Consider the following 134865-nt stretch of genomic DNA (forward strand, 5'->3'; position numbering starts at 1 on the left):
AAAGAGGAGACTCCATTAGTTAGTGACCATGATTTTTATGATTTTTGAGAAGCACCGAAACAATGTTATATTTACTCTAAGAAATTGAACATAATCAAAATGATTTAGTGACTTTAATTTTTTTTATTAATTATGAAATCCGGTGAACCGAAATAAAATTACTGATTATACAACAAGAATAATTTTTCATTGACTCATCAAATTAGCAAAAACTGTTGCGGTAAGAGTTAATAAATAAAATAAAATTGAGCTTTACCAACATTTTTTTATCAATGAATTACGAAAATAATAATAATGAGAAAAAAAAAATAAAGAAAACGAAGGACCCATGCCAACTAGAAAAGGCGGACCCAGTAATTTTAGGTGGCTAAGTGGGAATCCAGATCAAGCACATGATGCGCAACGAACATCATGGTACAAGTTAGCCTCGCTCACTCACCATTTAACTTTCTCGAAAATACGAACTATTCAGAGACTCGCCCTACCGTCAAATAATGAGGAGGTTCAAGTCTAATCGGCGAGTCCGAATCGACGATTCTCAGTTGCCTAAGCACGGTGACATAGACGACGAATCTGGTCTGAATGGAATTGACGATAAGGGAGAGGAGAGTAGGTTGCGATTGAAACCATCGGGGAGCAATGTTAGCGATGATCAAGAGCCATTCATGGGAATCAAGGTTCGAAGAAAAGCCTCTCTTCATAGAGATGCAAAAGGAGATTACCTCGACGTGCCTTCGCGTTCTCACTTGATGAAGATTCTGCAAAAACAAGGTTCGATTCGATTTCTAATTGATAAGCAATTCATGCGTTCCAATTGATTGCTTGTTTATTAGTTCTTTTTAGGGCGGTTTACTGCACAATTGAGATTAAGTTGCTTCTTCCTGTTCGTTTATTTAAGATTGCATTTTAAGTTCATAAGAATTGTATTTTTCAGTAAATTTTTGGTCTTGGAAATAGGGTAACTTCATGGTGGGATGTGTAAATTGTGTTTTTATCACATGAATTTCGAGTTTCAAATTTCGCATGTTGATACTTCCAATCAATACGTCGTTGAAATATTTCGGTTTGTGCGAATGAACTATGAAAATATGGGTCTAAGATGTCATTAGAAAGAATGGTTACTTCTCTCTTGCTGTTTCATTCCCTTGTGTGAGCGGTAATGAAATATAATATAATGCATTTCTAGAAATGCTTTATGTTACATTCCATCACCAAGCAGAACACAAGTGTCTGTCCAGGTGCATTTATATTGGTCCTTCTCATGTTGCTTGTATGCTGGTTTTCTGCTGGAATAGATACATGATTTTTGCCTTTCACAATCAGTTCATTCATTGGATAAAATGGCATATGCATGAATCCAAAAGAGTTAAAACAGTGCTATATCTTACATTTTGTTGAAGTGGCATTTCTGATGATTGAGAAAGAATGCTAAATTGGCTCCGTTTTAGGGACATGTGGAGAGTTTTTCTGAACTTTTTTTCATTTTGATTTTTTGCAGGTGACAACGAAGTTCTCTTTGCTGATAAAGTTTTGAAATTCACCGCTTCAGGGAAGATGAAACGACGAATATTACTAATAACAGACTTTGCCATTTATATTGTTGACCCGGAGACTGATGCACTTAAACGGCGAATAGCATTAGCTGCTGTGGAGAATATTTGTTTAAGTGAATTAAGTGATAATTTCTTTGCAATTATCATTCCAACAGAGTATGATCTACTTATGGCAAGTACTCGTAAGACTGAAATCGTCACCGTGTTAGTTGAAACTATGAAGAGGACATCTAACTACGAACTTGAGGTGCTCTTCTCCAATAGGTAAAAGAAATATGCTGATCTCACTTGTTCTTCTTCTATTATTACTAAACTAAGTTACATCTCATGGTTTCCATAGGGGGCTCTCAGTAGATGCTTTATACAAATTGCAGGCTAGTATTTAATATTGGTGGCAGAAAAAATTCATGATTTTATTTTTAATGCTTGATATACTTGTCCGATGGGATAGGAATTTTGGGTTTGACCTATGATGTGAGGCCTCTAACACTTTTTTGTATTCATGAACATTAACAGAACACGAGAATTAGCTTTAAGCTTTAATCACAAAGGGATGAAGAGGTTTTATAACTTTAAGTAGGAAAAAAAAAAGTTTGGCTTTTGGGAGAATATGTCTAAATTGTCTTGTGAGATGCTCTTATTGAATCATAATGCTACTTGCCTATGCAGCTTCGAGTATAATGCAGCTGCTGAATTGGTAAAGGAAGTTCAGTTTGAGGAAGTCGAAGGTTAGTGATACTATGCTCTGAAACTTTGTTCTTTTTATTTTTGACACAGAATTATTGCTCCATGTATTATTTCTTCTCATGGTTGTATAGATTGTGCTTATAAAGCCTTCTTTTTATCATGTTCTTCCTCCCACTCTCTCTAATTTCAGGAGGTGTTAAAACAAGAATTTTGAGGAAGTGAAGCAACCTGTACATGTCTTCATATGTTTGTAGACTACTCAGGGAGGTCAGGATTTTTACTTGTAAAGCCACAAGATCATTAAGGTCCATTTGTTTCTACTCAGCGTCAAGGCAAATCCCACTGAAAACTTTTTAGCTTGTATTATGTTGTTTTAGTTGATTTTTTTTTTTCTTTGGGTGTAATTCTTATAGTAAAAGAAAGATACTTTTAAATTCAAAGCCAAACTCCATTTGAATGTATGAACTGAGATTATTTGGATGTTCAAAGTTAGTATAAATTTGTTGTTTGTCCTGATTCTTTGGAATCTTTGTTTGTTTCTGAGAGCCAATTACTCTACCCATTTTTGCATGCTTTATATTATAAGGTTGAAGGGTGGAGAACACATGATCAATCTCCACGGATACTAGCATTCAGGTTCTTTGTTGTTTCGCTCTATATGGTTTTGGTGCATGAAACCTGAGGACCACACAAAACTTATGAAAGGACAGTTTTCATGGTTTGAAACCATTAAATGGGTGGATTTTGGTTCGACTCATGAACCTGGGACCATAAATTCTTCACATGCACGTGCACACTAGGTACAAGCAGACAGACTTAAAGATTGATTGGTCTCATTATTACAATAAAACCAAAATTTCACAAGCATAGCTATATGTTCCTGCTTAAATAATACAATAGCGAAGAATCCCATTTCTCTTGACTTGAGTGCCGTTAGGTTGTAACTGGTAAGGTAGCTAAACTAATTTTAGTGCCAAATTTGTCTCAGAAGGACAAAAATATGCAAACAAATCATCTAATTAAACCAATTTCACAATTAAAAATCAAATGAAATTATGGAAAAAAAAATGATCACAACTATTTGCATCACAGAAAGATCTCTCATGGTGGAGCAGAAGCAGAAGCAACATTTGCTGCCTGTGAGGTTGTGGTTGAAACTGTAATTTCCAAATTAGTATGAGAAGATGGTGGATTTATGGTACTCCCTCGCCGAATTTCCTCCACCATTTTCACAACATCAGGCATTTTAGGTCTCTGCTCTGGCATTCTCACCACACAATTCATTCCTATTTGTAACATCTCTACCATTTCCTCCTCAATATTGGGATACCTTAAAAGTTCAACATCAAATACTTCTGCAGTCCATTCTTCCCTTACCACAGAATGCACCCACCTCACCAAATGAACAACCTCATCACCACCTGCAGAATGTATAGGAGATTTTCCAGTCAGAAGCTCAAGCAGCAACACCCCAAAACTGTAGACATCGGATGCATGAGTTGCTTTCCTAGAATCTGTTACTTCCGGGGCGCGGTATCCTGCAGCCCTCATTACTGGTGCTGGCATTGGACTCATCAATGTAGCCAAACCCATGTCAGATATGCAACCATATCCCTCCGAGTTAAGGAAAATGTTCGAGGATTTAATGTTTCCATGGATTAGTTTGCCAGCATTTTGCGTATGGATGTAAGCAATGCCCCTTGCTGCGCCAATTGCAATTTTAAGTCTTGTTTCCCAGTCCAAAGGAGTCCTACCTTCCCCTCTTTTACCTGCAAAATTGATATACATTTTTCATGCAAAACAATTCTAGTAGCAAACACATAATGGACATAAAGTAACATTAATTCTAGAATTTAAGGCCTGCAACTATTTAGTAATTAAAATGGTAAACCAGCAGAGACGAAAAAAGGTTTAGCATACCATGTAGGATTGCAGAAACGCTGCCCTGCTCATAGTAATCGCATACTGTAAGTTTCTCATCCTTGGAATAGTAATACGCTCTTAGTGCAGATACATTTGGGTGCCTAATACTTCCAATGACTTCCATTTGCTGCTCAAACTCTTTTTTAGCCACAGTCACTTCCTTCAACCGCTTCACTACCAGTGTGTTTGTATCCTCAAGGGCGGCCTTATAAGTTGTTCCAAAAGTTCCTTTCCCAAGTACTTCAGCAGATGCTCTCAATAAGTCCTCTAAGTCAAATGCAAGATTACAACCATCAAAGAACACGAGCCTATTATTCTTGTCTTGACCTTCCGATGTATTTTTGTTTAAAGACCCCTCTTTCTTGTGTGACTTTGTTGGTAATCCATCTTTCTTATCTTTCTTTGAATAGCAGCAAACCATTATAAGAGCAATAACTACAAAACCCAACACGCAGCCGCCTATTACGATACCCAATATTGCAGGTTCACTTACTCTTTTGGTTTTCTTTGATGGTTGAGAACTAGGCGGTTGAAGTGGAAGGGCAGGAGGAATTGCATTTTCTGGTGAAAGATTGTTACCGGAAAATGCCCAATTTGGAAACCTTTGAAGAGACTTGGGCACGCTTCCAGTTAGATCATTGTCAGATAAATTTATAGATTGCAAACTAGGAACACTTATATCAGGAATAGAACCTGAAAGTGAGTTCTTAGCAAGGTTCAAGTTTGTTAGGTGAGTCAAATTTGATATTGAAGGTGGGATGCTACCATTAAAGCCATTATTTGATAGATCAAGAACCGTGAGATTTTTCCATACTGAAAAATCTGAAGGCAATGGGCCTGAGAAATTGTTGGATCGAAGATAAAGGCTAGTCAAGTTTCCAAGTTTGGAGAAATCAGAAGGAAAAGAACCTGATATACCATTTGATCTAAGGCTAAGGATCTGAATTGCCGAAAGGCGACTAAGAGTGTTCGGTGGAATTGACCCTTGAATTCCCACTCCAGGTAACCTAAGGGTTATAACTCTTGAACGATCATTGTTACAGGTCACTCCTGTCCACTCACTACAAACAGAAAAGTTCTTGTTCCAGTTGAGAGTGTGTGAATGATGAATCTTGTGAAGGAAATCTAGTAAAACTTGTTTATCTTCAACTGGTTCTGCTCTGGTAGGCAAGGAAACTGCTCCAAAGGAAAGAATTGCAGAGACAATGAACAAGATGTTCATTTCCATGCTTATTTCCTTCAACTGAAGAAAGGAAATTGAAGTTGAAGTTGAAGAGCTAGCCAAGTATCTAATACAAAACCTGCTTTCAGATACATGAATGATCATAATTAATTAACAATAGAAACAGAGGAAGAAAAATACAGTACGGTAAATGCTAATCCTCATTTGAAGTAGACATTTCCTGTAATTTTTCTAAAAAGTAATGATTCCAAGAATTTTATTAGGCGCCGCTGGTCAAAATTAGCAATTCAACCATGATTATAAAACTTATACTGTTAGTTATATGTTGACTTTTAGAGCACTCTTTTACCTAACATTTGTTATAGCTGCAAAAAAACAGAGGAAATTACAAAAGAATCCAAAATTTCTAGGCGTAATTCAGTCAATAGAAAGTTATTATTTTCTTTGGTTCCCTTTCATTTTCTTTGAAAACAAACAGAAAAAGAACAAAAGAAAGCTGCGCCTGTGCATATATTATATAATATGTAAAGAAACTTACTTATGAAACGGAAGATTGCGTCAAGAATTGCAAAAAGATCCACAAGCAATCATCTTTGAATCTCTCTCTTCCATGTATAAACCAGCAGTGTTAAGAAAATTCAGTTATGTCAAAGAAAAAAGAAACTGACATGAATATTAAACAAGAAGAAAAAGGAGGAAGAAGACAGAACTAGGTAAATTCTTGAGAGAGAAAAAGAAGCAAGGAAAAAGGAAAAAGTAAAAAAGAAAAACCGTTGCAGAATCGAGGAATCGTTCTTGACAATGATAAATGATGATTGATATGAGCTGTTCTTGCTTGGGAAAGCAGCATCACATGCAAGGAAATATTAGATAATGATTGACTATTGAGAGAGAAGCAAATAACCATGCATCATTTCAGTATCTTTGTTTTTTTAATTGAGAAAAGATTATTATAGCGCACAAACAGGAGAGTGCATGTGTAGCAGAGACAAAGAGTGAGACAACTTGTCAAAAGAGAAACCCTATTATCAGCATCCACAACCAACTACTATATATTACTACAGTAACTAATAGTATTTTGCTATAGTTGACTGCTACCTACTACCCAAATATAGATGGCCCATAGGAACATGATTTCCCGAGTTTATGCCATGGATGATTCTCAATAGGAGTAGAAGGAATTTTTTGTTTTTGTTTTAATACACAGTTACATACCTGCTATAAATGGTTTATTATTTCTAACTGGTGCTGACCTTGAAAAGTGGAAATTAATTAAATGGACGGTGGGGTTTCGTCGCTCACTGACAAGCACTGGAGAATTATTATATAACCACTACAAGGATGGATGAAATTAGAAAAAACATTATTGATGACGGTTGATTCTCTCGTGTACCGTCAGGAATTTGTATCCATTATGCGGTAGATTTTAACTCAAAGTCTTCCACTCAAATAAAATTAGTGTAAAAATGCAATTCACTTCTACTGATGTAATTATTTTTTTCTCTTACTGGATCTTCAACGGGAGGATCAAAACTATTGTCTGCTGTTGTTGCAGCAAATTATATTATATATAGTCGTGTGCGCGTATAATTTGAAAAGAACAACTTGTATTAGTGGTTGAATTAGTGCAAATCTGGGTGGATATAAATAAGTATGATCAATATTCCCATGTAGTCATAAAGATTGAAGGCTAATTAATCAAGTGATTTTATTCTCTTGATGTTAAGTTGTTTGTTGTTTACCCTTGGTAGTGTAGAATCATTGTTTATATGACAAAAATGCAAGAAAATGTTTACCTAGATGTGACATTTCTCTGAATCCATGAATATGTCAGGATTTCGAAATTTCATTTCAATGAAATTAATGCTGAACCAATGTGATTACTTGAATGAACATTGTCCAGGGATGGCCATGGTAATTGGCCAAACATCGAGAGTGACTTTTTTTCCAATGAAATTTAAATTGTTTGGCCTTGTGTTGTTCGAAAATAAAATGATGTAGAAATTAGAATCCTTCACACTCATACTATTATACGTTACAAATTTATGCATAATATATAGTATTTTTTAACATTAGTATATGTTTTTCCAATTCCCACTGACCCTTGTGGTTCCTGTTGATTTTTGTTTTATCATTTGTTTTCCGGACATTTTTATTATTATGATCATATCATTACAAGCTATATTCACTTGAAGGTTATATATTTAGGAACAGAATTTAATGGCAATGACCAATAAAATATTTTTGTCGGAAAATAAGTTACTTTTATATTTTTCATATCGGTAATCACAGTTGCGCAGCGGAAGCGTCGCACAGGTCCCTAGATCGATCTCAAGATGGGCTGATAATATTTTTGCATTTTTTCCAACTTTTGCATATGCCAGAAACGACATCCTTTTGCTCATTGCACCTTTGACTTTTACATCTTGAAACGACATGGGTTAGTCCATCAATTTGAGTCCGAAATCCGAATCGACGTGTCCGCATACAAGTGGGCTACGTTTGCGCGATATATCGCCAAAAGAAAAGAAACATAAAAAGCAATAGGATAATTAAATACAAATTAGAAAACGAGAAAAGAGAGGACACGCGGAACTACGGAAGTTGGAAAGAGAGAAAAAACCTAAATCTACAAATTCTCGCGATAAATAGAAAAGGAAACTCCCAAATCTGCGAGCTCCGATTATCTCTCCGTCGAGAAGACCTAAAGCTTCTCTCTCTGTAAGCTTTCCTTAAATTTCTCGCTATTTCTCTTTCTTTTTCGTTTCTTAACATTCTCTATTTCTTTTCCTCTTTCTTTTCTGGTCTAACAATGCGGTTTAATTTAAATTTCTTATTTTAAATCTGAGCTTAATTCAATGGTTTATAATGGCTGTTCGATTCTTGTATTGTAAAACTTAATCCACTGTTTGCTTACTAAGAAAATGAGACAAACTCGAAACTTTACACTGCAATCAAGTCCATTATAGCTTCTGCTATTGTAGAGAGAAGAGACTTCAGTTTCTGCTAGCTTAAATAGACATAAATACATTTGGAAAAATATTTTCCTCTGAAACACACATAGCTATTACTCAAACTGTGATCTATTGCAGGAGAATTCACGAATTCAATAAATGATTATCAAGTGATTATGCGTGTTAATGAATGTTAACTTCTGGAAAAGACGATGAATTAAAGACATCAATTTATGTTTTTATGACATTGTAAGGTTGTATAAATGGATGATTACAAATATCGAAGTACACGATGCACAGTTCATTGCTTAAAGATTTTCACTCTGTATATATAGATTTAATCAAGTTTGTGACTTTGTGGCATTTAATTGTTATGAGCATAAGAAGTTTATTGGGATTTGTCGGATGGCAAGCAACAAACCTATAATCAGTGATCATTTGGAATTTGGTTTAACAGATGTTTCATTTGTACAGGCACAGATCCACATGCTACTTCAGCTTCTTGCGGACGTTTTTTTTTAACTCACTGTATAGGTCAAAGTGCAGAACCACAAAACATAATCTACATATTACATAATCAGTAAGTACAAGCTTATTTTATGCACTAATTGCGTTTAATTGAATCCTTTTTTTCGAGGTTATAGTTTACAGTAAACAAGAGCAAATGCAACATTGTTTATATTCAAGTTTTTTTATTATCTGTTGTGAATCATTGGCATGCTGATCACCAAAAAGGTTTTGATCAGTAATGGCAACAGTTGATTACTCTATGTTGTTTATCTGCGCGTGTTAAGTTGACATCATAATCACTAATGAATTCAAGATTTATTTATTTTATTTGTTTTCTTGATCAAATGTTAAGTCCTCTCTATTTATGAATATTTGGTCAACCATATACCAAGAGGTGTCTTGATGTGAGATTAGCAAGAGAGTAATATGGGAAACTATTAGCATGCTTGTGCTTATTATATGTTTATTTACTGTCAGTGGTTCGAGAAAAAGATATTTGTTGGGAGTATGCTGAGAAATTAGATGGAAACAAGGTGAAATGCAAATTTTGCCTAAGAGTTTTGAATGGCGGCATTAGTAGATTGAAGCATCATTTATCCCGACTGCCTAGTAAAGGTGTCAACCCCTGTAGCAAGGTGAGAGATGATGTCACTGACAGGGTAAGAGCTATAATAGCATCAAAGGAGGACATCAAAGAACCATCTAATGTTAAAAAGCAGAGGCCTCCAGAAGCCAAATCTCCTGGAAATATGTCTGCTACTAAACCTCTTATTTCTGTGGAGGCGGTATCTCCAGTTGCTAAAGTTTACCCTGCAGTTAATTCAATGACCCCTTCCACCTTAAGTAACCAAGAAAATGCTGAAAGAAGCATTGCACTGTTCTTCTTTGAGAATAAGTTGGACTTCAGTGTTGCTCGTTCTCCATCGTATCAGGTAATGATCGATGCAATAGGAAAATGTGGTCCAGGATTTACAGGCCCTCCAGCAGAAATATTGAAGACTACATGGTTAGAAAGGATAAAGTCTGAAGTGAGCTCGCAATTGAAAGATATTGAGAAAGAGTGGGCTACCACAGGTTGTACTATCATTGCTGACACATGGACTGACAACAAATCTAGAGCTTTGATTAACTTTTTTGTTTCCTCACCCTCCAGGACCTTCTTCCACAAGTCTGTAGATGCATCATCATACTTTAAGAATACCAAGTGCCTTGCTGATCTATTTGATTCTGTTATTCAAGACTTTGGTTCCGAAAATGTTGTGCAGATAATTATGGATAGCAGTTTCAACTATATAGGTATTGCTAACCATATTCTGCAGAACTATGGAACCATTTTTGTGTCTCCTTGTGCTTCTCAATGTTTGAATTTAATCTTGGAGGAGTTCTCTAAAGTAGATTGGGTGAACAGATGTATCTTACAAGCTCAAACACTGACGAAGTACATTTACAATAATGCCTCAATGCTTGATCTGCTGAAGAAATTTACTGGAGGGCAGGATATAATCAAGACTGGTATCACAAAGTCCGTATCCAGTTTTCTCTCACTGCAATCAATGTTGAAACAAAGATCAAGATTGAAGCTAATGTTCAGCAGCAATGAGTATTCTACAAACTCATCTTATGCAAGTAAACCACAGAGCATAGCTTTTATTACCATTGTTGATGATGGAGACTTCTGGAAGGCAGTGGAAGAAAGTGTGGCCATCTCTGAGCCCTTTCTCAAAGTGTTGAGGGAAGTGTCTGGTGGTAAACCTGCTGTGGGGTCTATATATGAGTTGATGACCCGGGCCAAAGAATCAATAAGGACCTACTACATAATGGATGAGAGTAAATGCAAGACTTTTTTAGATATAGTAGACAGAAAGTGGCGAGACCAGCTCCATTCACCTCTTCATTCAGCAGCTGCTTTTTTGAACCCAAGTGTCCAGTATAACCCTGAAATAAAATTTCTAGTATCTATTAAGGAAGACTTTTTCAAGGTTATTGAGAAGCTACTTCCTACTCCTGATATGAGACGAGACATCACCAATCAGATTTTTATTTTTACAAGGGCAAGTGGGATGTTTGGTTGCAATTTGGCAATGGAGGCACGAGACACAGTTGCACCTGGTATGTTGATGATTTTGTATTACTTGGTCTGTCTTCTACTGTGTTTGTGCGCTATACATTGCTTTAAACCTCACATTTCCCATATAATTGGAATATTCTGAGCTGAGAAGCATATTGCATCTTATGTATCATGGCAACCATATATGATCCTTTGTGTGTGTGTGTGAAGAGTCCCCGTTGCCAATTTTGCACGACTCCTATACAGAAGCTTTTTTTTTAATTCTTTCTTTCGTAACTTCGACCTTGCTTGAGATGTAACAAATGCTAGAACTTTTAACAGTGATGTGTTATTTTCCTCAATTTTGGTTACGATATTTTACTCTGAGGCAAGTAAAATAACTTTTGGACTAATGTCTAATGATCAATATCATGGTCTTCTACGAGCTGAAGGAAAAACTTGTAGCATGCCTGCTTTGACAGATATGCCTTTTTTTTACTTGTCTTTTATTGAGAATTTTATGCTTGAGGCGAGTTTTTTTCATGCCATTTTTGTTATTGATTTGAAAATGTGCTGCTGAATTACTGTAGGGCTTTGGTGGGAACAATTTGGTGATTCTGCACCTGTGTTGCAAAGAGTTGCCATCAGAATCCTGAGTCAGGTTTGCAGCACTTTCACATTTGAGAGACACTGGAACACATTTCAGCAAATTCACTCTGAAAAGCGCAATAAGATTGATAAAGAAGCCTTGAATGACCTGGTGTATATAAACTATAATCTCAAGTTGTCAAGACAAATGAGAACGAAACCTTTAGAAACTGATCCTATCCAATTTGATGACATTGATATGACCTCAGAATGGGTAGAGGAGAGTGACAATGCTAGCCCAACTCAGTGGCTTGATCGATTTGGTTCTGCCTTGGATGGGAGTGATCTGAATACACGACAGTTCAATGCTGCCATATTTGGTGCAAGTGACCACATATTTGGCTTATGATCTTGTAATTTCAACGTGTACGATTATTTTCTTAGAGATCCTTGTAAATTTCCTAGAATGTTAGCCTTTTGTCTGTAGATTTTTATTGCCTTTGTTTGCAGTAGAATAATGAAATATAGTAGTGGCCTTATCACAATACTAACGGTCTTGCCTTCATGCTCGTCTAAATTCATGCTGCAAATTTGGCTACTGGCATGAATGCTGCCATGGAAATTAATATCTGGTAACGAGAAGGGATCCAATTTGAACTATTTCCAGAAAGCTGGTTTCCATTCAAGTAAAAGGGATCCAGAATAGGTAGGTTTACGGGTAATATTACAATCAAGCTATTACCAAATGACATGCCATGATTAAAGTGGTACCTTGGAAAAAAAAAATGGTTTGCGTCCAAAGTTAGCCCAATAAATTGGGCCAAAGGTGAGCCTGATTGCATAATGAATTGGGTCAGAATTGTTCACAATGGGCTTGTGGTAGGTTTATTTGTCCAAAGAGAGACCTGGAAATTGGGCCAAACTTTTATCCGAATTTTTCATATTAGGCCCGTGGTTAATTGGCATTTTCTTACGTGGCACTTCCTAATGACGTGGTCAATGCTCGTCGACATGGCTAACAAATGATCAGAGACGTGTTTATTTACGTTAAGACGAGTGTGGAACAGCATAATCCTTGAAACAAACAGAGGGTATCAACCTTCTTCTACACCGTCTTCTCCACGAACAAGTTTCTTTCTCTTCTCCTTTCTTATATTGCCTTCTTCTCTTCTTACTGTGAAATCTATGGATTACGATTTTAGAAACAGAGCAGCCTCACCATACGAGGCACAGATCCCAATGTACAGGACGCCCTCTTCATCGTCTGCTCCGTCGAGCCACCCCATGTACGGACAGTCTCTGTATCCGAGAATCGGTCAAATGCCAATCCCTCCCGTAGGCCGCCACTCCTCTCATCACCAAACTTCTGCTCCGTCGACTTCTTCTTGTAAGTGATCTGAATTCATTTTCTTATTGAATTATCGAACCTAGAGCAATCACTTTTGGGATTTTTCAACTTAATTACGGGATAAAAGAAAATTTCAGAACTTTAGATTCTAATCGGTGGTTGATTAGATGTTAATGATTTTAATTGAATATTTCATTTAATTTGCAAGTATTTTTTTGCTAGAAAAGCTTGAAAATTAAAAACTTAACTCAATGAAGCTCAATGACATCGAGCTTAATTGTGTTAATTACAGGTTATCTTAGTTTCCTTTTGATTGTTGTTCAAAAGATGGTTGTCATTTATATTTAATGTTTTAAGAAATTTTGGTTTAGTAATGCATGATTAATTGCATAATGCTTGCAGCAGGAATAGGCATTCGGGTTGCTGTAAAGCCTGAGTATCGGATCACTCCTCCGGTATGATTTAGTTACTTTGTTGTTGAATTCTGAATTTCAAATAATGTGGTGGTAATTTATGATTAGCTTTGTACTTTGCACTTGGCATATGAACGTGTGGTCTGGGGATAGATAAGGAAGCCTTTCTACCGTCTACCGAGTTTTCAAAATATAATCTTCTCAATGCATTCCATAACAGAAAACTAACGGATTTTTTCCTCTGTGTGTGTGTGATGCATTCATTCAATATGGAAGATATCTGTTTTCTAATGGCTTTGATAGCTACTTGAGATGTGATCTTGGTACTTTTCTGATTATGGAGATGATGACTGAGAAAATATTTGCCTAATGCCTACATTGTTGTATTGGATTCTTTGGCCACTTTGTTTTTGTTATGGTAGCCTTGTACAAGATTATTTTTTTCCCAATCAATTAGTCTTAGTTGGAAGGTATACTCAACTTGATTGGTGTCACCTTTACTTTCTCTTGCATAGCCTCAATTGTCATTGCAAGTAGGGGATATTCCTCGGAGCAACTTCCAGTTTGACTTTGAGTTTGAGCGGAAAATTTTAGCTGAAGCAGAGAAGGAAAGCCAGAACTGGAGCAAGCTTGGGTTGGAAAATCTTCCATCTAAAACAACAGAACCAACTTCGTCATTGGTATGTCTTTTCTGTTGAGAAGTTCATGCTCGCATGACTCTTTATAGTTTGTGACTTGACATTTGTGTTTTTCTGTTTGGTTGAGTGTCTGAAGTTACTCTGGATATTCCTTCAAAGATGTATGTGGAGACACAACATAATGTGAACAGTTAATACTTGCTATGGTAGTTGGCAATCGCATGTCTTGAAACATAATACTTCTGGTTTATGTGATGAGACCTATGACTGGTTAATTTCATGATATTAAGTACTTGGTGTCGTCTTGGTGTCGTCTTTTAAAAATCATAGTTAATTTATTGATTGATTTCTTGTTTTCAAGACCGAACATTGAGATAACTTAATTATGAGATGAAACATCATTACAAATGCAGGGTTCAACTGCAGATCCTGTAGTAAGCAAGTACATTGCATCCGGACTTAATCGAGAAGCGGTTCCTCTTGCAGTTGCAAACTATGGAGATAATCCAACAAAGGTTTTCTTTTTCCCCCATTCTGTGGGCATGTTATCTTTTATTTAATATTTAGGTTGGAGAACCACTTTTGCTCTTTATCATCAGCAATTGTTCTGTTTTCCCTCACCATGGATTGAACAAATATCTGGAACCATATACTCATGCTGATTTCTACAGTGTAAGTCAAGTGTATTTATTTAGGATTGCTTTAGCACCATGAATCTGCCTGCTAGTTGAAGTTAGAAACCTTCTGAATGATGGCCTAGGAAGAGCCCCCATATTTTCTTTATTTATCTGAATGAGGGAGGGGGAGAGAGGGAAGAGAGATTTTCCAAGCTTGCTTTTACTAATCCTAGATAAGTACTTCTGATTGATAAGAATGCCTTTTTTTCCCTTTGCATCAGGTTCAAGAATTTGCCAGTGGCTACACCCTTCTAAGGGAAATGGGATTTTCATCAAACAATGTTGCTGAAGCTCTACTAATGTATGATAATGACACAGACAAGGCTTTGGCACATTTCCTTAACAGCTCATCATGAACATAGTGAAAACCAATCAGCAAATGGTGGTCCTTTCCCTGTCTCCGTAGCTTTGTTCTCATTGTAAAAAATTTATCCAACCGAGGCTTGTTTATATATATGTATTAATACGTAAATTCAAAATTATATTTCTGTTTCAGATGAGACATAATTGCATTTTTATTGACTGTAATTGTCTGCTATATATAATTGCATTTGAGATTTAGCTGCATCACACAGGTGGTTGTCCTGTTGATGATATGGTATTCTAAAATGAGTCGATTGTAACTTGTTGTCTGGCCAATATGCCATGGCATTATAAGATCTTCCTCTGGCATATCTACTCTATCAGGAGGATTGAACAAGACTTCATCCAGGGAATCATTTGAGAAAAATGTCATTTCATGGATTATTTTATATGTGGCATTAGCCTTACTTTTCACCACGTTACATCTTCTTGAGCTTTTGATACAAAGATATTCGGCGCTAAAACTTAAAATCATCGAAAATATTTTACACGGGAAGTAAAGGACAATGTAGGTTTTATTAGACATTACAAGCCAATTACACTTTAAGAGCTAATTAGTCCAGCAGGAAAGAATGTGCAGCAAGACTTGCAAGATGTTTCCTTGCTATTCTGATTCATACTATATGAGGTCAGGGTTGAAACCATGCCAACAGTCCTGGCCTTCCACGTAAAATTCTCTAATGCGCCGGAGAAAAAAGAAAAAGGTTTCCACTAATGGTATTATCTCCTAAGACTAAATCATCGTATACTTGTCCAAACAAATGAAAGAATTGAAGCATATTCATTAATATGTATGACGAATATGCCCGACTCCAACAGTTTATGTGGATTCTTGAATCTCCAGTTTGTGTGGATTCTTGAATCTCGCATCCGCAGTGTGTTTAGTGTATCCAAAACGTAACTGGACGAATGTTCTAAACAAGCAAATCAATCTTTGTCACTGATGGAGTTCAATCCAGCAACCATTTGAAAAGTAAAGGGGTTATTCAGATCAGACCTTTTCTATTTTTTTATCAAAATATGGAAGCAAATCAAATCAAACACCTGCACAAATAGCTCCTGGAAGAGAGAAAAAAGCAAAAGAAAAGAAAATAAGGGTCCAAACAGCTCGTTATAATGAACTCAAATTCACTAGTTATATGTAACAGTTTATCTCCATGTACGAGAGAGAGAGAGAGAGAGAGAGAGAGAGGAGACCTGATGACCAAGATGAGCAGCAAAACTTCCGTTCATCTACATGTTTGACATCAAGCCCAATAAACCAGGATCCAGCACTGATATCATCATGTGCATAAGCGCGAAGAATAGATCTGCACACCCAGTAAGTCATTTCTCAGGAATTAAACATGTCAATCTCATATATTATGTAGCTGGAACAATATTGATGAAGAATATACCTGTTTATTGATATAAATTTAGCCAAAGCTCGCGATATGACATACATTTCACCAGAAGCATGGCGGAAGTACCTGTTGAACAAGAAAACAAAATTTCAGTTTAGAAAGGCAATCATGAAGGAATACTAGAATACAGACAAGAATAAAACCTAATAAGATCTAAGAGGTTTCTTGCTCCTAAATGCTATAGCTTTAACATGCATAATTCTTGCTTATCAAATACACGTCATACGAACATAAATTGTTTATAGAAATAGACATTAAATTGGTTAAAGAAAAACTCACGATTTCTTATCGCCAAACTTCCACCAATCTGGTTCATACCATTTATGACTCCTGCCACATTCCAGCAGATAAGCATGGGAAAAATAGTAAAAGACATCCAAAGCTTAGTTTTCTATTCTCATTTATTTTGTAATTTATAGGAGAAACTCACGGTTCAAAGAAAACTTCGCCTGATTTCATACAGCCAATATAAACACGAGGCTTATCCAAATGATTTGCTAGTGTAGTTCCAAGGGCATCTGCAAAATTTTTTAAAAAGAAAAGGAAAAGGAAATAAAAAAAGACAGCACGCAGACATCCACTTCAAAGTCAAAAAAGCTTTATAAAAATTGAATCTTGCAGAGGAGAAAGTACTAATCCTGAGTATATTGGAGCTGCTAATCTACTTGGCTTTCCTAATATCATCATGAGAACTAAGCTCATACAATTTGGCAAGCTTGATATCACTTGGCAGTTGGAAGTGTCAAATCCTAAAAGACCCACTACTGATAATCCAACAACAATACTAACCAATATTAACATAAACATTGTCATTGACTTTAGCATAGAACTCAGCATCCCATTTATCCGCAGCATGAGCAAAAAATAGTTTAGCCTTGTTGGGAAGCCCATCAGTTGCCTCCACATGATTATTCTGCAAAGAGAAGAGGGCAATAAGGAACAGATAATTGACCTCATGGAGTAAATGACTGCTTCGACATCACAAGGTCCAGCTGTTTTTTTTGTCATTCATAGACATACAAGAATGATGAAGTCATTAGTCTGCTTATTTTCATTGTCAATAGCCTTCTCCAAATTGTCTCCACGATTTGCACTGCAAAATAACATAGCCAACATCATAATATTTTGAGCATGAATCATAACAAAAGAAAGATTATAGGAAAGAAGTGTAGATCATAATAACAACAAGAAATCAAATGTACAAGCACATTTGGCTACCTTCTTCCAATAACAAAACGTGCAACTATACCCTTCTCATTCTCCATTTTGTTCAAGGTTATACCTGAAAGAACAAAGAGTTGGTCATGAACCTCCAAAACCAATAACATCAAAAGCAAAAATTGGTTACTTCTGGAAAATCACATGTTCCATACAAAGAATTTAGGTACACAAAATTAAGTGATTAGTAAGAACAAAATTAGTAACAAGCAAAACGTATATCGCTAATCTCTCCAAAAGACAGATATTTTAGTTCTTATGGGAGCACCTAGTAGTTGCTTGAGAGCTCATTTAGAGTGCTGACTGCTCAGGCTACATCTTTTGCAGCTCTAGTAGTTAATGGTGTTTCCTATAGAAATCTACATAGGCCACATCGCACACAAATTCAGTACTTTTGAATCTGCCTATATTTCAACATTTTGGCCCATTTCTGGAATTATCAATGTGTCCCCAGTCACGATACTTTTCTTCTCTTATTAGATATTTCCAAAACTATGCACTCACACATTTAGATACAGTATGCATTCTTACGAAATAAAGGACCACTCCATCAAGGAAATGGACGATGAAATTTATGCTTCAACCTAAACAAAAAAAAAAATTTATGGAACCAAAAAAAGGAGAGATATATGAATGTCCAGTACCCTACCAGTACCCATCCATGCTTTACGAATTGCGTTCCTATTATTCGTTCTGCCAAACCTTGTCAGTATTCCTATTACTACTAAATGCCTTTTCTTCGGTTTCATCCCATCATTATCTGCTACGAAGCTTGAAGTAAAACCCTCCTGTTTAGCTGCAGCCAATTCCATCTCAAGTGCTGATAACTTTTTTTGTTGCTCCCTAACAAAGAAACAATTGTAACAACCAAAAATTACAAAAAATGGTATCAATGTTATATTAATGTTTGAAAAGCCTAGGTTAAGTTGAACTAAATCGAATAATCACATTACCTGCAGGCTATGATTTTCAATGTATCATCCACTGAAATAGCAGATTTTCCCTAAAAAGAAAAACCAGAATTCAACAGTAAGTTTTCTGAAACGCATTCAAACAAACAGAAGTCAAGAAATGACGATACAGGGAATCATGCAGGCGATCCAGCCTGTGAGATTTTCCAACATCATATCCAAGACTATATTAGCTTATCATCATAAGGGAAGGAGACATGTAGGTATAATTTCTTTCTAATTAACTTCACTTGACAAAAATATCAATAACAAGAAACCCAGATGGAAAGTAAAATTAAGCTCAAACTTCATGAAAGAAAACACAGTAAAAATAAAATAAAATAAAAATTGAACACCCACCTGCCCGGTTATCCTATCAAGCTCTTTAATCAAATAAACTCTGTTCTCTGAATCCTGCCATAATCTACCTCCCGCATCAAACCATATAAGCAATTAGAGGTGTAAGGAAGAGGGAATACAACTATATCACTTAGAACCAAAAGAAAAAAGGAAAAGCAAGTGAGAGTCTGAGATATATAAGAGAAGCAAAGCAATTAAGCAAGCACCTGCCAGCAACATAAATGGAAGCGAAGGTGGCAAACATAGAGAACAATAAAGTTGGAATTCTTGATCCAGATACTTTACTAGATACCCGGTTATTCGATCCTTTAGTGCCACTGCTATACATCTTTCACCCTCTAGTTTGGATTTTGGTAAAATGAAAATGTCTCTGGATCTTCAATCCTCTCCTCACTATCAAAATTTAAGCGCATTAGACAGATGCCAGTTCTTGATTTGGATTTATACGAGAATACGAGAGGTGGGTGAGCTGTTGCGGCCGAAGTGGTTCTTGGGTTGGTTTCTCTATGGGCTCTCTCTCTCTCTCTCTCTTCGATTGCAACACCCAAAGTAACGACCTTTTTTTTCCCGTCATTAAAGAAATCCAATTTTTCTTCGTCATTTTTTTGTTCAAATAATAATTATCCAACTCATTTCTTTGCGACAAAAGAAATGCATCCAACCCAAAAGGAAATACAATAATAGCTTCCTTCTAAAGTTCTAACATTCCAAAATGTATGAGTTTATTTACAGTATTTTATTTATTTATTTTTTAATCATTCAAAATTCAAAATCTGTGAAACTATATCCAATATTTGAAGCCTCTCGTTAAAATAAAAGTAATTTATGTCATCTCATCTCAATCATTAAATAATTTTTTTTATTTTTTATGTTAAAAAGAAAATTTATATTATAAGATTAAAATATAATTTTTTTATCATAGATACTTTAATTTGATGAAATTAGATTACGTCATAAAAAAGTACGAGATATTAATAATAAACTAATATATGATTAATTTATTTTCTTCCGAAGGACATATACAAATAGATGCTCTTGGTAGAGAATGACAACCTAATTAAACTAATATATGGTTAATTTATTTCCTTAATCTTAATGTAAATATTTACATGATTAAATTTTTGAATTTTAAATTTTAATTTCAAAAAATCACAACTTAAATAAAATGTCTATCATTTGAAGCAGGTTTTCAGTTTCAGTCGTTAGAAAAATTGGGCTGGGTAGGCCTAAAGACATTGGGCTGAGGCACTAAACATGAAGAAAAATCTGGGTCAGATTGGTAGATCCATTAACCACCGTTTTCTTTGTATACATGGGATGGGCCTTTTTGGGATTTTTTATATTTATATAATAATGTAAATTTCCCTAACATCTATCATAGCACCCGCTTGCGCTATCGAAGCGGAAGGGATGATATTGATCAGTGTCTAGCATCGCAAGAACAATTAAAGATCCTTCTCAGTTATTCGTAAATTTAAAAACTACATGTCGTTACTCGTTATTATAGCTACAAGTAGAAACTTTACATCCATTTATCTTCATACAGAAATGCAATGGGCTCAGTGGGAGAAAGTGTATGCAAAATTTGCTGAATGAGATGAAGAAATTGTATCAGTCATCTTTAGAACAAACGAAAGATTTGTTGAGTTTGCCTGTTGTTAATTTGTCTTAATACGGTTTTTGTTGCCCACAATTTTTAGTTTTTTGTACATTTTATTTTGTTTTCTTGTCTCTATATGTTCGATTTGACATTGCGTGAAATTATTCCTCATTCCCTCATCAACTTATATATGCTCTCATCTCATGTAGTCTCGTGACTATAGCCTTGCATCATCAAAACGCCAAATGTGCATGCGTGTGTCTCTCTCGATATATAGTATTGGAAAAGAAGATTTATATAGATACTTTCGTATTTTCAAATTTAATAATTAAATATGTATAAAAATTATAAATTTGATAACTGCTGATGACTGATAACGAAGGTAATTGATGATGGATGGATGGCCAATGGTGACAATTGACGGTGATGGATGGATGGCTAATGGTGATAATTGACGGTGATAGTTATCGCTGATTAATGAATTAAAAAAATAAAAATTTATTAATGTTCAAAAATTATTTTTCTTTCTTAAAAATGAAAAATTATTTTTTAAAAATTAAAAATTTTTTTATAAGAAAAATATTTTTTATTGACCAATCGATTTACTTCGATATTTCCATTATCAAAAAGTTTAAAAATATTTTTTATATAAATTATTTTAGGTAACAATGAAGCACAAATGTGAATATTAACTACAATGTTTTTTATATTCCTATCCCACAAATTGTCATTTGAAGGAGAATTTTAAAATATATGGAAAATATGGTCACTTTGATGCGTACGTCAGCCGCCTCGTGACAAATGGCATGCTCCATTAACAAGGAATTAATTCTTCAACTATAATAATTTTGTGATAGCGATATCTAATCTTTTCATTTTCATCCTTGCTATCTCGGATTTAATCTACAGACCCTGCAAATATTGATTAATAAATAATTATTTTAAAAAAAAAAGAAGAAAAAAAATTCTAATCAATTTATCAAATCACGTTCAATTTGTAATGATAAAACACATTGACTTGTTAAGTAATCTATAGTCCTAATCTATATAGCTAGAGAAGAAAACAAAGAAATTAGGTAAATTACCCAAAAAGTTGGACATGATTAAATTTGCATGGCCTTGGACTTAGCATAGAATGGGAATTGACAATGAATTTCACGTGGTATGGCTACAGCTACTGCTACTGCATCATAAAAATATATTAAATAAATAATTATTTATGTTCTCGCAATAAATTATGGTTCCTTAAAAATATATTTTTTTCACTTCAGTTAAATTGGCAAAAATATACAAATATAGAATTATAATTTTTTGAAAGTAAGAATAACAATTTTAATTGATATAGTGGAATATACATACACTCATTTACGATTATTTCATATCATTATTGTTTGTTGTTTTATTTTTTTTATATTGAAAACTTGTACTTTACTAAACGAGTTTATAGAATCAGAAATATTTTGAATTTTTTATAATTTTTCTTTTATTGCAACATTTATATTTGTCATTGTTGAGAATATTATATAATAAAAATGAAAATTGAATAATATTTTCATTCTATATTATAATTTTTATTCACAATATTAAATAAAAAGTGACACGGTAAGTGAAAAGAAAAAAAAAAAAAACACTATTCAAGAGCAACCTGATGATAAAAATGCTTCTTATATGCTTGATCTCGATGGTTAACAATTTAGTAGCATAAAATCATATTTTAATTTCAATAATCTGAATACCGAGTAATTTAATCAATTGTGATTATTTAATCTGAATACCGAGTAATTTTATCTAAAAAAAGGTCAATATTATATAATTCATTGTTTACCAGGAGCAATATTATTTCATTGCAGAAGAAGGATTCGGTTTACGTGCAATTTTCAGGTTAGTAGTCGTCTTTTACTTTCTCTGTCTCATGAAAAAGTTTAATTGCTTTTGTTTGTTTTTTGGATAAATGGTACTGTCGTCTTACAGGTGGTTGTGAATGCTTCCTAACCTTTTGGTTTTTTGAAGTGTTCTTCAAATTATTTTCATTGTGATCACGTTTTGTCCATATAAGTTACGTCCAGCAAGTTGAAGATCATATAAGCTTTTTATTTTTAACTATTTCTACAAATGCAAATTTCTTTCGCGGACGAAACTTATTTTTTCTTTTGTGGTTTAAAAGTTTAAACTGCATTTTTGTCTGCCTTTTCAACTTTCCTGCTATTACAAGAGCAAAAGAGTTTGCGCCTTTCTGCTTTTTAATTCAACTTTCTTCATTACAAGAAATTTTTGTTTGTTATGCCTGAACGATCATTTTTCTTATTGCATCTTTTGTGGTATCCGGCATTTGAATATCACGGTGCTTGTACTTGCCAATTATTTTGTCATGGTGGGACGTAGAGTGGTTTCTTTTTTTTTTTTTCATTGTTGATTATAAAATATTCTTCAAAGAGAGTGATGGATGAATTTTTTTTTTTTTTTGAAGCTTTTAGAAAAAGAACAATTATCTTATGCTATTCAGAGTTTGAAGAAAACAGCAAAGAGAGAAGAAAAATAACATGGAAGACTTATGGACTACATTTTGTGTGGAATCTGGCAATTCAGAAATTACTGCAAAGCCATACAGTTCTAATTTTGTATTTTTAAGTCGACCCACTTCATGTGTCAACCATGCCTTGATCATTTGCTTTGATTTCTTGATTTTGTTCATGCTCTTGTTTACCTTCATAAAAAAATCATCATTAAAAACTGATATAATAAGGCAACGATTTCCAAAGTTTTCAATTTTACAAACAGTCTCTGCCATCTTCAATGGCTGTCTTGGGTTAGCGTACTTGTGCTTGGGCATCCTTATTTTAGAAGAGAAGTTGAGGAAAACGCAGACTGCCTTACCCTTAAACAGATGGTTTTTAGTCACGTTTCAGGGGTTGACGTGGTTGTTGGTGGGTTTAACCATTAGCCTTCAAGGTAAAAATCTTCCAAGGAAGCCTTTGCAGCTATTGTCTGTCCTTGTGTTCTTGTTTGCTGGATTTGTATGTGCATTATCCCTGTTTGCTGCCATTTTAGGCAATGGGATATCAGTTAAGACAGCTTTAGATGCTGCGTCTTTTCCAGGAGCAATATTATTGCTGTTCTGTGCTTATAAGGCCTGTAAACAGGAGGAGATTGATGAGAATGAAAATGGCCTTTACGCTCCTTTAAAAGGTGACCAGGCCAATGGAATTAGTAAAACTGATTCTGTTGTCCAAGTTACTTCATTTGCTAAAGCAGGATTCTTCAGTACAATTTCATTTTGGTGGATGAATTCACTGATGAAAAAGGGTAGAGAGAAAACTCTTGAGGATGAAGATATACCCAATTTACGTGCAGCAGATCAAGCAGAAAGCTGTTATATTCATTTCCTAGAGAAATTAAATGAGCTAAAACAAGCAAAACCATCTTCTCAACCTTCAATCTTGAGGACGATCGTATTATGCCACTGGAAAGAGATTCTCATTTCTGGGTTCTTTGCCTTGTTAAAGATTCTTACTATGTCAGCAGGTCCTTTGCTTCTTAATGCCTTCATTTTAGTTGCTGAAGGAAAAGCAAGTTTCAACTATGAAGGGTATCTATTAGCTTTAACACTTTTCGTTTCAAAGAGCTTGGAGTCCTTATCACAAAGGCAGTGGTATTTTAGGTCTAGGCTTATTGGTTTGAAGGTGAGGTCTTTGCTTACGGCTGCAATCTATAAGAAGCAATTGAGATTATCAAATGCGGCTAGATTGATGCACTCAGGCGGTGAGATAATGAACTATGTCACTGTAGATGCTTATAGAATTGGTGAATTCCCCTTTTGGTTTCATCAGACATGGACTACAAGTCTTCAGCTTTGTTTCTCTCTTGTCATTCTATTCAATGCAGTTGGGCTGGCAACAATCGCAGCCTTAGCGATTATTATAATTACTGTCCTATCCAACACTCCATTAGCAAAGTGGCAACATAAATTTCAGTCTAAGCTTATGGTTGCACAAGATGAGAGATTAAAGGCATGTACTGAATCTCTAGTTAACATGAAGGTCTTGAAATTATATGCCTGGGAAACACATTTCAAAAATGTTATAGAAACTCTAATGAAAGAAGAGTACACATGGTTGTCAGCAGTACAATTGGGAAAAGCTTACAATGGCTTTCTCTTTTGGTCTTCTCCTGTTTTGGTCTCTGCTGCTACCTTTGGTGCATGCTATTTCCTTAAAATTCCTTTACATGCTAATAATGTTTTCACTTTTGTGGCAACCTTACGTTTGGTTCAAGATCCTATCAGATCAATCCCTGATGTTATTGGAGTGGTCATCCAAGCAAAGGTAGCTTTTGCGCGTATTGTAAAGTTTCTTGAGGCACCAGAATTGCAGAATGGAAATGTCCGGCAAAAGCAAATCATGAAGAAAGGGAACCTTGCCATTTCTATTAAGTCAGCCATTTTTTCATGGGAAGATAGTTCATCAAAGCCAACACTAAGAAATGTAAATTTGGAGATTAGACCTGGCGAAAAGGTGGCTGTGTGTGGAGAAGTTGGCTCTGGCAAATCAACACTTTTAGCAGCAATTCTTGGAGAAGTTCCTAATACACAGGGAAGTGTAAGTAAACTGGTCTTTTGAGGACTTTCTCTCAATAAATATTGCCATGCTCTTCTAATCCTTAATATTTTCTGTTTTATGAACAATATGGTTGCTTCTGAGTTGACCTCTTCATGAGTCAAATAACAGTTCTTTAATGATTAACATTCTTGTTCCTTTCCATGATCTATAGATTCAAGTTAGAGGAAGGATTGCCTATGTCTCTCAAGTGGCTTGGATCCAGACCGGGACAATACAAGACAACATTTTATTTGGATCAGCCATGGATAGCCAGCGGTACCAAGATACACTTGAGAGATGCTCATTAGTAAAGGATCTTGAGTTGCTTCCTTATGGCGACCTTACTGAAATAGGAGAAAGAGGAGTAAATCTTAGTGGCGGACAAAAGCAGCGAATTCAACTTGCTCGTGCTCTCTATCAGGATGCTGATATATATCTCTTGGATGATCCATTTAGTGCTGTTGATGCACAAACTGCTACGAGCTTATTTAATGTAATCACCATTTCCTAAAAGCACGCCATTTCCTTCACTTCTTAGTTTACTTGCCTTCTTTGAAAGCTAACTTAAATATTGGCAGGAATATGTTATGTGGGCACTTTCAAGGAAGACTGTCCTGCTTGTGACGCATCAAGTGGATTTTCTGCCAGCATTTGATTCAGTTTTGGTTAGTATTTTTTTTATTCAGGCACTGGACTATGGTTTGTTTTTCTATGATCAACATACTGTTAATGATAATATTCTTCAATTTGCTAAATGTAGCATTCATTTATTTTGTTGACAGTTGATGTCAGATGGAGAAATCCTGCAAGCAGCTCCTTATCATCAGCTATTGGCCTCAAGCCAAGAATTTCAAGACCTTGTCAATGCTCATAAAGAGACAGCTGGTTCTCAGAGGCTTGCTGAGATTAGTACTCCACAGAAAAAAGGATCATCTGATGTGGAGATCAAGAAGACATATGTAGAGAAGCAACTTGAAGTATCTAAAGGAGACCAATTGATCAAACAAGAAGAGAAAGAAGTAGGGGACACAGGATTTAAGCCTTACATTCAGTATCTGAAACAGAACAAAGGATACTTGTACTTCTCCCTGGCTGCTCTTGTTCACCTTACGTTTGTGATTGGACAGATATCACAGAATTCTTGGATGGCAGCTAATGTTGACAAGCCTCACGTCAGTCCATTGCGGTTGATTGCAGTCTACCTGATTATTGGATTTTCTTCAACACTGGTTTTGCTATGTAGATATCTGGCAACAGTTGTTTTGGGTCTTGAATCATCAAAGTCTATTTTTTCACAACTATTAAATTCCCTATTCCGCGCACCTATGGCTTTTTATGACTCCACACCACTTGGAAGAATACTTAGTCGGGTAAAAGCATCTGATATTGAAAATGTTGACAGCTTAAAGAAAGTTGAAGTGCAGCTAACGATTCTGATCTGTGAATGTCTTTGTTTCACATAGGTGTCATCTGATCTAAGTATTGTTGATCTTGATGTTCCATTCACTCTAATCTCTGCTGTGGCGGTTACTACAAATGTTTATGCTAATCTTGGAGTACTGGCTGTTGTTTCCTGGCAAGTCCTGTTTGTCTCCATACCAATGATTCATCTGGCAATTCGTTTACAGGTATTCTTGCAAGGCTCTTCATGAGTAATAAGTTGCAAGTGATAGTTTTTCAATTTCGTGCAAGTTACCCATTTTTTTAAATAAATAAAATTTACTTTGGGCAACGTGAGCTGTTATGGCAGAACTAATACATAGCATGCTAATCTGATTTGCTTTAATAAATTCTGAATGTTCCAATATATTAGTGTTAGGTGATAATGTCAATGTTCAGCCTAAATTTCTAGAAAAATCCCTTTCCTTATAGGAATTTTACTATTAAAATTTGACAGTATTCTGCTAAGTGAAAAAAATTTATCTGCAGAGGTATTACTTTGCTTCTGCAAAAGAGTTGATGAGGATCAATGGTACAACCAAGTCTTTGGTGGCAAATCATTTGGCGGAGTCTGTGGCAGGTGCTATGACAATAAGGGCTTTTGAGGAGGAAAATCGATTCTTTGCAAAGAATCTTGACCTCATTGACACAAATGCTAGTCCTTTCTTCCACAGTTTTGCAGCAAATGAGTGGTTAATTCAACGGTTGGAAATGTTCAGTGCAACTGTTGTTGCCTCTGCAGCACTCTGCATGGTTTTGCTTCCTCCTGGAACTTTTAGCTCTGGTGAGCAGATAAACTTTCTTCACTAGAATTTGCTTGGCTCATCTGGATATGCTTTAACAAATATTGTTGAAATGTAGACTCTTCTTCTATCTGGCAGATTCCAATGAGTACTTAATATATTGCAGGATTTATTGGAATGGCACTTTCTTATGGTCTTTCATTAAATATATCCCTGATTATTTCAATTCAAAGCCAGTGCACCCTAGCAAATTATATAATTTCTGTTGAAAGGCTTAATCAGTATATGGATATACCAAGTGAAGCCCCTGAGGTAATAGAAGATAACAGTCCTCCAGCAAATTGGCCAGCAGTAGGTAGAGTGGATATCTGTGATTTGCAGGTAATCTTGTTCTTCTACTTGATATTTAATGTTATAACTGATCAAGGGTGTGTACTGAGAAATTTTGACTTGAAACAGATTAGATACAGACCTGATGCACCACTAGTGCTTCGAGGAATCAGTTGCACATTTGAAGGGGGGCACAAGATTGGTATTGTTGGCCGTACTGGGAGTGGAAAGACTACTCTTATTGGAGCTCTATTTCGTTTAGTGGAGGCTGCAGGTGGAAAGATTATTGTAGATGGCATTGACATCTCTAAAATTGGGCTCCATGATCTGAGGTCGCGATTGGGAATAATACCTCAAGATCCTACTCTTTTTAACGGGACTGTCAGATACAATTTGGACCCCTTATCTCAACACACAGATCAGGAGATATGGGAGGTACTTTCTATTTTCATTTTCACATGGGTTAACTGTTATTGCTCAAAACAATTATCAGTAATTCTCTTTTCTATACTCAAGGTTCTTGGGAAGTGCCAGCTACGAGAGGCTGTCGAGGAGAAAGAGCAAGGGCTAGACTCCTTGGGTAAGTCTTTCAGTGCTAAATCACATGATTTATATCCATTTTTTATTTTACACATTCAAATGAGTGCTTGTTTGTTATACAGTGGTGGAAGATGGAGCAAATTGGAGCATGGGACAGCGACAACTGTTTTGCTTGGGGCGTGCTCTTTTGAGGAGAAGTCGAATATTAGTGCTCGATGAAGCAACTGCATCAATTGATAATGCAACTGATATGATCCTGCAAAAAACTATTCGAACTGAATTTGCAGACTCAACTGTGATCACAGTAGCTCATAGGATACCGACTGTGATGGATTGCACCATGGTGCTCGCTATAAGCGATGGTAGGTATCATTTCTTGCCATGTCTCATGCATAGAAGAAATTTTTTAAATGTAGTAATGGGATTTTTTTTTTTTTTTTTTGGAATTTCAGGAAAAATAGTAGAGTACAATGAACCAATGAAGTTAATGAAGAGGGAAAGTTCACTGTTTGGACAGCTTGTAAAGGAATACTGGTCTCATTATCAATCTGCAGAAGCGCATTGATGTTAAGGACTAGTTGTAAATAATGTTCTATTAGGAGTTAGATTCCTAATAAGTTTATAGTATCATGTATATGTATATATATGTGACCCTATTGATGAAAAAAATACAACAATAATTTTTCACATTCTTCTTCATGGTATCAGAGCTCCTGGGCTCGTTATTATTTTTTTCTCTGCTCTTTTTTGCGCTGAAACTACAGGCAGAGGGTATTTTTTGGTGACTGCCAGTCTAGGTCACCCTCATAGGCTGGTGTTTTTGTCTCACCGCCACCCTAGAAAGAAGGACAAGCCGCCGATCGACTCTCCCTCCGAATCCGGTAACTGGAATCCTCGTGAGTGGGCTTCAAGCACCACTCAAAGTTTCTGCCCATTCTTCACGGGCCGGCGCGTTAGGGCGCGTCCAGCCATCTCCTATCACCGGCTCTCAGTTTTCGGGGTCGATTATGCCAGTACAGTGCAACCCAGTGTGTTGCGTCGGCTCTCTTTGATTTTTGTGGTGTTTTTTGTGTTGTACCTTTGCTGTCGCCTTGCCGGGTACAGTCTGAATTTGTGAATTTATATTGTGCTGCTGCCTATTTGCTGTTCTGCTATCAAGTTACCAAGAATCGTAGTTTTCCTTTGCTGTGTTACATTTGTTTTTGAGCGTTTCATCACAAATCATGACGAATACTCCATCAGAGACTTCCGAATCGAAACCTGTTATCACTGATATGGTGCCATTACTGAATAAAATAACGGAACACAAACTTATTGGCTCCAATTTTCTGGCATGGAGTCAAACAGTTCGTATATATTTTCGTAGTTTGGATAAGGATGACCACTTGACGAATGATCCACCTAAAGGAGCTGCTAGGCAAATCTGGCTTAGAGAGGATGCTCGATTATTTTTACAGCTTCGGAATTCGATTGGCAGTGAGGTAATTGGTTTAATTAATCATTGTGAGTTTGTTAAGGAACTGATGGATTATCTTGAATTTTTGTACTCGGGAAAAGGTAATCTATCCCGTATGTATGAGGTCTGCAGAGGATTTTATCAGGCCGACCAACAAGATAAGCCCCTCACAGCTTATTTCATGGAATTTAAGAAGATTTACGAGGAACTTAATGTTTTATTGCCATTTAGCCCTGATATTAAGGTTCAACAGACTCAGCGAGAACAAATGGCTGTAATGAGTTATCTTGCAGGTCTTGCTCCGACTTTTGAAACTGCCAAATCACAGGTTCTTTCAGGCAGTGATGTTACCTCTCTTCAGGAGACTTTTGCTAGATTACTACGTACTGAAGGTTCTCATACCCCTTCCGCTTATGATAATAGTGCCCTTGTGAGTTGTAATCAAATAGTTAGACAGCCAGGAAACAGAGGAAGAGGAGGACATAACCGTAGTAATGGACTAATTAATCAGGAGGCAAGCAGTCTTATCTGCCGTTATTGCCATGAACCTGGTCACACTAAACGATATTGTAAGAAACTGCTAAATAAGCCCCCAAGGGCAAATATGGCCACTCAAGATTCTGCAGTTACTTTTTCTGAGAACACTGTAACAATTTCTACTGCAGAGTATGCTGAGCTCTCTAAATACCGCTCTTCTAAGTCTACTGATTCCTCAATTGCTGCTGTTGCCAATTCAGGTACTCCTACTACATGTCTTATATCTACCTCATCATAGTGGGTCATTGATTCTGGTTGCACAGATCATATGACAGGTAACCCTAGTCTCTTATCCTTAATTAAAGAACCTAAACAATTTAATCGTCATGTTACTCTAGCTGATGGGTCCACATCTTCTGTTAAGTGTATTGGCACCGCCAATCCCATCCCATCTCTTCCGTTGTCTTCTGTTTTTTGTTTGCCTCGTTTTTCGTTCAATCTATTATCTATTAGCAAAATTACTCGTCTACTGAATTATTGTGTTAAATTTTATCCTACCTATTGTGTGGTTCAGGATCTTTTGACGAAGCGGATTATTGGTAGAGTACGTGAGTCTGGTGGCCTTTATCTTCTGGATGAACAAGTTTCGTCATCTCTGGCTTGTGTTGGTGCTCTCTCTCCTCTTGAGGTTCATTGCCATTTGGGTCATCCTGCATTGACTACTTTAAAGAAGTTGTGTCCGCTGTTTCAGTCTTTATCGATTTTAGAATGTGAATCTTGTCAATTTTCCAAACATTATCGTTTACCTTTAGTTCCTCGAGTCAATAAACGAGCTTCATCCCCTTTTGAGTTAGTTCATTCTGATGTTTGGGGTTCATGTCCTGTTATTTCTAAAACTGGCTTTCGATATTTTGTAACTTTTGTGGATGATTATTCTCGTGTTACTTGGTTATTTTTAATGAAAAATCATTTTGAGTTATTCTCTATTTTCTATTCCTTTTGTGCTGAGATTAAAAATCAATTTAATACCTCTGTTCGCACATTGCAAAGTGACAATGCTAAAGAATATCTATCTAGTTCCTTCCAATCTTATATGTCACAAAATGGTATTCTTCATCAACATATTGTGTTGATACTCCTTCTCAAAATGGGGTTGCAGAAAGAAAAAATCGACATCTTCTTGAGGTTGCTATGGCACTCCTATTTCAAATGAAGGTCCCTAAACATTTTGGGCGGATGCTGTCTCTACTGCATGTTTTTTGATTAATCGCATGCCTTCTTCTATGCTTAATGGTGCAATTCCTTATAGTGTCTTGTTTCCTTCTAAACTTTTATTCCCTGTTAAACCTCGTATTTTTGGTTGTACTTGTTTTGTTCGTGATGTTCGTCTACAGGTTTCCAAATTAGATCCAAAATCCCTTCGTTGTATTTTCCTTGGGTATTCTTGGCATCAAAAGGGATATCGTTGTTTCTCTCCCGATCTTGACCGTTATCTTATTTCTGTCATGTCACATTTTTTGAGAATACTCCATTTTTTCCTTCTCCTATATATAAGAGTGAGGGGGAGGATGATGAGTTTTTAGTCTACGTTATCCAAAAATTTCCTAGCTCTCCTGCTCCTGCTCTTGTTCCTGCTCCTGCTCTTGTTCCTGTTCCTGAACTTGCACCTGCTCCTGCTATAGCGTCTGCTCCTCCTATTCCCCCTCCTGCACCAGCATCTGTCTGCCCTCATTTTGAACAGGTTTATTCCAAGAGACCAGCAACTCTTGACTCACTTCCCCTATCTACCGCTTCAACAAAAGATCCAGCTCCCTCCACTCAACCTGAGCATGTGCCATCCACTGCTCCGTCAGACCTTGACATTCCCATTGCTCTCGAAAAGGTAAATGCACGTGTACCTATCCTATTTCTTCTGATCATCTTTCTCCTTCATCACGTTGTTTTGTAAGTAACCTAGATTCTGTCTCTATCGCTAAAATTGTTGTCCAAGCTTTGTCCCATCCTGGTTGGTGTGCAGCAATGAAAGAGGAGATGGCTGCGTTAGATACTAATGGTACTTGGGATCTTGTGCCTCTACCGGCAGGTAAGAAAGCTATTGGTTGTAAATGGGTTTTTACAGTTAAAATGAATCCCGATAGATCTATTGCCCGTCTCATGGCTCGATTAGTTGCTAAGGGCTATTCTCAGATTTATGGCCTTGATTACTTTGATACTTTTTCTCCTGTGGCCAAATTGTCTTCAGTTCGTTTGTTTATTTCTTTAGCAACCACTTTTGACTAGCTTTTACATTAGCTGGATGTTAAGAATGCCTTTCTTCATGGGGATCTTCAGGAGGAAGTTTACATGGAGCAACCACCAGGCTTTGTTGCTCAGGGGGAGTTGGGTAAAGTGTGTAAACTTCGAAAATCTCTTTATGGCCTAAAACAGAGTCCTCGAGCTTGGTTTGGTAGATTTTGCAATGTGGTTCACCAATTTGGCATGCAGAAGAGTACTTTTGATAATTCTGTATTTTTCAGGAGTACTAACACTGGTTTGATTCTACTTGAGGTTTATGTTGATGACATTGTTATTACAGGGAGTGATTCTGCAAGCATTACATCACTCAAGTCATTCCTCCAGACTCAGTTCCAGACAAAAGACTTAGGATTGTTGAAGTATTTTTTGGGTATAGAAGTATCTAGGTGTAAGAGAGGCATCTTCTTATCTCAAAGAAAGTATGTCCTTGACTTACTAAAGGAAACTGGAAAGTTGGGTGCCAAGCCATGCAGTACTCCAATGACTCCTAATTTGCAACTTTCAATTGGTGGTAAGCTATTTGATGATCCTGAGATGTATAGAAAATTGGTAGGCAAACTAAATTATCTTATGGTAACACGTCCAGATATTGCTTACTCTGTGAGCGTCTTAAGCCAGTGTATGTCTTCTCCTACTGTTATTCATTGGGAAGCTTTAGGACAAATTTTGTGCTACTTGAAAGGTAATCCAGGTCGTGGCCTCCTTTACAGTAATCATGGGCATTTGGACATTGAGTGTTTTTCGGATGCGGATTGGGCAGGTTCGAAGGTTGATAGAAGATCAACTTCAGGATATTGTGTCTTTGTGGGTGGAAACTTGATATCATGGAGGAGCAAGAAACAAAAAGTAGTCTCACGATCGAGTGCTGAATCAGAATATCGAGCTATGGTGCAATCTACTTGTGAGACAATTTGGATTCGTCAATTGTTAGAGGAAATTGGCTTCAAGAGTCATCTGCAAAGTTATGGTGTGATAATCAAGCTGCTCTTCACATTGCATCAAATCCAGTATTCCATGAACGAACAAAACATATCGAGATTGATTGTCATTTCATTCGTGAAAAGATACAACAGGGTGTTATCTCTACAGGGCATGTTAAAACAAGTGAACAGTTAGGAGATATCTTTACAAAAGCTCTAAATGGACCTCGGGTTAACTATCTTCGTAACAAGTTGGGCATGATTAACATCTATGCTCCAACTTGGGAGAGTATTAAGGACTAGTTGTAAATAGAGTTCTGTTAGGAGTTAGATTCCTAATAGGTTTATAGTATCTTGTATATGTATATATATGTGACCCTATTGATGAAAAAAATACAATAATAATTTTCCACATTCTTCTTCAAAGCTGTTAATCTTATCTAATGTTAATCTCATGTCAGTCTGTCTAAGCAGCAAAGTGGGGAAGTAGGAACGTATGATATTGTAGGATTGGGGTGGAAAAGATAAAAGGGAGAAAAGAAGTTCCCATCCAATGTGTGGCAGTATTTGAACATCAAGATTATTTCTAAAGGCAATAGATTATAATTGGCAATAATAATTATTTTTGTTCTTGAATTCTGAATTTCAAATAATGTGGTGGTAATTTATGATTAGCTTTACACTTTGCACTTGGCATATGAACGTGTGGTCTAGGGATAGATAAGGAAGCCTTTCTACCTTCTACCGAGTTTTCAAAATATAATCTTCTCAATGCATTCCATAACAGAAAACTAACGGATTTTTTCCTCTCTGTGTGTGTGCTGCATTCATTCAATATGGAAGATATCTGTTTCTAATGGCTTTGATAGCTACTTGAGATGTGATCTTGGTACTTTTCTGATTATGGAGATGATGACTGAGAAAATATTTGCCTAATGCCTACATTGTTGTATTGCATTCTTTAGCCACTTTGTTTTTGTTATGGTAGCCTTGTAGCAGATTATTTTTTTCCCAATCAATTAGTCTTAGTTGGAAGATATACTCAACTTGATTGGTGTCAACTTTACTTGCTCTTGCCTAGCCTCAATTGTCATTGCAAGTGGGAGATATTCCTCGGAGCAACTTCCAGTTTAACTTTGAGTTTGAGCAGAAAATTTTAGCTGAAGCAGAGAAGGAAAGCCAGAACTGGAGCAAGCTTGGGTTGGAAAATCTTCCATCTAAAACAACAGAACCAACTTCTTCATTGGTATGTCTTTTCGGTTGAGAAGTTCATGCTCGCATGGCTCTTTATAGTATGTGGAGACACAACATAATGTGAACAGTTAATACCTGCTATGGTAGTTGGCAATCGCATGTCTTGAAACATAATACTTCTGGTTTATGTGATGAGACCTATGATTGGTTAATTTCATGATATTAAGTACTTGGTGTCATCTTGGTTTCGTCTTTTAAAAATCATAGTTAATTTATTGATTGATTTCTTGTTTTCTAGACCGAATATTGAGATAACTTAATTATGAGATGAAACATCATTACAAATGCAGGGTTCAACTGCAGATCCTGTAGTAAGCAAGTACATTGCATCCGGACTTAATCGAGAAGCCGTTCCTCTTGCAGTTGCAAACTATGGAGATAATCCAACGAAGGTTTTCTTTTTCCCCCATTCTGTGGGCATGTTATCTTTTATTTAATATTTAGGCTGGAGAACCACTTTTGCTCTTTATCATCAGCAATTGTTCTGTTTTCCCTGACTATGCATTGAACAAATATCTGGAACCATATGCTCATGCTGATTTCTACAGTGTAAGTCAAGTGTATTTATTTAGAATTGCTTTAGCACCATGAATCTGCCTGCTAGTTGAAGTTAGAAACCTTCTGAATGATAACCTAGGAAGAGCCCCCATATTTTTTTTATTTATCTGGATGAGGGAGGGGGAGAGAGGGAGAGAGATTTTCCAAGCTTGCTTTTACTAATCCTAGATAAGTACTTCTGATTGATAAGAATGCCTTTTTTCCCTTTGCATCAGGTTCAAGAATTTGCCAGTGGCTACACCCTTCTAAGGGAAATGGGATTTTCGTCAAACAATGTTGCTGAAGCTTTACTCATGTATGATAATGACACAGACAAGGCTTTGGCACATTTCCTTAACAGCTCATCATGAACATAGTGAAAACTAATCAGCAAATGGTGGTCCTTTCGCTGTCTCCGTAGCTTTGTTCTCATTGTAAAAAATTTATCCAACTGAGGCTTGTTTATATATATATATATATATGTATGTATGTATTAATACGGAAATTCAAAATTATATTTCTGTTTCAGATGAGACATAATTGCATTTTTATTGACTCTGTAATTGTCTGCTATATATAATTGCATTTGAGATTTAGCTGCATCACACAGGTGGTTGTCCTGTTGATGATATGGTATTCTAAAATGAGTCGATTGTAACTTGTTGTCTGGCCAATATGCCATGGCATTATAAGATCTTCCTCTGGCATATCTACTCTATCAGGAGGATTGAACAAGTCTTCATCCAGGGAATCATTTGAGAAAAATGTCATTTCATGGATTATTTTATATATGTGGCATTAGCCTTACTTTTCACCAGGTTACATCTTCTTGAGCTTTTGATACAAAGATATTCGGCGCTAAACTTAAAATCATCGAAAATATTTTACACGGGAAGTAAAGGACAATGTAGGTTTTATTAGACATTACAAGCCAATTACACTTTAAGAGCTAATTAGTCCAGCAGGAAAGAATGTGCAGCAAGACTTGCAAGATGTTTCATTGCTATTCTGATTCATACTATATGAGGTCAGGGTTGAAACCATGCCAACAGTCCTGGCCTTCCACGTAAAATTCTCTAATGCGCCGGAGAAAAAACAAAAAGAAAAAGGTTTCCACTAATGGTATTATCTCCTAAGACTAAATCATCGTATATTTGTCCAAACAAATGAAAGAATTGCAGCATTTTCATTAATATGTATGACGAATATGCCCGACTCCACCAGTTTATGTGGATTCTTGAATCTCCAGTTTGTGTGGATTCTTGAATCTCGCATCCACAGTGTGTTTAGTGTATCCAAAACGTAACTGGACGAATGTTCTATACAAGCAAATCAATCTTTGTCACTGATGGAGTTCAATCCAGCAACCATTTGAAAAGTAAAGGGGTTATTCAGATCAGACCTTTTCTATTTTTTTATCAAAATATGGAAGCAAATCAAATCAAACACCTGCACAAATAGCTCCTGGAAGAGAGAAAAAAGCAAAAGAAAAGAAAATAAGGGTCCAAACAGCTCTTTATAATGAACTCAAATTCACTAATTATATGTAACCGTTTATCTCCATGTACAATGCGAGAGAAATAGAGAGACAGAGAGAGAGGAGACCTGATGACCAAGATGAGCAGCAAAACTTCCCTTCATCTACATGTTTGACATCAAGCCCAATAAACCAGGATCCAGCACTGATATCATCATGTGCATAAGCGCAAAGAATAGATCTGCACACTCAGTAAGTCATTTCTCAGGAATTAAACATGTCAATCTCATATATTATGTAGCTGGAACAATATTGATGAAGAATATACCTGTTTATTGATATAAATTTAGCCAAAGCTCGCGATATGACATACATTTCACCAGAAGCATGGCGGAAGTACCTGTTGAACAAGAAAACAAAATTTCAGTTTAGAAAGGCAATCATGAAGGAATACTAGAATACAGACAAGAATAAAACCTAATAAGACCTAAGAGGTTTCTTGCTCCTAAATGCTATAGCTTTAACATGCATAATTCTTGCTTATCAAATACACGTCATACGAACATAAATTGTTTATAGAAATAGACATTAAATTGGTTAAAGAAAAACTCACGATTTCTTATCGCCAAACTTCCACCAATCTGGTTCATACCATTTATGACTCCTGCCACATTCCAGCAGATAAGCATGGGAAAAATAGTAAAAGACATCCAAAGCTTAGTTTTCTATTCTCATTTATTTTGTAATTTATAGGAGAAACTCACGGTTCAGAGAAAACTTCACCTGATTTCATACAGCCAATATAAACACGAGGCTTATCCAAATGATTTGCTAGTGTAGTTCCAAGGGCGTCTGCAAAATTTTTTAAAAAGAAAAGGAAAAGGAAATAAAAAAAGACAGCACGCAGACATCCACTTCAAAGTCAAAAAAAGCTTTATAAAAAATTGAATCTTGCAGAGGAGAAAGTACTAATCCTGAGTATATTGGAGCTGCTAATCTACTTGGCTTTCCTAATATCACCATGAGAACCAAGCTCATACAATTTGGCAAGCTTGATATCACTTGGCAGTTAGAAGTGTCAAATCCTAAAAGACCCACTACTGATAATCCAACAACAATACTAACCAATATTAACATAAACATTGTCATTGACTTTAGCATAGAACTCAGCATCCCATTTATCCGCAGCATGAGCAAAAAATAGTTTAGCCTTGTTGGGAAGCCCATCAGTTGCCTGCACATGATTATTCTGCAAAGAGAAGAGGGCAATAAGGAACAGATAATTGAGCTCATGCAGTAAAAGACTGCTTCGACATCACAAGGTCCAGCTGTTTTTTTTGTCATTCATAGACATACAAGAATGATGAAGTCATTAGTCTGCTTATTTTCATTGTCAATAGCCTTCTCCAAATTGTCTCCACGATTTGCACTGCAAGATAACATAGCAAACATCATAATATTTTAAGCATGAATCATAACAAAAGAAAGATTATAGGAAAGAAGTGTAGATCATAATAACAACAAGAAATCAAATGTACTAGCACATTTGGCTACCTTCTTCCAATAACAAAACGTGCAACTATACCCTTCTCATTCTCCATTTTGCTCAAGGTTATACCTGAAAGAACAAAGAGTTGGTCATGAACCTCCAAAACCAATAACATCAAAAGCAAAAATTGGTTACTTCTGGAAAATCACATGTTCCATACAAAGAATTTAGGTACACAAAATTAAGTGATTAGTAAGAACAAAATTAGTAACAAGCAAAACGTATATCACTAGTCTCTCCAAAAGACAGATATTTTAGTTCTTATGGTTTGCTTGAGAGCTCATTTTAGAGAGCTGACTGCTCAGGCTACATCTTTTGCAGCTCTAGTAGTTAATGGTGTTTCCTATAAAAATCTACATAGGCCACATCGCACACAAATTCAGTACTTTTGAATCTGCCTATATTTCAACATTTTGGCCCATTTCTGGAATTATCAATGTGTCCCCAGTCACGATACTTTTCTTCTCTTATTAGATATTTCCAAAACTATGCACGCACACATTTAGATACAGTATGCATTCTTACGAAATAAAGGACCACTCCATCAAGGAAATGGACGATGAAATTTATGCTTCAACCTAAACAAAAAAAAAAAATTTATGGAACCAAAAAAAGGAGAGATATATGAATGTCCAGTACCCTACCAGTACCCATCCATGCTTTACGGATTGCATTCCTATTATTCGTTCTGCCAAACCTTGTCAGTATTCCTATTATTACTAAATGCCTTTTCTTCGGTTTCATCCCATCATTATCTGCTACGAAGCTTGAAGTAAAACCCTCCTGTTTAGCTGCAGCCAATTCCATCTCAAGTGCTGATAACTTTTTTTGTTGCTCCCTAACAAAGAAATAATAGTAACCAAAAATTACAAAAAATGGTATCAATGTTATATTAATGTTTGAAAAGCCTAGGTTAAGTTGAACCAAATCGAATAATCACATTACCTGCAGGCTATTATTTTCAATGTATCATCCACTGAAATAGCAGATTTTCCCTAAAAAGAAAAACCAGAATTCAACAGTAAGTTTTCTGAAACCCATTCAAACAAACAAAAGTAAAGAAATGACGATACAGGGAATCATGCAGGCGATCCAGCCTGTGAGATTTTTCAACATCATATCCAAGACTATATTAGCTTATCATCATAAGGGAAGGAGACATGCAGGTATAATTTCTTTCTAATTAACTTCACTTGACAAAAATATCAATAATAAGAAACCCAGATGGAAAGTAAAATTAAGCTCAAACTTCATGAAAGAAAACACAGTAAAAATAAAATAAAATAAAAATTGAACACCCACCTGCCCTGTTATCCTATCAAGCTCTTTAATCAAATAAACTCTGTTCTCTGAATCCTGCCATAATCTACCTCCCGCATCAAACCATATAAGCAATTAGAGGTGTAAGGAAGAGGGAATACAACTATATCACTTAGAACCAAAAGAATAAAGGAAAAGCAAGTGAGAGTCTGAGATATATAAGAGAAGCAAAGCAATTAAGCAAGCATCTGCCAGCAACATAAATGGAAGCGAAGGTGGCAAACATAGAGAACAATAAAGTTGGAATTCTTGATCCAGACACTTTACTAGATACCCGGTTATTCGATCCTTTAGTGCCACTGCTATACATCTTTCACCCTCTAGTTTGGATTTTGGTAAAATGAAAATGTCTCTGGATCTTCAATCATCTCCTTACCATCAAAATTTAAGCGCATTAGACAGATGCCAGTTCTTGATTTGGATTTATACGAGAATAAGTGATATGGGTGAGTGGTTGCAGCCGAAGTGGTTCTTGGGTTGGTTTCTCTATGGGCTCTCTCTCTCTCTCTTCGATTACAACACCCAAAGTAACGACCTTTTTTTCCGGTCATTAAAGAAATCCAATTTTTCTTCGTCATTTTTTTGTTCAAATAATAATTATCCAACTCATTTCTTTGCGACAAAAGAAATGCATCCAACCCAAAAGGAAATACAATAATAGCTTCCTTCTAAAGTTCTAACATTCCAAAATGTATGAGTTTATTTACAGTATTTTCTTTATTTTTTTATTTATTTTTTAATCATTCAAGATTAAAAATCCTTGTGTTGTCACGCTTCCTTATCAGTGTTTTAAAGAGAAACTTTATCTAATATTTGAAACCTATCATTAAAATAAAAGTAATCTATGTCATCTCATCTCAAACGTCAAATAATTTTCTTTATTTTTTTATATTAAAAAGAAAATTTATATTATAAGATTAAAATATAATTTTTTTTATTATAGATACTTTAATTTGATGAAATTAGATTACATCATAAAAAATGTACGAGACATTAACAATAAACTAATATATGATTAATTTATTTTCTTCTGACGGACGTATACAAATAGATGCTCTTGGTAGAGAATGACAGCCTAATTAACTGATATATGGTTAATTTATTTCCTTAATCTTAATGTAAATATTTACATGATTAAATTTTTGAATTTTAAATTTTAATTTCAGTTTCAGTCGTTAGAAAAATTGGGCTGGGTAGGCCTAAAGACATTGGGCTGAGGCACTAAACATGAAAGAAAAATCTGGGTCAGATTGGTAGATCCATTAACCACCGTTTTCTTTGTATACATGGGATGGGCCTTTTTGGGATTTTATATATTTATATAATAATATAATTTTCCCTAAGATCTATCATAGCACCAGCTTGCGCAATCGAAGCGGAAGGGATGACATTGATCAGTGTCTAGCATCGCAAGAACAATTATAGCTCTGCAGGTCCTTCTCAGTTATTCGTAAATTTAAAAACTACATGTCGTTACTCGTTATTATAGCTACAAGTAGAAACTTTACATCCATTTATCTTCATACAGAAATGCAATGGGCTCAGTGGGAGAAAGTGTATGCAAAATTTGCTGAATGAGATGAAGAAATTGTATCAGTCATCTTTAGAACAGACAAAAGATTTGTTGAGTTTGCCTGTTGTTAATTTGTCTTAATACGGTTTTGTGGCCGACAATTTTTAGTTTTTTGTACATTTTATTTTGTTTTCTTGTTTCTGTATGTTTGATTTGACATTGCGTGAAATTATTCCTCATTCCCTCATCAACTTAAATATGCTCTCATCTCATGTCGTCTCGTGACTATAGCCCTGCTATCATCAAAACGCCAAATGTGCATGCGTGTCTCTCTCTCTCTCTATATATAGTATTGGAAAAGAAGATTTATATAGATATTTTCGTATTTTATAATTTAATAATTAAATATGCATAAAAATAATAAATTTGATAACTTTTGATGACCGATGAACCCAATGGTCACAATTGACGGTATGATCACAATTCATGGTGGTGATTATCGCTGATTAATGAATTAAAAAATATAAATTTATTAATGTTTAAAATTTATTTTTCTTTCTTAAAAATGAAAAATTATTTTTTAAAAATTAAGAAAAATATTTTTTATTGACCAATCGATTTACTTGGATATTTCAATCATCAAAAAGTTTTAAAATATTTTTTATATAAATTATTTTAGGTAAAAATGAAGCACAGGTGTGAATATTAACTACAATGTTTAAGCTTTTTATTTTTAGATTCCTTTTTGAATTGAGAATATTTTTCGTTAGCTCTTTATAGGTGCAGCAGATTCTGACTGCCACTGACTAAGTGGATACCCCATCCCACAATTGTCATTTGAAGGAGAATTTTCAAATATATGGAAAATATGGTCACTTTGATGCGTACGTCAGCCGCCTCGTGACAAATGGCATGCTCCATTAACAAGGAATTAATTCTTCAACTATAATAATTTTGTGATAGCGATATCTAATCTTTTCATTTTCATCCTTGCTATCTCGGATTTAATCTACAGACCCTGCAAATATTGATTAATAAATAATTATTTAAAAAAAAAGAAAAAAAATTCTAATCAATTTATCAAATCACGTTCAAGAGAGTTTTCGTCCGCTGCCTCAAATTTATTTTCTCCGTTTTCTAATTTATAATGATAAAACACGTGACTTGTTCAGTAAATTATAGTCCTAATCTATATAGCTAGAGAAGAAAACAAAGAAATTGGGTAAATTACCAAAAAGTTGGACATGATTAAATTTGCGTGGCCTTGGCCTTGGCATAGACTGGGATTGACAGGGAATTTCACGTGGTATGGCTGCTGCTACTCTGCTGCATCATAAAAATATATTAAATAAATAATTATTTATGTTCTCGCAATAAATTATGGTTCCTTAAAAATATATTTTTTTCACTTCAGTTAAATTGGCAAAAATATACAAATATAGAATTATAATTTTTTGAAAGTAAGAATAACAATTTTAATTGATATAGTGGAATATACATACACTCATTTACGATTATTTCATATCATTATTGTTTGTTGTTTTATTTTTTTTATATTGAAAACTTGTACTTTACTAAACGAGTTTATAGAATCAGAAATATTTTGAATTTTTTATAATTTTTCTTTTATTGCAACATTTATATTTGTCATTGTTGAGAATATTATATAATAAAAATGAAAATTGAATAATATTTTCATTCTATATTATAATTTTTATTCACAATATTAAATAAAAAGTGACACGGTAAGTGAAAAGAAAAAAAAAAAACACTATTCAAGAGCAACCTGATGATAAAGATGCTTCTTATATGCTTGATCTGGATGGTTAACAATTTAGTAGCATAAAATCATATTTAAGTTCAATAATCTGAATACCGAGTAATTTAATCAATTGTGACTATTTTTGAGTAGATGTCAAAATTTTTTTTTAAAGAAATCAAACTAAAAATTTCACTAAATGAAAACTATATATATATATATATATATATAGATATAATTAATAATAAATCACTTATATAAAAAATAAAAAATATAATATTGATTTAAAATATTTGATAGATACGTCAAAAATTGAATGGAAATAAAATTATAATTTTTTATTTTTCCTTCCCTGTACATATAAAAAAAATAATAAAAATAGGAAATGAGACACCGTTTCCAACAACCATTCTCACCAAGCATTTTGGAGATATTTATTTTAGAAAATTTTAATTATTATATACATCGGCGTATCCAATTTGATTTCCAAAACATTGAAACTTTATGACACAATAATTTCTCTCAAGTACTGAATTCATTGGTCGGTCGGTGTTGACTCTTAACAGTACTGTTCATAAATTTAGGAGAGAGGCTAACTTTAGATAATCATTATCTATCTAATGTCTTAATCATTTTAATTCTATTAAATCATAGTAATTATCAAATCATAAGTAAGTGGAACACGTACCAAGATTTGAACTGCTATTACAAATTTTTTTATTATAAAATATATCAATTAAACCATATTTTAAAATTAGTTTTTAATATTAAAATTTTCATTAAACAAAATTCCCAGAGTTGGTTGTATAAATTCTGTAAATTTTTCTTATGTAACCTAATTTAGTTTAGTTACAGTGACATCACTAAGATTACAATATTTATTTTAATTTTAAATCAAATCACCGTCTAAAAACTGAAAAAATTTGTCAGCCCATCATCATTTAATTATGTGGATCTATGCATATATAAAATAAAAAGAATTGATGTTTATTTGATTATTATTATTAAAAATAATTACACTAAGAAATGAGTTAGATCAGAGTTAATAAAATAAATAAATAAAGCGGAATTTTTGTTCCTGTATTTTAACATCATACGAAATTAAAAAAAAAAAAAAACTATAATCCTTGATCGTATCTGTAAATGCAGCAAAGAAGGAAACTATCCACGTAAGCCGAAACACACGTCGACCAATGGAAAGACGTGAGCCATGACGACATCCGACTCAGTTTAGTGTCTACCCGGCCCGGTATGGCACTGTCGTCTCTCTTTAATTTATTGGTTTTCTCTCCCTTCCATCGTCTATTTCCCTCTCCCACGTTCCGTCTCTATCATTTCACGGTTGTTCACGGTCGAAAAACAAAGAGGGACACTTCACTTCACTTTTTAATTCATCTTTCTAAAAAGAAAAGAAGAAAGTAATTTTTATCTAAAAAAAGGTCAATATTATATAATTCATTGTTTACCAGGAGCAATATTATTTCATTGCAGAAGAAGGATTCGGTTTACGTGCAATTTTCAGGTTAGTAGTCGTCTTTTACTTTCTCTGTCTCTCGAAAAAGTTTAATTGCTTTTGTTTGTTTTTTGGATAAATGGTACTGTCGTCTTACAGGTGGTTGTGAATGCTTCCTAACCTTTTGGTTTTTTGAAGTGTTCTTCAAATTATTTTCATTGTGATCACGTTTTGTCCATATAAGTTACGTCCAGCAAGTTGAAGATCATATAAGCTTTTTATTTTTAACTATTTATACAAATGCAAATTTCTTTCGCGGACGAAACTTATTTTTTCTTTTTTGGTTTAAAAGTTTAAACTGCATTTTTGTCTGCCTTTTCAACTTTCCTGCTATTACAAGAGCAAAAGAGATTGCACCTTTCTGCTTTTTAATTCAACTTTCTTCATTACAAGAATTTTTTTTTTGTTATGCCTGAACGATCATTTTTCTTATTGCATCTTTTGTGGTATCCGGCATTTGAATATCACGGTGCTTGTACTTGCCAATTATTTTGTCATAGTGGGACGTAGAGTGGTTTCTTTTTCTTTTTTTTTTTATTGTTGATTATAAAATATTCTTCACAGGGAGTGATGGATGATTTTTTTTTTTTTTTTTTTTTTTTGAAGCTTTTAGAAAAAAGAACAATTATCTTATGCTATTCAGAGTTTGAAGAAAACCGCAAAGAGAGAAGAAAAATAACATGGAAGACTTATGGACTACATTTTGTGGGGAATCTGGCAATTCAGAAATTACTGCAAAGCCATACAGTTCTAATTTTGTATTTTTAAGTCGACCCACTTCATGTGTCAACCATGCCTTGATCATTTGCTTTGATTTCTTGCTTTTGTTCATGCTCTTGTTTACCTTCATAAAAAAATCATCATTAAAAACCGATATAATACGGCAACGATTTCGAAAGTTTTCAATTTTACAAACAGTCTCTGCCATCTTCAATGGCTGTCTTGGTTTAGCGTACTTGTGCTTGGGCATCCTTATTTTAGAAGAGAAGTTGAGGAAAACCCAGACTGCCTTACCCTTAAACAGATGGTTTTTAGTCACGTTTCAGGGGTTGACGTGGTTGTTGGTGGGTTTAACCATTAGCCTTCAAGGTAAAAATCTTCCAAGGAAGCCTTTGCAGCTATTGTCTGTCCTTGTGTTCTTGTTTGCTGGATTTGTATGTGCATTATCCCTGTTTGCTGCCATTTTAGGCAATGGGATATCAGTTAAGACAGCTTTAGATGCTGCGTCTTTTCCAGGAGCAATATTATTGCTGTTCTGTGCTTATAAGGCCTGTAAACAGGAGGAGATTGATGAGAATGAAAATGGCCTTTACGCTCCTTTAAAAGGTGACCAGGCCAATGGAATTAGTAAAACTGATTCTGTTGTCCAAGTTACTTCATTTGCTAAAGCAGGATTCTTCAGTACAATTTCATTTTGGTGGATGAATTCACTGATGAAAAAGGGTAGAGAGAAAACTCTTGAGGATGAAGATATACCCAATTTACGTGCAGCAGATCAAGCAGAAAGCTGTTATATTCATTTCCTAGAGAAATTAAATGAGCTAAAACAAGCAAAACCATCTTCTCAACCTTCAATCTTGAGGACGATCGTATTATGCCACTGGAAAGAGATTCTCATTTCTGGGTTCTTTGCCTTGTTAAAGATTCTTACTATGTCAGCAGGTCCTTTGCTTCTTAATGCCTTCATTTTAGTTGCTGAAGGAAAAGCAAGTTTCAAATATGAAGGGTATCTATTAGCTTTAACACTTTTCGTTTCAAAGAGCTTGGAGTCCTTATCACAAAGGCAGTGGTATTTTAGGTCTAGGCTTATTGGTTTGAAGGTGAGGTCTTTGCTTACGGCTGCAATCTATAAGAAGCAATTGAGATTATCAAATGCGGCTAGATTGATGCACTCAGGCGGTGAGATAATGAACTATGTCACTGTAGATGCTTATAGAATTGGTGAATTCCCCTTTTGGTTTCATCAGACATGGACTACAAGTCTTCAGCTTTGTTTCTCTCTTGTCATTCTATTCAATGCAGTTGGGCTGGCAACAATCGCAGCCTTAGTGATTATTATAATTACTGTCCTATGCAACACTCCATTAGCAAAGTTGCAACATAAATTTCAGTCTAAGCTTATGGTTGCACAAGATGAGAGATTAAAGGCATGTACTGAATCTCTAGTTAACATGAAGGTCTTGAAATTATATGCCTGGGAAACACATTTCAAAAATGTTATAGAAACTCTAAGGAAAGAAGAGTACACATGGTTGTCAGCAGTACAATTGAGAAAAGCTTATAATGGCTTTCTCTTTTGGTCTTCTCCTGTTTTGGTCTCTGCTGCTACCTTTGGTGCATGCTATTTCCTTAAAATTCCTTTACATGCTAATAATGTTTTCACTTTTGTGGCAACCTTACGTTTGGTTCAAGATCCTATCAGATCAATCCCTGATGTTATTGGAGTGGTCATCCAAGCAAAGGTAGCTTTTGCGCGTATTGTAAAGTTTCTTGAGGCACCAGAATTGCAGAATGGAAATGTCCGGCAAAGGCAAATCATGGAGAATGGGAACCTTGCCATTTCTATTAAGTCAGCCATTTTTTCATGGGAAGATAGTTCATCAAAGCCAACACTAAGAAATGTAAATTTGGAGATTAGACCTGGCGAAAAGGTGGCTGTGTGTGGAGAAGTTGGCTCTGGCAAATCAACACTTTTAGCAGCAATTCTTGGAGAAGTTCCTAATACACAGGGAAGTGTAAGTAAACTGGTCTTTTGAGGACTTTCTCTCAATATATATTGCCATGCTCTTCTAATCCTTAATATTTTCTGTTTTATGAACAATATGGTTGCTTCTGAGTTGACCTCTTTCATGAGTCGAATAACAGTTCTTTAATGATTAACATTCTCGTCCCTTTCCATGATCTATAGATTCAAGTTAGAGGAAGGATTGCCTATGTCTCTCAAGTGGCTTGGATCCAGACCGGAACAATACAAGACAACATTTTATTTGGATCAGCCATGGATAGCCACCGGTACCAAGACACACTTGAGAGATGCTCATTAGTAAAGGATCTTGAGTTGCTTCCTTATGGCGACCTTACAGAAATAGGAGAAAGAGGAGTAAACCTTAGTGGCGGACAAAAGCAGCGAATTCAACTTGCTCGTGCTCTCTATCAGGATGCTGATATATATCTCTTGGATGATCCATTTAGTGCTGTTGATGCACAAACTGCTACGAGCTTATTTAATGTAATCACCATTTCCTAAAAGCACGCCATTTCCTTCACTTCTTAGTTTAGTTGCCTTCTTTGAAAGCTAACTTAAATATTGGCAGGAATATGTTATGGGGGCACTTTCAAGGAAGACTGTCCTGCTTGTGACGCATCAAGTGGATTTTCTGCCAGCATTTGATTCAGTTTTGGTTAGTATTTTTTTTATTCAGGAACTGGACTATGGTTTGTTTTTCTATGATCAACATACTGTTAATAATAATATTCTTCAATTTGCCAATTTGCTAAATGTAGCATTCATTTATTTTGTTGACAGTTGATGTCAGATGGAGAAATCCTGCAAGCAGCTCCTTATCATCAGCTATTGGCCTCAAGCCAAGAATTTCAAGACCTTGTCAATGCTCATAAAGAGACAGCTGGTTCTCAGAGGCTTGCGGAGATTAGTACTCCACAAAAAAAAGGATCATCTGATGTGGAGATCAAGAAGACATATGTAGTGAAGCAACTTAAAGTATCTAAAGGAGACCAATTGATCAAACAAGAAGAGAAAGAAGTAGGGGACACAGGATTTAAGCCTTACATTCAGTATCTGAATCAGAACAAAGGATACTTGTACTTCTCCCTGGCTGCTCTTGGTCACCTTACGTTTGTGATTGGACAGATATCACAGAATTCTTGGATGGCAGCTAATGTTGACAAGCCTCACGTCAGTCCATTGCGGTTGATTGCAGTCTACCTGATCATTGGATTTTCTTCAACACTGGTTTTGCTATGTAGATCTCTGGCAACAGTTGTTTTGGGTCTTGAATCATCAAAGTCTATTTTTTCACAACTATTAAATTCCCTATTCCGCGCACCTATGGCTTTTTATGACTCCACACCACTTGGAAGAATACTTAGTCGGGTAAAAGCATCTGAAATTGAAAATGTTGAGAGTTTAAAGAAAGTTGAAGTGCAGCTAACGATTCTGATCTGTGAATGTCTTTGTTTCACATAGGTATCATCTGATCTAAGTATTGTTGATCTTGATGTTCCATTCAGTCTAATCTTTGCTGTTGGGGCTACTACAAATGCTTATGCTAATCTTGGAGTACTGGCTGTTGTCACCTGGCAAGTCCTGTTTGTCTCCATACCAATGGTTTATCTGGCAATTCGTTTACAGGTATTCTTGCAAGGCTCTTCATGAGTAATAAGTTGCAAGTGATAGTTTTTCAATTTCGTGCAAGTTACCCATGTTTTTAAATAAACAAAATTTACTTTGGGCAACATGAGCTGTTATGGCAGAACTAATACATAGCATGTTAATCTGATTTGCTTTAATAAATTCTGAATGTTCCAATATATTAGTGTTAGGTGATAATGGCAATGTTCAGCCTAAATTTCTAGAAAAATCCCTTTCCTTATAGGAATTTTACTATTAATATTTGACAGTATTCTGCTAAGTGAAAAAAGTTTATCTGCAGAGGTATTACTTTGCTTCTGGAAAAGAGTTGATGAGGATCAATGGTACAACCAAGTCTTTGGTAGCAAATCATTTGGCAGAGTCTGTGGCAGGTGCTATGACAATAAGGGCTTTTGGGGAGGAAGATCGATTCTTTGCAAAGAATCTTGACCTCATTGACACAAATGCTAGTCCTTTCTTTCACAGTTTTGCAGCAAATGAGTGGTTAATTCAACGGTTGGAAATGTTCAGTGCAACTGTTGTTGCCTCTGCAGCACTCTGCATGGTTTTGCTTCCTCCTGGAACTTTTAGCTCTGGTGAGCAGATAAACTTTCTTCACTAGAATTTGCTTGGCTCATCTGGATATGCTTTAACAAATATTGTTGAAATGTAGACTCTTCTTCTATCTGGCAGATTCTAATGAGTACTTAATATATTGCAGGATTTATTGGAATGGCACTTTCTTATGGTCTTTCATTAAACATGTCCCTGGTTTTTTCAATTCAAAACCAGTGCACCCTAGCAAATTATATAATTTCTGTTGAAAGGCTTAATCAGTATATGGATATACCAAGTGAAGCCCCTGAGGTAATAGAAGATAACAGTCCTCCAGCAAATTGGCCAGCAGTAGGTAGAGTGGATATCTGTGATTTGCAGGTAATCTTGTTCTTCTGCTTGATATTTAATGTTATAACTGATCAAGGCTGTATACTGAGAAATTTTGACTTGAAACAGATTAGATACAGGCCTGATGCACCACTAGTGCTTCGAGGAATCAGTTGCACATTTGAAGGGGGGCACAAGATTGGTATTGTTGGCCGTACTGGTAGTGGAAAGACTACTCTTATTGGAGCTCTATTTCGTTTAGTGGAGGCTGCAGGTGGAAAGATTATTGTAGATGGCATTGACATCTCTAAAATTGGGCTCCATGATCTGAGGTCGCGATTTGGAATAATACCTCAAGATCCTACTCTTTTTAACGGGACTGTCAGATACAATTTGGACCCCTTATCTCAACACACAGATCAGGAGATATGGGAGGTACTTTCTATTTTCATTTTCACATGGGTTAACTGTTATTGCTCAAAACAATTATCAATAATTCTCTTTTCTATACTCAAGGTTCTTGGGAAGTGCCAGCTACGAGAGGCTGTCGAGGAGAAAGAGCAAGGGCTAGACTCCTTGGGTAAGTCTTTCAGTGCTAAATCACATGATTTATATCCATTTTTTATTTTACACATTCAAATGAGTGCTTGTTTGTTATACAGTGGTGGAAGATGGAGCAAATTGGAGCATGGGACAGCGACAACTGTTTTGCTTGGGGCGTGCTCTTTTGAGGAGAAGTCGAATATTAGTGCTCGATGAAGCAACTGCATCAATTGATAATGCAACTGATATGATCCTGCAAAAAACTATTCGAACTGAATTTGCAGACTCAACTGTGATCACAGTAGCTCATAGGATACCGACTGTGATGGATTGCACCATGGTGCTCGCTATAAGCGATGGTAGGTATCATTTCTTGCCATGTCTCATGCATAGAAGAAATTTTTTAAATGTAGTAAAGGGATTTTTTTTTTTTTTTTTTTTGAAATTTCAGGAAAAATAGTAGAGTATGATGAGCCAATGAAGTTAATGAAGAGGGAAAGTTCACTGTTTGGACAGCTTGTAAAGGAATACTGGTCTCATTATCAATCTGCAGAAGCACATTGAAGCTGTTAATCTTATCTAATGTTAATCTCATGTCAGTCTGTCTAAGCAGCAAAGTGGGGAAATAGGAACGTATGATATTGTAGGATTGGGGTGGAAAAGATAAAAGGGAGAAAAGAAGTTCCCATCCAATGTGTGGCAGTATTTGAACATCAAGATTATTTCTAAAGGCAATTGATTATAATTGGCAATAGCCATCCCAAACTCGGTTTCTAGAATTTTTTTTTGTAAGTTAATCTCTGATTATTAATTTTGTTAAATAATCACTTAACAGTCTCTTCAACCGACGCCGGTTCACGAAACTAAACCGGCCCAGTGTTAACGTGTGCCACTAAAGCATTTTAGGCGGTTGTTGGACGACCAAACGGTAAATTTGGGGATTATTACGGGTTCCGTTATGATTACTGATTAGATGACACGTTTAATTCTCAACTTCCAAGGGAATAGCAACTTTTGCACTTTTGGCCAAGAAAAGGCGATGCCCAGTTGGCAATTTAGCTGGCTAAAAAGTAGGTTTCTACATCTCCATATTACAGAAGAACAGAGTTGACATAGGAGGGAACTATATTCCTTGTCCGCCATTTGTGCTAACGTGTTTCTTGTTTTTCTGGTAAGTGCATAATTATTCGTATCGTTGTTTCGGAAGTAAGAAGAGTAGATCAAAGTAGGTTCTAGATTTTGGCTTTTGAGCTTTTCCGGAAAGAATATTTGTGGTCGAGTTAGCCTGATAATCGTTCCCGAGGACGCTTGAATTATGCTTCTGGAAAGATATTCTCATTTTCAGTTAAGTGTTGGGTTCCATTAATCTTCTGCTGGAAAAGTAATCTTATTTTCACTTCAGACGTTTAAAAACAGAACCTGCCATCCTGGGTGGAATGAAGTACTACCCATCGTGTCAAATTCAATCAATACATCCCTCTTGCATCAGACATGGATTTCCTCGATTTTTAATAGAAACGCTTACAGATGTTTTCAATTTTTTAGATTCAGTTTTTCAAAGATCAATTTGATGGTATAATCATCAACAACGGATTATTGTTCATCAGACAGTAGGCTAGATGACCAAATCATTTCAACTTCCTAATTATTAGTTTGCATATATGTATTGATTGAATGTAATATGCCTCAGAAGACAATAGAATGTAATATGCCTCCTAAGAAAATAACAAATAGGGGCATTATGGATATTACATTGCACAAAAATGCAAATGAGAATTGCTCAAGGTAGGAGTTAATAAATGATACACCCGATAATGTAGTTAAATACTGCAAGATAAGTTATTCACTACAACATACAATGGCAGGAATGCTTTCACTCCGTTCTAAGGTCCTCCAAGAATGGCATTTTCGATATCCTCTCTACTCAATGCATAACTGAATCTCCTCTCCACATCTTTTTCAAGACTCCCTGGTCCACTCTTCAAGTACCTGTATCATAAGACAAACTTCTCAGCATATAATTTGTTAATATTTATGCAAAAAAGTTCAGCAAATCAACTCTTGAATTCCCAATAGGTGTACATGCATATATGCTTTATTTGGTAAATTGTGGTTAGCTAGCTTTGATGTAAACTCCATAAGTCACACATTTTTTTGTGCTAAAAATTAAGCCCAGTTATACTCCATAGATTCAATCAATACTCTGTTTGGATTGGGTGAGGGAAGGATAATTAATGGAAGGGTAAGGAAGGGTAAGGAAGGGGAAAGGCAAGAGGAGTTACAATAAAATTATGTTGATGTTTGTAAATGGTTGAATTAATGGAAAGGCAAAAAGAGAAATAAATAATTAAATGTAGTACAAAAATACTAAGTTACCTACCTCTCCTCCTTACATCCCAATTTGGGGTGTAACAAAATTTGAGATTTGAGGGGTAAAAGAGGGTAAGGCTTACCCTTATTTACTCTCATCCTTCCTTAACTCACCCTTTTCAAAGGGGGATATATATATTTTAGTTACCTCTCCTTTCCCTTATATATTCCTCCTTCACCTCCAACCAAACAGAGTGTTAAGCAATATTACCACTTGATCTGTGAACTACAACACAGAACAGAACCCAGGATAATGGTTCCAGTAACTGTGTGTGATTCATTTGTATTTGGAAGACAGGGGTAACACAAACTCAGCAAACTTTGTGAATTGCCTCATTCAACACCACTTCCGAATTCTCTGAAACTGAAACAGATCGCTAGCCATCTACTCACTTACCACTCATCAATCTTACTGTTTGACAGAACTAAGACTTTATATTTACACGATCTATAAGTATGCAATCACTTGTTATATAATCATGTTTTTCTCTGGATTAAAAGATGTCCAACTATGCAGATAAGCATTTCATCCATCCAAATTCAACTCCATATTTAAGATCCTCTTTGCTTTCCAAAGCAGCATAACTCGTTTCTACCAAGCCATTGTCCTAAACTTCAAAAAATTGTAGTGCGACTTTATTGTTATCCTGAAAATTTTTAACCTCACTTGCTAATTTGTATTTGCTGTTGTCAACTAAACTATTTATTGAAAGTCTCTTAAAGGGTCAACATCAGAATAATCTCTTCACTTAAACCCACCCAAAATCCTTCCTGCTATGCCCTTACATTTATGATTCACAAACAAAGAGGCCCATGACATAGCTCATCACAAATATAAGATTAGAAAATAGACAAGTTCTTTGGAAAGGTGAATAAAAGACAGGCAAAAAAGAATTGGAGGGGTGAAAGAATGTAAACAATCTCAATTTGATGGCTACAAATTATTTAAAGCAATTAAATATATGGAACAATTAACATGCAGCAATACTAGCACTCCCAGGCCAAAACATTTTCATTCTCAAAAAAGAATACCCGGCAAAAGAAAAAGCAAGGGATTCAGGATACTCCTGCAACATAACTTTCGTTACAGAGAATGCTACTTTAAACCACAATAAAATGGACATATCAAACCTTTTGCAGGTCTAGGAATGTTGTGTTAAAGTAGCTGAAACTAACATTTGCAGTAGTCCTAACTCTCTAACTGGAAAAATCAATTTTTGACGATCATAAGGTTATTTGGCAAGGCTTATATAATGGCTCTTCTAGAAGTATTGATAAAATAGTAACCCAGCAAGATTTACATTGATCCAATGTACCATCGTGTTAGCTCCATATCTAATTGCCATTTTATCAACATAATACAGTAAGACAGAGAAAGAAACACTGTATAGGAACTTCAATTAGTAGAAAAAATAGATATCAGGATTGCAAAACAAGGAAATTTATAAATTACAAAGGAATGGCAATAACATGTGCATTTGATTGCCATATTATTGGAAAACCACAAAACCCAAAATTTTACCTTATATATAGATCAGTCATATCAAGAGATAACTGGGCACGCCACTCCGGCTTTTCGACGAACCAAACAGCACGGTCGTCCTTGCTCTGGTAAAACCCTAAATCCCTTAGCCAAGCTTCAATGCAAGGCAAGCTGTGAGAATACAAAGGCTTTTTCTTGTCAGGAAGTCTCTTGAGCCACTCGTCTTCTGTGGATGACAACTCTTCTTCTGCCTCGGAGGATTTACAGGAAACTAAAGTTAGGGCCTTTCTTCGAAAATGACGGAGATGAAGGGGACATAAAGGGGACTTAGAAAAAGGGGAAGGGCATGAATCGGGAAGATTAAAAAAACGGAAAGGCGTTAAAGAATGTGTATGAGACAGCAAATGATTACAGGTAACTACAGAGGCAGAAAAGGTAGACATGTTAATCGCTTCTGTTAGGGTTTTATCGGTTCATTTAAATTCTTGTTCTTGTCGAATTGACGAAGAGAAATTCATGGATTTAGACGGAGATGGTATCAAACGCTCTCATTATCTTCAGGTTTGGCGTGGGTTATTTTCTGGTGCGAGCAAGCAGAGGTGATTCTCTATCCGTTACACAAGGGAAAAGTTTCCCACAACCTTGGGACGACAAGCAGGGAAACAATCTGAAGAGAAACTTTTCTCTCGATCATGAGGGATAAAATTTTCCCAAAAATTAATTTTATTGAGTATGTGGGTGCACATCTTCAAACTAATTGCAAAATGGTTATTTTCACAACTAAATTTATTCTCATCATTGCACTATTAGTTCTTAAATTCAATTTATAGCATCTTTAAAATGTTAAATTACAAATGTGCAAGGATTTATGGCTAAGAAATTAAAAGTTTAAGAAATATACTTCTTTTGGTTTGGTTTAAATTACAACTAACATTACATAAAGTGTATGGTAATTTGTTCAGTAATAGGAGAAGCAAGAAAATATTTTTTAATATTTTGATTTTGGGGATTTAATTATGGAAAAGGAAAAGAGGATTCAATTGAAATTTTATTTTGAGTTGAGTACTTGAGAGCATTTATCCAACTTCCTCCGGGCCTTTTCCACTTAAGTTCAGCAAACAGCAAAAACGCGCCCGCCATATAAACACCACTTTTCAATTCCCGCCCTCATCCTCGAGTTATTTGGTATGAACGACATCGTTTTTGTTTGACGCTTCTTCCTTTTCCCTTTCCCCTTCTCTTTAGCTTCCAAAATCCTCAATCCGGAACTCGTAAAAGAACTCCTTTCCTTCTGTCTCTGTAATGGCAGTAATAGATTCGATCACAGATTACAGTCGAACCCAACGGGTAGTTCTTCTCATAGACCTAAACCCATTTCTCTACCTCGAAGACCAAAACCCATACCTGGCCTCTCTTCTTTCCACCGCCAGAACTCTTCTCTCTTTCCCTCCTCTTTCATCTTCTCTTTTCTCATTTAAACCTTTCTTTTCTTCCCTCTCTCCTATCCTTTCCTCCTCTAAGCTCAACATTCCTTCACTGTCTCTCTCCTTCAACCACCCAAATTCCACCCTCGAGTCTCTCACTCAGACCCTCACTTCTCTCCTCTCTACCTTCGATAGAACTTCGATCTCTTCCCTCTCGCCTCGGGCTTTTCACCTCGCTTCCTCGATGCGGCAGCTCGTTCATGATTACCCGTGGGATTCGGTGATCTGTGATTCACTTGCGGGTACGTTTTCGAATCGCGACTCTTTTGTTAAATCGAATTTAGTTGTTTTGTTTTCCCCAGTTATTAGGTCTTCGAAATGCTTCTCAGAGTTCTTAAGTGTGGAACTGGATGATGAGTGTTTGAGCAATGTGGACGGGTTGATTAAGAAGTTTCGTGAATTCTTTGAGAGCGTCAATGAGGCTTTTGTAACTAGGGACATCCAATTTAGTTGGATTGATATGAAGTACGAGATCTGGTGTTGTGCGGATAAGGGTGATTTTGTTGAACCCGAGTTGGAATTTGGGCTTTTCAAGAGTGGGATTCGGGATTTAGGTTGGGGATTTTGTTCAAGTGAAGCCATTGTTTTGGGTTCAGCACTCATTCCTTTTGGACTAATTTATCCAAGCATTGGAATTTTGCCTAGATTTTTTAATTTGGAACATAATTGTAAGAGTATTAATGCGCAACTGAGTCTCAAGATACTAGATGTGAGTGGAAACCCTTTGGAATGTAAGTGTTGTGATATTGAATTGGTTAGCCTGAACATGTTTAATAACCCAAAATTCATGGATCAGCCATCTGCTAGTTGTGAAAAAATGAAAAGGTTTTGGGGAGATTTTAGCCATGGAATTACAAAACTCCATGTTAATGCAGTTTTTAAACATGATAAGCGTGTACAATTTGATGGGTTATTATCTGACCCCATTCTTGTGCGTGAGCTGCCAGGGGTATCTAAGAAGGATCGAAAGGAAAGTTGTAGTGGACATTTTGAAGATAGAGTTCTTGAAATGCTAGGCATGGAAATAGGCAAATCTGTGTCAAGAAAATCTCCACCCCTTTGGGAAATTCTTTTCAGTTTTCTGTACAGAGAAGATTGCTGGGCTTTGGTGTCTCTTTCAAATGGCAATGGAAATTCACTTTCAGGAGTCCTGAAGCCTTTCACAATTTCTTTAGTTCTCCTCTTGATTATAAGGGATGAATTTAACCCTCATGGTATCATAAATGAATTTGATAGAGCTGTTTCAGGTCAATTTGTTATCAAAACACAGCCTGAGATTTGTAATCCCAACATTGGTTTGAGCCACTCCATTGGACTTGTGGGTTCTCAATCCGGGTCGTCACCTTCAGACAAGCCTGCTGAATTTGAAGATGGTAAAAGGAAGAAGAAGAAGAAGAAAAAAGACTTACATATGCTTCAAGAACTAACGTGGAGTGCCTTCTGTAAGGCAGCATTGGAACACTTGGACATAGATTTGGAAGATGTTTGCTTTGCTAGAGGATACAGCAAGTCAAAGAAATTGAAATTTCTGAAATGCTGGATGAAACAGATGAAGAAATCTAGCACTTATAGTTTGACCATGCCTGATAGATCCAAGCTGCATCAGGACATTCCAAAAGAAATGGACAATAGATTCACCAAGCTGTCTCAGGAATCTGAACAGCCAATTGCTTCTTGTTCCTCAGTGGGAGAGGATTCTTTAACTGGGGCTTCTAGAATACAGGATGAAGTTGCTCTTGGTTTTTCCTCAGGAACTTTAGAAAGTTTCTTTAATGACATTCCCCACAAAATCCAGCAAGGGCTTGAATCTGAAGAAATAGACTTGGGTTCTTTGGCAAATCGACTTGTTAGCTCATCTATATATTGGTTATATAAAAAATATGAAAAGGAAACCTTGTCAGAGAGTGAAATCCATGCTGTAAAATCTGATGATCCTTCTACTAGTATAATTGCTGCTGAGCTAACAAAACTTTTACTTAGGGATCCTAAAGACTTGGCTGCTATATACAAAGGCACTGATCCTTCCTTTCGGGCATCCAATCTGAGTGCTGCTACGGCTACTTCAGAAAATATAGTTCGAGAGTATCCTCTTTTTGCTTTTCCTTTCCTTTTTGTTTGTTTGGTTTAGGGATTGGGTTTTGTAGTTTCTTGTGTTTGTTTTCTTCAGTTAGTTGTTGTATAGGTTCTCATTGTTGACAAAGGCAATTCCTTAATCAGCCTAAGATACGAATTACAAATTTTGTTTCGCATGGAGATACTCCAATCAGAGGTTGGACCAAGTTTTGGGGAGTCTACAAAGCAAAAGTATGTGAAGCAAATTTGCTTTTTCTTAGAGAACATTCAGTGGCATCTGCAGGGAGGCTTTTTTGGCGATTGGAGCCTTGATAAATATGTGGAAAACGTCATAAACAGCAGGTAATCTTTATTGTGTATGGAGCACCTTATAGGGATTTCTTATTTTCCTTTATGAAAACTACAATAACACCTGTTGTTGATTATTAAACTTTCCGATGCCTGCTATTCCACCAGAAACACTTCTCTTTTATTCTGTCTTATTATCTGAAACCCAGGCGTTAAGTTAAGGAGCAGATTCCTTTATTAGCAAAAGAATTTTGATCCACAGGATACTGGTGATGCATTCATTTTCAGATAATTTGAAAATTTGTGTGCACCATAGATGCACAGTACTTTAGACTAATACAGAACGCATGTATTCAGTTCAAATGCTCTTAATCCTAATTTAGTAGGGATCACTGCATTTTTTGTTTCTCTATGTTTAGGATTGCATCTCTTGGTGAATTTAGTGTAGATTCAAGCCTGGACTCTTTGAATTTTTGTGGATGTATTTTAGCTGTTACAATTTATTTTTTCTGAAATTCATATGTGAGCAATCCATTATAATATAACCAAATTATGCATTTGAATGCCTGAATTTTTAGGTATTGTCAGAGTCTTGGGGATGTGGTTCAGAGGATTTACACCAAAATGGACCTTTTGCTGTTTGAGGATGAAGATGAATCCCCTAATCCATTGCTGAATAGTGAGGACAGTAACCAGTCCCGGAGAGAAAAACACAAGGATGAAATGGATGAAAACTGTAGAAGTGATGATCCATTTTCTGCAGAACTTCAGTCCTTCCAACCAATGGAAAATGAGCATCAGAGCCCCAGACGGACGAACCATGATGAGCATGCTCGTAAATTAATTGAAGCTCAGGAACGGAGACAAAGGGCTCGTAGATTTTCATCTTTCAACAGAGGGATTCCAGATTTGCAGAGAGTTTGGGCACCAAAGCAGCCGAAGACAATGAAGGTAAAGTCAAATCCTCTTCAGAAGCTGTCAAAAAGAAAAGAATGGAGAAGTGTAAGCTATGACACAGTATGTGAGACCCCATTGATGGGAACGAAATATTCATGCAGGAGTGGCAGCAGTTCTGAGAAAGATCGCCAAGATAATGGGACTGGATTGTGCGGTTCCGTTTCTAAGGCTTTGTTTCAAGATGATTCAAGTCAGAGCAACAGTAATTAGGATGCCTAATGACCTGCTTTCACAAATTCTTAATGAAAATAATGAATTCTGAACAACTAATTGTTGCCTTGCATTGTCTATACCCTTTAACTTACAATCATTGTTTTTTTTAAATTTTTTTATTTATTTATACCCTTACAAATCTGATTTCTTTTCACTGTTTGTAAAATTTTGTTTGATATTATTTTATAGCCATGCAAGAAACTGCTGTATTTCTGAGTTAATAAGCAGTTTGAGTTCCATTCTTTATCCACGTGTTAATGTGTTGTATATGGATATTCACGGGTAGGAGTGAGCAATTTGCGGGTATAATCGAAAATTTAAATCCAGTGACTAATTTAATTTGGTTCGGCTGTCAATAAATTAGTTTTGGTTTGGATCAGTTAATTATAAATATTAATTTGGTTTTTCGATTATAATGCGGTTCGTCTAAAAAAAATTCGGTTATTCCAAATTAACTAGATTAGTACTCAAGATAGATATATATTTTTTTATCTCCGATTTTTTTTGTCAAAACATTGCATTTTTACCTCATATTAAAATAAAACCAAAAGTGCAAACTATATTTATATAGTTTTTGTGACAGATGACAACAATATGGTATAACTTTTGAAATCATTGACAAAGAACGTCATGTTTGATTGGTTATCAAATATAATTTTGTAACTGAAAGTTTAATGAATGTTTCTTTTAATGTTAATCATATTAAATGTTATTTGGATAATTGGATTTAGATATGACTGTCTTTGTAATTTTTATTTGGACACTTTTGATTTGTCGGATTAATTAATTAATTAATTCATTAATTAATTTTTTTATTCTATGCAATTGTCTATAAATTTATAAGCACGTATATAATTATTTTAAGAGTGCAAATTGCAAATCTGATACAAGAATACATATATTGAAATATTTTGAATTTAGATATTTTTTGTAATCGGTTTGGATTAACCAACTGAAAATACTAATTTAATTATTCGGACGGTTGCAATTTTTTTAATAAAATCGTATATTATTGGATTTGATTACTTTCAGTTTTATATTGAATATGATTTGGATTGAATAATAAATTTATGAAATTCAGTCATATTCGGATTGAGTTATTTGGTTTGAATTGGTCCGGATTAACCCAATACTACCCCTGTTGACGGGGAGAGGGCCTTGCATTTGTTTTAAATAAATAAAGGCATTGGACTTCGACTGAATTTTCAAAATTAATGCTAATTTTCTCTTTTTTTTTTTTTTTTTTAATATACAAATCCACTTTTGAGGGCCTTGATTCATCTCTTGAATTTTCTAAACAGGAATTTCTTTTTTTATAATTTTTGTTAATTGCGAGATTTTTTTTAATAATCCCAAAACTAGAAAGAAAAAAAAAAAAAAAGGCTAAGTAAAAAAATTGGGTCAGCCTCTCGCATCGCGGTGCCTCACTGCTAAGACAAGCCGCAGCATCCATCCCGTAGAGGGGTAACATCGTTGGCCCAAAGATTAACCTGCAAAACCCTACGGCCTAGGGTTTCTCGTCTTCATCTGATTTCTTTTGGGTTGCTTGAGATGTCGAAGTCTTGCAAGGGCTTGGCAATGGAGCTAGTTAAGTGTCTCAGTGAATCTGATTGTGTTAAAGTTGAGAAGCGATCGTATAGGGAATGCGCTGGAGAGAAGAGCCCCTGTATACCAAGTGAGTGCGTGGGACTTAGGGAAACATATTTCAATTGCAAAAGAGGCCAACTTGACATGAGAGCTAGGATTCGCGGTAACAAGGGTTATTGAATTCAGCTGTTCCATCAACTCTGCTGATATTAGGATTGAGATTCTTACTTAATTCGGAACTCAATACTCTGTCGTAGGGCCTAATTTTCTATATCTTTTTGTGGAAATGTGTCTCTGCATTTCATTGTATTCCAGCTTTTGTAATCAGATTGTTAAAATCTGCTCTGGTTTGTGTCTTTTGGAATAAAAATTCATTTATCCCAAAGATTTTTAAAAAGGGAGCTGCTTTAATCCTCAAACTTCAAAAACCATATCCGATTAATGAAAGCTATCACTTTTCTTTCACGCCACTTTTCAACTAACAAACAACTACAAAATCTTGTTTCATCAGTACAACAACCCCTATTTGTCCCTCAGATTGCAGCTTTCGCGGCAGAATTTTGTGCTAGGATTTTGGATCAACGCCCAGATATCAGAACACTGAAAAGACTCCACTGTAAGATTTTGACCGACCAACGTCTCCGCTGGAATACAACTCTTGGTATCAAATTGATGATAGCTTATGCTGCTTGTAGTGAACCTGGGCTCACACGCAAAATATTTGATGAAATTACTGACAAGAATGTTGTTTTCTTTAATGTCATGATCAGAAGCTATGTTAACAACCATCTATACCATGATGCTTTATTCATTTACAAAACCATGTCTAGCCAAGGATTTGATCCTGATATTTACACTTACCCTTGTGTCTTAAAGGCATCTTCTGGCTCTGGTCGCTTGTCAGTAGGTATGCAAATTCACACTGCTGTTTTGAAATTTGGGCTTGACTCGAATCTATTTATAGGGAATGGACTAGTCGCCATGTATGGGAAATGCAAGTGTTTGAAGGAGGCTCGACAAGTGCTGGATGAGATGCCGCGCAGAGATGTGGTTTCTTGGAATTCAATGGTTTCTGCGTGTGCACAAAATGAACAATTCAACGATGCATTAGAACTTTGTAGGGAAATGGAGGCTTCAAAGTTAAAAGCTAATGCTTGCACAATGGCTAGCCTCTTGCCAGCCGTGACTAACACATCCTTTGATAATGTTTTGTATGTTAAGGACATATTTATGAAGCTGGCAACAAAGAGTGTGATTTCTTGTAATGTGATGATTGCTGTGTATGTGAACAATACAATGCCTAAAGAAGCAGTGGACCTATATTTAGAGATGGAAGTGAATGGTATTGAACCAGATATTGTCTCTGTTGTTAGTGTTCTTCCTGCCTGTGGAGATCTTTCAGCTGTGACATTAGGAAGGCGAATTCATGAATATGCTGATAGGAAGAAATTCCGTCCAAATTTGCTTTTGGAGAATGCATTAATTGATATGTATGCTAAATGTGGATGTTTATGGGATGCAAGGGCAGTGTTTGATCAAATGCAGTTTCGGGATGTTGTTTCATGGACTTCTATGATCACAGCTTATGGTATGAGTGGCCAGGGTCGTGATGCTGTCGCTGTATTTGAAAAAATGCAGAACTCAGGTTTGAGTCCAGATTCTATTTCTTTTGTTTCTGTTTTAGCAGCCTGCAGTCATGCAGGATTATTAGATGAGGGACAGTATTACTTTAATTTAATGTCTGATTATGGGATAAGTCCAAAGTTAGAGCACTTTGCTTGCATGGTAGATCTGTTAGGACGTGCTGGAAAGATAGATGAGGCCTATGGCTTTATAAGACAGATGCAGGCAGAACCTAATGAAAGAGTTTGGGGGGCTCTGTTGAGTGCTTGTCGAGTTTACTCCAACATGAATATTGGGCTTTTGGCTGCTGATCAACTTTTCCAATTGGTTCCTGAGCAGTCAGGTTATTATGTCTTGTTGTCCAACATTTATGCTAAGGCTGGAAGATGGCAAGATGTTGCAGCCATCAGATCAATCATGCAGAACAGAGGAATAAAGAAAGTGCCTGGAATTAGCAATGTTGAGATCAATAATCATGTTCACACCTTTCTTGCCGGTGACCAGTCGCATCCTCAGTCGAAAGGGATCTACAAAGGGCTGGATGTATTACTCGGAAAAATGAAGGAGGTTGGTTATATGCCTGAGACTGATTCTGCCCTTCATGATGTGGAAGAGGAGGATAAGGAATGCCATCTAACAGTTCACAGTGAGAAGTTGGCTATTGTCTTTGCCATTATAAACACCAATCCTGGTACTCTAATTAGAGTTACCAAGAATCTTCGTGTTTGTGGAGACTGCCATGTTGCTGCAAAGCTTATCTCCAAGATTGCAAAACGTGAAATCATCATCCGAGATACTCATCGTTTTCACCATTTTCATGATGGGGCTTGCTCTTGTGGTGACTACTGGTGATTGATTTTAAGCTCACCTGAAATTATGGTGCGGCGCTATGCTTCCTTACATTAGTCTTTTTCTATGGGATCCAAGTCGACCAGGCTATAGTCACCAGAAGGTGGTGTTTGTTTTGGGCCAACGCTGTAATGTCCGTCCCATGAAGCATGGCGCATTCCTGGCCTGCTGGGACTCCAGTGTGCATGGCTGTATAATCTAGAACTAGAATTTAGTTGACTTGGGATATATAAATATATCACCAGGTCCCTGACTAGAAAATTGGTTTTGGTTTTTAAATAGCCAATTAAATGCTAGCAAATGGGTAATTATGGTTGTTTATGGATAACAAATACTGTAATAGTGTAATAACAAGTGTAATAGTGTAATAAAAAAGAATTCAATTGATGACAGGCATTAATAATGAGTTTGGGCCTTAAAACTTGAGAGCATTGGGCTTCATTGTGCTTGTATTGCAGCGTCTCCATCATGAAATTAAGATACAAAATGATGGCCCTAAAGCGTGAAGTCCATTAACAGATAAAAATTTTGCAGTCAACTTTTGAGATTTTATCTTCTAGATGAATGATAAAAGCCAGGTACGAACTTCCAACAATCATATCATTTCGAGGCAATTGAAATGACCTTTGATGGTCGCTTATAGAAATAAATTTTGCTTGGACCTGCTCCGCATAGACCAAGATTGAAATTTCATTAGCATTTAGTCTCTGTAGATCAAATTGAGACAAGTAGGGCAATGGTATATTGATTTTTGGGCATGTTTACATTATAAAGTCCTGCAAAACGTAAACGTTAGTCTAATACATAATTTCGTGGAAAGAACCTTAAACCGTTGGAAACACGCAATGATCCCTACAGGCTACACTCTCCAGCTATAAATTCATACCCTCTCCACCATTGTTGAAAGAAGCATAGAAGAATTAAAAAAGAAAACAATGGCATACCATTATTCAAAGCCACTTGCTCTATTTCTTTCTCTTTTAGTTCTCTCCTTATGCAAACCATCTTCAGGAGCAGGTATTGCCATCTATTGGGGTCAAAACGGCAATGAAGGCACTTTAGCCGAAACTTGCTCCAGTGGAAACTACCAATTTGTAAACATAGCTTTCCTTTCTAGTTTTGGCAATGGGCAAACTCCAGTTCTGAACTTAGCAGGTCATTGTGACCCTAGTTCCAATGGCTGCACTGGTTTAAGCGCTGATATCAACGCTTGCCAAGCTCAAGGCATCAAAGTCCTTCTATCTATTGGCGGTGGTAGCGGTAGCTATTCTCTATCATCGGCGGATGATGCAACTCAAGTCGCGAACTATTTGTGGAATAATTACCTCGGCGGCACGTCGGGGTCACGTCCATTAGGAGATGCTGTTTTGGATGGTATAGATTTTGATATTGAAACTGGTTCAGGTGATTTTTGGGATGATTTAGCTAGATCCCTCAATGGGTTTAGCCAACAAAGAAAGGTTTACTTATCGGCGGCGCCACAGTGTCCTTTTCCTGACGCTTCTTTAAGTGATGCAATTGGCACCGGGCTATTTGATTATGTGTGGGTGCAATTTTATAATAATCCTCCTTGTCAATACAGTGATAATGCGAATAGTCTTTTAAATGCATGGAACCAGCAATGGAGTACAATTCCATCGGGCCAATTGTTTTTGGGTTTACCTGCTGCTGCTGAAGCTGCGCCCAGCGGTGGTTTTATTCCTGCTGATGTTCTTACATCTCAGGTTCTTCCTGCAATCAAGAGTTCTCCTAAATATGGAGGAGTTATGCTGTGGAGCAAGTTTTATGATAATGGATATAGTTCATCTATAAAGGGCAGTGTTTAAGTTAGATGGATATCATTATATATGTGGTTCAATAAATGGGTCGACGATAAATAAAAAAAAAGGTTAGAGGACTGATTAAATAAAAATTAAAAAGTAAAAGAAGTTTCTATAATGCGTTTAATTATGTATTGGATTGATCATTGGTGCCTTTTGTGTAATTTTCTTTTTAGCATGGTGCAAATCAAGTTGTTTTCTCATTGGTATACAAAGTAATCTGGCCCAAGATTGTCCAATCTGGCCTTATTGACATGGCATGCACCAACCCGTTTTAATGCATTTTAACTCGTCAGAAATAAATAGTAATCTTATCCTTCATTTTTTTTTAAAATCACGGGTATCCGAATCTTGTTACCAAAGACCGTCTAAGACTTAGTCACAGTTAAGACTTCTTTCTGTAAGTGTGTTTAGTGAAAATCGAACTTAAAAGCTATTCTTACATGTTCAACCTGCGTTACCAATTGAGCTGTAACCTTTAGATGTATCATTCATCCTTTAGTAGTTATCAACATTAAGTCAGTAATTTTAATAATATAACTTAATTAAACTTTGTATAGTTGATAATATGAATTTCTTTTTGAGCTTTATGGTTGATGACATGTTACAACATTGAGCCAAAGCCATTGGCATTCAATAATAAAATAAAACTCTATTTACTGACAAAGGCATGCACCCACCCATTCATCCATTAATCCATCGTGCATGCCGGCGGCGTTATCGAGACAATTAAAATGAAGTCGTTTTATTGAACTCCTAATACCAAATCCATACATATCTACAACATAATGCCATATGACTCGCTATTTCTAGTTAACAGTTTCCCTTTCTATTTCATTTTATGAGTGGGTGCGCATCCCTTCTAAAGATAATATTTCCATCAAATCCTTAAAATCTCTTTCGTTTTTCAAATCAAGTCAAAGTCAGCTAATTCGGCTTCCCCCAGCTGTCAAATGTGCAAAAATAAATTCCAAGGTCCGACCGTTTACTTTTATTTTATTGGGTTTTGGTTGGCACTTATCATTTAATTTCCACAAAATAGTTGTCTTCAAATATAAAAAATAAAATATATATTGTAAATATTATAAATAGAATCAAAAAATGAATCAATATTTAAAAAAAATGATAGCCAAACCCCAAGTCAATAATTTGTAGTGGAGTGATGGTAATTAGTGCTACACCTAAATGGTTCTTAATGTCTCAGTCAATACTTTAAACGGGTGGGGATACCCTTGGCAGTATAAAAAAAGAAATACCATAGAAAAAAAAAAAAAAAACTATAGTTATTGTTATATACTTCGTTACTCTATATAAAGGACCATCCCTTGGCATAATAGCAGAGACAGATATTATTGTTCATCTACATTGGTTAGCAATAATAATGGCCATGAAACCCCAAGCCATCCTTCTTCTCCCTCTTCTAATACTTTCGTCGATTATATCCTCCCATGCCGGAGGAATTGCCATTTATTGGGGCCAAAACGGCAACGAAGGAACTTTAGAACAAACGTGTGCAACAGGAAAATACTCTTACGTGAACATAGCCTTTCTCTACAAATTTGGCAATGGTCAAACCCCAGAAATCAATCTTGCTGGTCATTGCAACCCAGCAACCGGAGGTTGCACCATTGTCAGTAATGGCATAAAAAGTTGCCAAAAGCGAGGAATAAAAGTATTTCTTTCTCTTGGCGGTGGCGTCGGAAGTTACACTTTAGCTTCTCAAGCTGATGCAAGAAATGTAGCAGATTATTTATGGAATAACTTTCTGGGTGGAAAATCGTCTTCACGTCCTTTAGGTGATGCTATATTGGACGGTATCGATTTTGACATAGAGCAGGGTTCGACACTTCATTGGGAGGATCTTGCACGTTTTTTATCTGCATATAGTAAAAACGGCAAGAAGGTCTATTTAGCTGCAGCTCCTCAATGTCCATTTCCCGATAGTAATTTAGGGACTGCCCTTAATACCGGTCTTTTTGACTATGTTTGGGTTCAGTTTTATAACAATCCTCCTTGCCAGTATAGTTCAGGTAATACTGCTAATATTATTAATTCTTGGAATAGATGGACCGCATCGATAAATGCTGGAAAGATATTTCTTGGGTTACCGGCAGCTCCTGAGGCAGCCGGAAGTGGGTATATTCCACCGGATGTGTTGACTTCTCGAATTCTTCCGGAGATAAAGAAATCAGCCAAGTATGGAGGGATTATGCTCTGGTCAAAGTATTATGATGATAAGAATGGATATAGTTCCTCCGTTCTAAGAAGCGTGTGACGCGCGTATGGAAATTACTCCTGCTTTGCTTCGGTCTAAATTGACGTGGGTCAACTCCATTTAGCAATATGTATGAATAACGAAGCAATAAAATCAGCATACGTATCATTTTGTTTGGCCTTGTTTTTTTCTTTTCCAGAAAAAAAAAAATCAACTCTTTTTATTTATTTTTTTTTTGTCACATCAATTTCTCCTAACAGTTTTTTTCAACGGGTACTTCCAGCCCACATGAATCTTGCGGAAGTTTTTCAGACTTCAAAATCCTTTAATTTGGAAGAACGAATTTAATTTCATTTTTGTATGATAACATCTCACAATCAGCAAAATGACTGAACACTGAACCTCTCTTGGGAAAAATTTTCATTCAACTGCTTTTGTTCTAAAGGATCATACAACACTTGACTGAAAAATCAGGGTAGAAGAAAAGGCAGAATAAAATAAATCATTTAAAAATTATCCAGTTGAAACCTAGGAATCAAAAGGAAGGCAAAATCCAACAGCGAAAGGCAAATGCGTAGGGACACGTTAAAACTCCATAAATTATCCTTATCCGAGGGCCCTAAGAAGTTCATTATACTTCTTTGTGTCTATACTTTCCGGACCTGAATATTGTGAGTAGATTGAAACCTCCAGATTGGCTGTCTGCCACTCTGAAGAAGTGCAACTTCCTCTCCTTCCTTCACCATTCCTTGATTCTGTAAATGAAAACCCAGAATTATATCTCAAAATGACCAAGATAAGTTGTTAAGGGGTGTAATAATGATAAGAGAAAACCTATTATGCTGTGCAAGGGTGCATGATTATTATCATCTCATATCTACGATAAGCATATGGCCCATATTGATAAGGATGTTAATTAGTCAAGGCAAGGACTTGCTATGTAGAGAAATGCCCCCCCTCAAATGTCAGGTCATTATAATTCTTATCTAACGAAAATATATTCAAATCGAACGTTGAATCCCTAAGTCCTAATACTTCACCCGTCTTCTTTTATGTCTGACTAGATATCCCAAATTCCATTTATGCTAGTTATGAATCAAACTGACAAGCGGAAAAGTAAAACTCTATTGCTAGCTAATGACAGAGATTTGAAGGAATTGTAATAGGAAAACTTACCTTGAGCACTGACAAAGCATTTGCAAAGGTTTGTTCAGCATCGTCTGAAAACTCCATGTATATGGGGCAAACTCCTTGGTATAAAGCAAGTCTCTGTTGTATTTCCTTCCTGTACAGCAGTTGAAATCATGTAAATAGCCATGCAATTCCTTGTTACTGGTTGATCTATGCTATCCTAATTCAAAACTTAGCAAGTGATTGAATCAGAAGTTAAACATATTTCTAGGAACTGATATGCCAAAACTCAAAAAGAATAAGATGACTGTCCAGGATAAATAAGCATAGGTGCCTATCAAACAGTGTGATCTTTCATGCTTACAACCTAATAAGATCCAGTAACAGTAACAAGTTTGAAATTTAGGGACATGAGAAACTCACTCATTTGTGAAGGCAAAAATAGTGCCAGTAGGTCGATAATGACTCAGCAAAATAGCCATGAAGCCAGTCCTGGTGAAGACAACAATCGACGTTCCAAGAGTGTTTGACATCATTGTTGCATGATATGCAAACATTTCACTCATGTGGTTCTACAGAAAACAAGTTCATAGTTAGCACAATCAAATGGAATAAAACAAAGGAGAAAAGAAAAGCGAATAGACTTAATGTCTGGTACCTTGAAGGCTTGACCAAGATTTGGTGGCATTGAACCACCAGGAATGGTTGCTTCAGTTCGTAATGCAACTGTGTGCATGACTTTCACGGCTTTCAATGGGAATCTGCCAAGGACATGAAATTTCTTCACTGAAATTTTTCAAAGCATGATTGCACTGATGATATTGACACCACAAAAAAAACACTTACTTTCCATGAGCAGTTTCTCCAGAAAGCATGACAGAATCAGCACCCTCACGGACAGCAATGGCAATGTCAGATACCTCTGCTCTAGTTGGAGTTGGATGAACAATCATGCTTTCCAACATATTTGTTGCCACAATAACAGCTTTCCCCATGCTCCGACACAATCTGATTATTTCTTCCTAAAATTTGTAGAAATCACTCAACATCATTCATATTAATACATTGCAACCGACAATGATGCCATCCTGTCATAAATCTCTAAGAATCAAAATTACCTGCAGAAGCGGAACCTCCTCAATAGGGAGCTCAGCACCAAGGTCTCCTCTTGCTACCATTGCCTAAATAAGAGGAGAATGTATTACATTCAGCACAAAAATTATGGAAGATTTAGAGTGCTTGAACTAAGTAGATTTTGGAAAGCATATAGGTAGAAATCTCAAATTGTTCTAAACTTACAAATCAAATTCATACATTCATAAGTTGGTTACCCACATAAATACAACAACAATATAAAGGAGTGTGATATCACGACATTGCCAGCCAATAGTTATACAGAGTTGTCCTAGGCAACAACAGCAGAAAGCAATCATTCTTGTTCCATTTTTCACAAAAACAAGGCTCGGAACTGCCAATTCTATGGTGTATACAAGTAAACAAGCTCCATATTCAAAATCTCTGTTCAGCTTGATTAAAATTACAATGACCAAATACCAAAAAAAAAAAAAAAAAAAAAAAAAAAATTCACAATAACCAAGATAATCCAGAAATCAGAACTACATTCAATAGTTCGAACAAGTATATTAGCAGTTAAAAAGATTTTATACAAAGATTCGGGATATTACCCCATCAGATGCTGTAATTATAGAATGCAAATTTGGGATAGAATCAGCACTTTCAATTTTTACAATCACGTGTATATCCGCACCACAGCCTGCCAAAATAGAAAGGAAAAACATCATTAAGCTATGTTATCATGCATGACACTCCAATTATCTTATAAAAGCTATATCAAAACATATATTACTTCGCAGATAATCCTTTAATTCGTGAACTACTTGTGCATCTTTAACAAAGGAGACAGCATAGAAGTCAACTTTATTCTCCACTCCAAATTTTATGTCATCCCAATCCTTGTCTGCAGGAAACAATGAAACAAACAAGTCCATTTGAAAAAAAAGGGCCCAACCCAGGGGTGAAAAATGGAAGTATAAAGGAAAAAGTTTAGGGAATAAACAAAATAGGTCGAACCAGTGATGGAAGGTAGTGTTGCACTTTTTCCTCTAACATTTAAATGACGCCTGGACTTAAGTTCTCCTCCATCAACAACTTCACATTTCACCGAGTCTTCTGTCTTGGACTTCACTAAGAATGACATCATACCACCTATACCATATATCAAAAATCAGAAAAGGCAAAGAATGCATAAAGAGAAATCTTTTCTTGTTCTGAAATTTTATTCAATGCAAAAGGCAGGAAAAGGAAGAAACTTGAAATTCAAACGCAAGCTTGCTTTGAACTAAGCTTCTACTCAGACCTTTGTACTGAATTACCAATTCACCATCTCCCTCTATAATTTTAAGACATTCAGTTTTTTCAAAAGTCCAAGGCACAATTTTGAGAAGGTTAAAGTTTCTATATATGCTGCTTGACTACAACTTATAAACTTGCTTCCAGACCTAAAACTTACTGACATTTAAGCCAGAGAGAAAGAAGCTTATTCATATGGCAGCAAAATCATATTCATTGCATGAAAAATCTCCACTCACTTTCCATCATAATCTGTGATCAGCTCACAACTTTAAGAATAATCTCATTTCTACCTCACATTATTCTATGTTTGACAATTTAATGAATCATGCAATTCGTATTCCTTCTCACGTGTGATGATACCATTGTGCATTCTACCAAAAATTATGATAGAATATAAAAAGACCAAGTGTGTACCATCAACAAGAAGCATGTCACCAACTTCTACATCATTAACAAAATCATCATAGTTAACACTGACGCAATCAACAGTGCCGACCCCTCTACGAATTGTAAAGGTAAATTCCTGTCCAGGTGTTAAGGTGATTGGTTGAGGCAAGTCACCACTCCTAACTTCAGGACCCTGATAACAAAGAAATTCAAATGAACAATCAAAGGATATGGCTGTGTAAGTTAATAGACATACACCATGTTGCATTGCAGGCATGTCCACATAATTTCATTTATTAGTAAGTTTTTGCTCATTGTAAATCCATTCGTGTTACTTCATGCATTTAGTATAACAGTTTATTACCATTATGAAACCAGAGCACATATAGAAGCATATTGCTCCTTTCACTACCAGGTTCCGTTATCAGCATAGTAATGGCAGAAGCTTCATGACCAAAAACAGGTGAAATAGTCACATGTTTTTGACTCAATAACAATGATATTTATAATTCTGAGTAATGTCAATGGTAGCCATCGAAAAATAAGGAAACTTAGTATATTGTCGAGCCCCAAGAAATGAAAACTTGCCAGCCAAAGAAATATGAAGTGAACTTACCTTAGTGTCAAGCATGATTGCAATAACATTGTCTTTAGACTGTGCATTATATTCCTTAACCAAGTCAATAACTTTCTTATGAGATGCATGGTCTCCATGAGACATATTCATTCGAGCAACGTTCATCCCAGCCTCAGCCAGCTTCCATATCATCTCCTTTGTGTTGGTTGAAGGACCAATGGTGCAAACAATCTTTGTCTTTCGTCTAACTGTGGGCTTGGACCACATACCCGCTGATGTGTCGCCTAATTGCTGTAAATGCAGAACTTGCTCCTCTCTCTGGTTAAAGAAGGATAGACAAGCCAATTCATGAGTGAGAGTATTCAGCCAAGCCTTCCCCAACAAATATCCATAAGCATTGATTAATATAGAAAAGGTCAGTACCCTGTACATTCAAATTCACATTTACTTTTTTTTTTGGCTCCATTTTTACGCAACGAAAAAACCAACTCAATCAATTTATGCTCAGTCATATGCTTCCTCGGGTATCAAATGAAGAGAATCAAATAAATTCACGATCTTATATTGCTACGGCAACCACACATTTCCTAAACAAGAGCAATACCAAGGATAATGAGTAAGGATAGTAGTGACCTGTGGTACATCCTCAGGCGACACGGGAATAACTTCAGTCTCAACACGAGCAGATCTACTAACCGCCACGATTTGCGTGGTTCTACGAGCAATTTTGAGGCCGTTCTTCTCCTTCTTGTTGTCCTCGCGTGCCAGTACTTTCGAAGCAAAACTTGAAGGCTTCAGCTTATCAACTCTCTCTTGTATGGATCCAGTGCTAGGGCACAACAATGAACCTTGAATCGATCTGGTAGCCACCACTTGAGCCATTGTAGAAAGAAATTCTAGATAGAGATTTTCAGAGAGAGCTCTGCTGAGGAAAAGAAATTTCTTTCGGGTTTAAAGGTGACTAAGAGAGGGACAAAGAGGTTGAGTGTGTCGCCTTCTGGCTAATGATGTTGGAGAAATCGCCACTAACTTTGGCGGAAAGGGAAAGACTAAGGAGGCGGAATTAAAGAGGGAGGTGGGAAGTGATGAAGGGAGCTTAGTTTGTATCGAAGAAATGAAGGATTTTGGTTTTCTTTATTTTCCGCTAACTTTATTCAAAACAGGGAGTTCGATTTGGACTTTCACTTTGGAGTCCCTGTGATGGGCGAGTGCGACCTTATGAAACGACGACGTAAACATACTGTATCCTTTTTTGTTTTTTTGGTATTAATAGTTTATCCTTTTTATTTCCCCAATTTTTTTGGCAGAATAAAATAATTTCAGCTTGATTTGCATGGGAAACACATTCCTACCTAACGACTTTTCTTGCCCTAGTGATAAATTGACGCTTTGGGTTAATTATTGTTATTATTATTATTATTATTATCATTTTTTATTTAATCGCATTTATATCGGGAAAAAATGAAAACCATTTCTACCTATCACCTTCCTTGCCTACTCTACTATGGCTGGAGCAATGCTTCTGGAGCAACCAAGTTGGCCAAGTTGGTAAGAAATGCCACAACGATGATATTGCTGGACACAGATCTAATATTAATTTTTTTTCATATTTATTAACTATGTGAATTAGATGTTTAATCTCTTCATTTCAAACCGCCAAATCAAATTAAATCATACTAAAATAACTATTAAAAATTTAATTAAATTTGAAATTTTTGATGATTTGATTTAATTTTTTCAAATCATTACTTTAAATTTAGTTTGATTATTATTTTAATCCAAATCAAACCGACTTATAAGAAGAATAAACTATTTTTACTCGGCAGCAACTCCTTTTGATGGGTTCATGATTATAGCCAATCCGTAAACTTTCTTTGAATGGGTTAGACCTTACGAGTCATCTATAATTAGAGGCGGCCAGGCCCGTAACATGCTTCTCTACTATTCAGCCACATCGAGTCCAGTCCCAAACTTTGTACTCGAAGTCGAGAGCGCGGGAAAATTTTCGTCTCCATTCGCGCCACAAAAGCCCTAATCACATTTCCGATCTATCTCATTCGTCTCGTCAGTCCTTCCCTCTCGATTTCTCAAATTTTATTGTTATCGCAACTTAACTTCAGATCTCATATCCATTACTCTTCTATCTCTAAAAATTACAATTATTTCAAACTCCAATCGTATCCTACTCAATTCCCCAGCGTTTGCCAAAATGGATATGGAAGCTTTGTCTATTATATGTGCTGGTCTTGGCATCGCCGAAGAAGAGGAAACTGGCAAGCGCATTGGCTACTCGAAGGGCGAGAACTGCCTAGGTAGGTATCAGTTATAAATCTCCATAATCAAGTAATAATCTGTTTGGTTGACGAGAAAAAAAAAAAAAATCCACAAATTGTAGTACATCTGGCTTGTAAATTAATTGGGAGTTGTTGCTAATTTAAATCTCGTAACACGTATGCAGAAAATTTAAAGGATTTGCTGAGATTTTTAAGGCGGGATGATGCACAGACGCGAGAAGTATTTAAGCAAATTTGTAAATGGAAGATAGTGTCCAAGGATTTGATCCCTATTATTCAGTATTGTCGAGATGATAGCAACCTGGTCTTAAATGCCGGTTTGTGCAACTTTTATCGTTTCGTCTTTTTTTTTTTTTCATTTTCTTTTTTGTGCTGATGGCTCAGTTTCTGATAATTTTGTTTATTTCTACTATTTTAGTCAAGGTATTGGTGTTCCTTACCATGCCAATTGAACCTTCATCAAGCGATATTCCTCAGCAGATCGAGTACCTTTGGGACTTGAAGTCTGCTATTACATATAGTCAGACTGTTGGGATTATTGTTACACTGTTGGAAGGCCCACTTGAAAATTTGGAACGGTAAGGGAGATTCACACTTGATACAGTTTTTAGCTTTTAGTTGCATGTGGGTTGTTTGTATGATTTATAATCTTTGCGTTATCGACATGCACCCTTTGCTGCAGCGAATTATTCACCGAGGATGACTGGAAATTGGTCCAACTGGTACTCACGCTGTTTCGAAATATGCTTGCCATCCAAGACATTTCATTGCCGCAAAAAGTTGGGGGTTCTGCTTGCCATCTTTTGTCTTTAAGAGATAAATTTCTGGAACTTTTGTTCCATGAAAATGTAATGGATCTTATTGTAATTATAAATCAGGAAGTTTGTGGTTCTCGTGGATATCTCCGTCAGGATAACTTACTTCTGTTAGAAATTTTCCATTACATTTTTATGGGTCAAGAGCCAGAGATGATTGCCAAAGCACATCTAAAGGATTCCAAGGTTGGTGCGTCTCTATTTTCTCTGCAATAATCATCATTTTGCAATTAGTAGAAAAGTCCTTGCTTAATTTGAAAGAAAATTAAGCAAACAGGAAAAGGAGAAATGCTGGCAAATACTAGCTTTACATTTGTAAATTTGATCTTTGATTTTACTAAAAACCAAGTATACAAACCCAAAATTCCTGTAGTATTAGATCTGGAGTCAGGTTACACGGCCAAAGTTCCTAGAGTACTATTAATTTTTTGGATTTTCTCCAATTTGTTGAGTATATCCTGTGTTTAGGTGCTTATTCAATAACATGCTACTCTGTGCCTTATAAGTTTGATTTGGTAGGTGGGTGGAGACACCAAAGCTTCTCTTGACAGTCTGAAATCCATCATGGAAGCAGAAGAGAAAAGAAAGCTTTCCGGACTACGGAACGTGGCGCGCCATTCACAGTTTAGTGGAACATTTACACGACTTACTATAGTATGTAATTTCTGAACTTTTGATGCTTTTGAAGGGTTTCTTGTTATTTTCTATAAAATTCATTCAGTGGTTATATTCTACAGGATGGCTCTAAAGCAGTATATAAAGGAAATCCAAGTTCTGCTACTGAGAATATCCTGCTCAAACCTCATAAAATTCAAAGAAGTTCCACTAAAAAGATTGTGTGGGATCATGGGATAATACCTTCAATGAAGGCTGACATTTTGGTTTTGTTGCATGATTTTCTGAACCAGTTTTTATCAGGGGGTTACAATGGTATGTCTTCTGAATTAAATTTTACTTTACCTTTGGTTTGCTTTACCTTTATCTTTGCTTGGGTTTATTTCAAACCCATCCTGAACCAAATGCAATATCAGTTTTGATGCAGACAATTTGTGAAGACATTGAAAAGGAGCATCACGCAATTCAGAAGAGTGATATTGTCATTTTCTTCCACGTTGCTCAATTTGTTACTTCCTTCCAATATAACAAGTTTTTGACTTACAAGGTGAGATGTAGGGAGGTTATGGCTGTAAAACCTTTTCTATTCATTGTATCTTTTATTGTTTTGTTCTCGGCATACACAGTATCAACATCTGTAACAATTATGCTTGTCCAAATGGATCATCATCATTTGTGTTTAAATATCATAAGAGATTTTAAAGACTTTACCTACATTATTTAAAATGTATTACTAGAGCATTCTGCATAAGCATCAATAGTAGTAAAATATTTTTATTTGAAACCGATAGATTCAGTACTTCATAATGTTTGTGTGCACATTTTTGGGTCTTGATTACTAGCTTGTCTTATTTCTTGTCAAATACTATTTTGCTTCATTTTGTATTAGAAATTAGATGCAATCCAACTGTTTGTGGATGCTGTCATTAACAGCCAAGTGGAGAAAAAGACAATGCTCACAGCTTTGCAAATGAATATGCTGATAGCACATTGTTCAACGGTGATATGTGTGGACCAATTGCAGCAACAATGAATGAATCAATGTTTTTACTTGTCACCTCAAGATGGCGCAATGCATTTGATGGCTTGAAGGAAACAAATGATTTCAAATTTCTATCTGCAGCAGGTTCTCTTATGAAAATTATGGTAAGTGTGCACTATGCAAAAACAATTTCTCTGCCTCTCATTGTACAAATTTTTTTTTAAATAAATTGCTCTTGTTAAAATCGTAGCAAAACTATTGGTAGGATACATTCATAATGTAAACAATTGCCTTTGAAAGGTCAAATTCACACCATCTTTGTGAATATTTCAAAACCACACTATTTTCATAATTTTTTTTTTTTTTGACACCATTTATGTAAATTGCCCCTTTCTATGGTTCATGTCCTACTTGGATTTGAAAATGTGTTTCTCTAGCTTTGGAGAAATCCTGTTAACACATCATCGAGAAACGTGATTTCCAAATTCAACATGTAAGATGGAAAAGGGGATACAAACTTTGGTTACATCATCCTAATGTCTTCTCTATAGGTCTTTCTTTTGTGCAGTTTTACGTGTTAGATGGGTGCTCAAGTTATTCCTTTTCTTTCTTGCAGATCCGCATGTTGGATTTGGTTCTTAAGTTATTGCCAGAAGATTCTAGAGAGCCTCAGACAGCTCGCATCTTGCTTTACAAGTTATTCTATGATCAAACTGATCAAGGGATGACTCAGTTCCTCTTGAGCCTGATCAAATCATTTGACACTCATAAACAGTCAAAAAGGTTTTTCTCTATCGCAGGACTTGAGAATACTCTATTAATGGCATGGGCATTTTCTCTTGGTTGTAGAATCACACATCATAGAAACTGCAGGAATTGGGTGGGCTATAAGAACATAGTTCAAAATGATATGTAGTCAAGGTAATTTTGCTATAGGAGGCTTGTATACCTAGATGGATCACATGTGGCAGTCCTTGGGTAGCTTTAGGTGGTTGTTTGAATTACAACCACTTTTGCCGGACTTGTGACAATCAGTTCCTTGCTACCATGTGGTTGCTCTTTACCTTATTCTTAAATCCTTTTTCCACTAGATGTGGTGTACTAAGGAAGCATCTCTTTGAACAATCAATATAAATGCATCTTTTCGCAACTCTCGATCTTAACCAAGCTAATTAATTTGATTGAAATCCATATGTTTCGTCTTTTTACTTGTATATCTAGTAATGATCTTTGTCTAGTCAACTAACTACATTTCTTCATATCCCTTGGATATTTTTTAATGTGAATATTTATTTTATAGTGAATGACCATGATTAAGGCTATGTGCATGCTGAAATGTGGTTCTTCCAAGTCTTCCACATCTTACTACTTCTGTTGTATTCATTATTTTTCTTCTCAGTGATCTTGCAGACTTGGTGGAAATGATTCATGTAATGGTAAGACTGATGGAGAATCTTCAAAGGCGTGGCACATTAAGGGTAAGTCAACTAATCTCTACAGGATTGCATCAAACCTGAATTCAATCTGCATTAAGCAGATGCCAACATGGTACTTTCTTAAGAGAAATCCTTTAAGAAATGAACTAAATCAGCCATTCCACTCTAGCAGAAAGCTTTTCACGTTTTCGTATGCTACACTTTGAAAAAAAATGTGCAAGAAAATATATACAAGGTATCATTTAGCTTGAAGTTTTAGCACAATCTGCCATGCATGTTATAATTTTGTCATGTTTCTCACGGTAATAATAATTTATACTTGATGTAATCTAATGGTACTGCTAAATTTTTTTGTTTTTTGGGTGTCGGGGGGGGGGGGGGGTGTTTAAGTTCCTTCTAAACTCATTGACTCAGAAAACTTAGGCAAGTCATATTAACTGATTATATATTATTGCTGTTTTTTGTGAGCCTGCTTGTATTCTTGTAATTTTGGTGCAAATCTATGTATATTTGTGAAAGGATATGCGTGACCATATTGCTGGAATTTATTTTTTCACTTGTGAACTTGTGAATGTATCCATAAGCTTGAAGCTTTCTCCTTGGAAGACAATTTTTAAACTTTTTTTTTTTTGTTTTGTCCTTTATTGCAAATGTTACCATTTTTATTGTGCAGTCTCGTTTTCATTTTCAATTGATGTTATTTAAAATGCTGTAATTGGTATGGTTGCATTCTGCCTTCTCTTTTAGAAGAGTTTTCCTGTTGTAGTGATCAAAAAGTAAAAACTGTTGCTTGTTGTTTCATAATTAAGGTTTCTAAGAGATCAAGGAAGGTTAGAAAGAAGAAAGCACCAATTGACAAGAAGGAAACTGAAAATGGACTTTCTGGAGATGAAGCTACCGTTCAGGACCATGTCGTTTCTTCTAATGCAGAAGAATTAAATGACCAGAGCATATTGCAAGAGAAAATTCAAAAGAAAACAACCCTTGATAATCAAGAAAATGTCAATAATGCTATTCTGGTTGACAAACCTGAGACATCTGTCCCAGAGATGGAAAATCTTGCTGGGAATCTTCCTCAAATAGATAAGCAAATTCTTGATGAGGATGATCTTAATTGCAGCTCGGATGATTCTTCTGGTGATGAGCAGCCCACTTCGACTTTTGAAGTTGACTTTAAGGTCTCCACCTTAATATCAGCTTTTGCAAACCACAACATTATTCGGAATTTGTGCTGGTTGCTTAGGTTCTACAAGAGTAATTCTATCAGTATGAATCACCACATCATTTGCATGTTGCAGAGGATCACTGATGACCTGGATCTTTCTCCAATGCTATATCAGGTTACCTAATAGAAAGCTATTCATTCTTGAGATTATTGTACTGTTGTATATGATCACCACTCAAACAATATAATGTTTGACAAATTTGTGCAGTTATCACTGCTAACAACATTCTATGACATCCTGGACGAGCAGAAGTCTTGTCCCTGCAAGGAATATGCAAATATAGTTGATTTCCTGACTAGTTTGGTTAGAAGAATGCTAAGAAAGATGAAGCATCAACCCCTTCTATTTGTGGAAATTCTCTTTTGGAAGTCCCGTAGGGAATGCCAGTACATTAATGCTGAATATTTATTGCATGAGCTTGGCCATATAAAGAAGGAAACTAGAAAATGGGGAAATGTTTCTGATGAGGGAGGAAATGGATCAACGCAGGCAAATGGATGGACTCGCAGTAGCTTAGCAGATGCACTGGGTGAGGATGAAGCAGATGTCGTAATCTCTCATGAACCACATCAGAAGTAAGACATTTATTCCAAATTGCTTATTGCCCTTTTATGATTAATATAGCATTTTCCAATTTGCATTAAATAATAATAAAAAAAAAAGATAATGTGCATTTTCTCTATTGATTAATGGGATGTTTGGAAACTTTTACTTGGATGTTCTGGAAACTTAATTTTGCCTAAATTTACTGTGTGTATTTGGCTCTTACAGTGGAGGAAATACTGTGGAAAATGAAACTGAAAGGGTTTCCAAAAGAAAGAGGAGACTCGTTCTAACTGATGAATTGGAGATGAGAATAAAGGATCTCTATGACAAGTAAGTGTGTCTTAACAAAGTTGAAAGAATTACAAATTTTTCCTGGCAAGATTACATGAGACATCTTTTCATTCATGATGGATGCAGAAATGCATTACTGTTGCTCCTAGTTTCTAGGATGCATTGAATAATTGCTATGCATTTCCATAAAATTTGAATTACCCTACTCTTACACTGCTTCTTTCTCTCCTCTCTCATTTAGCTTCTGAAACCATTCATTGATTTTGTTTTAACTAATGAGATTACTGCAGATATAAGGATGATAGTAATTGTAGTCGTCTGATTGCGGAATCCCTGGATTCCACTGGTCATATTTCACCTGTGCAAGTTTTCAACAAGCTCAAGCAGCTGGGATTGAAAGTTGTACCGAAAAAAAGGATGAGACATGCTGATAGAACATTTTCTTCTACTTCCTCTCAACCTGAGGAGAAAGGAAGGATGGCAGAAAAAGAAAATGATCTTAATAGCTCCGTTGATGTTGATAGAACCTTGCTGAAGCAATCCTTGTGAGTATTTATGAGCTTTTGTTTTTCAAGCGTTACTTGTTGTATACTTTGTTTTATGCTGAATGTTTCAACTCTTTCTTAAAAGAATAAAAAGAATATTTCAACTCTTTCTGTTGAAGATTGATTCCTTTTACTCTTGAAGCAGCTCTAAACTTGAAAGGCATGATGCAAAGCTTATGCTAATTTCATGTTGTAGAATTGAAATTTTGGTAAAATGGTTCTCTTTTCCCATTTTAGGTTGATATACTCATGCTTTCTTTTTAACAGGACTACTAGGAAAAGAGTGTCTGCCTTCAGCAAAGATCAGGAGGAAATGATTAGAGCTTTATTTGAGCAGTGAGTATTGATTGAAGGGTTGTATTTGATATAATCTAGATTTAATCCTGGTTATTGTTTTATAGCATATTCTTAAATTTTCTCTCCATCTCATAAGATGCTAAATTTGCAAGACAAAATTATTGTTGCTCTATCTTTGATTTTTCTTTTTCTTCTTAATCTTCTGACTTGAACTTTCCATACTGCGCTCAGGTTTAAAGAGCATAAAAGGTGCAGCTATATGATTGCAAATGCACTGGCTGCTGATAATTCTTTCACAGCTGCACAAGTTTCCCGAAAGCTCAAGCAACTTGGCCTGCGCGTTCCTCGTCAGAAGAAGTCTGAAGCAAAATTACATCTAAGGGATGAGGAAATAAATGAATTTTCAATTGGAGAAAGACAGGATTCCGATGATGAAACATTGTTATCGTTGAGGAAGAGGTGTGTACAATTACAAAATTTGGACTTTCACTATACTTTTGAGTATGATCTTATAATTTATCCTGAGGAGGTTTCTCTGTGTTAGTTCTAGGTGGTTGTGGCGCTTGGTCTTGTATATTGAAAGTTGGTGAAGTCCCTCCTTCATGAACTGTTGCTAGTATTATGGAATGGAATCTTGAGTTAAATGGAAAACTCATAACCCGCTATGATTACTTGTGATATTTTCTTAACCTAAGGTGGTTGATCCTTTTCCAACATGTGCATAGCCTTATAATCATTTATTTTTTATTCCAAGTGACATTTGATTTTTCTCTTATCCATTGGCTAAAGCAGATCTTTGCTTCACTGTGTATATGTGGTGAAAATGAGCATAGTGTTTTTTCAATTTCTTGAGAATTTTTGTTGACTTTGCTGGCTATTTCATGAATTGCTAAGACATACTGGTAAATTTAAGCTGTGTGCTGCTTGAAATTGACTTGACTGGGCATTACTTTGAATTTTAGGAAAAGAAACAAGGATAATTGTAGATCTTTAAGTGAGCTGTCCAACACAGGAGAGAGATCCGGCAACTCTGATGATGAACTCCTAAGCTCTGTTCTAAGGTATGTATCTCGTTCTATCTTTCTACTAACGTGTGTCACAGACAACAGGCAAAATATGGAATAAGCTGTCATGCCTTATTCTTTATAATGCTCATTTGTTTCCAATTGTTGATACTAACAAAAGTTCCAACATTTTAAACTCACCCTTTCATTTTAAACTAACAAAAGTTCCAATTGTTGATACTAACAAAAGCAGTCTGGCTCAGGCTGTGCTGATTGAATTTCACAAACCTGATGTTCTTTTCATTTTCTTCCAAAGTTTGATTACCTATAGCACTACAAGTTGAGATAAGCTCAATTAGGGATCAAATGATTTGTTTTTTCAATTTTCAGGCATAAAAGCAAAGGTGATGACAGATTGTTTAAGGAGGCACAGAATAATGAGGGAGATTTATCTGATAATGAAATTTTAGATTCTGTTCTCAGGTAAACCTCTTTCTCTTCCCAAAAGCACAATTTTCTATACTGCAGGATTTGTGATAATATGTTCTATTTTTGGCTATTAGTCCCCGCTATTTTTTATAAAATTTTTAAAGATTAGCTTGCCATGTTTTGTAAAATTTTCTTTATTTTGTGTCACCATTCGGTAATTACATGCTTGTATAATGATTTCCTTTTCATCAGCCAAAAAAATACTGGTTCATCCTGTAATTTAGTTGCATACCAGTGTTTATTCAATGGTTGCTTTTGTTGAGATGTTAAAGAGAAGTCTCTTCTTTGATGAATTATCACTTCTATAATGCCCCTGGGGGAAATGTATTGTAATCGGTGTGTTTTTCTTCTTTCTTTTGTGTTCAATTTGAGTTGGTGCTTGGGAATAATTCTTAAGCATGGTTATGCAGTGTTATTACTTTTTGATTTTCCTATAGGTATTGCTTTGTATGCTAATCACGCTGATATCTATGCTTAGCACTGTTTTACTCATGTGCATCCTGTTCTACTTGATTTATCTTTTTGGACGCAGTAAAATGAGGAAGCGGCATCCAAAAGCAGAAAGTAAAATGATCGCAACATCTAATACGGAAAACTCGAGTGATGGAGTTCCTGAAGATATTGCAGAAAGGTATATCCTTTACCTGAAAAAATAAAGCGGTATGAGGAGCTACGGCTAATAAATTATTCTCAGAATCATTTGTTGTTTGGTTACATAAATATGATGTTGAACTTGCCTCTGTTATCTAGGGACGTTGAAAGGATTTACGAGGACGTAGCTCTCGACATCAGACAGGAAGATGCTTCAGAACCTGAAGGAATTGGTAGCATCAGTAAAAATACCTCAGACAAGCATTATTTAGCACATCAAGAAATGGAAGAAGATGCACTGGCAGATTTCGGGGATGATGATGCTGAACTGGCAGCTGAGTCGGCAACTAGAACTACTCCACTTAGGAGAAAGCTGAGGATGGTAATTGACGACGTTGATGATGACTGAAACGAAGCATCAATAGCTCTCTCTCTCTCTCTCCCATTGAGTACTTTAATAGTTGAAATCACTCGTTCTTATATTGTGTAGTTGCTTTTTCTATAGTTTTTTTTTTTTTTTTTCTCTCGTATAAAAGGTCATTTTCATTTATTAAATAATGTGGCTAAGACGAAATAAAATATAAAATCTTACACCAAAACCATGTAAATCTAGCTTGAAAAATGATAATTTCGGTAATTACATATTCAAGTTAAAATTTATATAAAGTAAGAATAGTTTTTTAAAAAATATATTATACTTTAATTAATTTGATCAACGGTAATCCAATGGATTGAATTTGGGCAAGTTTACTAACTCGGTCCTTTTTCTACAACAGGACAAAAACGTCATGTGCTGTCTGCGGTTTGATTCGCGTTTCCTTCCTATGCTTATCTCTAATTTGGGCTCTTGATCAGATTACTCCCACGAGATAAACAGCATTTTAGAATCACATGCAATAGGATATATTTAATGGGCCTCCATGAGTTTAGGCTTTCTTCTATTACTGTGGGCTTTAAAATCAAATTAGCCGAACGGCATGATGAACACGCCGCGGGTTTTAGTTTGAAACGATTTCTTTTTCATCCTGGAAAATTAACAGAAAAAGGATATTTCAAGGAATTGTAGGCTTAGACTCGACGCGAGCAACCCCTTTTTTCTTTCTTGCATTTTCGTTTATATAGACTTGAAAAGAACAGTACAATTCAGTTCTTCACGGTCGTCTGGCCAATGGGAAAATAATATACTTCTTCATAACATCAAAAACACTTGGTTTTCTTTCTCTTGTCGTTTTTTAATTTGGTCAAATACCAACTTTTGAAAATAAGAAATTTTACCTTGACCCTCTCTATTTGCTTTCCCACATGAAAACTTAGGAAATTTTTGCAATATATATAGTTAAGCTATGGATATCACAAACTCAACTTCCCTCTTTTTCTCTATACGAAAGTTTATGGTTGCTTACAATTCCACCTTGTTTGCTTTTTCCATGATCATGATGCATACAAAGTCCTTTTGCCTTCTTTGTGCCGCTTTTATGCTTGTTGTGCACTTGAAACCAGTTCTTGGAATTGGAGACGGTCATATTCAGTGCATAGAGAGTGAGAGACAAGCACTCCTCCAGATTAAAGAAGAGCTTATAGATGATTATGGTCATCTCTCTTCTTGGGGTAGTGAAGAAGAGAAGAAAGATTGCTGCAAATGGAAAGGGATTCGATGCAGCAACCAAACTGGACACATCATCATTCTTGATCTTCCAGTAGCAGAGCTTGCTGGTACTAACAACAAGCCCCTGAGAGGTAAGATTAGTAATTCATTGCTTGAATTACAACATCTTAACTATTTGGACCTTAGCGGCAATGATTTTGGAGGGACCTTTTTCCCAAATTTGAATGGTTCTTTTAGTAAATTAAGATATTTGAATATCTCCAATGTTGGTTTTATTGGAAGTCTCTCATATCAGCTTAGGAATCTCTCAAGCTTACAGTCTTTTGATGTCAGCCACAACAAACTTGAAGGCAAAATTCCTAACTTTTTTGGAAATTTCTGTAGTTTACATACGCTGAGCCTGTCTAACAACAATCTTACAGGACAGCTACCTGTGTTTCTTGAACACTTGTCTGGCTGCGCAAAGAACTCGTTGAAGATTCTGAAGTTAGAAATGAATCATCTTTATGGTTCATTACCTGATATTACAAAATTTCCTTCTTTAAAAGAACTGTTTGTCTATGGTAATCAGCTAAATGGCTCTTTTCCAGAATTTTTCAGCAATATCTCCTATCTTCTTGTTTTGGATGTGGCTGGCAATCAATTAGCAGGATCATTACCTGATCTTACTATGTTTCCTTCATTGAAGATGTTATGCATTTTTGAAAATCTATTAAATGGAACTATCAAAGAAAGTTTCGGACAGCTGTCTAAGCTCGAGTATTTTTATGCTTCCCATAATTCTTTCCAAGGTGTGATTACTGAAGCTCATTTTTCGAAGCTTTCCCGATTAAAAGAGTTGTACTTTAATGATAACCCTCTTGCTTTGAAATTCAAACCCGACTGGATTCCTCCTTTTCAGTTGGATATAATAGGACTTTGGTCCTGCAATTTAGGGCCTCATTTTCCGAAATGGCTTCAAACCCAAAAGAACTATTCAGTTCTTGATATCTCAGAAGCTGAAATTTCAGATGCTGTTCCTAACTGGTTTTGGAACTTACCTCCAAGACTTTTTTACCTAAATATATCTCACAACCTGCTAAGTGGCATGGTGCCAGATCTATCCTCGAAATTCTATGGTAACCCTGGAATTGATTTGAGTTCAAACCTGTTTAAAGGTGCTTTGCCACGCCTTCCATATAACACCTCAACCTTAAATCTTTCTAAAAATAAGTTCTTGGGTTCAATCGCTTCTATATGTAAAATTATTGGTCCGACTTTGGTTTTCCTTGATTTCTCAGATAATTTATTATCCGGAGCCATTCCTGATAATTGTTTCATGAACGGGCAACAATTACTTATTCTAAACTTGGCAGATAACTATTTATCAGGAAAAATTCCAACCTCTGTGGGGTCTCTATCTTTGCTTAAAACATTTGGTTTGCGTAATAATAGCTTCTCTGGAGAAATACCTTTATCATTAAAGAATTGCAGTTTGTTGAGATTTTTAGACCTTAGTTATAACCGCTTATCTGGAAGAGTACCTGCCTGGATTGGCGAAAGCCAGCAGTCTTTGGCCTTTCTTAGTTTACAGTCTAATGAGTTTCATGGAAGCATACCAATCAAACTGTGTTGGTTACAAAATATTCGGCTGTTAGACCTTTCTCTCAACAACATTTCAGGAACCATACCCTATTGCTTCAGGAATTTCACTCAAATGACAAGGAAAGAATTAGTCGAGAATAATATTTATGGTTACAAATTTCCTTCATCTTCTGGAGAAGATAATGGTTTTATAGGCAGTTACGTGGATAGGGCATTGATTGGATGGAAAGGAAGAGCATACAAGTTTGACAAAAGTCTGGGACTGCTTAGGATCATTAATCTTGCAGGAAACAAATTATCTGGGGAAATTCCAGTAGAAATAACAAGTCTTAGAGCCCTGGTTGCACTGAACTTATCAAGAAATGATTTAACTGGAATGATTCCTCAAGAAATTGACCAATTGAAGCAATTGCAGTGGCTTGATTTATCCAGAAATAACTTATCAGGAGCAATTCCCGACAGCATGACCAAGCTAAATTTTTTAAGTTACCTCGACATTTCCTACAATAACTTGTCAGGCAGAATTCCAACAAGCACTCAGCTTCAGAGCTTTGATGGTTCAGCATTTGCTGGTAATAAGGAACTATGCGGTCTTCCAGTGACAGAAAAATGTCCGGGAGATGATGAGCCTCAAGTTGTACAAACAATTGATGATACCGAGGGAGATGAAGAAAATGATGATGAATTCAGGAAATGGTTGTACGGTGGTTTGGCATCCGGATTCAGTGTAGGCTTTTGGGGAGTTCTAGGAATTTTTCTGCTACGGCCTTCTTGGAGAGAAGCCTGTTTCCAGTTCCTGAACAAAGTAAGGGACTGGTGCTTTGTCTTTGTGACAACAGGAACAGCTATGGCAAAGATCAAAAGGTGAAGATTTCAGTGCTAGCACCACCTCTATTTCTTGAGGACCTGGGTAGGTAATAATGTGATATTATATTATCCTCCTCGAAGTATTTCATTATATTTTTCCTTTGACATCTGTTAATAAGTCTTAACCATACATTTTGCTGATATTTTGGTTCTTGGAATAGTTTCTCAGAATTGCATAATAATATTACGTAACAAATTTACGTCAAAGAATGAGAATGAATATTACATTATAATATTTATAATACAAATACAGAGTTGATTAAATTACAACATGCCCCTCCCCTCCCCTCCCCTTTCAAAATGGGGGGGAAAAATTACTGTTCCAAGATCAATGCTGAAATTCAAAACATTTCGCACTATATTGATTTCTAGCATCCTAATTGATAGTAAAGAAAAAAAGTGTCTTTGGAAGAAAAGAAAAGAGAGGATTATTATGATAATGATGTCACTCGAACCGAGTGATCAGCTGAACCAGTCAAGAAAATGGGTAAAGTTGGGTGCCAATCCACAGTAGTTATAGCTGCACTGTGTGGAAGAGTTCTCAAACCATTCATATGACCCCGAACCTGAGCCAAGTTAACAAAGTAAAATATTTAATCGCAGAGACCTCGACTGTTATCAAACATACATATTTAGCAACTAAAAGGATGTCTACAATATTTCCCAGTTTGTGGTCCATGGATCAAAAGTATTAGGCATAGTTTTACTAGGTCCTGAAAAGGGGAAAGCGAGAGATTCACCTGATATATGGGCGCTCTTACAGCACCAGATGTTACTACTAGTCTCCTCCCATTGGCATCCAAAGCCATTTCATGTCTACAATATTTTGAGGTCTCAGGGTCAAAGAACCTACAGAATCAAATCCACTTTGAACTTCCTTCTATAACTCAAGCTAAAATACCAAACATGCAGCTAAAAGCCATGCTAAGCCAAATAAACAGACGCCTAATACAGCAACATTTGTTAACACAATCAACATCCACTTATTACACAATAGTTATGGGAATTATTTCTATTAAAAGCCTAGATTATATATCAACATACCTGCTACAACTCCTTGACCAAAGGACATGACCTTGGTTTTGCAAGCTCCATTCAAAAATCTGACACCACCAAAATAATTGTAATTACATTATGCATATTTGGTGAAAAAAAAAAGCACAATGACATGTAACCATATCGAGAACCACTTTGTTAAGAAGATATGTTAGTCCAAAGAATAAACAGAATGGTAAACAACGAATAGCAAAGCTTCAAGCTAAAAATGATATATGAGATGCCAATTACCTTCCCATCTGAGCCCAAGCTGAAAATGCTAGTTTCATCTGGCCCAAAATGAATAGAATTTATAGCAGAATCATGTGCAGGCCACCCAGTAATTTGTAGACCGGCAGACATGTCTTTGGCTAGTTAAGGTGCAGAATGCATGTGCAAGCACAGAACATCTCAACTATACATACAAAGGCACCTATTTATTTTCACTGGGGTACACTCCTTTGAGCAGAAGGGCAATGTAGCAAATTATTTTTTGGGTTTTGGGGGATTGAGGTTAAAACTAGGGATATTGGGATTGATAACTAACTAATTGACTACAAATAAAAGTAAAATTACTAGGCCATAAAATTATAAAAGGATACCAAACATGTGGATCATTCCATCAGTTGCAGCTGCTGCTAAAATCTTTCCATTGTGATTGAAGCATAGGGAAGTAATTGCAGGTGGATCTTCACCAAGAGGAAGAACTGTCTTCATTAAATGTGAAATTCATTAAGGAACATATACATGATGTGTCACAGCACTCAAAAACAATGATCTGAAATAAAAAAGCACATACCATAGCTCTCCATGTCTTCATGTTCCATACTGTTAAGGAAGCAAATCCTAAACTGTCAAGATAGCTTGAGCCATGCCTGCAAATATAATAAGCTACTCTTAATCTCTAGCGCTAAAATGTACAGAGGGGGAGGGAGGAGAGAATTTTTAAGAAAAAAATGAAAATACTGCATTCTAAAGTAAACATGAGATTGGGGTTGAATTACTCAAATATTAAACCACCATGAAATAACAGAAATCCTCCATTGAAGCAACTAAACATGTTAAATGGCACTGATTCATAAAAGTACTAGCTCTAAAGAGAGAGAAACACCAATAATAACTAATAAGAGAAAAAAAGAAAAAGCAATTGTCGTGGGTATGGCATCTATTGCATTTTCTCACGACCCTAGATAGGGCCGCCAAACAGAGGGAAAAGATGGATATAGCCCACCCAAATAACTCAGGATTACGACTTAATTAAGAAAGATTGATCTTCTTTGTCTCTTTCTTTTTGAGAATAGAGGGAGGAGGAGGGTCAAATCAATTCCCCAAAAGGATTCGAATTTTTTTTTTCCTTAGTAATCAAGAAGAGATAGTTCCAATCAAATTGGTTTAAATTTTATTACCAACTGGAGCTTAATTGCTAGCTAACATATCATACTCAATAAAATAAGAGCATTAAACACAGAAATATCTCTATTCAAGCACATAATTCAATATTTCAAGACTCTCATTTGACAAAAAAACTAAAAGGGATTACCTTTTAGATGCTGCTGCAGAAACAAAAACTGGTTCTACAGGGCTGCATTTTAGATCCAAGACACTGAAAAGAGCAAGAATAATAAGTAAAGTACGAAGGAAGACCAGGATTCTAGAGACCGATTTTCTAACTAAGCACCTGGGAAATGCTTCACTTGTATTGAGATCACAAACAACTCGCTTTGCATCAACATTCCATGCCTTAATGCCTCCATCAGCAGTGCCTATGAGAAGCTTTTGTAGACAAAGAAAAACAGAACTTAACAGCAAGAATTACCAATAGAATAATCTATCAGGTGATCAGATTTACATTCCCAATCAAGAGACAAAATTATCCCGTATGGTGAAGAAATTATCCATCAAATAATATGTATTTCATAGAAAATGACAAAATACATACCAGGCGATCAGATTTACATTCCCAATCAAGAGACAAAATCTCTGCCCCACAATATATGGTTGCATTTCTAGATGTCGAAGTTGACGAGTCATATGTCCATATTCTTTGTCAAAAAACGAATGGATAAAGGCAAAAATGCAATTTGGAAGTTAGCAAACAATGATGCAGTTAAACAAAAATGCAAATAAACTGACTAACCTATTTCATTGTGTTGCTTACTTTCACAATAAATACCTGACTGTTCCATCAACAGAAGCACTGGCTATATTGTTCCCAGATGCAGAGAAGCGGCATCGACTTATTGGACTCGTATGGCCTAAAAACGTCTCCTAAAAAATGAGGTTTTGATCAGGTTGCAAGACCAAAGAAGAATCTGATATCATTTTCAACTTTCCATGAGTAATTTCACCTGGAATTCTACTTGCACTTCAGGGAATTCGACTTCACCCAGTATTTCACTTCCATTGTCTGCAAAATGAGATTCAATAGGTACTCAACGAGCAAGAAGCTCAAAAATCGGGGGACAACCAGCCACACTACTCAAGTAACTAAAGTCAGATTGAATCAGAGGCAACAAACATATATTTGGTAAGAACATAGTGGCTTTCATCAAATTTCAGTAACTGTAACAAGCACAAATGTATATATATATATATATATATATATATAACATCCTCTTGTTTTTAGTTACACGCACTTTCACAAATCAAGGTATTTCCCTCACTGACATAATGACATTAAGTTTGCTCATCTTTCCACTAATATAACTCAAAATTGCCATTCTTGTCCTGAGCCTATTATACAAGCTGATCTTACAATTTTGGAAGATAGTCACTCAACCGCATTTAAATTCTGATGGTCAGAGAATTATTACAGTACATTCAATTCATGAAAGAGATGTTATATAGAATAGTTACCCACCATTGTACATGTCTATATCGATCTTTTGAGTCGCATCACTAGTTTTCCCATATTCAATGTCAATCCTAGAGATCGAATCATTTGCAGGCTTGGACATGCCAAATGCTGGTATGTCTTTGGCAGGTCCACCTACAGCCCTTTCTTGAGCCATCTCTGTTCCACCTTTACTTGGAGTAGCAGAAGCACAAATGTCCACAGTTCTCATAGGATTTTCTCCATGCTCAACACTTGATGGAGTTGAATTCTCGGGTTCACCAACATTAGCATCCAACGGTGATGCAGAATTGTTGGCATTACTAAGTCACAAAAAAAGCATCAGTTCGGATTATATATTCCTGTAACTAAATATCATAGTCTCAAGAGAATCATATCAGTCCTACCTCTTTAACTGGCACAACTGAGCCTCTTTTTCCTCTAATAAAGCCTGGAGTTGTGATAGCTTGAGATTTAACTGCTTGATGTCCTTCTTGAGATGGTTGATTGTGTTCTTTTCTGAACTGATCTTTAACAGAGCAGGGATGCGTGATTTAGTTAAGGACATATCCTCCGAATGAATTGGCAACATCAGTTTACTATGAAGAAAAAACACAACTTAATACTTAACATGCAACAACTTTCCCGTATGACAACAAGGAGAAGCAGGCAGTTCTTTAAGAGATGAATGGGTTGGTAATTTGTGGAAGTTGACAAGAGACTGGTAATATATACATTTGCAGCGGGCTGAAAGTGCACCTTAGGCCGTGAAGCCCGCAATAAAATGATAGCACCCTTGATCGCCAACCAGATCACAATAAAACCTTACAGTGAAAAGGCCTCAGATAAAAACATTTTCCAAACCACATGTTTATATTGAAGCAAATAAGATTGTTAATAAATACTGGAACACAAAAGGATTTGCATTTTTCACCGGTGAATAAACAACTGAACACAAAAGGATGCTGCATTTATATAATCAAACACAATCCTCCTCCTCCTCCCCAAAATTTTGTTTTGCAAATTTTACGAAACAAAATTATTTAAGATAGAAGAAAATGAAACTAAAAGACAAGAAGCGTTAAGGAACTTGTTATAAGACATAGCAAGTGTAACCAAGTAACAAACTTGCAAAGCATTCCCAGAAAGAATCCATTCAAAAGGATATGAGTACCATTGAAGATCTCACTGAAAAAATTCCTCACAGAAAGGCGCAATGCTTCATACCATTCCTTGGAGAAATAAATTCGAAACTGGGGATCCAAGCTAGGATTCTTCAAATAAGGAATAGCTACAAGACAAGCTCGATAAAATAAATCCAAGAGAAACAAGTCCATCAAAACTAAAATAAAAACTAAAACGCGAGACATCACAAACCCACCAAACCATGGAGTCCAATCACCACCTCTTTGCAACAAATCATTCCCATTCATTCCAAAAAATTCCAAAACTTTATCTTTCCTTCCTGATGTCATCGCATAAACAATATAATAACGGAGAATAGAAATCTTCAATTTCGATAAAGTAGAAACAAGTACAGTCTCAGACAACGAAGAAAAACACTGCTCGAAGAAACCAAGTAGACCGACCAATTTATCTGCTTGAAATTTGGGAATGTAAATGGAGAAGATTAAGTCTAATATCTTATCCACTTGAAACCCTTTACCAATATCGGTAGATAATTCCATCTCGAAAGCTTGTAGAGTGCTAGTAAAGCCTCTAAAAACTAGGAACTCTCTCACCAACTCCTCCGCGTACTGCAAATTCTCCATATTAAAGAGCAAAGACCTAAAGAGATGAAGAGGAAACGCAGGAATCTAGGGTTTAGGCTATTGAATTACTGATGCATAAAGAACTGAAAAAAATTAGTAAGGCAATTGGTCAGTCAGTTGTACCTTCAATTTATCGTGTCTTTGCACTGATGTGATCGCTTGATTAGGGGATTTGTCCAGCGACAGGTGAATGAGCTTTGGCGCTTTTTTTCTCTTTTCTTTTTTTTTTTTTTTTTTTTTTTCCGTTGCTAAGTTGTACCGCTAACGTACGCTCCGCAAGTTATTTTTTTATTCTTTTGGAGCATTGTTATTTACCCTCGGACATGGCAAAGAACCAAGAAGATGGACTCTTTTTTTTTTCTTTTTCTTTTTTTTTTTGAAGAAGTGGATGGATCGTTGATTTAACAGTTGAGTCAATGCTTTAATCAGTGAATTGTAAAAATATTAATAATATATATTAATAATATATATCAATTAAATAATTATAATTTAATTATAAATAATTAAAATATAAATAAATAAATATAAATTAATTGAATGGATACGAATTAATCGGTTTTATCATGTCATTTTTTCTTTAGTAAAATTTTCATTTAATTAAATTTATATTATTTTGCATTTTAAATTTAGATCTCATGCTTTCGTTGACTAAAAATATGACTTTGCAATACTTTTAGTCAGAAAAATATTATTTAAAAGATTTAGGTGCTATATTGGAAGCAAATATTGTATATTGTAGCTCATTTGAACAAAATAAATAATTAAAACTTAAAATTAAAAATATACTGAATGACGCACTCAGGACGTGGTGATTAGATGAATGGGCCAGTAAGCCCACTAAGCTAAAGACTCGGGGACCCAGCTAAATCCTTAACGGGCTGGTCAAAATCAGAAAATTAGAGTTTATGGAAGAGCTTGTTTGCAAGTGATGGGCGATGCGCTACACAAGCAGGAAATTATTATATTAGGTCTCACTCTCACATGATAATGGTTCAAAATCTCATCACAGATTTAGATGTTAAACAAATTACAGCTTATAATAATTTCCTTTTGTATACAGAAAATTTCTTGGGTGACAGCTAGAGTTTAGGAGTTAAAAAAAAAAAAAAAAAAAAAAAAGACAGGCCAATGATATTACAATTGCAAAAGCAATTAAAGTTGATACAATAATAGCGAGAAAAGACTTATAATCCTACCTGCTTCGGTTTTAATTCCTTTTGTTAATTGAATAATTATAAGAATGTGGTTTTTTTTTTTTTCCTAGCACGAGCATTTTCCATTGGAAAACAAAATTTGCGTGTTAAACCTTTATCCTGAAGGCTATCTAGGCGACATTGTTGAATAACTACAAGTAGCCTGAGATGATGGATCATGACTAGTGATTGTGAAAGAGCTGAACTGATTTAGTTCTCTTTTCATGGCCTTATACACATGATCTAACCCTTCTTCTATTAGTTCCAGTACAGTTTGTGGCATTGGAGGTATGTTAATCTCCATTGACCCTTCTAGCATCTTCACCACTTCTCCCATTGAAGGTCTCATAAATACTTCATCTTGAATGCACCAAAACCCTACTTTCAGTGCTCTCATCAGCTCTTCTTCTTTAACCACCCCGTTTAGCCTTTGATCCACTGCTTTCAAAGGCGTCAAATTTGTCATCTCCTGCACATTTTAAACAAATGATTAAGGATATATTCGATAAAATTAGCTGTTTTGACAGCCGTTGGCCGTTGGTTATTTTAGCTGACTTTTTCTTTTTTTACCTTGTAAGCCCATCCGGGGTAGAAGAAATCCTCTGCACTAAAAGACATGTCGAGGTTTCTTCGACCACCAATTATCTCCAGCAGTAGCATTCCGTAGCTATAAACATCAGCTTTCACTGTTATAGGCCTGTTACTGACCCATTCTGGTGCTAAATATCCTCTGGTGCCTCTTACCATAGTAACAACATGTGAGTGTTCTCTACCCATCAATTTGGCTAGTCCAAAATCTGATACTTTAGGGCAGAAATTCTCGTCCAATAAAATGTTCTCTGGTTTGATATCACAGTGTATTATACGATCTCTGCATTGTTCATGGAAGTATGCGATCCCTTTTGCAATAGCAATGGCTATACTGAAACGAGTAGACCAGTCCAACAATCTGTCTCGGGAATTATTCGAAGGAAAGATCCACTTGTCCAATGATCCATTTTTCATGAACTCGTAAACAAGAAGACTGCCAAATGAACAATTTTTCAAGAGTAAATAAAAAGAATAAGGATAATAAAAGCAAAATTATACATATTTATACTGCATACCGATGTGATCCTTCTGTGCAGTAACCCCATAGACGGACCAGATTCATGTGGTGCATGGAGCCAATGGTGTTCACTTCAGTAATAAATTCTTTCTCCCCATGAGGTAAAACCTTGTCTAGTTTCTTCACAGCAATTAGAGTCCCATCAATAAGGCTTCCTTTGTATACACTTCCAAATCCTCCTGCAAAATAATTTCCCCTGTTTTAGTTCCTCTGATTCTACAGCAAAGGGGCCAATATTAAAAGTATAATTTACCTGTTCCAAGCAGCTGTGAGAAATTGGAAGTCCGAATTTGCAAGTCACGGAAGCTGAAATTCATAGGAGCGCCGGAAAGAATTAACGAATTCTCCATTGCTCTTTTCAAAGATCTTTTTCTATGAACGTTATAGTATAATAATAAGCAGAGGAGGCCAATAAGAAATGTCATACTAAGAACTATCGGCAGCACCAAGACCTTCCCTTTGTTTTCCCCTGACCCGCTTTTATCCCCATCTGGAACCATCGACCCATTTGATCTAATCTTAACGAACAAAGTAGAACCAGGGTCCTCATACCCACCAAATTCTAGGCTCCTTAATAACCAACAGTAAGGCTTCTCTTCATCAAGACCATAAACAGAGGCTACACATTCACAATCTGATAAACATGCATCACCACATTTAGACACAGTAGGAATGTCGCTATAATTAGCAATAACTGAAAAATCAGGAAAATAATAATTAGTTTGCTGCACAGGAGAAATCCGAAAATCTGATGCGTGATTTACATTTGGCGAATCGCATTTTCCAATTGATGATGAATTTTCTGAGCATTGTACTCCATTGCCAAGTTTAGAAGTACCAGGCAAGCATGTACAAGAAGCATTAGTTTTGCTTCTGTCTAAATTGCAGATCCCATTACCACAAACACCAGCAATATTACAAGGATTTGACACTGCTGCCCATTCAGGTACCCACTGGCGAGACCCATTCACATCGTTATCCCATCTGTATAAACGTAAATTCCCATTCGTCTCAAGTATTAATCTCCGAAGGATACTCAATCGAGTTGACTGATTTGTAGCAGAAGCTAAGCCATTATAATCTCCATCATTTTTATACACATAAACTGCTCCACTAGATGATTCGCCATAAACAATTCCAAAACTTCCTGCTTCGTCTAATACTGCAACAACATCGCCAGTAACATTGGAAATGTCAGGTCCAGGCCAATATGAATAATTGGCGTAAGATTCAGGCGCCGCGTCGTATGATTCAGGCAAGTTGTATGTTAATGCAAGGCTTAATGAGGTGGGTTGTTGCAGCATTTTAAGAGAGTAATATCCACCATGGAAAGGCGATTTTGGCGATGTTAGTTCAACAGAGACTGTTAATGGTTGGTTTGGAAGGAGAGTGTCCGATGGGTGTTCAAAACTTTGCCAAGCAGTATGATTGTTGTTTGTGTAGAGGATGAAGTTGCCGGATTCTGTCATGACTGCCGTTTCAACCCCGGTGCCGGAAGTGTTTGACATCCATATGGTGGTGTTTCCATCGATGAGGACGAGGTTGCCAGTGGCGTCCAGCTCCAGAGATGCGTCTTTGGTGACAGGAGAGTTTCTATATAATAGATGGATTATTGAAATGTCATTCGTCATCATCATATATGCTATATATTCCCTGCAAAAAGCTAAAGACTACAGATGGAGAATGGTTTTCGTTTTTTCCCATCATCATCATCATCATCATCATCATTTTTGTTTGCTCCAAGTTAAAATGAACTTGCTCAAAGATTAAACTACGAAAACCAAATTCTTTGAAGATAATACATATCATGCATATATAAAATGAATATATAGCGTACCTATTAGCTGACCAAACAACGGTTCTATCGCCGGGAAGATCTGCGAACCAAATTGCCAATTGAAAGAGTTGACGATGGTCCACTTGAGTGAACCCAAAAGCAAATGTGCCATTATCAGAAACCCATGCTCGGTCTTCACGAGCCAACAGTCTCGAACCCAAACCAATCTGGCTAGCCATGCAATAACCACCTAGCCCAATTAAAGCCAAGCTTATGACCAAACCAGGCACAGACGAAGCAGCCATGATGAGTGTGTAGCTCAGAGCAAAATTTCTAAAATTAAAAAATAATATAGTTCATGTGCATAAATATACATTATTATCTATGGGAGGGAAAGAACAGATTGAAGATAGTTAAATGTCTTAATTAGGGAAGGAAAACACCCAAAATGATAACACGTGTACAGTGGTGGGTGAGCTAAACTTTGAAAAAGTACCCAAATCAAATGGTCGGCTTTGGATAAAAATAGAATAAGCGAACGTGTTTCATCAAGGGTAGTACTGTGGTTTTCAATTACCAACCTACAAGAAGCTTATTCCTATTGACACGTAATTGAAGCAATTTCCTCCAGAAAAATATTCAAATTTTCACACTGGAAGAATTCTATCCTGCGGCTATATAGATAGATAAACTAATTATAAGCCTGTACAGTACATATCAGTACTGCCTGGTTATGTTCACAGAGCTTGTAATGGTTTTCAATTTAAATTCTGTAGCCGCAATGTATTTTTTGTGATGGAAGTTTCCATTTTTATTTTTTCCCCCAAGATTGTAAGGTCCGCGGTCATGATCAATGAACATAAATAAATACCGACCAGCCAGGAAAATCTCATGTTGAAATATAGATGCTTAAATTATAAATAAATAATCAATGATTAGATGGGATCATATAATTATATCACTTTATTTTTTTTAATACTTACACTAAGTATGCAAACCGTGTTCGTTTTAACGATCTATAAATCTGACTAATTTTAACCGATACAAAATGTCAACAAAAGGTTTGACACCCGAGAATTATATTACATTAATTATAGGTAAGAAATGCAATTATCTCTACTTAGGGTTTGTACTAAAATTTCAACGTGTTGACAATATCTACCCTTGAAAACGCCCACATTTGGTAAAAAAAATTGGAAAGAAAAAAGATTTCTTTCATAGAAGAAAAGAAGTAAGGGACGAGTTGCAGGGCTAAATCAAGAGAAAGATCTCTCCTTTCCTTCGAGCTATCGCTCTTTTTCCTTTCTTCCCCAATTCTTGTACTTTATAAACTTTCCTCGATAAAAACTGAAAAAGGCATAGCGTTTTTGTTTCTTTGTTGCTGTTATCTATAATTTAACGACGTTTTTATCAAACGCCACGTAGTTTTCGAGGTTTTGGTGACTATAGGACGACAACGTATCGACTCCATGTTTTTCGTCGAACCTACAAAAAAAAAAAAAAAAAAAAAAAAAAAAAAAAAATAGAAAGATTTCTTTGACCTGTATATTTTCTCTTCATCGTCTTTCTGCATCCATCTGACGTTTCATGTCACTAGTATCCAAACAATTTCAGTTCTATGTGATCATATACTACCTCTTTTGGCTCTTCGAAGTTCTGTCAATCTGGTTCTGCCACTATGCCTTCTTCAAGTTCCTGTTCCCACTTTCTGGAGCCTCCCACACCACTGTTTTGGGTACTAATTCCGGTCTTAGGGTTTTGACGTCTCAACACAAGCTCTTATGTCATTGGTTCTCTCTCCCTCTCTCTCTCTAGCTCTTCAAATAAGCTGCTCGTCTTCTACCATTTATATATAAATCATTTCCTCAGTATTTGTAATGAATGTACTTGTTAATTGAAATATTCAATTACACTAAATTCAGCAGGTTTTCATGATTTTCTTGGCGAGCCAATGAAATTATACAATCCAGAGAAGACTTTTGTTTCTGAATGGCGGCATGCTGAGGAGGAATGCTGCTAAATTGATTAATTGGGTTACTTGATGATAGGTCACTGCAGGGAATCGGTGATGTTGGAATGTGATCAACCTAATTCAGAGGGAAGAGGTTTGGATTTCGAATCTCCAAAAGGTGAAATTTTCATTCTTTATATCACTGGTACATTGATATGCAGTGTAGCCATTGTTTATGAAGACATTGCAATTTCGCGAGAATCATCTTTATATGGAATTTTGAAGATGTACTTATGGAAGCAAGATAAATTAAAATTTTGTTGGTTTGTTGTTTCAGTTTGCTGGCTCGGTGTTTAATGTGGAACTCTAGACAGTCCCATGGACAGCAAAGCCTATTTTGCAGGTGACCTATTTTCCATGCTTATTTGCATATTGATATTCCGATGTTATTTTTCCTTGTGATGGTCAATGGTTTTCAAGTTCCTATCATGACTATTAGTTGCACTTCTTGGTTTAGAAGTCTAATCAAAGGAGCATCTTTAAAATTGTCATTAGAAATCTTAATGATAGTTTAACATGCTGAAGGTGTATTCAAAGAGTTAAAATATGAACTTTATAAATTGATTTTTGTTTCTGTGGTAGAAGTGATGTAATTTGACAAAAAAGAAACAATCTCTGATGTTTTGCATTTTCTAAGCACTTGGAGGTTACACATAAATGTCATTTGATTTCAACTAAGTTTGTATGAAATGTTTTTCTTCATACCTGTAGTTTATGTTGCCTGAAGTATTCTTTTGGTTTTATGATGAATGAGGCTGAAGTATTCTTTTCAATCTCTGATATATTGTTTACAAGTAATGTGATGTTAGTTTTCTGATGAACTAGTTAATCAAACTCTATGAGTATTAAGATTGAAAAGAAGTACATTGAATTTAAATTCAATCCTTAAAGAGTTTTCAGAGTGAAATAGAAGCTGCACTTTTTGAACCTTATGCGCATGTAATAGCCAATAAATGCAACATCCAATAACCAAAGCTGGGGCTGGTTAAATTTAACAGCCCATGCAGGACCTGGATGCATTTGATAAGCAGGATATCTTGCTATTTCAGCTGTTCTCTGCTTTACAGCTTTCTTGCCACTCTACAAATCTTAAGAGATCAAATTGAAATCTAACTTTTCCTCTTGGTCCATAGCTTTCAATTCAAAATTTACCAATGGGATAAATGCTTAGTGCATATTTGGTATAGCAAGTGTGTGAAAAGATGGATGCAAGGCATAAAACAATTGACTTCTTCAGTCTCCATGAAGATGCACAGATGCATCCTTGCACTATTTTTTTACATTGAGTAATGCTATTACATGGGTTTTCTCAACACTTTACGAACTGAAAAAAATGTTAAGAATGTTCTTTTACTCTTCCAGGTTATGCTACTTCGGATTGCCTCATTTTGGTCCCTAGGATCTTGGGAATTCCATTCTTAGATCACACAGTAGGGTTCAGAAAGTAACCCTTGACATACAGAGGCCAAGCTATGATAGCCTCTCAAATGGCTGATGGTCTAGCTGGGAGTGCATCCTCCACCTGCCTTGCAAAATGTCATCCCCTTCCTCCTGACTGTTTCAAGTCTAGCCTTGAACGGAAGTGGTAGTTTAATGTTGCTTTACATTTAGGGTGTTTCATGTTTCCCCTGTTCAGCTGCCTCAGATAAACCTCTAGTTGTTGCCCATTCTTCCAACAATGCCTGTCCCAGTCTCAAGCATTGAGCAATCAATTGTTCAACAAGACTGAATGGCAATGATCCTCTTAGCTGTTGTACTTTCCATTCATGCCCCTATATGGAAGGAAATTGTATTCCGTGGGCTCCTTCTCTCTCCTTTGACCAGATACATGAACAAAGGTTGCTCAATTTTGATGAGCTCAATCGCTTTTACTTTGGCTCACTTCAATATGCAGAGGATGCTGCCATTTATATTTCTTGGAGTGTTGATCGGTGGTGTCTTTACACGATCAAGGAACAAGTTTGCACTAGTGCTATAGCACAGCCTCTGGAATGCCTTTGTCTTTTTAGATCTCATGAAAAGATATTTACACTCTGTAAAATTTTCTGAATCAGGTATACCCACATTGCCTTTCCCAATGTACTCCTTGTTCTGGTTTGTAGGGCTTTACCAGGTTTACATTCACAAATCTTCACATCTGCTGTGGGCTGCTATAAACTGCCATATTCTTTATGGTTTGAGGATCTGTTGGTAGCCAGGTGACTCATCTAATAGGGACATCATAGGCAATTTAGCCTGATATCAAACGGTTGCTTTGTTTGGTTTGGAATATGTGAGTATTCTTCTCCAATAGATGTTTTTAGGGGCAGAATCCAATTTCTCTTACTTTTTTGTTCTCAGTCACCAATTTCCTTGATTGCTGTTGAAAAATCATTATGAATAAATAGTCTAGGTCATCAGTTCAGATGCAATAATAGAGCTATTAGTTAAAGACAGGGATCAATCTTGTATATAAAGATGGTAAAATACAGTTTTTTCACACAAATCTACCCAGGCCGAAAAGAGTTATTTTTTTATTCATATTGAAATATTTTGCAATTTTATTTTGTTGTAGTGTCCATGTTATTAAATATAGATTTATTTTTTTCTTGTTGATGTCCAAGTTATCACCAGCAAGAGGTGTTCTGTTCAAAACTAATTGCTTTGTTATTTTCTTTTTTAACCAGTAACTAACTACTACATTTTCGATGATCTCATGATAACCTGCTGTGTTTGGTTGGGAAAAGTACGATAATGTGCGGTAGAGATTTTCTCTCTGTAAATTCAACTTTTGCCTTGTCAGCAAGATGTCCCATTTGTTTTTTCATGTGGAAATTTTCTGTAATTCTGCAGTAATAACATGTTCCTTGTGATGTATTAAATGGAGACGAACTTTTCCTAGGTTATAACAGAATCTTTCACCAGAAGCATTTATTTGGAATTTAACTGCTCCTTTGAGCGCTGGATGCTTTAGAAATTGCCTAATGTCCTGAAGGAGATGCCTTAGGGGGACCGATTGGTTTCAAGTCACTTTCTATTCTTGGCTTTTGTCCCACAAACTTTGGTCATTGTTCATTTCATTCTCCGACATCCCTTGGGGACCCTTGTCTGCTTTTTTTTTTTTTCAAAATTGTATTAAACAATTATTAGTTCTGGTTTGAATGAAAAGGACATTACTTTCCCAAGCATTTAAGTTTTGCGAAGATTCAAACTCACCACCACTCGGGCTGTTAGTGGATGTAAAAGCTTGAAATTTGTACACCAAGAGAACTTAGTGATATTTCCTTCTTCATTTTTTTCTATTTGTATACTGGAATTTATATCTGATGTCCTATTATATTTGTTTTGGTGTTGTATTATAGGTGAATAATAGAAGGCTGTAACTACCGTTTTCTTGAATATGGTTTATAAATCTTTATGATATTGCACATTCACTCGGTACTTCCAAGCTTTCTTCTTCCCCTAGAAATAATGTAAAATCTGGGGTATTGCAAGCCTTTTTATTTTCACATAAATATCTCATGATTCTGAGAGCTATTGCTTCATGTGTTATGAAAATAGATAGTGCTGATATGCATGTTTTGAAAATAGATTAGAAATCTGGTAACAGCTCCTCAGTAATTAATATATATGTATGTGTATTTTGTTATAAATGGACTGCTTCTGGGACAAAAGTCTTGATGCACTAGTTAATTCTGCTCAAGGGTTTCTCTGATTTTCTTGTTTTATAATGTTTGTTGGCATTAATATTTAAAGCAGATAGAAATAGAAGTTATTTTAATAACCTGATAAAATTGGTGTGTAGTTAAGATATTATCCAATTCAGAAATTTTGAAGCATCTTAGGGACCACCTCACACTTGTTAATTTTTTGTAGTTATATTTAGAATAAAAATATTATCTTGGAAGTATTTTTTACATTTTATTTCAAACTTGTGCTGTTGCAGTTAGGATGTAAGCATCAGAAGCATGAATTATAAAAAGATGGAGACAAAATTAAAGGGAGCCAAGTGAGATCAACAATTTTGTCTAGAATGTATAGATTATAGGTTCATGAGAAGCATTCAAAAGCATTAGACTGGTTGTATGCCCTTTATTCTTGCTTTAGCAGCTCATTGGATAAACGATTAGAGTGTTCATGAACCTGCTTCCACTATAGATTCTGTCTACCAATTGCTTCTCTCTTTGAAATATTTATAGGGTTTGTTAGACTTACACATATTTAAAAGCATAGGACTTGGCCTCCTTCTTTTGTTTGTTTTTTTTTTTCCCCCCTCATGTCTGCTGTTTATTGTAAACAATGGAATATGCATGAAGCTTTTCTAATTTTACTTTTCTTTGCTTGTATTGTAAAGAGAAACCATCTTCTCTGTGAAGTTTGGAAAATATATATGAATAAAGGACAAGTGGGGTAAAGGATTGACGCAACAGTACATAATGGATGCTTGTGGGGTCACATATTTCTGTTCCGTTTCCCCTTTCTTCTATTTTAAATATTAAAATTCATTGTCTCTTGCCAGACAGCCACACACCCAATTGTTAGAAACAGGGTATATATACATACATGCATATATGCTTTGGAGATATATTTGTTAGGTGGAGGGCTTTTGCTAATTCCTATTCTGTATCTATTTCTTATATTTTTGTTGTAAACTTTGTCCATTCTCTTCCTTTACATATCTTGTTAGAATATCATCCATGGAAACTTCACAGCCTCTTTCTATTGAGAGCTTTTCTTATAGCTGGCTAGTAAACCTGAAACCATCATTGGAAAGCTTGGACAATTCCCTTAGAGCTTCACTTGATGCATCCGATGAAGCTTCCTTCATTGAGATGGACCCAAAAATGACACCTTCAAAAAGATTCTTCAGAAACTCTCAGGATTTTAAATTTGACTTCCCTATTTCACAATCTCCGCTTACTGTTGTTCATGCTGATGAGCTCTTTTCTAATGGTTATGTGATGCCCCTCTTCGTTGATCCATTGAAAATTGAGAGTTATGAGGTTTCAGATTCAAGCCCAGCCCTTCCTCCCTCCTCAAATACACCAAAAGTTGTTTCAGCTATGCAAACTCGTTCTTCTTCGTTGAGAAGGTGCCGGACATTATCAAAGAAAATATTTCACAAGTACTTTGATTTTTTGAGGCCGCTGTACAGAAGAATTCGAGGTCACCGATCAAGTTCTAGAGCTGAAAATACAGATACAAAAGTTCAGGTGGTGAAGAGTTGGTTATATTCAACTGAATCATCTCCAAGAATAAGCGTAGCTTATTCTGTTGATGATTGGCGGAGGTCTTGTGATTCTGAGAGTTCAATTTATGAGGCAGTTCTTCATTGCAAAAGATCCATTGGTAAGTATGACATCTTATCTTCACTTGCTATTATTTATTATTATTATTATTATTTTTTTGTTATAATTATATCATAGTTGCATTATGATGATGTTGAGCAAATTATCAGCTTCTGATACTTTTTGTTGCTGTGTTAATTTTTATTTCAGGGAAATAAATCAAGACCGTTGTCCAAAAGAAAAAAGGGAAAGAAAAGTGAGCAATGTGCCAATCTCCACATTCACATGGGAAGACTGAAAACGAGAGGAATAAAGAAAGATCAGCAGCCACTTGTCTTTTGTTTTTTCCTTCTCTTCTGCTGTGAGGATAATGTAAATTTGGTTTTATGAGGAAGGAGAAACTATGTTGGATGGTCGGCCATGGAAATTCTGGCCTTATGGAGAAAAAGAATTGAAGGCAAATTAAAGTTTTGTTTTTGTCTTTTTCTTTTATGGGAGAAAAAGCTATTTACTAGCAAGATTCTCTCCCTTATATATGTAAAGTTTCAATGAATCCAAGATTATTTTATTCGCGGCATGCTTCCATTACTTTTTTTCCTTCTTTTTGCTCTCCAGTGCATTGTTCTTTTCTGTATTTCATTACTGAAATTTGAGAAAATAACAGGATTTTTTTTTTTTTCTGTGTTTTGAATCTGTTCTCTTCTGCTTCAGATTATTACAGTAATGAACTTTATCAGATAGTCTCTTTTTTTGAATTATATATAGAAATGATATTTCAACTATATACAGTTAAACAGTTGTTGTTGTGCTGAATCAATTACTAAGAATCCAATCCTTAACAGATTCTGTTGCCACCACGTTATTAAAGGAAGTCTACATCTTGGTGTGGTTGAAGTTGAAGCGGCAACTCTGCAAGTGCTTATCTTTTTGGTCTCACTGAATTAAGGTCAGGCAGCAAGTTGAAGTCCTTGTACCCAATTTGTTCAAAATAGCAACTGTGGATAAGGGAAATTTTGTTTTTTTCCCCCCCTTAAATGTTTAATTTTGAGCTTCAAATTAATTCACAACCATTTTTATAAGCATATTTTGCTCAGTTTTCATGCAATTAATAAGATACATGGACAAAAATATTCTTTAATACTACAGAGAGAATAAAATTTAATTTCCCATGCGTTTTTCTCACAATTTTTAATATCAAGATAAGTTAGTTAGTTGTATCAATATAAGACAGTGTTTGATTAGTTATGACTAATGACAACTATTAATTTGCATTGCATGTCCATTATCGATGAAGGAAACCCTTTAGGCAAGATTTTATTCCTAATGAAATGGACAGCAGTTTTGTGCAAGAAACCACCTTAAGAACATCTATTTGGTAACTGTCATTTCTGCAAAAGCAAGCAGGTAATCTAACAATGACATTGAACGAAACAATACATATATATATATTTATATAAATGACGATCAAAATAATATATATGTTGAAGTCTTTTCCTAACTATATAAAGATAAACAAAGAAAGACATTCCTCTCCTTTATGTCTGACTTTCAGTTACCCATTTGTCAGTATTCTTTTCTTTTCTTGTGTACAAAATGATCAAGTAAAGAAACTTGTGGTGAAGGCAAAAACCTAAAAAATTCTGAAGAAAGGTAACATATGCTTCAATCCTGAGAAAGCTCTGATTCCAAAGTTCCTTAAAGAGACAGTTTGCATGTATTTAGGCTTTATTGTCAGTAACAGTTTATTATTTATATCCATGGTAGACCCTCTCCAAGCATTTCTCACACTAAACTTCTGCCTTATTGTTTGAAACACAATCATGACTGTTAACTCTCTTTGTGCCCATGTCTTTGTTGTAACTTCTATATACAGTACAAGGATAAACGCTCATTTGATCCCTCAACTTTTTATATATTTGATGTTTAATTTGATCTAAAATTAACTTTTGGATCAATTTAGAACATAAAATTCGAGTATAAGGTTAATTCACCTCATTTTTCTAAAAAAAATAAAATATAATATGAAGTTTTCTATATTAAAATAATAAGAAATGTTCGGAAAAAAAAAATACAAAATGTGAAAATTGAAATGGTTCTTTTAAATACCTGTTCTTCTTCTCCATCACCTACAATGTAATTGAACAATTTTTTCTGTTTTAATTTTTAATTTTTAATTATTTTAAATATTTTAAAATTGTAAGATTTTATATTTTTAACAAAAATAGGGTAAATTGATTATAAACTCAAAGTTTGTGTCCTCAATTGATACAAAACTTAATTTTAAATCAAAGTAAATATCCAAAAGAGGTTTAATGGCCAAATTAAATATTTGTCCTCTTGTATAATTATTTTGATTTTATTATTATTATTTTAATTGACCAAAACACGAAAAGGTTGGGAAGAACAAAATCATTTTGCCATGTCAGAATCATGTGAGTTCAATAAGTAGCTGCTGATTACACCTATAAGTAACTTGAGGATCACTTTTTTTTAATATATATTTTATTTTTTGAATTAAAGACATAAGGATTTGTATCAATTACAAACAGAAAAAGAGAGAATTTTCTGGTCCCCTCAGGCATGGTGTCCTATAGAGGAGGAGTTTCCAAGAAACATAAACACAGCACTAGCTGGCCTAATGTAAGCCATTGAAGGTTGCAAAGAAATGGCTCAGAAAGAGAAGTAGATCACATGTAAACAAGCAGGATAGGGAGACAGTGATAAAATGTGATAGGAGAAGTGACAAGCTTTGATAACAATGATTTTCTGTCTCTATTCTCTGATCTTTTTTGTCTTCCTCAATGGAAAAATATGAAAAAGAAAAGCATGAATTAACAAAAGGGAAGTGAGTGTTAGGGTTAGCTTTAATGGGCTTTGTTTTTCTCTTGTTGCTACTTGTGGGGACCGAGACCTCTTACATGCTACCTGTCGCTGCCATGGATTCTTCAATCGTTGTAGCTACCAAGTGCTAACAAGACACTCCCATCTCGAAAGCTTTTCAAGATCAGGATATACAGATTCAGTGCAATTATGTCCTCATAATATTTAGGACCCAAGATTTTAATTAAGATGGATATATATGTACAATTTACTCACTTCGTTCTCAAGTGAAGGACTCATTTTTGCTCTTTTCAGTTCATTCTATGTAAGGATGAGAAATGAATTATAATATCAGGAAATAAATTATGATTTAGATTGAACAGTATATCAAGAATCAAAAGCGAACTTGAATTCAATGAGATATAGCCAGAAAGATCAAAGAACATGGTTTTGAGGATTCTTTGGAGGGACAAATAAGTGATGAATTGATTGAAACAAAGAGAGGGAGACGGGGACCAAAGGCCTTGTTCTTTGCCTTGTGTCGGATGTTTTCAAACTAAGGTCACTGTTACAAGTTTCTGGATAATCAATACTTCACATAACTTCTCCTTTTCTACACTCATTACTTATTGGTCATTACTCCTTTTAGCTGGTACCCTGGGCAGGGTCCATATCACTTGAGTTGTTTGGTTTTAGCTTCTTCTTTCTGTCACCGTAGATTGAAGGAGAGACGAACATGAAGACGTGATTTTCTTGGTAACTAACCTGAAAAAATAAAAAGAGAAAACTTGCCCGCATTTTCGTAAACTTTTTCTTATGATGGGCCCAGCCGCCCAGTGGAGTTATTTCTGATCGTTAGACAATTATTGGGCTTCGAAAGTGATACGACATAAAGCCCATAATACTGTGTGTTCTTTATTTTCACACGCTGCTGTTCGACCACTCGATGGAGCACTTGTCTTCAAGTGGCCAGTTCTCAAAAGAAAACGAGAAGTCGTCACTTAAAATCTAGCACGTACAGAAACAGCATTTCACTTTACTTAATTTGCATCATTTTTCAGTTTTGGCTTGAATGATTATTTTCATCATCTTTTGTTTGTTGTCTTTTGGTGGGCGTTTGAAGAGAAACGATGAGAAGCATCCAGAAGAAACTAGGAAATGGCATGAGTGGTTCTTTCTGCAATTTTGTTATTTATCATGGAACGGCACACAGTGTCAAATGGCAGTCACATGTAAATGGGGCTAATTTAATTAACAAAGCCGTAGAAAAGCCCAAGTGCAGTAAACCCATATATTATCTATCATGTAAGCCCAACAAGAAAGCCCATTGGATCGATTTATATTGAAATCCATGTAGAAGTTGTGTTTTGGGATTGAAACGATGTCATTTTTGAAGGACTATGCCATCACCAATTTTTCCTGTTGGAACGGAAAAATTGGCTGTTGTTAAGGCATAATGCTTAATTCATACTAGTGTTTCTCTTTTGTAACAGTGAAATGCCTCTCTTCATCAACAAAATTGGTCTACTGCACAATCCCATGTACCCATTTCACAAATTCCAATCAAAATTGCGTCTTTATAGGCAATTAAGGTTTTCTTTTTTTAGGTTTTCAGTGAAACTTATCAAGTTCAATATTATTATCTGCCGTTCTGTTGTCAGGTTAGCCTCTTTTTAGGTACTTATGGTGGCAGTTTGATTAATTTTGTCTTACTATTTTTATTGACTAAATCATGTAACCCAGAAATTAGAGTTGAAGTTTAGCATTCTTTTTCTGGGTTTTGCAGATAATGTAATTAGGAAGAAAGAAACGCTCGGTGATTTGTTAAATGGTTATCGTTTAAACAGTTCTTTGTATGCTTTGAAATTCAGGGAGGACAGTGACCCTTGTAAGAAAAAGCCGAAAAAAATGTAATCTTTTGCTGCTACATGTGGATGGATATCATGATCCTGGAAAAGATTGGAGCTTTTTTTTTAGGCTGTAATGCTTATTATATTATCCAAACTGATCCGTTACAACAAGACTAACAAAAAGTTTCTGTACAATAAGGCAACCTCACCGCGTAAATCTTCATTTCATGGTCACTGGAATTTTCAAAATTCCTTCAGATTTTTGTTTTCCTCACATGGTTAGGCTGAAGATTCAGAAAATGGCAAGGTCTTTAACTATAATAATATGTATCACTCGACTTATTTACTACCATCTGAGCTAGGAGGATTAATAGAAGCTTCGATGTCTTTCAAATCTGAGGTTGCATATTTCAAGTAATTTTCAATCTCCCTGTGTTCCGAGCTTCCATGTCTTTGATGGAACCACTTCATGTGGTGGTGGTGGTGATGTTTTGGTTTCCTGTCGCTAATGGCGATGGCAATGTCATTAGGGAAAAGGTCTCTCAGAACAAAGGCATGTACTATAGTAGATACAAGCAGAGCTGTTACTGTTAATGTTGAAAGAGCAGATAGTGTGACAGCCAGAGTTCGAGAAACTACACTGGTCACTTCATTAGAATACCTAATTGTTGCAATGGCAGCACCAGTCATTGGGAAAGTGTAAGCCCACCAAGCCAATGAGAACCTGTAAGTTCATGAAAAGAAAAGGCATAAATAAGTAAATTTATATATTGCCCTCAGCTAATTGGTAGCAAAATAGCTTCAGAAGTTAAACACTTACTTAAATCCGCGGAAAAAATTAATTCGGACTGCCTGCAGAATTACAAGGAATTGCAAATTAGTTGTCATTCAAATGATTGATGGAATTAGTTTAATTGAAGTTGCAGAGACTAACTAACCAGTGAGAAATAAAGAAACAAGGCAATGAAGTAAGCAATTCGCGATCCATAATCGAAGGAGCCCTGAATTCTTGCCCAAGCCATAGAAGCAACACTTGGAGCTGCAACGAACAGAAAGAATACAGGATGGAGCTCCTTCGGGAGTGTTTCATTTGTTGGAAGTCTCTGGTAAAGGGTTACAAAGAGGACAGTGTAATGAGCTAATCCAACAGCAAAAAAGAAAAGAGGGCCTTCTTTTAACCCCATTGATGCACCCAATAATGCCCCAACAAAGTTCCCTACAATTGAAAGATGGTTTGAAGGATTTGCCACTCTTGAAAGCCTCCGTTGCCCTCCGGACATCCACTGTCCATATATCTTAAGCTCAAGAACAAGGATTGGAGCCATGAGAACGTACCAAAGGGCAGTAGGCAAAGTGTTAGTAATTGAAGAAGGCACTCCAAGTGCTAAGAACAGCAGGGCTATCCATGGGGCAAAGAAGAAATTGACACGAATCGGGTGATAGTATTCTCGACGAACTGCTTCAAAGTAGAGAATCACTTTGAGAAGATAGATAGCAGCGACGATGACTACAAGGGCAACAGAGATGCACCATAGAACAAGATTTATATGAGGGCTAATATGGAGAAATTTTGTGGAGGCAGAGCTGGCCAAGGTTTTCCACATGATTGCTTGGCTGCTAACCCCAAGACATATACCAAACGAAGATATTGAAAATCGAAGAAGAAATGGCCATCTCTTGTCATCTGGTAACACTATTTCCTCTGATGCCTACCAAAATATCGCAAAAAATTAATTATATACCCATCTTTGGATTGAAAAAAAAATCAAAAGAAGAAAAATTGTTGCATACTCTAAGGTTTTCCAATTCAGGCCCTTCCAATGCATCATAGTATCGATCTACAGGTAAAGCATCCTTATTTTCTAGTCTACGTTCAGCAGGTCTGGCTGGTGATTCTGCACGTGGCTTGCCACGTAAATTTGATATCTGCCTCTCAAGTCTCCCAGACCAAGTTTTGAAAGAATCATATCTTCTATCTCCCAGCTTTCTGAGATTGTTGGCAGGGTTTGCAAGATTGGCTTTTCCTTCAATTCCAGACCCCTTTGGCATTGGCTGGGAATGAAACTTTACTCCGTTTGTCTGTTTGGACTTTACAGTCTCAGATGCAGCAGAAGAAACTGGAACTTCATCGTTGAAAATCTTTCCACCGTCCTCTTCAAAAAGAACCCTTTTCTTCTTGTCTGCGCTCTTTTCCACTGGAGTTGTCGGCATACTTATGGAAATAGAGTGCACCCTCTTATGATTATTGTCAATATCAATAGTTTCAGTCTCCTGGTATAACATAATTAAGATAAATGTTATGCCTTAATTTACCAATTATAGCTCTCTCTTGCCAAAAATTCAAATTAATACATAACATACCATAGCTGATGAACTGAAAGAATGAGGATCACTTGGTTGGCACTGTGCATTCAAGCTATCAAAGCCCGCAACTTCATTCGATGAGATGTGCTTGATAAGTGTTGGAAGGGATTCTTCTTGTTTTGATAAATCTACAATTTCCATTGTAAAACAGTTACTGTACCTGAAAGCCAGTTATTAGTTTCAATTATCATTGTCAGTGTCATCATCTACCAAATATTTGAATTTTATTACTGGTTTTTTTAACTTCTAATCAAGGATTTAAATCACTAGATTCATTTCATAAATGTAACAAAGTCAACTTCACATTTATATATATATTCTTCTGTAATCAGCTCAAAATTACTCAACAGGGTCATTATCGGATTCTTTCTTTAATTAATCAGTGGATTGAGATGTAAAGTGAATAGCTTAATCTTAATGACAGAGGAAGAAGAAAAGATCAGATTGTACTGATAAACAGATGTAACTTTAATTGATCAAAGTAAATTCTTTCGTATTTTCACAGTAAATAAAACTTCAAAAAAATAAAATATTAGGAATCAAGAAAAGAAAATCACAAGATGCCAAATGCCAATCCAGAAAAAATGTGTGCGCACCTTTTGATTTGCTAAATCTTTGCAGCTAAAGAAGGCAAGATCTGTCGCCAAAGAAGGAGAATGATTTTGAGACGAAGCTGCTTCTCCTTCTACTCCAGAAAAATCAGAAACAGAAGTACATTTATATAGAATGGAAAAGAACGGGGACCAATAAAAGATTTAAAAAAATAAAATAAAATAAAAACTAAAAAAGAACACAACTAACACACGTATTCAAGCAATAACAGTCGAGTTTATTTATAACGTTAATGGCCACCATTTATTTACTTAATTACCAGAAAACCACAACGTCAACTGCACTCTTTGATAACCAGTGCTTCGTTTACCTGAGAATTCATGCACAAGAAAAATTATAATTCCCAGCTGTTATTTTAATTATTAAAATTAATCATATAGTTATCTTAGTTAGGTAACCAAATGTCCCAATCGAATCAATACAAGCTTGATGAATTATTTGACATGATTATGAATCATCTCATGCTTGTGTTTTTTAAAATCAATAAGTAAATTAGGTTTGACTAACAGCTAGCATTAGAAAAGCTGCATTATTATTATATCTGCTGTTCAAGAAATTGCATCCAAATGGGTTTTTTAGTTTCTTTTACTGCTCTCCAGATAACTCCTTAGTAAGAATTTAAGCTAAAGACGTTTCTTCCAAATAAAAAAAGAACAGGCAGTTGATCACTGTATTTTCAGACAAACTTTATCTGTTAAAGTAAGTTCAGAAATGAGAATTTTCTGGATAGGCTTTGCTTCAATACTACCAGCCTGGGCGGAAGACAGAAATAAATAAATAACAATAAATAAAGAATACTCAAAAAAAAAAAAAACAATAAATAAAGAACAGGTAGGTCAAAGGTTTGAAACAACAAGACAGCCTCCGTTTCAAAACTAGTTGTACACCAGAAAAAAACATTAAAAAACAAAAAAATCCAGCGAATAGTGCGAGATTGTCGGATTTCAATGATATAAATGGCGGCCCACGTATGAAAGGAACGTATGAAGAAATATGAACTTGAAAAAGCAAGAAAGCTAACATTTTTTTTTTTCTTGAGATGAGATAACTATAATCTTTATGGCTTTCTTTAATTGGTTTGAAGATAGAAATTAAGGAGCATGGAAATCAAGACGTAGAAGAGAGAAAGGAAGAAGAATATAGGGCTTTTTTCTTTTCTTTCCTTTTTCGTTTTTCTTCCTAACCAAACATGAAAATTGTGCCTTTCATCCCAATCCTTGACTTCCTCCTTTTCCTCCCTCGCTCTTCATAGTCAATCCTCCAAGCCAAACACAGTATAAGTCAATTCCGGTTCCTACTTTTCTTTTTTATATATGTTGCTCTAAAATTTTCCATCACGCGAAGCACGGAGCATAAAAGAAAATAAAAAATAATAATAAATTGTATAGTTGCAGAAAATTGAAGGATTGAAAAATACAGAGAAATTGACAAAAAAATAGTAGATTTGATTATTTAAAATTTAATTAGTAGGACAAATGCAATGAGTTGACTTGACGTTTAAATCAAAAATTGATTTTGGAACCCAAATTAAAAATTAAGGACTTCAATTTCAAATTTGACATTATGAAAATGATGTTATATAATCATCATATATAATGTTTATGTATTTACAAAATTTAGAAGATGGTACCGCTGGATTAAAAAAGAAGAAAGCATCAAAACCCAAATTAATGTTTAATTAATTAATTAATTAATTACTATTACTGATTACAGTCCAGCAGTCCTCACACACTACAGAACATTTTTAGATGTAGCATTTATATATTATATAAATATAAAAATAAGAATATTTACAGCCATAGCAAAAGGAACTCACACGGCTTCTTTTGTTTTGGACCAACAAATGTATTCCTGAGAATATTCCTTGCAAAATAGGAAAAAACAAGAAATCAAATTAAATCAAAAGCATTCTTTTACATGTTTTAAAGGAAAGTATTTTACCGTACATTACAAATTGTTGAGTGGTTGGATTTCAGCTTCAAAATTTAAAAGATCATTTATCATTTTTATTTTTTATAATTTTTTTTTTTTTTTTTTGCGGCCGAAAATAAATTCAGTGTTTAATAGTAAGCTTTTTAAAGATATTATTATTGACAAAAAAAAAAAGTTTTGAATAAAGAAAGAAAAGTGAATATTCAATTTGAAATTAATATCTCAAATGATAGATAAATAATGTTGTCTAGCTAACTCCAGCTATAGATGAAAGCTACTACACACATGAACAGGTATAGAATTATTAAGAAATGTCTACACAAATCTAGATTCTCAAATATCCATCAGTAAGTTAACCTTAACTTAAAAGTAATTACTATAATTTAACTGTAAAGAAATGGAGTTAATTAAAAATTAATTGATGATAAGTTAATTTGAGAAAAACGAATTAATAAGTAATTAAATAGTTAATGGAAAATTGACGTGAGACCTAATGTGAGACACCAAAGAAAAAGCAGAAAAGGTAATTGGAATGGAAATAAAGAATGACGTAGATTTGAAGTGGAGTACAACAAATTACCCACGGCCAACGAAAAATGTATATAAAGACAAATTAAAAGTGAGCAAAACCTAAAAACCTAAGAGAAGACCTAACCATGAAGATGAAGCCACCAATATTATTATTATTATTATTATTATTATTATTATTAAACACAGGTACTTTCCGTTTACTGGATTAAAATTAAATTTTATTCGCTTCAAGTCGGCATGTTAAAGGTTAAAATACTTTCAATGAGTATTTGATTCATCTATGAGAATCAAACTCTCACTCTCACATAAAGTGGAAGAAATTCAAACCACTCATTTCAATATTTATATTTGAAAATAAATGCAACCTATTATTATTATTATTATTTATTATGAGCATGTCCGATGTAACATTTTGTTATTGAGTGGCTTCAAAGTGTAATGATTATTACCACTACCCAATTTCTATGGATGCATTCGTCATTCGACCTTTTTAAAAATTTTGGCTCTTATTAGTTAAAACCCTACAAAGCTGGAGCTTTTCTTTGAGTTGCTTATACTCATCTTTCACTATATGAGACATCAATCAATGTTCTTATTTAGGTATTTATGTACCTAACCAATATGCACAGTGTGGTAGTTTATAAAATAATGGTGCACCCAATTAAGTTAATACCAATCCAGCTTGTGGGTGTTCCCTTTGGTTTTGGTTGCTCAGAAAATAAATTATAGGATCACATTCATGGCTGTACAGTTTCAGTGGTTGTCCCTTACAATGCCTCTTGGGTAGGTAGCACTGATCAACAACTACCATAAATTATGTTATTTATGGACGAACTAATTAAAACGCTAAATCATTTATGGACGAACTAATTAAAACGCTAAATCTAATGATTTAGCATTTGATTTGATGAATTCGAAATTGGTATGATTTATCGGACGGTGGTCAACTTCCTCTGCGTACGTTGCCCTGGCTTGGGATGGGACCTGATGCATATGCGGCTTCGTACGGAAACTTCTTCTTCTTCCGTGTTTTTTTTTGTTTTTTGGTCTCCGGAGGTCTTCTTATTCTTTTATTTTTCTCGGGAATAATTATATATTTAATGTTGATTTCATTTTTTATTAATTAAGTGTCTCGTAATACTTTTCAATTAAGTCCATTTAGTCAAAATTTCTCACCGAAAAGTTAAAATAAATTATTTTATCTCATTCTTCGTTTTATTTGTTTATCTTTTTCTCTCTCTTTTTTTTTTTTTTTTAACTTTGTTTTGGAATAAAAAGAAAAATATAAGAAATTTTCTGGAATCTTTTATTTTTAAATAAGAAATATATACCATGAGATTAAACCATTAGATCATCATACTAATAGCAAACAAGAGATACCCTCAACAATTTAGCATTTTTCTAATTAGTAACACTCTAATATTGGACCAATCTACCAGAATTTCAAATTTCAGAAGTCTGAACCCAAACTTCCAACAACTTTTTTTTCATGGTTATCTGCTCTGGTTGCTCCATGATTTCGTTGGGCTTCACATAATCCGTAAGTCCGTTATGACCGTTATGATGGTTACGTTCTGCGTTCAAAGCATTTACGAACTAAGTTTCTCTTTTTTGCAATCATGGGCTGGACTCTTCTTGTGCCTATCACAAAGCCCATACTCATTTTGCTCTAAATTAATAAAACCTACACTTACTTGAGTTATTTCTTCATGCGAATAATTATTATTATCATCATATACTTATCTTTCTCTATAAAAATGTCCTCAGTTTACCCTTTTATTTTTAAGAAAAAGTTCAAAAAAAATACAAGAAAATAGAGAATATCTCAATTTTGTTCTTATTAAAAAAATAAGATGATTGACTCACTTATACCGCATCTAAGGAAGTAGAATACATATATATTATTAATTTCAGATTGTAATTTGACAGCAAAAATTAACGATGCACTGAATAATCACATGGGATTGTTATGTAGAATGAGATTAATATACTATTGAAACTTCTTGATTTATCAATGATAGTGTTTGCTTTATACATGCTTCTCCGAACAAAACGACAAGTAGGTGGTTGTAAGTACTTTAAAATTAGATAATTGTTCATGGGAAGAAACAAATATGCACGTATATATTAATATTTACATCGATTGATTTGAAACATATATAGGTTCTGGATGTCTGTCATTGGAAGGAATCTCTGTTCTGTCATCAATTTTATATTATTACTAACATTCACATGCATTATAACTATTTTCATAATTACAAGACGAATTTCATTTCTGAATTTCATGGCTTTTATTGTTTTTTCACTTACAGTGAAAGAAAGACATAAAATAAAAAGAAGAAGAAAATCTCAGCTTTGCGCTGCAAATGCATGGACATGGAAGACGCACCAAAAGGAAAAAGAAAACTACAGTTAAAAGAAGCAATTTGCATAAAAAGAAATGTACTATAGATGTGGCTTTATGCTTTAGAGCTTTTGGTGATTCGTAAAATGATATGAAAAGAGGCCTGCACACTGTGCCTGTAAAGTAAAAAAATAAAGGTGTTGGGTTGGGTTTGAGTTCGAGTTTGACCTACAAATGAGTAGAGTAGGGTTCGCAGAGACACCTTTGTCACTAACACTAACAACCAAAAAGCCAGTCAGCAAGTCCTGGCTGGGCCAACTTGGCAAAACTCGTTTGGCTTTTAGCGACTCAGCAACTTCATTTTACAGCCTGTGGGATCGCCTCTAATTCTCATTGGCTGGCATTTTGTTTTTGTTTTCTTTCTTCGCAGGATATACAAAAACAATAAAATTTTGGAAAAATGTGAAATGGTATTTGAAGCAGATTTATCAAAAGAGAAAACTGGAAAGTTGAGGACGCAGACTTATATCTAATTAATTAATTTATACTTTCCAACAAAAAGTTGATTTAAGAAAGTAATTAAGCCAGTATGATTTGTCATCCATTAAGAAGCTCGTCACATTTTTTTTTTTAATCAAGAGGTTTAATTCTTTGGGACCTAAAATGTAAAAGTTTTTTTCCTTAATAAAATATTATTTTTCCATAAATTAAATTTATATTACTTATATTTTAATTCTAACGAGAGATTGAAATCACACTTACCACAGGATAACACGGTGTTGAAATGCCTTTGGCTTGCGAGTCTCCCACTGCATCAACTGCCTTACCAGCAAGGCAAGTTTGGCCTTTTTGGCTATGATTTGATTTTCTTTTGTTTAAAAATTTTTGGGTGGAGAAATGTCCATCATCCACCCCTTGTTACTTGGATGATTTTTTATTTTTCTTTTAGTAAAAGTGGGGATCACAATGAACGGTGGATCTGAATTCTTAATGGTTAATGGTGGAGGATCTCGGTTTATGTCGACATCCTAAAGATTCAAAGTTTCTGGAAGTATAAATATTAGTCAAAATGTACTCTCATTGGTAATTTACTCATTAAATGGCATTTAAAAAAGTTAAACTTTATTTATAGTTTATGCTTCTTTCTTTTAAGTTATCTTGCAACTACAACAGTACGTACTGCACATTTGCTAAAAGGACATGTACAAATGCTTTTCTTAACTGTTTCACAAATTGGATGCCTAATAGAGATTAAGGATATCCTCAATTTTCAAATACTTAATGACAAAGGTTTCATGCAAATTAAGGATGTAAAAGGCATGATTTTTTTTTTTTTTTTTTTTAATGGAAAGTCTTGAATTATTTGAATTACTAATTAGTAATAAAATCCATAATTCTTTTTTATCGACTTAAATATAATTTATTTAATAATTTATATATATGTATTATGAATCAAATGAAGTATTAGTAAAGACAACGAAATTTTTTCCTTACTTAAAAATAATGGAAATACTTTTTTATATGATATTAGGAAATTAATGAAAATGGCAAGACAAGACAAGTGATGAAGCAAATAAAAGGCAAACAGAAAAATAGAAAGGCATGCAAATAAAGTGTGGTCTTATGACAGCACATAAAAACTATCTAATTAGGTTTTTTTTGTTTTTCTCCTATTCTTTCTTTCTTTAATTAATTAATTAATTACTATATCTTGTGTGTTGACAGGTGAGTGGGGGATCTATGCAATTCCACCATGCTACAATTGGAGATCTGTTGGGTCCATATATTAATAACAATGAAAGGCAAATTTTAAGTATTTAATTTACTCTGCCAAAAAGGAAAAAAAAAAAAAATATTATGCTCCGTTTGTTTTCATAAAATGACTTGCTGAACGATAGTTTCCAAATGACTTATTTTTTATTATTTGGTTATAATATTTAAAATTAGTTAAAAAATATTAAAGTTTTTATCTAATAAGAATATAAAAAATATTATTAATAATAAAAATTTTATAATTAAAAAATTTTATTGTTAAACATGAAAAAAATGAAAAAAAATATAAATTATGAAAGTCGTCGGTAGTCGATGGTAAATGGTAATTGGTGGTAGTGACTACGATGGTTAATAAATTAAAAAATATGGATTTTATAAGATTTGTCAATGTCCTGAAAAATGAAAATGAAAAGTTATTTTTCTTAAAATATGATTTATCTTTTTTACTAAAAAAATATTTTCCGTTAATGAAAAATTAAAAAAATATATATATATTTTTAGAAATTATTTTAAAAAACAAACGTAGCTTTCGTTTCTTCAAAATATGAGCAGTGAGAGCTCTTATCAAGCTATGAAAAGGGTGCATAGCATGAGAACGAGAAAATACTGTTGAAAAAAAATTTTCCACATGAATGAACGCCATCTGATTCATCCTTTATTTTTATATAAAACTTTAAAAGTGGTCCGAATCATTTTGATTGTGAAAAAAAATATTATTATTTAAAGTTAGAGAACCATTCTGTTATATGTCCGTGATATTATATCGGTTGATTTAATTTTGAATATATTATATTTATGGAAAAAAAAAAATTATATTATAATATAGAGAGCATGTGAGATTCCTTTGGGCATCTAGACCTCTACCCTTTGTCCTTGAGGCCCTTTTCCACCTCAGAATCACATGGTTTGGTTTTGAAATCTTTTGGCCACAGTATTGTGATTTGTGGCTTACACGCAATGCCACTACTGCTTTTTACTCACCATATCAAAAGCTTCCGTTTCAGCTGAAAAAATGTACAAAAGCTAAACCCCCCAAAACACAAAATTGCTTAATACTATATATACATACATATATGTGTGGACCTACTCCTTGTCCAACACCTACTCTTTAAAGTTGGATCTTTAATCCCCCTCCTGTTTGATTCCTTTTTATTATGGTATATTCTTTCCTTCCTTCCTCCTTAACCACATTTTTCTCTAATGCAATACTGTTTTCAAACATCCAGTAGATCCACCACTCCTTAAATCAATACACAGTGTGATAATGATTGGTTCACTTTCTTCATCTCCTTTTTCTTTTATGTTTAAGTTTTACATTTTAAATTATTATTAAAAAATTATTTTTAACCGAGTTTATCCCATTAAATCTATTAAAATGGTAAGTCAGATTACTTTTTAAATATGAAAACATTATTATTATTTTTTTCAGTATGATCTGATCGATCGAAGGAATACAAAAAGACAGCAAGAGAAATGGTTTTTGGTTGAATTGCGATGTAGGTGATTGAAAATATTATGAATGGCGGTACAATTTGCTTGTACTGAGCGAGGCAACTTTTGTCCCAGTCTTTGCTACAAACATTGTTACGTAAAAGAAAGCTTAAAATCCAATCTGCTGCACCATCTGAAAGTACATGGTCCGAATAAGCATATATAAACTTTTAAGTGTTTAAGAATTAAAATATACAGACTTATAATTAAAATTCTCCTTTTCCAATATTGCAAAAAAAAAAAAAAAGGAAAAATGAATAATAATGTGAAAAGGGTATAGCAAAGTTTAATGAAAAGAATACATTCCAAATGACAGTGCATGAAAGCTAGATGAGGTCGACATTGTTTTGTCTGGTTAAGACTTTTTACTTTGAGTTTAGGTACAAGTAGTAGTATTTTCTTTTTATATAGGGTTTAGCCGCCTCTTTATTTATGATTATGATTTTAAGAGTTCATATTGGCGTGGAAGCCAAAATCAAAACAATTGTTTCTACTAAAGAGAATAACAAAGTCGAGACGTGCAAATAACTCTCTCTTTTGACTTGTCTTCCAATGTGCTGCTGCCTTTTTCTAAAAGCTACTAATTAGTAATTACCCTTCACCAAATTAAAATTCTCCTTGCCACTAATTTTTTTGGTACCATCCATACCCTAATGGATTAGGACTACCTCTTGCTCCTGTCAAATTTGCCTGATTAGATTAAATGTTTAGGTCGAGTATTTTTTTTCTATTTATAAAAATCAAACTCTCGACTTCACTCGAAAAATAAAAATGCCGAATTATTCATTTTATCACTAATTGTTTGGCATTATCATTATTTTTAATTCACCATAAGTACTAATTTCAATCTTTTCTAGTAAAAGCCCTAAAGGATGGATAGTTTGGCACGTTTGGTATGAATTGTATATATATATATATGTTGTTTAAACATTAATAAATAATAACTAATGAACAATAATAAATAATACCAATTTGGGTATTATTTATTTGAGAGGAAGGAAAATTTTAGTGAATTCCTTCAGAGCTCACTATGAATCAATTTCTCCATTTTAGAGAGAAAATATGAGTGAATTACAAAAAAAAAAAAAAAAAAAAATTGCACTTTTCAAAGAAAATTACAAAAAAGTTAATTTTCATATGATACATATGTTTCCATAAAAAATAATAAAAAAAAAAAGTAATCTTATTTATTTAATAATAAGAGTAAATTTATAAATTAACAATAATGACATTCTTTTTTCTTATCATACTCTGTCCCATAACTAAGAAAAAGAATTTTTAATCATATATTATTTTCTCTTCTTATTTTCTTTCGTTCACTATTTTCTTGCCTCTCTTCTTCAACGAGAGTGTTAAGAAATTACCAGTGAATCAGTGACTTGAACTGGTGTAGACGTCAAAAGTCGGTCAACCTCATTCGACATATATAAAATTTTTCCACGAACACAATTATTCAATCCAGGAACCAAATTAAACTTTGATTTCATATATCTTAAATGTGCTGATTAAACAAGCAATTGAGAATGTTTTATTTTATAAATTTTCATATTTGGAAAAAAAAAAATTTATATATTCACATTTGCTATAATTATCGTAATTAAAATAATTCGTCTGACTTTCAGTATAATGACATTTTAATTTACTTGTAACTCGAAAATCATATACTACAATTCCACTTATAAGCCTTCTTAAATATTAACATTCTCTCCCGCTGTCTTAGCTAACTTAACTCTTAAGCATTGGTGAGGAGACATTTGCAAATATATCTAAACTAGTTTATTTCTCTAAAAATACGATTAAATTATTTATTCTTCAAAAATTAAAATTGAGTTGCAGATTATTTATTGGGTTTTACTTTTTAAGTAGCAATGGGTGATTAAATTTTAATGATTTGGATTAGATTATATGATTTGGAGTGTCTTAATGCTATAAATAAAGTCCAAAAAAGCATAATTTGTTACTGATTAAATATGTTCATAAACAACTTCAAACGTGAGAATTCACGTTTTGAATAGCTATTCCACTGCCCTCTTCTATTTTTTTTTTTTTTTCCAATAAATAATTATAGAACGCAACAAAGATTACTGCAAAATTCCATGTGACCCAGTAAAGAAGCAAAACCCATAAGCAATTAAAGCTGAAAGTAGGAATTTTAAAATATTAAAATAAAATATAGAAAAGGAAGGGCATGAGACAGAAAAGCAGAGACCGACCAAGAAAAATAATAATTAAGAAAAGGTTAAAAGAAAAAAGAAACTAAAGATTAGACGGTCCCGGTAAGTCAAAAAAAGCAAGGAGTGTAAAAACCGAACAATTCAGTTTCTTTTCCGGTTAGCAATTAACGTCCACTACTAGAGCATGCTATAAATAGTTGGAAAAGGGCCAGGCCACACAGCTCTCTCCATTCATAGACCAATTATATGAACATTTCAAGATTTTATTGTCCCCCCTCTAAAAAATTATTTTCATTGGATTCTTTAAATTCTTGAATCTATTGATCCGCCTCTTCTTTCGCAAACCCTTTGTATTCATAACCTTTGAATCTTTGGGTTTTTGGGTTCTTGGCTTCCTTTTACCTTAACAAAGTAGGTGGTGAAAGAAAGCTTTTTCCTTTCCTTTCTTTTCTTTTTTTTTCCCCTATCAGTGTCATGCTTTCTTTCTAGTACAAACTTGAGTTTATAGTTTTAAGTGTTCTTGCTGTTGACTAGGAAAAAGACACAGTAGAAAGATAGAAAAAAATATGGAGCAGAAGCATTTCTTGTTGTCTGCCTTAAGTGTTGGAGTCGGGGTTGGAGTGGGTTTAGGATTGGCATCTGGGCAGAGTATGAGCAGATGGGCTGGTGGAAATGGTTCTCCAGATTATGTTACATCTGAGCAGATTGAGCAGGAGTTGATGAGACAGGTGCTTAAGGGCAGAGAAAGCGGGGTCACTTTTGATGAGTTCCCTTATTACCTCAGGTAACGATGAGATTTTCTCTTTTGCTTAAAATAAAGAAAAGAAAATTACATGTAACATACGTGATGTTGTGTTCATGTGGCCATTGAAAAGTTCTTGAGATAGACAGTTGTATTGTTATGGTGTTATTTTCTATCGACACATGGGGTTTTGGTACATACTACAAAATTTACAATCACCTGGCAAGCGATCTTCTTGGTGGTATTCTCTGCACATGCTCATAATACTCATGTCTTTTTTCCCTTTTTGCTTTTTCTTTTCAGATAGTTTACTGTTTGGGTTTTAATTAATGGGTTTCTTCATATTTTAGATTATTGTCCCTGCTCATAATAAAATAAATCTGCATGATCCCTTCTTCTTGATTATTGAATTCGGATTCCTTCTTTGTTTCTGGGTTACCCTTTTGAAGTTCAATCTGTGTATGGGAACTTTATATTTTATTGTTAGAGTTCTATAATAGTTGACTTACAGCATGCCAATACTATGTTGATATTCCAAGGTTTTAATATTAAAGCTACCACCTTTTCTGTTGGTTCCCTTTCTCATTCGATTTATGTTTTGTCAAAATTTTCTTGCTTGTAAATTAAACAACTAAAATTATAAAAGAAATTTTAGTTATTTTTACGGTTAGAATAATGTTAGACTTCGGGGGTAAAAAATTCTGGCAGAACAGTTACCTTTTCATGGAACTCTGGAGATTGTGGGAGTTGATTTTAGAAGTATTTCTGTGAACTACTTCCATAATATTGTTTTGCATAACCCCAAAATGCATAGTTCACTGCAAAAATTTAAGGCTACTTCCCCCTTTTTTTTTTAACATTTTTCATTTTCTGATGTCCTCTTTCTGATGGCGTGAAATGCAGTGATGTAACTCGAGTTTCATTGACAAGCTCTGCATTTATCCATTTAAAGCACTCGGATGTTTCCAAGTACACCCGGAACCTTTCACCAGCTAGTAAAGCTATTTTGCTCTCAGGAACTGCTGGTATGCAAGGGGAAATTTTTGTCTTGCAATTTTGTATTGGAATATCATTTTTCAAAGTTGATTTGTGACCTAATCTCATTGTGATTTTATCTTGTGAAGAACCTTACCAGCAAATGCTCGCCAAGGCTTTAGCACATTACTTTGAGTCAAAGTTGTTGCTGTTGGATGTTAACGATTTTTCCATAAAGGTTAGTATGAAAATTTTCAAATATTCAAAGTGATTAACAATTTTATTTTACTTACACAGTTAGTGTTTTTGCTTGCCACAGATGCAGAGCAAATATGGATGCATTAAAAAGGAATCTGTAAGTATTCTGCGACTTCTGCTGATAAATCAGTGTGTTGTGGTTGAATGTGAAATTTACCATATTATGTCCTTTTCTTGTACTCAAATGAATATAAGCTAGCTGTTTAGTCCCATTTGATGCTGTCCTTTTCATGTGTTATTTGCCATCAGCTACATTACAATTCAGTTTGGAAGAAGACAATAATTTATCAGTTCAAGTGGTTTCAATATTCTGATGTATTACTTGTCCTTGTAGTCGTTCAAGAGATCTATCTCAGAGGCAACAATAGAACGGATGTCCAGTTTGTTTAGTTCTTTCTCAGTCCTTCCTTCAAGACAAGAAACGACAGGTACAAACCAGCCTAGTTTTTGCTGTTGTTTTGATTACTTATGCTGATATAGAGCCTCTTCATGTTGTCTTCACTTCCTCCTGTGATCCTTTCAAGTATTCTCTTCTGCTAAAACATCATGTTGGTTTATAATTTAGGTTCTCTCTGTTCAGATGTATTTATTTGTTTTGTTTATCTCTACTACTTTCCTTGTAGGCACATTACGTCGTCAAGGCAGTAATTTGGATATTAAATCAAGGTATCACAATTTTCACCTTTAAGTATCCTCACAGTAGAGACTTGAGGCTTGGCTGATTTTACAGTGGTTGCGGAATTTATATTCCATTCAGATTATGTTGTTTATTAATTCTGATCCAGCATCTTTATATATTGCAGGGCTATGGAAGGTTTGAGTAACCATGGCAAACTTCGTAGAAATGCCTCTGCTGCCTCTGATATGAGTAGCATTTCCTCCCAATCCGCTTCCACAAATCCAGGTTATACAGCAAAACTCCTTTTTTTTTTTTTTTTTTCTGTTTTCTGTTGTGGAAACCTTAAAATATTTACATCAGTTTCTCTCAGTGAGCTCTGCAAATACTAATTTTCTTTAAGACTGGTTACTTTCATGTTGGTTGGAACTGGATGATTTTTATGTTTGTCATGATAATTAGTCATCTCAATTGAACTTAGGAAAATTTTGCTTGAGCAATGTATTAGGAACCAGCCTAACTCATGCGTTTGGCAAGAGAGAAAATAGGAGAAGGAGAGAGAAAGGAAAGGAAAAAGATAGAAAGAGAGGCAGAAGGAATAAAAAGTATATTGATTGTTCAAAAGATTTTATGAACATCCTTTCATATCAGTATTTATACTCTCATAACAGCCACGTCACCTATTATTTACAGTTCAGTATCCTATTGTATCCTAACAGAATGAGACCTTTTGTTTCGACTTATAATTTGCAGATAATTACTATATTGACCATTTTTTTTTTGGGAATCTTTGGTTTTCAGCTTCCCTCAAGCGGGTCAGCAACTGGTGTTTTGATGAGAAACTCTTTCTGGAATCACTTTACAAGGTAATATCAGCAGTAATAAGTTGCTTGCTTTAAAATTCGGGTCCTTACTACGATTCTTGCATCTTTTATAGGTCAAGTTTGACTTCTAAATGATATTTTTTTTTTGAATAACATTACAGTACTTGTTATATGTAGTTTGTTCTGTATAGATAAATTTAGGTAATTAGCATGTAGATGATTATTTATGTTTCGTGATTATTAATGTTTGTATTGTCACAGACATTGATTTCAATATCAGAAAGAAGTTCTGTCATTTTGTACCTTCGGGATGTTGAGAAGCTTCTTCTCCAGTCAGAAAGGATGTACATCTTGTTCAGTAAATTCTTGAAGAAACTTTCAGGTTCAATATTGATACTCGGTTCCCATATAGTGGACCAAGAAGATGATTGCAAAGAAGTGGATGAGAGACTCACTATGTTATTCCCATACAATATTGAGATCAAACCACCGGAAGATGAGACTCATCTTGTCAGCTGGAAAGCAAAGTTGGAAGAGGACATAAAGATGATTCAGTTTCAAGATAACAAAAACCATATTGTCGAGGTACTTGCGGCAAATGATATTGAATGTGATGATTTGGCTTCAATTTGCCATGCAGACACAATCGTTCTTAGCAATTACATAGAAGAAATTGTGGTGTCAGCAATATCATATCATCTAATGAATAGTAAGGATCCAGAATACCGAAATGGAAAGCTTGTTATATCATCTAAAAGGTAGACACTGGTTCTTTCCATGATTTACTAATTAACTCCTTTAAAGTAAATATGAAAATATAGTTTTTCATTGTTATTCCATTTTTGAAGCAGCTTATCTCATGGATTGAGTATATTCCAAGAAGGCAAAACTGGTGGGAAAGATACTCTGAAAATGGAGACAAATGGTGTTGGCGAGGTTTGTCCTACATTATAATCATCTAGTATTTTTTTTCTTTTCTCAACAATATCAGAAATGGATTGATGCTGTTGATACTTCTAACCACTTACTCATTTTCAACAAATGCAGGAGGCTCAAGGGGAAGAGGCCGTTGGTGCAAAGACTGAAACATCATCACCTGAAAGTAAGGGTGAAATAGATAAATCTGTCCCTGGAGTGAAGAAGGATGGGGAGAATCCTCCTGCAGCTAAAGTAATTTTAAAGCCAAAGTCACAATTCATATGATAGAGATCAATATGATTTTTGTTGTCTTCCTAATTGACTTACGTTGCTTCTAGCAGGAAGTTCCTCCTGACAATGAATTCGAGAAAAGAATCAGGCCAGAGGTTATCCCTCCAAGTGAGATTGGAGTGACTTTTGCAGATATTGGTGCCTTGGATGAAATTAAAGAATCACTTCAGGAGCTTGTCATGCTCCCTCTTAGAAGACCAGACCTCTTCAAAGGTGGACTTCTTAAGCCTTGCAGAGGCATATTGCTATTTGGGCCTCCAGGCACAGGGAAAACAATGCTAGCAAAGGCCATAGCAAATGAAGCAGGAGCAAGTTTCATTAATGTCTCAATGTCAACCATCACTTCAAAATGGTTCGGTGAAGATGAAAAGAATGTGCGTGCATTGTTTTCACTTGCTGCAAAGGTCTCGCCAACCATCATATTTGTTGATGAGGTTGATAGCATGCTTGGGCAGAGGACCAGAGTTGGAGAGCATGAGGCCATGCGGAAGATAAAGAATGAGTTCATGACACATTGGGATGGGCTGTTGACAAAACCTGGTGAGCGTATTCTAGTTCTTGCTGCGACAAACAGGCCATTTGACCTTGATGAAGCAATTATTAGGCGGTTTGAGCGCAGGTACAATATTGTTGATCCTGTTCTGTAAAAACTTGCTAATTACAAAAATCAATTCATGCTTGCTAACTACCTTTGCACTGCAGAATTATGGTTGGCCTTCCATCTATTGAGAACAGGGAAATGATCTTGAAAACTCTTCTAGCAAAAGAGAAAACTGAAGATCTAGACTTCAAGGAACTTGCAGCTATGACAGAAGGATATAGTGGAAGTGACCTCAAGGTTTATTTATTTGTTTCTTACCTTGCCCAGAAACTCATAGTATTCATTTAATGAGATCCTTAATTGACTGTAATCAACTCATGATCTTGATGTTGACTGCTTGTAAACAGAACTTCTGTGTGACAGCAGCTTATCGACCTGTTAGAGAGTTAGTACAGCAAGAGGGATTGAAAGACAAAGTATATTCTCTCTCTCCTTAAAGATTCTATTTCATTGTTTCCTATTCATTCAATGTGGTATAATATCATTTCTTTCTCCAAAAATCTACTACAGGAAAAAAAGAAGAAAGCTGAAGAAGGCACAAGCTCAGAAGATGCTTCAAGTGCAAAGGAAGAAGATAAAGAGGAACAACTAATCACTCTAAGGCCTTTAAATATGGAAGATATGAGGCAGGCAAAGAATCAGGTGATTTTCACATGTGAATTTAAGTCCTTCACTGTCTATGTGCTTACACATGCTTGTATAACTCTCTCATGCCGATAGCTAGCACCAGATTTAACTCGGGATCCTCAAATTGGTGTTGCACACGCACACTCTCTAGTTTCAGTTTCTAGATTCAATGTATAAACTACTTCTAAATGAATGCTGCAATGCAGGTTGCTGCAAGTTTTGCATCCGAGGGATCAATAATGAATGAGCTAAAGCAATGGAATGAATTATATGGGGAAGGAGGTTCAAGAAAGAAACAACAGTTAACTTACTTCCTGTAGATTGTAGAAAGCTGTCGTCTCAGAGTCTCATCAGTAATAGAAGGGAGGCAGAAGTTCATGGAAAGTCAACGCCCTGCAAGTGAGATTTTATTATTACAGGCATAAAGCAACAATGAACAGAAAGCAGCACCAGATTATCAGAATGAAAATTTGGCAATTGCAACAGTGCTTGTGTCAGGTTGAAATGTGTCTTTCAAAGTCATTATCTGTAGTTTGTTCTTGTTGTATACAACAGAGGAGTCTCTTGTTGTTTAGGCAATCCTTAGACCATTGAAAACCACATTTTGGTATTGTAATTATGTTTTAGGAGTGTTTGGTAATTGGAAATTGTGGAATTTGGAAGAAACCCTTGTTATCGGGTTTTGTTAGACAATCTGCAGCAGCCCATGAGCAGTATCGCTCATACAGTAGCATTTGTAAATTAGTCTTTGTATAAACTAGTAGTATATACTTCTTCTAGAATTGACGTTACTTGTGTGATTGAAGATTTGAGATTCAAATTATATCCATCTGCCACGCAACACAGTGATCATAAATAAATAATTCACAGAAAAGTAAATGTAACCTCTTTGAATGCTACTTAGCTTGGTGTCGAGAATTCTCTCGCGGTCTAGAATTTGTGGATGAGGCGGTGATAAGAGACTTCGGCTGATAAAAGGGGTACCTTCCCTCCCCTCCATCTGAAACCTATATTTTAGCCAAAGAAGGAAAAAATGTTACCTCAAAAATCACTTGGAGAGGCATCCATTACCCAACTATTTATAGGATTGAAGAGCTTTGCTCTTTGATGGTTTTTGTGTGGAAACCAAATGTCACTTTAGATGGTTTGGACTCTGTGGACTATTTCGAGTTTGATGAAGGGATAAAGCTATTTAAAGCGCTTTCTCCTCGCTTTCTCCTCTCTTTCTATCCCAAAATGTCAAAGCCAATAGAGAGATACCAAAAGCTAGCGTTTAAGGAGGCTCTATCGACAACCCACCATTACCCAATAGCCTGCAAAGATCTAAGCTTGATTATAAGACAAGCTTATAACAAACTCCCCAAGAATCTTCAATTCGTCCTCTTTCAAGACACCCTCGCCGCCTTTCGTCTCCTTCCTGGGTAAGTCGCCTTCTATCTGCATATCTTGTGATTTGCGAATTATGATTATCGATCATCTCCATCAATTGAATTTGGCTTGTGTTATTCGAATTTGGACCAAAATCAAATGATTTGCGTCTTGGAAATAAAATTGGGCATCGACTTTTGCCCTTTATTCGAGAATTCAATTCCCTGCATCAGTTTTTATGATTGGAGGATATTGTTGAAAGTTTGATTAAAGGGAAGTGCCCAATTTCACTTGTTTTGATAAAGCCTTTTCCTTTTTAGAATGCAGACACGCAATGCAGTTTCAGCAGCCCATCTCCTACTTCAGAGTGCGGAGGCTGTATTTCCAAAACAGAGGAAAAATTTGGCTGTGGCAGAATTTAAACATGCAAAAGTTGCTCATAAGAGGCGCCATAAAGCTCATCAGGAGGAAGAAAGTAAAGCTTAATTTGGAAATTTTCATTGCAGTATTTTCACATAAATCTCAGGTTTGCTTTAAAAAAAAAAATTCAGTCATAATATTTCCTTCGATACTTTCAGTTTCAGGTACTACTGAACTACCACAAGATGTTCTATTACACATCTTCAGCTTCCTGGACATCCACTCTTTAGTTTCTGTCAGCTTAGTCTGCTGGTAATTCCTATTTTCTTTGAATTGTAGTGTAACTTTTTTACCTACCAACAAATTTTAGTGAAATTAAGAATTCAAGCAGCCTGTCTCTTAACCATAACCATGTCTATTTTCTAATGCATAAACCTAGAATAATGTTTTTTGTGGTTTGCCTTATTTGAAGGTCATGGAATTTTGCAGCTGGTAATAACCAGCTGTGGCAATCCCAGTATGCTACATTTTTTGGCAGCAAGCGTGGTTCTTCAAGTACTAGGGAACAACAGAATGATAGGCGGGAAAAAAATAAGGAGCTTACTCTTTTGCAGAAGAATAAAATTACTACAACCAGTATTGACTGGAGGGAGGCCTTTAAAGAAATGTATATAGGTATTTTCATTAGACAACATAACCCAAGATCATCTGCACATAAGAAGAGTTTCCATACCCATTATTTTCATAATCATGAGTTTCTAGTCATTCTAAATTTTCTTGTTCTGCGATTCATTAGATTTTTGCAGTGCATATAATGTGCAATTCTCATGGGCATACGTGTGATAAGTCAAAATCATGAATTCTTGTTTTAATTTTTGTACATTTCAGGCAATTCGTCAAAGAGATTAACTGCTAATAGAGGATACTGTGGGCAATGTGAAACAATAGTTTGGCTAGATGCCATGAAATGCTGTAATGGGGACTCTGGGAATCAGAGAATCATACCCGTTTCATCTCACCAGGTAATTTGTATCAAATGCTTATTTTTATTGATTCTGTCTTACAATATTGCTGGGGGAAAAAATTGGTTATTTACACTCATTGAAACTTTCATGCTTATTTATTTTGTGTGTTCTGAAATCCCATTGCTGCGGTCTTGTAACTCCACACACGCATTCATCATTTTCAGGTTGTTGAGTATCTATTAAATGGTTCCTCGTCTATAATGTCTTCCTCAGACAGCGAAGACAGCGATAGTGAACCGGATGAAGGGTATATCCCCAGGTTATGGGCCTACCCCAAGAACATTGATTTAGCGAAAGCTTAAATGTTTGTCCATAACCAATTCAGCTGTTGATATAGTTATTTTCCCTTTGATCTCATTGTATAATCTGATGGCTGGTTGCGAAGAAAAGCTGCACTTCTTGTTAATTAATGGCGGTCTTGTTTGCATGAATAAATAAAAATCATATACAGCCAAAATGCTTGATAAGATAAAAAGAAAATTTTCATATTCATTTTAATTAATCTATGGGCCCCTGAACAACCCAGAAGCACAGAGTAGGAGACTTTCTTATATATATAACTTTAACAGAATTTTTCGAGTACAGAACTGTGAATAAGCCTACCCAATGGCCAATATAAGTGGTATTTCTCTCTAGTCTTTCTTCAGTTCCTTCAATAGCCCCACAGGAATTTTACTTAAAACCTTTTCATCAAACACTACATACTGCTTCTTGATCTCAATCCATGCCTTCTCCGCTATTGGATCAATTTGGTCCTCGTATTTCTCGTAAGCCAACGGCACAGTGTGCAGCAAAACAAAGACTGTTTGAAAGGAATTATGTCAATGTTAAGGACTGGTGGCTATAAACCAGTATCTTGCATCTCAGACCAGAATTCCTTACCTATGTATAATAAGGTCAAGAAGTTAAACCAGCTCCCAATAATTGACAGAACCCACAAGCTAGCAATTACCTGAACCATAAAAGCGTGTCATAATTACCACGAACCAAGTAAACTATTTTGTCCAATGAAATACAACGCCAAGTAACAAGCATTTACTAGCCAATTTCCTAAGGTTAAATACTGTTAGAAAAACAAAATCCAACTTACTGTAAGAAACGTTTTCACGTCTCTCCCAGCTGCAATATCATGCAGCACAGCCAATGCTCGGTTGATTTCAATTCTCAGTGCGGAGGCAATTTCAAGGACATATTTTTCAGGAAGTACAATTTGAGGGATTTCAGGTGGAGACCTAATTAAAAAGAAAAAAGAAAAAAAAATGTCAGGATCAGGAAATATCACATTGCTAAAAACTGAACGATAAAAGATCTTACTTGTTAACAAAGGTGGAAGCATTTGACCACAAGAAAAGGATAGCAAGGGTGAGTATCGATATATGACAAACTAGAGTGATTAAGTGATATTCAAGCAATTCAAAGAGAACCCAGACTACAGTTGCACCACCAAGCACACTTGCAGAAACTTGTTTGTTCCTCCACAGGAGAACATCAGCAGCTGCACATAAAAAACAAAACAAAGATGTGAGGATGACACAGATTACCAATTTGAGATTAAGAGTACTCTACCATAATAAGTTGCTAAGACTGTAACACATAGTTTGGGAAATCAAAGTAATTAATGAAGCAAAGTCCTAATCTTTATTCATTTCCAAACTGAGGATTACCAAAATGATTTCTTTATTTCTCGGAGAATGAAGACAGGGTTCTTGTGCAAGATTACCAAAATTGCTATTGGAATGAGGGGTTTGGGTATAATTTTAGCTCAACCTGCTCAAGTCAAAGTTAGTCCAATTCTTCAAGTAATTAATTAAATTCATGAAAACTTGAGGTTGATATGAAATCACACTTATTAATATGTCTATCCAATTCATGTTAAAAAAAATGTCTTTATCCATTCTGAAAAATAGACACAGGTATAATCTCTTAGAGAACACAAAAAAAATAACCAACAACGCCAAAATGCATTATAACTATACAGTTGCATATCAATAAGAAATACAAGTTTCACGTATAAAACCAAATATCACAATCAAATAAAACGTCCTCAATGCACTGTAGCATTACTTATCTATTCAGATGAAATAAATACATTATTAGCAAGCCCTTCCCACCATTACCGCCTGCTCTTTGAGACAATGGAACAGGAACAAGAATCACTCACGATTTCTAAAGGATCAAATTAATAGTAGTACCGTCTCAAAAAGATGGTGAGAAAATGATGCCATCATTCCTATTTCAAAAACTTTGGAATTCAATTCTTAATCAGAGGTGACTTAAAACAAAGCTAGATATTAATTCTCAGAAAACTGAAAAGCACAAGGCATGAGAAATGAGCAAATCTAAGATGGATCATTTAAAACACCACGGGGAAGTCGCAGACAGAAAATAACACCACATTGATCATAGAATAATGACAATGTCAAATGTGTACCCAATTCCTAATCACCTAATAGCATTGTCACACTATCTGTAATCATTATTGCGAAAGTTGGCTATCCATCAGAATTCACGATTAGCAACAATGAGAGGCAAAACAAATGTTATAGATTTGTTTATGTAGAAATATGCCCTATTGTTTATGTAGAAGGAGAGGGGTTACGTTTTCCACCGCCCAAGACCTTGTGAACGGGTTTCTCTCTTCCGAAGAGACGAAATATCTTCGATTTAACGGCGTCGACCTTGGACGGCTTGTCATCATCGGAATCTGATGAGGAAGAAGAATCGTGACCGCGGATTTTCTCGGTGATCTTATCCATCAACGATTCGACGGCGTGGCCCGCCATATGTATTCGCTGCGAAAAACAATGGGAATTTGTGTTCCTGTGATTGAGAGAGCCTTGTTGCAATGCAAGGAGATTTTCAGGTTTCCAGTATCTGGTTTTGAAAGTGAATATTGAAAGGAACGGTACAAATAAATGAAACCTTAGCAGCCGTTGAAAGATTTACTAGTCCGAACCTGAGGTTTGGAGAAAGTGCCTTCTAGATATGGAAAAAACAGAAACCGGGGAAGATGGCAGGTGTCTGGGGAACGTCACGAGGAAATCTAGTCTCACGGGCTGTCATGGCTGTCACCGTGTATGCCCATAATCTTTCGTACCAGCAGTATAGCACAGTAAATATATTTATCTACAATTTTAAAAATAATGTGATAATATTTTAAAATATATAATTTAATTAAGAAAAAAAAACTATAATTTAAGAACATTAGACTAATTATATAAAACTTAATATTTATAAAAAAATGAAAGAAAAAATATATTAAAATCATTAATTTTAATTTATTTTTGAATTAATAAATTTTCTTATACAATATTAAAAATAATAAAATAAAATGCTCAGTAGAAATTGAATCATAGACCTATGTATATCATTTTTAATAATAATTATATATAAACCGCTTTCTTTTATGATTTTTCATAATTTTATAGAGTAATAGAAATTAAAAGAGAAAAAATATATCAATGTCGCAAAAAAAATTGTATAAGAACTATCGAATTAAAAAAAAAAAAGATTATACCAAAACTTAAAAGAGCTCTTTATTACCATTAACCTTACTCTATCATTCTTTTAAATATAAAGTTTTCATTTATAATAATAAATGATAATTACGATCGATTATAATAATATGTATCAATATGGTAATCAACATTAAAATTACGGTAATTTTTAATTAAAAATAGATTATAACATTATAATAATTTTAATTATTTAATATGTTAATATGATAATTGAATGACAACTATTGATATTAATTTTTTCATATATTTTACTTCCACTGTACTATTATGTTCTTGTATTTAATTTTTGTATATTTTCATTTAAGTTAACAAAAAAAATCAAAAATTCACTATTGTCATATTTAAAAAATAGATATATATGTTTTTGATTGATTTTGCATATGAAACCAAATCTTATCCTTCTAATATATCATATGAATATTATCAAATATCTAATTTTATTTCATTAAATTAATAAACAATAAATAACAAAAATTATTTATAATAAGTTTGTATATATTAATACTAGTATTTTTTTTTAAAGGAACAGTAGTAACTTTGGTACATAATTAAAGAATCTTATATGTATTAATACTAGTAACTTCAATACATAATTCAAGAAGCAGTCTAATAAATATCTAACAAACGAAAGCTTAAAGAAAAATTGATACATAAACTTGTAACTGTCATAATTAATTAATTCTATGGTTGAGAAGAGATATTAAAAAGAAAGTTATTTATTATATTTCTTATTAAAAATAATACTGTATATTTAATTCCTTTTATCAATAAATCTGATTGAGAAAAATTAAATTATTAATTGTATCTGAGTAAGATTACACACGTTTTAACCTTTTATAATCTATAGCTCCAACAGTAAATCTCGGGAGAACGAATGCACGTTAGATTTGACAGAGACGTCTGCTGTTGACGTGACTCGAACTCGTCCATGATAACGACGTAAATACGTCATCTCTTTGGGCTGCCGTCAACTTGCTTCCACTCCAGCAAAGTTGTAAAATTATACCTACGTGGTAGGATGTGAGTGGTGGAAAACAACTTATGTACTATAAAGAGGCACGTGGCAGTTTTTAATTTTAGGCATTCAACGCTCGTTATTGGTCGGCCAACAACCATGCAACCCACCCTTGCACATGGGATGCCACCAATCCAAACTTCTCGCTCCCACCGGCCGGCTGATGGAAATAGACTGACTACCGGAGATATTCGTGTTACTTCGTCTGCACTGGTTTGTACACGAATGCGTGAGTTGAGACGGGCTAATTAAGCTCTTTCTTTGGGCCTGAAAAGTAAAAAAATACAAG

General features: G+C 35.2%; 25 protein-coding genes and 2 pseudogenes across 34 annotated transcripts; 18 read left to right on the forward strand and 9 right to left on the reverse strand.

The window, feature by feature from the left end:
• The first annotated feature begins 391 nt into the window (after positions 1-391).
• LOC105648372 (myosin heavy chain-like protein) lies at positions 392-2766 on the forward strand. The gene is made up of 4 exons (XM_012234738.4): positions 392-771; positions 1499-1817; positions 2223-2281; positions 2431-2766. The coding sequence occupies exons 1-4, from the start codon at positions 495-497 to the stop codon at positions 2460-2462; spliced, it is 687 nt and encodes a 228-aa protein (XP_012090128.1). The 5' UTR covers positions 392-494; the 3' UTR covers positions 2463-2766.
• Positions 2767-3053: 287 nt separating this feature from the next.
• LOC105648373 (putative inactive receptor kinase At4g23740) lies at positions 3054-6308 on the reverse strand. The gene is made up of 4 exons (XM_037639427.2): positions 6118-6308; positions 5885-5951; positions 4161-5464; positions 3054-4009 (listed from the first exon to the last, which is right to left on the reverse strand). Exons 3-4 carry the CDS (start codon positions 5389-5391, stop codon positions 3342-3344), a joined length of 1899 nt encoding a protein of 632 aa, XP_037495355.1. The 5' UTR covers positions 5392-5464; positions 5885-5951; positions 6118-6308; the 3' UTR covers positions 3054-3341.
• A 1601-nt stretch (positions 6309-7909) lies between these two features.
• LOC105648374 (hAT transposon superfamily) lies at positions 7910-12010 on the forward strand. The gene is made up of 4 exons (XM_012234740.4): positions 7910-8067; positions 8775-8880; positions 9288-10919; positions 11448-12010. Coding segments are annotated over exons 2-4 (2040 nt in total). The 5' UTR covers positions 7910-8067; positions 8775-8879; the 3' UTR covers positions 11855-12010.
• A 497-nt stretch (positions 12011-12507) lies between these two features.
• On the forward strand, positions 12508-15088 carry LOC105648377 (uncharacterized). The gene is made up of 5 exons (XM_012234743.4): positions 12508-12832; positions 13196-13248; positions 13722-13886; positions 14258-14359; positions 14743-15088. The coding sequence occupies exons 1-5, from the start codon at positions 12631-12633 to the stop codon at positions 14875-14877; spliced, it is 657 nt and encodes a 218-aa protein (XP_012090133.2). The 5' UTR covers positions 12508-12630; the 3' UTR covers positions 14878-15088.
• Positions 15089-15381: 293 nt separating this feature from the next.
• LOC105648375 (hydroxyproline O-galactosyltransferase HPGT1) lies at positions 15382-19395 on the reverse strand. Of its 2 annotated transcripts, XM_089726849.1 has the most exons (13): positions 19022-19394; positions 18816-18879; positions 18459-18508; positions 18155-18348; positions 17506-17569; positions 17308-17380; positions 17077-17200; positions 16718-16805; positions 16567-16617; positions 16282-16353; positions 16082-16194; positions 15882-15943; positions 15382-15798 (listed from the first exon to the last, which is right to left on the reverse strand). In XM_089726849.1, the coding sequence occupies exons 1-12, from the start codon at positions 19141-19143 to the stop codon at positions 15921-15923; spliced, it is 1038 nt and encodes a 345-aa protein (XP_089582975.1). In that variant the 5' UTR covers positions 19144-19394; the 3' UTR covers positions 15382-15798; positions 15882-15920. The 2 variants fall into 2 exon arrangements, with proteins under 2 accessions (XP_089582975.1, XP_089582976.1); XM_089726850.1 differs by having other exon boundaries at positions 15382-15943; positions 19022-19395.
• A 3545-nt stretch (positions 19396-22940) lies between these two features.
• On the forward strand, positions 22941-28750 carry LOC119370711 (ABC transporter C family member 10). The gene is made up of 11 exons (XM_089726848.1): positions 22941-25010; positions 25183-25503; positions 25589-25675; positions 25793-26380; positions 26474-26638; positions 26940-27234; positions 27360-27574; positions 27653-27958; positions 28040-28103; positions 28186-28425; positions 28516-28750. The coding sequence occupies exons 1-11, from the start codon at positions 22956-22958 to the stop codon at positions 28626-28628; spliced, it is 4449 nt and encodes a 1482-aa protein (XP_089582974.1). The 5' UTR covers positions 22941-22955; the 3' UTR covers positions 28629-28750.
• A 950-nt stretch (positions 28751-29700) lies between these two features.
• Positions 29701-30599, forward strand: LOC149492906 (uncharacterized; annotated as a pseudogene).
• Positions 30600-33431: 2832 nt separating this feature from the next.
• On the forward strand, positions 33432-35453 carry LOC149492907 (uncharacterized). The gene is made up of 4 exons (XM_089726818.1): positions 33432-33455; positions 34293-34457; positions 34756-34857; positions 35239-35453. The coding sequence occupies exons 1-4, from the start codon at positions 33432-33434 to the stop codon at positions 35371-35373; spliced, it is 426 nt and encodes a 141-aa protein (XP_089582944.1). The 3' UTR covers positions 35374-35453.
• A 445-nt stretch (positions 35454-35898) lies between these two features.
• On the reverse strand, positions 35899-39962 carry LOC105648380 (hydroxyproline O-galactosyltransferase HPGT1). The gene is made up of 13 exons (XM_089715701.1): positions 39541-39962; positions 39331-39398; positions 38974-39023; positions 38673-38866; positions 38034-38097; positions 37836-37908; positions 37605-37728; positions 37244-37331; positions 37093-37143; positions 36808-36879; positions 36608-36720; positions 36405-36466; positions 35899-36321 (listed from the first exon to the last, which is right to left on the reverse strand). Exons 1-12 carry the CDS (start codon positions 39656-39658, stop codon positions 36444-36446), a joined length of 1038 nt encoding a protein of 345 aa, XP_089571827.1. The 5' UTR covers positions 39659-39962; the 3' UTR covers positions 35899-36321; positions 36405-36443.
• Positions 39963-43904: 3942 nt separating this feature from the next.
• LOC105648379 (ABC transporter C family member 10) lies at positions 43905-50698 on the forward strand. Its single transcript, XM_089726792.1, has 12 exons — positions 43905-44142; positions 44740-46868; positions 47042-47362; positions 47448-47534; positions 47660-48247; positions 48341-48505; positions 48807-49101; positions 49227-49441; positions 49520-49825; positions 49907-49970; positions 50053-50292; positions 50385-50698. Exons 2-12 carry the CDS (start codon positions 44814-44816, stop codon positions 50495-50497), a joined length of 4449 nt encoding a protein of 1482 aa, XP_089582918.1. The 5' UTR covers positions 43905-44142; positions 44740-44813; the 3' UTR covers positions 50498-50698.
• Positions 50699-51637: 939 nt separating this feature from the next.
• Positions 51638-54447, reverse strand: LOC105650601 (tRNA dimethylallyltransferase). Its single transcript, XM_012237505.4, has 2 exons — positions 53826-54447; positions 51638-51922 (listed from the first exon to the last, which is right to left on the reverse strand). The coding sequence occupies exons 1-2, from the start codon at positions 54227-54229 to the stop codon at positions 51817-51819; spliced, it is 510 nt and encodes a 169-aa protein (XP_012092895.1). The 5' UTR covers positions 54230-54447; the 3' UTR covers positions 51638-51816.
• A 508-nt stretch (positions 54448-54955) lies between these two features.
• Positions 54956-58940, forward strand: LOC105650600 (LIM domain protein). The gene is made up of 3 exons (XM_012237503.4): positions 54956-57352; positions 57494-57685; positions 58210-58940. The coding sequence occupies exons 1-3, from the start codon at positions 55089-55091 to the stop codon at positions 58796-58798; spliced, it is 3045 nt and encodes a 1014-aa protein (XP_012092893.1). The 5' UTR covers positions 54956-55088; the 3' UTR covers positions 58799-58940.
• Positions 58941-60171: 1231 nt separating this feature from the next.
• LOC105648382 (cytochrome C oxidase assembly factor) lies at positions 60172-60785 on the forward strand. Its single transcript, XM_012234749.4, has one exon. It carries the CDS (start codon positions 60353-60355, stop codon positions 60566-60568), a length of 216 nt encoding a protein of 71 aa, XP_012090139.1. The 5' UTR covers positions 60172-60352; the 3' UTR covers positions 60569-60785.
• Positions 60786-60829: 44 nt separating this feature from the next.
• On the forward strand, positions 60830-63168 carry LOC105648381 (Tetratricopeptide repeat (TPR)-like superfamily protein). The gene has a single exon (XM_012234748.4). It carries the CDS (start codon positions 60830-60832, stop codon positions 62861-62863), a length of 2034 nt encoding a protein of 677 aa, XP_012090138.1. The 3' UTR covers positions 62864-63168.
• Positions 63169-63756: 588 nt separating this feature from the next.
• LOC105648383 (acidic endochitinase) lies at positions 63757-64798 on the forward strand. The gene has a single exon (XM_012234750.4). The coding sequence runs from the start codon at positions 63796-63798 to the stop codon at positions 64684-64686; it is 891 nt and encodes a 296-aa protein (XP_012090140.1). The 5' UTR covers positions 63757-63795; the 3' UTR covers positions 64687-64798.
• Positions 64799-65996: 1198 nt separating this feature from the next.
• On the forward strand, positions 65997-67063 carry LOC105648384 (hevamine-A). The gene has a single exon (XM_012234751.4). The coding sequence runs from the start codon at positions 66062-66064 to the stop codon at positions 66953-66955; it is 894 nt and encodes a 297-aa protein (XP_012090141.1). The 5' UTR covers positions 65997-66061; the 3' UTR covers positions 66956-67063.
• A 222-nt stretch (positions 67064-67285) lies between these two features.
• PKP-BETA1 (plastidic pyruvate kinase beta subunit 1) lies at positions 67286-72511 on the reverse strand. The gene is made up of 12 exons (XM_012234754.3): positions 71997-72511; positions 71403-71681; positions 70814-70979; positions 70118-70252; positions 69894-70004; positions 69712-69800; positions 69145-69207; positions 68873-69048; positions 68685-68787; positions 68450-68598; positions 68072-68180; positions 67286-67650 (listed from the first exon to the last, which is right to left on the reverse strand). Exons 1-12 carry the CDS (start codon positions 72243-72245, stop codon positions 67543-67545), a joined length of 1737 nt encoding a protein of 578 aa, XP_012090144.1. The 5' UTR covers positions 72246-72511; the 3' UTR covers positions 67286-67542.
• An 800-nt stretch (positions 72512-73311) lies between these two features.
• ATIM (timeless family protein) lies at positions 73312-83554 on the forward strand. 2 transcript variants are annotated; one of them, XM_020685066.2, is made up of 21 exons: positions 73312-73675; positions 73822-73974; positions 74076-74235; positions 74340-74658; positions 74992-75126; positions 75210-75402; positions 75504-75634; positions 76021-76233; positions 76686-76852; positions 77469-77547; positions 78315-78845; positions 78939-79306; positions 79503-79607; positions 79859-80113; positions 80381-80449; positions 80642-80869; positions 81373-81471; positions 81805-81897; positions 82436-82534; positions 82654-82876; positions 83271-83554. In XM_020685066.2, exons 1-21 carry the CDS (start codon positions 73573-73575, stop codon positions 83343-83345), a joined length of 3798 nt encoding a protein of 1265 aa, XP_020540725.1. In that variant the 5' UTR covers positions 73312-73572; the 3' UTR covers positions 83346-83554. The 2 variants fall into 2 exon arrangements, with proteins under 2 accessions (XP_020540725.1, XP_012090145.1); XM_012234755.4 differs by lacking the exon at positions 83271-83554 and having other exon boundaries at positions 73313-73675; positions 82654-82998.
• Positions 83555-83679: 125 nt separating this feature from the next.
• Positions 83680-86610, forward strand: LOC105648825 (receptor-like protein EIX2). Its single transcript, XM_012235329.4, has one exon. It carries the CDS (start codon positions 83838-83840, stop codon positions 86550-86552), a length of 2715 nt encoding a protein of 904 aa, XP_012090719.1. The 5' UTR covers positions 83680-83837; the 3' UTR covers positions 86553-86610.
• A 137-nt stretch (positions 86611-86747) lies between these two features.
• On the reverse strand, positions 86748-92475 carry LOC105648388 (uncharacterized). Of its 2 annotated transcripts, XM_089715575.1 has the most exons (16): positions 92315-92475; positions 91801-92207; positions 91588-91710; positions 90827-90968; positions 90447-90742; positions 89935-89993; positions 89760-89854; positions 89526-89628; positions 89265-89359; positions 89127-89189; positions 88386-88461; positions 88189-88297; positions 87839-87951; positions 87596-87654; positions 87292-87400; positions 86748-87117 (listed from the first exon to the last, which is right to left on the reverse strand). In XM_089715575.1, exons 2-16 carry the CDS (start codon positions 92189-92191, stop codon positions 86983-86985), a joined length of 1968 nt encoding a protein of 655 aa, XP_089571701.1. In that variant the 5' UTR covers positions 92192-92207; positions 92315-92475; the 3' UTR covers positions 86748-86982. The 2 variants fall into 2 exon arrangements, with proteins under 2 accessions (XP_089571701.1, XP_089571700.1); XM_089715574.1 differs by having other exon boundaries at positions 89127-89359.
• An 824-nt stretch (positions 92476-93299) lies between these two features.
• On the reverse strand, positions 93300-96784 carry LOC105648389 (Protein kinase superfamily protein). The gene is made up of 5 exons (XM_037639409.2): positions 96330-96784; positions 94746-96085; positions 94491-94671; positions 93955-94408; positions 93300-93853 (listed from the first exon to the last, which is right to left on the reverse strand). The coding sequence occupies exons 1-5, from the start codon at positions 96572-96574 to the stop codon at positions 93512-93514; spliced, it is 2562 nt and encodes an 853-aa protein (XP_037495337.1). The 5' UTR covers positions 96575-96784; the 3' UTR covers positions 93300-93511.
• A 1541-nt stretch (positions 96785-98325) lies between these two features.
• MAKR6 (membrane-associated kinase regulator) lies at positions 98326-104135 on the forward strand. Of its 2 annotated transcripts, XM_089727015.1 has the most exons (4): positions 98326-98398; positions 98558-98623; positions 102206-103608; positions 103758-104135. In XM_089727015.1, exons 3-4 carry the CDS (start codon positions 102957-102959, stop codon positions 103763-103765), a joined length of 660 nt encoding a protein of 219 aa, XP_089583141.1. In that variant the 5' UTR covers positions 98326-98398; positions 98558-98623; positions 102206-102956; the 3' UTR covers positions 103766-104135. The 2 variants fall into 2 exon arrangements, with proteins under 2 accessions (XP_089583141.1, XP_089583140.1); XM_089727014.1 differs by lacking the exons at positions 98326-98398; positions 98558-98623 and having other exon boundaries at positions 101850-103608.
• LOC149492908 (uncharacterized) lies at positions 98338-100869 on the forward strand (annotated as a pseudogene). The gene is made up of 3 exons (XR_016322926.1): positions 98338-98451; positions 98591-98623; positions 99643-100869. The product of XR_016322926.1 is annotated as an uncharacterized LOC149492908 (transcript).
• A 4118-nt stretch (positions 104136-108253) lies between the features above and the next one.
• Positions 108254-112451, reverse strand: LOC105648391 (S-type anion channel SLAH3). 3 transcript variants are annotated; one of them, XM_089715702.1, is made up of 7 exons: positions 111453-112451; positions 111178-111266; positions 110579-110735; positions 110009-110488; positions 109156-109926; positions 109038-109069; positions 108254-108941 (listed from the first exon to the last, which is right to left on the reverse strand). In XM_089715702.1, exons 3-7 carry the CDS (start codon positions 110720-110722, stop codon positions 108557-108559), a joined length of 1812 nt encoding a protein of 603 aa, XP_089571828.1. In that variant the 5' UTR covers positions 110723-110735; positions 111178-111266; positions 111453-112451; the 3' UTR covers positions 108254-108556. The 3 variants fall into 3 exon arrangements, with proteins under 3 accessions (XP_089571828.1, XP_012090155.1, XP_012090152.1); XM_012234765.4 differs by having other exon boundaries at positions 110579-110709; positions 111453-112450; XM_012234762.4 differs by having other exon boundaries at positions 110579-110741; positions 111453-112450.
• Positions 112452-121647: 9196 nt separating this feature from the next.
• LOC105648392 (P-loop containing nucleoside triphosphate hydrolases superfamily protein) lies at positions 121648-128095 on the forward strand. 3 transcript variants are annotated; one of them, XM_020684983.3, is made up of 17 exons: positions 121648-121849; positions 121973-122222; positions 123084-123205; positions 123305-123393; positions 123475-123510; positions 123748-123841; positions 124037-124079; positions 124217-124317; positions 124831-124895; positions 125115-125611; positions 125705-125789; positions 125901-126023; positions 126110-126681; positions 126765-126900; positions 127011-127079; positions 127174-127305; positions 127497-128095. In XM_020684983.3, exons 2-17 carry the CDS (start codon positions 122005-122007, stop codon positions 127608-127610), a joined length of 2496 nt encoding a protein of 831 aa, XP_020540642.1. In that variant the 5' UTR covers positions 121648-121849; positions 121973-122004; the 3' UTR covers positions 127611-128095. The 3 variants fall into 3 exon arrangements, with proteins under 3 accessions (XP_020540642.1, XP_089582829.1, XP_012090157.1); XM_089726703.1 differs by having other exon boundaries at positions 121648-122222; XM_012234767.4 differs by having other exon boundaries at positions 121649-122222; positions 126113-126681.
• A 132-nt stretch (positions 128096-128227) lies between these two features.
• Positions 128228-130453, forward strand: LOC105648394 (F-box family protein). The gene is made up of 6 exons (XM_012234768.4): positions 128228-128711; positions 128979-129133; positions 129237-129330; positions 129491-129693; positions 129907-130040; positions 130208-130453. The coding sequence occupies exons 1-6, from the start codon at positions 128398-128400 to the stop codon at positions 130343-130345; spliced, it is 1038 nt and encodes a 345-aa protein (XP_012090158.1). The 5' UTR covers positions 128228-128397; the 3' UTR covers positions 130346-130453.
• Positions 130454-130507: 54 nt separating this feature from the next.
• Positions 130508-133005, reverse strand: LOC105648395 (reticulon-like protein B5). Its single transcript, XM_012234769.4, has 5 exons — positions 132643-133005; positions 131358-131538; positions 131134-131275; positions 130926-130995; positions 130508-130845 (listed from the first exon to the last, which is right to left on the reverse strand). Exons 1-5 carry the CDS (start codon positions 132824-132826, stop codon positions 130676-130678), a joined length of 747 nt encoding a protein of 248 aa, XP_012090159.1. The 5' UTR covers positions 132827-133005; the 3' UTR covers positions 130508-130675.
• Positions 133006-134865: the final 1860 nt, after the last annotated feature.

Source organism: Jatropha curcas, chromosome 10 (assembly GCF_041381405.1).
Source record: "Jatropha curcas cultivar XTBG-Jc1 chromosome 10, XTBG_Jcur_1.0, whole genome shotgun sequence".
NCBI lineage: Eukaryota > Viridiplantae > Streptophyta > Magnoliopsida > Malpighiales > Euphorbiaceae > Jatropha > Jatropha curcas.

Coding starts and splice junctions, on each gene's coding strand:
- LOC105648372 (XM_012234738.4), top strand. CDS start 495: ATGAGGAGGTTCAAGTCTAATCGGCGAGTCCGAATCGACGATTCTCAG. Junction 772..1,498: donor GAAGATTCTGCAAAAACAAG/GTTCGATTCGAT, acceptor GATTTTTTGCAG/GTGACAACGAAGTTCTCTTT. Junction 1,818..2,222: donor GAGGTGCTCTTCTCCAATAG/GTAAAAGAAATA, acceptor TTGCCTATGCAG/CTTCGAGTATAATGCAGCTG.
- LOC105648373 (XM_037639427.2), bottom strand. CDS start 5,391: ATGGAAATGAACATCTTGTTCATTGTCTCTGCAATTCTTTCCTTTGGA. Junction 4,010..4,160: donor CGTTTCTGCAATCCTACATG/GTATGCTAAACC, acceptor TCAATTTTGCAG/GTAAAAGAGGGGAAGGTAGG.
- LOC105648374 (XM_012234740.4), top strand. Junction 10,920..11,447: donor ACGAGACACAGTTGCACCTG/GTATGTTGATGA, acceptor GAATTACTGTAG/GGCTTTGGTGGGAACAATTT.
- LOC105648377 (XM_012234743.4), top strand. CDS start 12,631: ATGGATTACGATTTTAGAAACAGAGCAGCCTCACCATACGAGGCACAG. Junction 13,249..13,721: donor AGTATCGGATCACTCCTCCG/GTATGATTTAGT, acceptor TCTCTTGCATAG/CCTCAATTGTCATTGCAAGT. Junction 14,360..14,742: donor ATGGAGATAATCCAACAAAG/GTTTTCTTTTTC, acceptor CCTTTGCATCAG/GTTCAAGAATTTGCCAGTGG.
- LOC105648375 (XM_089726850.1), bottom strand. CDS start 19,143: ATGTATAGCAGTGGCACTAAAGGATCGAATAACCGGGTATCTAGTAAA. Junction 18,349..18,458: donor TTGAAAATCATAGCCTGCAG/GTAATGTGATTA, acceptor TTTCTTTGTTAG/GGAGCAACAAAAAAAGTTAT. Junction 16,618..16,717: donor GGCGAAGTTTTCTTTGAACC/GTGAGTTTCTCC, acceptor GGAATGTGGCAG/GAGTCATAAATGGTATGAAC.
- LOC119370711 (XM_089726848.1), top strand. CDS start 22,956: ATGGAAGACTTATGGACTACATTTTGTGTGGAATCTGGCAATTCAGAA. Junction 25,011..25,182: donor TTCCTAATACACAGGGAAGT/GTAAGTAAACTG, acceptor CATGATCTATAG/ATTCAAGTTAGAGGAAGGAT. Junction 25,676..25,792: donor CAGCATTTGATTCAGTTTTG/GTTAGTATTTTT, acceptor TTTTGTTGACAG/TTGATGTCAGATGGAGAAAT.
- LOC149492907 (XM_089726818.1), top strand. CDS start 33,432: ATGGACCTCGGGTTAACTATCTTC. Junction 34,458..34,755: donor CAGAACCAACTTCTTCATTG/GTATGTCTTTTC, acceptor TTACAAATGCAG/GGTTCAACTGCAGATCCTGT. Junction 34,858..35,238: donor ATGGAGATAATCCAACGAAG/GTTTTCTTTTTC, acceptor CCTTTGCATCAG/GTTCAAGAATTTGCCAGTGG.
- LOC105648380 (XM_089715701.1), bottom strand. CDS start 39,658: ATGTATAGCAGTGGCACTAAAGGATCGAATAACCGGGTATCTAGTAAA. Junction 39,024..39,330: donor TTGATAGGATAACAGGGCAG/GTGGGTGTTCAA, acceptor TTTTCTTTTTAG/GGAAAATCTGCTATTTCAGT. Junction 38,098..38,672: donor TAAAGCATGGATGGGTACTG/GTAGGGTACTGG, acceptor TTGTTCTTTCAG/GTATAACCTTGAGCAAAATG.
- LOC105648379 (XM_089726792.1), top strand. CDS start 44,814: ATGGAAGACTTATGGACTACATTTTGTGGGGAATCTGGCAATTCAGAA. Junction 46,869..47,041: donor TTCCTAATACACAGGGAAGT/GTAAGTAAACTG, acceptor CATGATCTATAG/ATTCAAGTTAGAGGAAGGAT. Junction 50,293..50,384: donor GGTGCTCGCTATAAGCGATG/GTAGGTATCATT, acceptor TTGAAATTTCAG/GAAAAATAGTAGAGTATGAT.
- LOC105650601 (XM_012237505.4), bottom strand. CDS start 54,229: ATGTCTACCTTTTCTGCCTCTGTAGTTACCTGTAATCATTTGCTGTCT. Junction 51,923..53,825: donor ATGACTGATCTATATATAAG/GTAAAATTTTGG, acceptor CTTATGATACAG/GTACTTGAAGAGTGGACCAG.
- LOC105650600 (XM_012237503.4), top strand. CDS start 55,089: ATGGCAGTAATAGATTCGATCACAGATTACAGTCGAACCCAACGGGTA. Junction 57,353..57,493: donor TCAGAAAATATAGTTCGAGA/GTATCCTCTTTT, acceptor AATCAGCCTAAG/ATACGAATTACAAATTTTGT. Junction 57,686..58,209: donor GAAAACGTCATAAACAGCAG/GTAATCTTTATT, acceptor CTGAATTTTTAG/GTATTGTCAGAGTCTTGGGG.
- LOC105648382 (XM_012234749.4), top strand. CDS start 60,353: ATGTCGAAGTCTTGCAAGGGCTTGGCAATGGAGCTAGTTAAGTGTCTC.
- LOC105648381 (XM_012234748.4), top strand. CDS start 60,830: ATGAAAGCTATCACTTTTCTTTCACGCCACTTTTCAACTAACAAACAA.
- LOC105648383 (XM_012234750.4), top strand. CDS start 63,796: ATGGCATACCATTATTCAAAGCCACTTGCTCTATTTCTTTCTCTTTTA.
- LOC105648384 (XM_012234751.4), top strand. CDS start 66,062: ATGGCCATGAAACCCCAAGCCATCCTTCTTCTCCCTCTTCTAATACTT.
- PKP-BETA1 (XM_012234754.3), bottom strand. CDS start 72,245: ATGGCTCAAGTGGTGGCTACCAGATCGATTCAAGGTTCATTGTTGTGC. Junction 68,788..68,872: donor GGAGAAACTGCTCATGGAAA/GTAAGTGTTTTT, acceptor TGTCCTTGGCAG/ATTCCCATTGAAAGCCGTGA. Junction 67,651..68,071: donor ATGCTTTGTCAGTGCTCAAG/GTAAGTTTTCCT, acceptor TTTCATTTACAG/AATCAAGGAATGGTGAAGGA.
- ATIM (XM_020685066.2), top strand. CDS start 73,573: ATGGATATGGAAGCTTTGTCTATTATATGTGCTGGTCTTGGCATCGCC. Junction 75,403..75,503: donor TTTATCAGGGGGTTACAATG/GTATGTCTTCTG, acceptor ATGCAATATCAG/TTTTGATGCAGACAATTTGT. Junction 80,870..81,372: donor TTGTTATCGTTGAGGAAGAG/GTGTGTACAATT, acceptor TTTGAATTTTAG/GAAAAGAAACAAGGATAATT.
- LOC105648825 (XM_012235329.4), top strand. CDS start 83,838: ATGGATATCACAAACTCAACTTCCCTCTTTTTCTCTATACGAAAGTTT.
- LOC105648388 (XM_089715574.1), bottom strand. CDS start 92,191: ATGGAGAATTTGCAGTACGCGGAGGAGTTGGTGAGAGAGTTCCTAGTT. Junction 89,629..89,759: donor TCTGTTGATGGAACAGTCAG/GTATTTATTGTG, acceptor TTTTTGACAAAG/AATATGGACATATGACTCGT. Junction 88,298..88,385: donor TGAAGACATGGAGAGCTATG/GTATGTGCTTTT, acceptor CATTTAATGAAG/ACAGTTCTTCCTCTTGGTGA.
- LOC105648389 (XM_037639409.2), bottom strand. CDS start 96,574: ATGGCTGCTTCGTCTGTGCCTGGTTTGGTCATAAGCTTGGCTTTAATT. Junction 94,409..94,490: donor TGCACAGAAGGATCACATCG/GTATGCAGTATA, acceptor TTCATTTGGCAG/TCTTCTTGTTTACGAGTTCA. Junction 93,854..93,954: donor ACCCCGGATGGGCTTACAAG/GTAAAAAAAGAA, acceptor TAAAATGTGCAG/GAGATGACAAATTTGACGCC.
- MAKR6 (XM_089727015.1), top strand. CDS start 102,957: ATGGAAACTTCACAGCCTCTTTCTATTGAGAGCTTTTCTTATAGCTGG.
- LOC105648391 (XM_089715702.1), bottom strand. CDS start 110,722: ATGGAAATTGTAGATTTATCAAAACAAGAAGAATCCCTTCCAACACTT. Junction 110,489..110,578: donor CTTTCAGTTCATCAGCTATG/GTATGTTATGTA, acceptor ATGTTATACCAG/GAGACTGAAACTATTGATAT. Junction 109,927..110,008: donor CTGAATTGGAAAACCTTAGA/GTATGCAACAAT, acceptor ATATTTTGGTAG/GCATCAGAGGAAATAGTGTT.
- LOC105648392 (XM_089726703.1), top strand. CDS start 122,005: ATGGAGCAGAAGCATTTCTTGTTGTCTGCCTTAAGTGTTGGAGTCGGG. Junction 123,842..124,036: donor TTCAAGACAAGAAACGACAG/GTACAAACCAGC, acceptor CTTTCCTTGTAG/GCACATTACGTCGTCAAGGC. Junction 126,901..127,010: donor ATAGTGGAAGTGACCTCAAG/GTTTATTTATTT, acceptor GCTTGTAAACAG/AACTTCTGTGTGACAGCAGC.
- LOC105648394 (XM_012234768.4), top strand. CDS start 128,398: ATGGTTTTTGTGTGGAAACCAAATGTCACTTTAGATGGTTTGGACTCT. Junction 129,134..129,236: donor AGCTCATCAGGAGGAAGAAA/GTAAAGCTTAAT, acceptor CGATACTTTCAG/TTTCAGGTACTACTGAACTA. Junction 129,331..129,490: donor TCTGTCAGCTTAGTCTGCTG/GTAATTCCTATT, acceptor CCTTATTTGAAG/GTCATGGAATTTTGCAGCTG.
- LOC105648395 (XM_012234769.4), bottom strand. CDS start 132,826: ATGGCGGGCCACGCCGTCGAATCGTTGATGGATAAGATCACCGAGAAA. Junction 131,276..131,357: donor GCTTCCACCTTTGTTAACAA/GTAAGATCTTTT, acceptor CTTTTTAATTAG/GTCTCCACCTGAAATCCCTC. Junction 130,846..130,925: donor CTTGACCTTATTATACATAG/GTAAGGAATTCT, acceptor CCTTTCAAACAG/TCTTTGTTTTGCTGCACACT.